This window comes from Medicago truncatula, chromosome 2 (assembly GCF_003473485.1).
Source record: "Medicago truncatula cultivar Jemalong A17 chromosome 2, MtrunA17r5.0-ANR, whole genome shotgun sequence".
NCBI classification, from domain to species: domain Eukaryota; kingdom Viridiplantae; phylum Streptophyta; class Magnoliopsida; order Fabales; family Fabaceae; genus Medicago; species Medicago truncatula.
Window position 1 is genome coordinate 48,285,066 of NC_053043.1, and position 104,413 is coordinate 48,389,478.

Here is a 104,413-nt window from a genome sequence, read left to right on the forward strand (position 1 = left end):
ATGTGTTTGTGTGTGATTATTTGTGCTTGTGTGTATTTAATTGTCATTGGGTGCATTTACATGGATTACCGTATTAGAAGGGTATTTTGGTCATTTGGCGGGTAAGGGTAAAATGGTAATTTTGGTGAGAATTATTTTAATATTTAGTGAGAACCCTTATTTTACTAAGTTACTAGTGTAGTGATTATATTTTACCGTTAGTGACCGTTGGTTAGATTTTACCGTTGTTAGTAATTACCGTTGAGTGTATAGAAACTTTTTAGAGTTATGTTAGAATGGGTTAGGCCCATTAGAATTTATAATTGAGCCCATTAAGGGAGATAACATTAGGGTTGTCATAGAAAAATATCTTTCATTCACTTCACTAAAATTTTCCTAGAGAGAGAGGTAGAGAGAGAAAGAGGTGAAGAGAAGAACAAGGGTTTTGAAGAGAATAGCTTGAGGAATCAATTGGGGTAAGATTAGGGGCTGAATTGAAGCAAGAGTTTAGGTTAATCTTCTTCTAAGGTAAGGGGGTTAGTTATTATCATAATCATGTACAATTTTTGCATTTTCTCATGTTGTATGAAAATGGGTTGATGAACAATTGTTGCTAAATTCGTGCTCTTGTTGTAATGCTATTTTCTTGTGCATGAATTGATGATTATGGTATGTTTTTGGGTGAAATTACATGTTTCAAAGTATGTATAAATGTTAAGTTATGAAATTATACTTAATTGATGAAATTTGATATGTTTTGATTGAAATGAGATGTAAATCATATGTAATTGATGTTGTTGTTGCTGAGATATGTTGTTGATTATGACTTATGGCTTGGGTGTTCATATACCAAAATTGTTGATGAGAAATAAGATGTTGTTGGTGGTTTTGTGAAATTGGTGAAGTTGAGTTAAGTGTTCATGTGAAGGACCAAATTGAACTTTGATATTTATGGTTGTTGACTGAAATTTTGTTATTGTTGGATGAATTGAACCTAGGAGAATTTCTGTTTTCATGTCGTGAATTGAGTTGTTTGGGAGAAAACGGGTTTTTCGTGTGAAATGTCGATGTTTAAGCGTTTTCGCCAATAAGTGATTATGTGATGTTTTGGAAAATGACTTTTGGGATGGTTGAAACATGAAATTCTTGTAGATTATGATAGTGCCAAGTGTTAGGAGCATGTAGGCGAAAACGGCATCGAAAACGGATTAACGGTTTGATTTTTATGCGCGAAAACGTGGAAGTTGAATTTTGCATAGTCTGCTACTGTCAAAATCATGAAGCGATCTTACAAATCGTGAGGTGATTTTGACAGAAACAACAAATTTTCTGCATAGTCTGATGTTGTCGAATCATGAAGCGATTTCGCAAATCATGAGGCGATTTTGACAGCAACATCAAATTTTTCTACTCAGTCTGATGCTGTCAAAATCATGAAGCGATCTTATGAGTCATGAAGCGATTTTGGCAGCCTAGAAACCTTAAAATGCAATTTTCTTTGATCCAATTACTTCCAAACTTCTTCCTAAGTGTAGGGACTTTATCCTAATCATCTAGGGATGTTTTTATGAAAGAAATAGCTTTGTATTAAGGGCTTATTGAGTCCTTTTGTTTTCTTGACTTTAATGAAACATTTATGATATGAATCTTTGCAAAACTTGAATTTAAGTGAGTTGGCCTATGAAACGTTGATGTATACACTACTGCACTCATATGTGATTTGTGTATATACATGGTTGAGGTCCTAGAGTTTATTTATTTGGTTTTAGTTCATTTGTTCTAATCATGTAAAAGGTGATATTTCGGATGGGAATGTGAAAAGTTGTGAAATGGGGTTTTTTTTATACGAACTTAAGTTGTTCTTGGATTAATGTTTAATGGTCCGGAGGCAACTTAAATTCATGAATACATGATTGGTTAAAGTTGTTTGAGAACTCTCAACTTGTCTATGTTGTTTTGTCTTGGGAATTATCAATGTTGGCCGTTTGCCACTTGATACGGTTTTTAGTCGGAAATGTTTTTTGAACCAATTGTCTTAAGAATTGTGGTGGCTATGTTTATATAACTAAGTGGAGTTGTATGAATGAATGATTGTTTTGGATATGATGTTTATCATGAGATGTGCATGCTATCTTACTTAGAATGTAAGGAATGCTTGAATGGTGAAACTATATGTGATAGTTGATGTTGAATGGTTATACGTTGAATATGATATTAACATGAGGTGTTGTATGTTCTCTTACTTGGTATATGAGAAATATTGTAATGATGTGATGATAATGATGAATCCATATACATTGTTTATTATGATATGGTGGGTGAATATATATATATATATGATGTTGTGAATTGTTGGTGAGTTCATATATGTCGAGAAATGATGAATTGGTGTGAATGCATTTATGCAAGTAATATTAGTGAGAATATGGTGAGTTGTTTGGATGAACATATGTATTGTTGTTGAGATATATGTTTATGCATACATGACTGATGGTGACGGATTTTATATCCAATGTGGTGAGTTGTTTGTGTGAACATATGCATTGTTGTTGAGTCATATGTTCATGCATACATGACTGATGGAGACAGATATTTTTATATCCAAATGGTGAGATTATGATGTTCTGTCGGCATCATGGGTGACGACCTAAATATTGGTGAGACCGGTACCGCATGCATCTAGAAGAGTCTAGAACATTGCATGCATTTGATTGGTTGGCGAAGTATGTCATAATTGAATATGTGACTTGATGAAATGTGAATGGTGATTGTTCATGACTTATGATTGGTGATTGTTCATGAAATGTGATTAATGAATGTTCATGGAATATGATTGATATTTGTTCACGATATATGTGATTGGTGATTGTGTATGAATAGCTGTGAATTGATATTTGTTCATGACACATGTGATTGATGATTATTAATGGGAGATATTGGGGTTTGATGTAAGTATTGATATGAGAATATTATTATTAATCAAGTGCATGATGTTTATATTGAAATAATCATGTTAACTGTTATTTGGATTATGTTGATGTAATACTTACCCCCAGTGGATCTGTTATGGACCGCCTGCCTATCTGTATGGATGGGTAGACGTTGTGCAGGTTTAGTAGCTTGGTGAGTTCCTGATGTTGGTGGATAGTGGGAGCTTTCTCCGCTATCGGGTCTTAGAGTAGAGTTGGCTCTGATCTAGGGTTTTGTTGTTAGCTCTAGATCTTGTTGGATTATTTTCATACTTTGAGATTTTGTCCACGTGTCGGACTTGGAGATTTTATGCTTATGCATTTTTTAGATGACATGACATGTATGTTTGATGTATGAGATTTGTATCCGCTGCGACTGATGAGGTTTTATATACATGCATGTTGACCGTTGATTCGATTTTGTTTTCTTTGATTTGGTGAAGTAGCATCTATTTCTTGAATATATGAATTATTCGCATGTTTAATTGCTTTAATAGAAATAGGGTGTTACAAAATGTGTATTCAGCAATTCTCATTGTTTTTTGAACAACGTTTAAAAAAGTAAAAGTAAAAATATAAGATGAGTATTAGAGAGTTATTTTAAAAATTATTTTAAGATAGTTGTATAAATATCGTTTTTCCAGTAAAATATGGTTTTAATGGTTTTTTTTTTTCTAGAAAAAGGTTATTAAGAATTTCTTTTTTGAGATTAATGTTTTTTTATAGATTAAAGTTTAATTTTGATATTATGATGTGAAAAAGTGTATGTTGCCAATCAATTATAAAAAACCTCATGGGCGCTTTTAAAGTTGTTAAGGTAACGTATCCAAAAAAGTTGTTGAGATTAAAATCAAATATTTTCAAAGATGTACTAATTGTGATTAATTGAAAATGTAAAAGAAATACATTAGTGGAAAAAGTAAACTTTACGGTGGTTTTTCTTAAACATTGTCTCGAGTTTTTTTTTCGTCGGGGTTTGAATCTCGAACCTTGCATATATCATGCATTGTCTTTATCAGCTACGCTAAGCTCACGGGGACCTCGAGTTTAATATGTATAAGAAATATTTATTGTTTCATTCCTCGAAAAAGAAATCATTGTTTCTCGTTTTTTTAGATAAAAAACTTACTACACTTCATTATTAATAATGTATCATATACATGTAGTAACTTCTACAAATAGATGCAAGTTAGTTAGGGATGCAGTCACACTTGCAAGAGCATGAACAACTTTGTTGGTTTTACAAACTCAACATGAAAATTCTACAAAGATTAGAAAGGTGTGTTTACAATTGTTGATAATTGCACCAAAATTTGAGACATCACTTTTTTACTATGCAAATTATCCACAACACGCTTGGAATTTAGCTCAAAGTACATATTATCCAACTGAAACTTGTTAGCGCATTTCATAATCGAAAGCAATTGTATAATTTCTATGATATTAGCATCAAGAATAAGTTCACCTTGACCATCACGAATACAAACCTCGATTTCCGCAGAAAAATTCTAGAGAATGAGGCGTTAATATATATATATATATATATATATATATATATATAGTCAAGATCCGTTGACACCAAATCTCAACCGTACATTATATTTCAAAGGCTCTTATTAATGTCTACGTTTCTATTTCTTGTATCTCTTTCCTCTCAACCGTACACTATTATTATTGTTATATAATGAGAGTTGAAACCTGGACAATGTTATTCCCTTGCCTGTTCCTTATCATTAATTCTTTGATTATTTCTTCGTATGAATCGCTGTTTATTGAAACAATTTATTCTAAATTTTTAAGATCATCGTAATTTGACAGTAAGGTAGAGAATCAATTGGTATGTTGAATGGGGTCTGTTTCAATAATTATTGGTGGAATTTTAGACATAAGGGTTGAGTTTCTGAAATGATCAAATTGTTGTTTACCTTACCGAATTATAAAATTACTTCCTGGATATTATCATTTAGAATTAATTGGAAATATTACTTTGTAAATCATTAAAATAATTGCATATGGTTGCAAAACCAATGGATATTTAAAATTAATTTATGAATTAGGGAAAATGGAAAACCCTTGAAACTAAATTGAATTGTTGTCGTGACAAATCAAAATTTATTCTTGGTGAGTACGAACATAGTGTTGTGATTCTGTAATTGAGATTTCGTATTGCTGCGTTAAAGTACATCAAGCAGAAAACAAAAATAGTGTACGGTTGAGATGAAAGAGATACATGAAATAGAAAAGTAGACACCAATAGTAGCCTTTGATCAAATATAATCTACGGTTGAGATTTGGTGTCAACGAATCCCTTGACACCTGGTGTCAACGGGTCCTAACTCTATATATATATATATATATATATATATATATATATATATATATATGGGCAGCAAATTTACACCCACCTAAAAACACTAAGGTGTAAATTAGCAAACTACTAATAAATATATGGTATTTATAATGTTTATTTTAGTATAATATATTTTTTTAAAGAATTTTAGTATAATATATAAAATAACATATATTAATATATAACTATATAGTATATAAATAGATGAATGCTAGCAACACTCTCTTTTGAGCACTCTCTCTAGCACTCACTCTTTTATTGGGTGAAATCAATGTATGTCCCACCACTTTATGTGGGTTCCATTTCCAAAGTGTAGGTCCTACATTGATTTCACCCAATAAAAGAGTTAGTGCCGGAGAGAGTGTTCAAAAGAGAGTGTTACTAGCATTCCTCATATAAATATACTAGTAAAATTATCAAATCTATATTTAAAAGTTTTTTTTTTTGGTCGGGGGGTGGGGGGAGGGTGAGGTTTCTAAAAAGATTGTTTGAATAAAATGGGACTCTATTTGTATACCAAAGGAATAAGGAGGTTTGAGGGTTAGGGGAATTTAATTTATCTTTGTTAGGAAAGTGGTGTTGGAGGTTGTTGGTTGATAAGGATGGGTTATGGTATCGAGTGTTAAAGGCTTTGTATGATGAGGTGGGTGCTCGGATTCAAAGGGGGGGGGGGATACGCATCGAGGTGGTGGTGGATGATGCGTACCATTCGTGATGGGTTGGGTCGGGAGTGGGGAGTTGGTTTGAGGATAACACTAGACAAGTTGTAGGTAATGGCCGAAATACTTTCTTCTGGTCTGATAATTGGGTGGGCGGAGTTGCAATTGAGATTAAATTCTGCCGCCTTTTTGATTTGACCATGCATCAACAGTGTTCGGTGGAGGAGATGACGATGTTGGGGTGGGAGGAAGAAAGGAATGCGTGGGTGCGGAGGAGGCGTCTTTTGGCGGTGGACCACCTTTTCATCGACTGCGACATATTTGGTAGTATTTGGGTTTTAGTCTGGCATTGGCTCGACATTTCCTTAGTCTCTTCAGGAACGATTTGTGATCATTATGCTCAGTTTACTCGGCAGGTATGCCACGATTTTTTATTCATTTTTTTAAGGTAATTTGGCTTGCTTGTGCTTGGGTAATATGGAAGGAAAGGAACAATCGTGTCTTCAAAAATGCAGTTACCGATCCTCACAATCTCATTGAAAGAGTTGAGTTGAATTTCTTCTTATGGTTGTTATCGAATCAGCTTTCGATTGCTTTTTGTTATCATGATTGGTGGTGACACCCACTTCTTTGTATGAGTGTTATTTTTTTTTTTGAAGGAATTTGTATGGGTGTTATGTAATCCTTTTGGTTTTTTGGGTTGTCGGTGACCTCTTGCGTAGGTGCCATTGACATTGTAACAACTGTTGTATGATTCACCACTTTTAGCACATCTTGTGCGGGGTGAATCACTGTTGGTTTGAGTAATATATTCCATTATGATTTGTTAAAAAAAAAATTGCTATTTATAATGTTTATTTTAGGTATGGTCATTTTATTTCTAATAGTTTATTATGAACTTTTAAATTTTCATTAAAAGAAATGCTATAAATTAAAGGCTACACTCTTGTGGTCCCTTTAACTTAATGTCAAGTAATTATTTAGCTCATTGTATTTTTTTTTTCACGTCATTTTGGTCATTCATCCATATTAAAAAAATAAATGAATGATAAAATGACGTGAAAAAAAGATTAATGCGTTATCTAAAACAAAGGACCATTAAAGTAAGTTTGTCTAAATTGAATATACATAAACTTGTTAACAAAGTGTTAGTGCAAAACGAAATGATTTATTTTTAAAGAACAAAACAGAATGATTATATATCTAAAAAAAATATTATTAATATAAACAAAAGGGGGCATTTTTGAGCCACTGGGCTCCTAAACAGGAGGGGGACATTATTTTTAGAGAAATATAGAGGCGGCACCGATGGTTGTGAGACCCTGATTAGGGTTGAGGGTGGTGTCTCCACAATCAAGCCCACCACTGGCGTACTACTAGATCGAGGGGAACAAATTTGGACCGATTATGGGAGAGGCGACATGTGGCTAGGTTATAGTCAAAAGGTGAGGTGAGGGAAGATAAGTTATACCACTTATACGTGTACATATTGTTATTTATAAAAAGGAAAATGCTAACTTGTGCATTCAACTTCTAAAAAGTTGTCATATTGTGTTTTCAAATGCAAAATTGCTCTTTTTAAGTTGTTTAACATGTGTCCGAAGACACACGTTAACATGACCCTTATAAAAATTACTATCAGTAAGTATTCCAATCTAAACAATTTAACTCACATACATCTATAATATATATAAAGAAAATAATCTCTTTCCCCTTTTTTGGACTGACTTTTTCTCTTTCCAAAAATGCCCTTAATTTTCAATACAAATAACACATGTAACAAAAAGATAAGAATAAATTTAAGGGTTAAATATGTTTTTGCTCCCTATAAATATGTCAACTTTTCGTTTTAGTCTTTCTAAAATTTCCCTTCAACTTTTAGTCCCTATAAAATTTTCAATCACTACTTTTGGCTTCTATTTTTAATTTAATTTTTGTATTTTTTAATGAAATTGTACAGAAATGTGTAAAATAATCTAAAAAAAAAAATCCTAAAAAAGGTTAGAATTTTTTTAACAAAACACAAATTAGATATGAATTTTTATCTGTAAAAAATATAAAAATTCATTATAAATTCAGGTTTTGTTCAAAAATTCTAATTTTTTATGAAGTGATTCTTATAATATTTTAAATTTTTCTGGAAAATTTTATTAAAAAAATATGAATTTTACATATGAATTTACTTTAAAGAGGGACCAAAAGTGAAGATTGAAAATTTTATAGGGATTAAAAGTTGAAGGAAAATTTTAGAGGGACTAAAATGAAAAGTCAACATATTTTTAGGGACCAAAAACATATTTAACCCTAAATTTAAAGATTAAAAAAATGTAACAAACACAATATTATATGTATGTATGTATGTTATTTTTCCTTTATTATTTAAAAAGTGTAACAAACTAGATGAATATATTTATACTTACTTTTTCATTATCTCAATTATACATTTAAACAATTTTTTCTATAATAAATACTGTTGTTGGTGTCATTAAAAAAAAAGATTTTAGATTATATTTTTTAATTATATATTTTTTTTGAGGGATTTTTTTATTATATTATTGATGTCGTTGAAATAGATAATCATTGTTAATTTGGTTTGTTATAACTTGAAAACAACAAACATTTATATTTTTAGTTTTAATCAAAACCAAAATGTCATTAAAAACGCCGTTCATAATTTTTAAACGTATGTCCGTCTTTTTGCTAGTGTAATTAACTAATGTGCCATACCATGATCGTCTTTTATACCCTTATAACACCACAGCAATGACAATGAGCTTGTTAAATTGACTAATATAATGACTTAAATTATATCCTCTTAGTCTTACTATGAAAATGCGAGTTCGACCATGCATAAGCCAACTAATCTGCATGGCACACAGCATTTTTTTCTCATATGATAGATCAGTTGCACTAGATTTAAGATAAACCCTCTACTTGAGATTTTTTTTCCTCATTCATTCCCAAAAAATCAAATGCAAGAGAACCAATACCTCCATCTTCACTCCCACCATCAACAACCCACCTCGTAGAAGAATTATAGTGTTGTGATGGCATCCTTAGCTTGATGGTGTTTTCGTCATAAACTTTAAAAACTTGTGTGTTTTCTTTATTTATTTTCTTTTAAAAAATGATTGAATTTTTCTAATTAAAACACGGTATATGTATGTATATACGTGAGACCCCATGACAGAAGCTATATTTAGTCAAAGCTCTGTCATTGAAGATGGAGGGTAGCTTGGTAGGATACCTTATTTGAAGGAGCATTTGACTCATATGTGATCCATTTAAGTGATAGTGGGGGAAGAGGGTTCTTTGGTTTCAATAGGGTGTGGAAGACTAATATTGTTCTTATTCCTAATGATTAAGAATACATAGTTGAACTTCAACCTTCCTCCGCTTCTGTTTTCTGTATTGGTTCTTGAGAATCTCATCGATAAGGGTAGGAGCTTGTTCATTTTAGGATTTTACTCACCTAAACGACTTCAATTATAGACCAACTGTTGGCTTTATGGGCTTTAGGTCAACAAACATTGAACCAAACTAGCATATGAAGTTTCGTAGGTGATTGCCATCCACCTCTCTATAACGTGGGATCAAACTTTCATATGGTCAATTGGTCATACCCAAAAAAAACCTCCTAAATTTCTTATCAATTTATGTCACATATACCGGCTTATCTTATGTTTAATTTTTAGAAATGCTAACCATTGTGCTAAAAGCATTAGTTTTTTTTTTTTTTTTTTTTTTTTTTTAAGAAGCTAAATTAGTCAACTGAAATTGATACTGTAAAGAATCGAACATGAGACCTTGAGAAGAAGCACACTCTCCGCTCCCAAGTTAATACAACTAGGACAAACCCAAGTGGGTTCAGAAACACTAATTAAGAGAATCAATATAGAAAGATTATATTGAGAATTGTGGAAAGAGCAAATAACCATTGAAATATATACACACCAATAGAAAGATCGAGGTTTAAACTCCACTCACGAGTTCGGTCTACAATTTTAATTTTTTTATCAATTGAGCCGCATTGACATATTATGTCACCTTCTATTCCTTCGTGTAGAAGATTGTAATAAAAAACAGTGTAATAAATAAAAATAAAAAATCTGATATAAATTTATACAGTTCTGCTTACTTCAACAAAAAAAAAAAAAAACTTATATAGTTCCCCAATTCAAGCCTCACATTGGTTTAGGAGAAGAAAAAACCCATAAAGCTACACACATAACACAACACTTTCTTCTTCCGAATTCCCCTAATTGTGTGCCCTAGATTTTCTCTACCCACCACTTTCCCCAAAATCCATTCGATTAGGGTTTTTTTCTCCATGGATTCTGATGATATGCATGATGCCAACGATGTTGAATCCCTCGATGACGATTTCTACAGTGGTGAAACCGAAGATGCTCCCATGGATGACTACAGCGACGACTACGATGATGATAATAATAATAATAATAATAATGATGCTGATGATGATTACTTTGATGATGGTGCTGATGATTCTGCTCAGTCTCGGAGTACTGAGGTTGTTATACCCTTTTCACCTTTTTTTGTTTTTCTATTTGATTAATTGTTTAGCTGGTAATGTTGCTTGTAAAGTTTGAATTTTTATTCATATTCAACTTAGAAAAACTGTATTTGAGTGAGTTTTGGTCTGAAATGAATATATTGAAGTATATACTTTACTGATCATGATTATGGTTTATTGGAATTTGTTGATATTGTATTGAGAGGGGTGTTTTACTGCATGTTTGGTATCACAGTTGATTTTGTCAGAATCACGGGCTTGTCGTGATTCCGAAAAACTTACCTTGATACCAAACTAGGTATTAAGTGGCAAAAGGATGATTTTTTTATTCATTGAAATTGAGAAGACCTAAGGGTTTGGTCTAGCGGTAAAAAGACTAGCCTTGGACTTGGAATTTCTGGGTTTAAGCTCGCTAGTGTCCTTTAGAGGGAGGTCAATGTGAATCCTTTTGTTAGTACTGTTTGAGGTTTAAGTTCTTCATTGTCTTGGACTGGGGTACCATCCCCTCGCCGTAACTTTATTTCATCAACAAAAGTAATTAATGATCATATTGCGACTGTCTCATTTTTGGATCATTATTTTGATTTCAGATAAATTTTGCCATATTGAAAGAATCAGATATCCGGGATCGGCAGGAAGATGATATCAGTAGTGTCGCAACAGTTCTTTCCATACCACCAGTTGCTGCAAGCATCCTACTTCGTCATTACAATTGGTAAATCCGCTATCTTTTTGGGTTACATGCTATCTTATTTTGTGTGTTCATATTTTGATGCTGCCTTGTATGTTATGTGAAGTTTTTTTTTTTTCCCTTTGCTGTATAATTATGTACTAATGGAGATATGGATTGATGATGCAGGAATGTCAGTAATGTTAATGATGCTTGGTTTGCTGACGAAGACAGAGTCCGAAGAAAAGTTGGCTTGTTGGAGAAGCCAGTTTACGAGAATCCTGATGCCAAAGAGGTAAGACATATTTGTTTGGGTTTTAAAGCAGGTCAATAATGTGAGTGCATTTTCTTGTCTTCTGCTGCTTGGGAGCCATTTTTATTTCGCTAGTTAACAGCTTTCCCCCTTCTGTGGCCAGCTTACTTGCGGCATCTGTTTTGAAGCTTATCGTCCTTCTAAGATTCACAATGCTTCTTGCGGCCATCCGTACTGTTTTTCATGCTGGGGAGGTATTGTATAATATATTTTTACTATTTTTTTTTTTTATATTAAAAAACCAGTACTGTGATGTATGTTTTTACGGACGATATGGTCCTAGTACATTTATAATTTAATTAGTTTTTTTTTGTTTTTGTTGTCTGTTGAATCATGTTCTTCTGTATATCCTTTTTATATGCCAGGATATATTGGCACTTCAATTAACGATGGTCCTGGATGCTTGATGCTGAGATGTCCTGATCCTGCTTGTGGTGCTGCTGTTGATCAAGATATGATTAATCTTTTAGCATCTGCTGAAGATAAACAGAAGTATGACCGTTACCTTATTAGATCTTACATTGAAGACAATAAAAAGGTATGTCGTAGAGATTCAACTTAGACATTGATAATGATAGTAAATGAATATATACTTTTATGTAGTGTGCAATCTGTGTATAATCTATACTTTGGCTTTCTTTTTGCTATGCATTCATAATAATTCTTTGCATGTTGGTGGGTTGATATTTGCCCTAATTTATCACCTGGCTACACTTGGGTGAATTCCAAAATTGTGTGATGTGTGGTTTATTAGTATCACCTGTTGTTGTCTAACCCTCTTTTATTTTAGTCATTGCTATTTTGCATGGTTACAAGTTAATTCGTATCTTTGCCTCTTTTTTCTATCTCATTGCCTCTCAGTCATAACTCACCCATAATGATCTTATTTCTTCTGATCTTTGTTTTGTTTAGACCAAGTGGTGTCCTGCTCCTGGTTGTGAACATGCAGTTAATTTTGATGCTGGTGGTGAAAATTATGACGTATCTTGCCTCTGTTCATATAGCTTTTGCTGGAATGTAAGTTGCATTTGGATTGGTTCAAATTGTCATGGCTTTGCGATTTAAAATATTCTTGTTCTGCGCGCACAACTGATGTATTTTTGAATCTAAAGTGCACTGAAGAGGCTCATCGTCCAGTGGATTGTGGCACAGTGTCGAAGTGGATTTTGAAAAACAGTGCAGAATCCGAAAACATGAACTGGTACAGAATATCTTTACATCTTTTACTATTATTTTTATGCTCAGAGAACTTTGGGACATGTCACTGCTTGTGTGTATCTTTATTCTTCTGTTTCTATGGCTAGTTTTAAGTGGCCTGAGCTCCGATGTGGCCTTTTTGTATGTATTCATGTATTTTTGGTCTTCTTAGTTGAGGCTGATGGAGTTAGTGGTCCGGGGGATATCATGAAATGCAGTTTTGGTATAGTTGGAGGGGATGTTTCACTTCGATGAGCAGTCATAGAAGACATGATATGACTAAAAATGAAAGGATTAAAGAGAAAGTTAGAGTAACACCAATTGTGGAAAACAAGTTAGAATTTCATTTTAAGCATTTTGGGAATACGTGTGAAATTTCCATACAGGAGGGCAAATCATATGGAGGGACAGTCAGATAGAGGTGTAGAGAGACCAAAATATACTCTAGGCGAAACCATTAGGCAAGAAAGACTAGGCCAAAACATCAGGAAGTATTTGGAACCGAATGGCCTATCATTAGTTTATTTATCAGTATTCATGAAGGCACCTTACGGTGACTATTGATCCATGTAGCCCATCACCTAATTGCACCTAATGGCAAAAACTTTTGTTTGTTGTTGTTAGATGTTTGATTAAGAAAGGATACTGCATGGCCCTAAACATGGTTAGGGAATTGAGGATATTAGTGGCAACCTGAGAAACCAATGTTAAATTTGTTTGGAACTTTCTAATTTTTGACTCTGAACATTCCCTTGAAAGATGTTCTGTGAGTGTTTTGCTCCCATATATTTCTTTTAGAAAGTGAAAGGATCTAATGATTAAATTTAACACTCAAACAGAGAATCGTTAAGGTTTGAAAGTTTATTTAGATTTTTACAGTTTAACTTGAAAAGGCCAAATGATAGCCGAGGCTGTGTGGTTCCCTCACTTCATTTGAAAGAATGAAAAAATAGAAGTATAAGACACACAGCGGTGTAGTTCATATGTTGACATTTCTTTTTTATAATTTTACTTTACTGGGTTTTAATGCTCTCGTTAATGATCAGTGAATTGCTTCAGGCTATTGCACTACTAGACAGCGATACTGTGTCTTGTGTTCTTGTCCATTACACACACTACTACAGTGTCTCTTAGATACTCAAGACTTGTGTTGAGACCCTGAGCGAACTGTTAAATTAATGGACTTTCAGGATACTTGCTAACTCGAAGCCGTGTCCCAAGTGCAAGAGACCGATTGAAAAAAACCAAGGGTGCATGCATATGACATGTACTCCACCTTGCAAATTTGAATTTTGCTGGTATGCTTTCTTATATTTTCATTTTTTAACATTATTATTTTTTGCATGCTTCCTCTCCCCCCCTTCCCTAATATAATTTTGTTGAGGGTTAGTAGTATCGTGCAATGATGCAAATTATGGGTTCTTTTGCCCCTGGGGATTAATGATGGTTTTTATTTTTGCAACCTTGTCATGGCTTATGGATTGGCTTATTTTCAAATAATTTGAGCTTATATGGATGTTAACTGCATTTAATCTCCTTTTATCTACACAGGCTATGCCTTGGTGCATGGTCAGACCATGGTGAAAGGACTGGCGGTTTCTACGCTTGCAATCGTTATGAAGCAGCTAAACAAGAGGGGGTGGTAAGAGACTTAGAAATACTCAACTTCCCTTGATTCAGTTTTCAGTATACTAATAGCCCACATTCCCTAGACATATTTTTATAACCATATCAGACTGTGAAAGAAATCTTGTTGTATGTAGTATGATGAAACTGAAAAAAGAAGAGAAATGGCAAAGAATTCATTGGAGAGGTACACACATTATTATGAGCGGTGGGCTAGCAACCAATCTGTAAGGCTTCCACTCCATACTTTTTTCCCTTTCTGTTTGGTATCTTCTGTATCAGAACTCGCATTGCTCTACAGTTTCCAAATTCATAGTTATTTTTATATTTCACTAGAATTCCTATGGTGTAAGGCTATATGATTTATTTTCTTTCTCTTGCAGTCAAGGCAAAAAGCTCTTGCTGATCTACACCAGATGCAAACTGTTCATGTAAGCTACACACACATTTTCTGTGTTTGTTCATCTTACCTTCCTTGGGCCAAAATTCTATGTTCTGTGTTGCATGTGACTTTGGTAACTAAAAGAACATATTTGGCGCTAGTCAACTTTTATTTTTGGCTTAATTACACTTTTGGTCCTCACATTTTGACCAACTCACGAAAATGGTCCTACCTCTTTTAAATCGAACAAAATCGTCCCTAAACTATATGTTTTTTGCAGTTTTAGTCCTATCTCCCTATTTCTAACTCCAGAAACGCACATAAATGACAGTTTTAGTCCAACCACATATGCTCAATCATGAAATAAACAAGGAATAAAGCATGTGGGTACAAGGAATCTACTTTATTCAACACACTAACCTAATTTCTGAGACATATTACATACCTGAAACATGTCTTAGAAATTAGGGTTTTTTTTTTGTGTTGTGTGCTGAACAAAGTAGATTCCTTGTACCCACATGCTCTATTCCTTGTTTATTTCATGGTTGAGCATAGGTGGTTGGACTAAAACTGTCATTTCTGTGCGTTTCTGGAGTTGGAAATAGGGGGATATGACTAAAACTGCAAAAAAACATCTAGTTTAGGGACGATTTTGTTCGATTTAAAAGAGGTAGGACCATTTTCGTGAGTTGGTCAAAATGCGAGGACCAAAAGTGTAATTAAGCCTTTATTTTTTGAGTATGTTTGACAACTTTCAGGAATAATGAGATATGAACTGCAGCTTTAAATTGCTTGTTATACAATTACATAGAATTGGATCTGGGAAGCATTTTGGTTATTTAACTAAACTGTCTAAACTAGCCGGACCAAGTCTTGGCCTTTCCATTATTGCTTACCGCTGCAAATCTGCTCTTTTCATTTTAACTTTTATTTGTGTTTCTTTCATAGTCTTTTGATTATTTTATTGTTAGGTATTTGTTAATTTTAGATGCTTTCAGATCAAAGACTTACAACAGATCTTAATCAGTGTTCTTATGGTGTCCTTTTTTTTATCGGCAGATGGAGAAGCTTAGTGACACACAATGCCAACCTGAGTCACAACTTAAGTTCATAACCGAGGCTTGGTTACAGGTAAATGAATATATTGGTTATACCTTCGAAGTTGTAATAATCGTGTCATTCAGAGGATTCATATCGAATGCGTTGAATGAACTGATGCAATGTGGAGGGAAAACTATTTGATTTTTAATAGGACAATCTATTCTTATGCACTGCTGACAGAAACTTGGAGTATTGGATTAATAATGAAGGTTTTCTTTCACCCACATTAAAGCAATATGAATTTCAACTTATTTAGTCTCTATCGTCTATTTTCATCCTTCCTTATCTCCATCCGTGTAATTTAAACAATGATTCTGTGATGATTTTGTTTTGCATGATTTATGTTTAATTGTTTTGTAATCAGTTCCTGGCCTAAGAGATAAACATTTTGTTTATACAACAGTACATAATTTATGTGATATGTTAAAAGCTACTATTTTTCATTTTCTCTCTAGATTTTATCATTTGATATGATTGTTCACAATTAAAAAATTAGCTTCCGGGTTCATGACTCAAATCACTGTTTGATGACCTTGGCAATAAATTAGACTTTGACACTTGTTAGACTGTTGAGTAGTCATTTTTTCATAAACCTGTCCCAAGGACACAAATGAAGCTGTTCATTGAAACTATTTTCTGAAGCTGAGTGTAGTGAGAATGTCTTTGACTGTTTTATACTAGATATCTGATCTCTCACTACATTCTATTTCACGCTGCAGATAGTTGAGTGCAGGCGGGTATTGAAGTGGACATATGCATATGGATACTATTTAGCCGAGCATGAGCATGCTAAAAAGCAGTTCTTTGAGTACTTGCAAGGTTTTTTATTTTGTTTGTTGTCGATTCCAGTTTAATTAGAAATGTCTTGCATTTGTGGTGATTCCCTTGCAAATAAACTACTCAATTTTTCTTATCTTCAGGCGAGGCAGAATCAGGTTTGGAGAGACTTCATCAATGCGCCGAAAAGGAACTCCAAGTATTCCTCAGTGCTGAAGGCCCGTCTAAAGAATTCAACGATTTTCGCACCAAACTAGCTGGATTGACCAGGTAAATGTTCTTACTTACTATTACTGTTTTGTTCTGAATTAGTCATTTTTTGCTTATATACCATTTTTGGTTGGGATTGGAGTTTGACTAAATATTCAAAACCTTTTCCTCGAGTTTCCTTGGAAGAGACACTTTGTACATCCTGTTTAAATTAGATATAGCAAATCTGCTATCATGTCTTAAGTTGGAATATGGCAATGAAAAGAATGCATTTTGTAACATCAAACTTATCCGATACACTTCAATCAGTTAAATGAAATTGATATGTTTGCTGTGTTGTTTTGTTTGCTTTCCCTTCTCATGTTTTGGAATACTTCCCACATACTGGCTCTGTTGGTGCAGCAATTTGGTTTCAATATGCAGTTATATACTGAATAGTATATCAATGATATCACCAATGATGGTGCCCAAATGGTATGGTTTGATTTACTAATCCATTTGTTTTTGCAGTGTGACTAAAAACTTCTTCGAGAATTTGGTCAGGGCATTAGAGAATGGTTTATGTGATGTGGATAGTAATGGAGCTGCTACAAGCAAAGCAACGAGTTCAAAAAATGCGGCAGGGAGCAGTAAAGGAAAAAGCGGAAGAGGAAAGGGGACGAAAGCTACCGTGTCCAGCAGATTAACTGATGATAATGAGTGGTCTTGTGAGCAATGTACCTATGCAAATGTTGGATCTGCCACCGCATGCGCGATGTGCAATCAAGAGCGGCAATGACCCACTATAAACACATGTCTTCTGCTCAAAGGCCAACACACCAAAAGCTGAAACGGAGTCGGTAATCTTATTTATGCGCTGGTTTCTTTTTGTAAGGTTATTTAATATCTAATATAAACAGGATGAAGGGGGTGAGTCACGCAAGATATGTTATCCTCCTTGCACTCCTTTTGGGTACATTCCTAATTTGATGTATATAGTTTTTTTTTTTATCTCCAAATTTACATATTGGTTTTATGCAACAGGCTTCTGTAACTGAACATCTTATATGGCACATGCTGTAGATGAACACAAATATGCTTGTTTGTGACCTGATTTCTTCAGTAAATTTATCTGCAGCTTCTTTAAGTTACCTCGAGTCAGTTGTGTATAAGCTTGGGGTTCATTGCTTTTTAAGACGAATAAAGAACTATTTTACAGAAATACAATTACAAATTGAGATTTGAAAACTTTGGATTGAAATATTGCTAGGTCTTGATGTGTGATTCTAAGACCAAGCTTATGAACGACATTGAAGTTAGTCGTCATTAGGTAGTGGTCTTTTCGAAGGTTGATTATTACATTGAAGTTTCAAGTCATTAGTCCTTATAATGCATGTTGAAGAACTGTATGGACATAATAACAGACAAATAATTTAGTATAATTTTAACAAATAGTATAAAGTTCATTCTATAATACAATTGGTTTTGATATTGATACGCACAAAGATACAATATATTATAATGTGAAATTTGTTATAGTATCTGTGTCGAAAAATATTTTTTGCAAGACTTGGTGACAGTTTGATCAACCTAATTAGTTAGAACAAAAGGTATTTAGCATTTGTTCTAAAAAAAAAAAAAGTATTTAGCATGGCATGTGAATTCTTGGGAGGGAGAAACATATCAACTCACCAAATTCCAAATAAATTCTTTCAAAAGAAAAATCCACATAAATCTAGGTTAACATTGAAGTGCTTTGTCTATTATGCACAAACAAAATGGTCTTATATTTTTAACCATTAAATCAATAAGTCATGTCATATTTCATTTAATTTAATTTGATCCAATAATAGTTTGTACACGGTGAAAGACTTGTCTGATTTGTGCATCATAGAATTAGCCACAATTTACAAACACAGTTATCACATTAATGCTATATAGCAATGGCCATTTTGCTCAAAATAATTCGAGTTAAATAAATGTCCGTATATTAAATAGAACATTTTGACATTTAAGTGATTATTTTTATAGATAAATTCAAAAGTCAAATTATTTTGATAGTGAAGTTTTCTCCACATCATCAGTAAAAAATTGAAATAACTTATCATGTAAACTCATCATGTTTGGTTTGGAGAGAGAGAGAGGAAAGAGAGACCCAAAATGTATGGAATCCACCTATTTGTTTTTCTTCTCTCGAGAAAGAGAAGAGAAATGTCTTACTTTATCTTTTTTCCAGCAATACCCTTGTTTTGCTTTATGAACTAGTGTTTTTCTTTTTTACAAGTTGTGGTTTTTATTTTAATTTTTACACGTTATGGTTGGTTGATATTCCAGCATTGCGTAATGAATCTGTGATGGTTTGCAAGATATTTTTATTTTCCCATCTCATAGGATATATATTTGGATAAAAAAAGAATATATTACATTATAGTATTTCACTTTAGTTGTTATTATTATTATTACTACTTTGCAATCGTTAATTGACGTAATTCTTTTTTTGTGGAATAAATTATTTTCTTTTTTATACAGTGGAATGTGAATTTTTTTATTTAGTGGAATGTGAATTTATTTGACCTTAATTTAAGGAAAATAAAATAAAAATACACATATATGTGTATATATAGTATAAAGATATTTTTGTCATTTCAAAAATCAGACACACTTCTTTCTCTTCTTTCTCTTATACCAAACAATACATCCAATTTACTCTATTTCTCACATTTTTCTCTCTTTCCACACTCTCTCTCACCTATTTCTCTCTTTTTACTTTCTTCTCACAACCAAACACATCCTAAATTACTTCTGATCTATTACATTATAAGTAAATATAAAATATTTTTATTTTTGTAAGTTTTGTTTTTCAATGATTCTTTTATTCACCCAGAACATGTTCTCATGAAAGACACTTTTGAGAATTCACTTTACAATTTTTTACAAGATAAAAAAGATTCAATATACGTAACTGAATTTCTTAATTAATGACATCAAAGAGTGTATGAGACAAGGACTTGGTAATTTTTAATTCTGCCCAAAATAATAATAAGACAAACACTTCTCAACATTGAAGCAGTCTTTGAATCATTGTTGTTTTTGTTAAGTGATAAATGATACTTAAGATGGAGATTGAAAGCATAAGTTTGAAAAATGAGCTAAAATTCTTTTATAATTACAACAGAACCGTTTAACATGGGTGATTTGTGTGATTAACTGTGGAAAGAAAGTGAGAAGAACAAACCATGATTTGTGTAAACATGAATAGCAAGATACTAATTCACATATCAATTGGATCAAACAATAGTATACATATTTATATATATAGTCTCAGAAATACGTTACATGTAAGTGACCCAACTTTAAAGTTTCTTCAATTTCCTTCATAGATTCATTAGTCCTTCCTTCTTGTGGGTTGTTGACGAACATATCTTGCTGCAACCAAGAAACTCCACGGTTGCTCCATGGGGAATCTAGAACTAAAAGAAAAACATACAAAACCACAATCACTAAAATTGAAAGACAAAGGTATATTTGTTCTGTGAAATTTGCCTGAGTCATGTATATAGTCTTAGCAAAAAGCAAGAGAGTTGGAAAGAAATTACTTATGTGAGTGTGAGGTACTACTACAAGTCTACAACTATATGATTATTATTATATATATATGTAGGGAATGAATGAAGAGATGCGATGAAACCCCCTTTTTTGGGGGAAGCATTAGATATTACTATACTATGTTCCTAAATAACTTGTAAATAAATTTAATATCATTGGATCAGGAGAAAATTAGCAGCTTTAAATAAAATAGATAATTAGTAATTTATATTTTTCATTATAGTATTAATATTAATTAGTTACATGTTGCAGGAAAAAATATTAAATAATCAGGTGTATGCTAATACTTTGGAAAATTTGAAAGAGGAGCTGTATTAAAAGGGATAAGTTTATTTAATTTTTTTAAAAAAATAATCATATATTTAGAGATAGAGTGGAAGTATTGTTGACTCTACTTGACCACGTGCTCAATCAAGTTGCATAAAGCAAACCCAAACATGTTGAGTTCATGCATGCAATCCAATATGTGACTAAGACCTAAGTGCATGCATGTTACACAACCAATGAGAAATAACAGAACATGTTTGGTGGACATCATCTAGCACACTCTTTTTCCTATGTTTTTTTGGTTGGGTCCCACTTCTCTTTGTAAAACCACATGTATATTCCTATATCTAATCTAAATGTTAAGGCTTACGTATTGCTCATTCACTTTGAGCAGGCACGACAATTAACACAGTTAGCTTCAAGCCTTCAATAACTTCCATACTTGTTGCTACAACCCCCATTGAAGGAGATTCAAGTTCACACGATTGTACTTTCTTACCCGAACCTACATCTACATGCTGGTGAAGGGTGAGATGCTAGAGTCTTGCTTTAGGCTTCACCTATAAACATATTTCCTTTATTATTTAAGGAAAATAATAACAAGTGTTCTAAATATATTGTTTAAGGAATTAAAAAAGGTAACTTTTGTATAAAAAAGATCATGTAATTTTTTGGATTAAGTAGTCTAGATACTAAAAATTCACCATAAAGGTAAATAAGTGAGGAATCTGAAATTCGAACTCTGATCCTTAACTCCCTGCATACATAATACAATGTCCCTATCAGCTGATTTATGCTCACGCGACAAAATCATGTAATTATTACTTTGACAATATTTGAGATTTTAATTGAATTAGGCTTTTGTACACCGATGGTAACTATTATGGGCTTTGTGCTCTCACAAGTGTTATATCACAAATGGGGGGCAAATTTGTTGTGAGGCCTTGTTTTTCCTTAATTCTAGTTTTGAAAAAAGGTTGTTGCTAAGGATTTGAGATCCATTTCGAGAGATAGCAACAAAGAATTTAAAAAATAAATAATGATGTTGTGACTCATTGTCTATTTGTTTTAATGTTACATGTTAGTAGTTGGTTGTTACATTATTATTTACTCTTTTGTCTCGATTTGAATTCAAGATCTCTAATTTTTTATCCCTTACCTCAAATTAGTTGAGCTACCAACCCCATGTGATTCACTATCTACTATTTCATCCATCTCTCTAAACAAAGTCTTCCATTTCTTTTGAGAATAGAGATGATCATAATCTATAGCAAAGATGTTAAGATCATCTTAGTTTCTCAAAAAGTTAAACAAAATGGAAGATTCTATTTGGAGAAGATCTATTCTTTTTGTTGCTTTGTTGATGAAGTGACAAATTCCACCTGAAACTTGTATACAATTGTAAGATTTCGAGTTTAAACCCGAACAAATGTATCAAATCTTATAATAATGATATTGTCCGACCAGTTGAGTTAAATCTTTTTCCACGACTAAAAGTAGATTATGTAAAGGAAAATAAGAAAAATCTATGGGACATAGACCTAACTTAGGAAGTTTGAAAAAAGTTTAATTGATAGTGAGACTCATTTAATGATGAAATCTATTGTGTACGTTTATCTCTCTCCAAATAAAATCTACAATTTATTTATGAAGATGATTCTTACTTATAGTAAAAGGAAGTAAAGTAATTGGGCTATCACATAACCCTTCTCTAGGATAAATCGTTCAGGGAATCCTAGTTCAATTTTTATGAGAACAATTCTTGATCAGACTTTGTTTACATTATGACTGAATTTTGAATTACTAGTCATTTTTTTTTTTTTTTGGTCTAGTAGCTTAGTGACGAGCTTACAAATTTTAAATGTAGAGAAGTAGGGTGTACGAGGTTCGAACCACAGTCTCTGTATATAATATGCAATATCCCTACCAACTGAGTTAAACTCAGGGAGAGTAAAAAACAAGGAAAGTCAAACGTGACTCTCAATCCTATTTCCATTTTTTTTTACCCAAAATCCTTGTATTTCCTGCATGAGAATTTATGATTATTTTTTATACTCTTTGTACTCTTGTGCTTTACCTTTTTATTTATGATATTATATTTGCCATTAAAAAGAAAGTGACTCCTAATTTTGTTATTTTTTATTTTTGACAAAACCTGACTCAAATTTTTTAATAAGAAAGTTGTCCTTTGAATTTCTTTTACGTACACTGAAACTTGTAAAGTCTGATTAAGTAAGTATATTAGTAAAATTATCGAGTTTAACGGTTGCACACTCTATTTTTTTATTTTTTATAAATGAAATGCACACTCTAATGTTTACTGCAAAAATAAAAATGTAATAATATGTCATTTTAATTTTAAAAAATGCTTCAGTTTATTATAAATAAGTCTCACTTTAAGGTCTACGTAAGAATTAAATGTTTCTTCAAATGGGTAACGTATTTTAAAATTAAAAATTGGGTAATGTTTGGTGACACTCCATCCACCTACTCAGCATCTAAGATAAAATCCACATTTATACTCCTTAAAGAACAAAACAAAGAGAGGTGGTGAGAATAAGAGGCTCATTCCAGATATAAAATGATGAGCGGAGAATAAGTTGTCCCATAAAAATATATATATATATATATTACTCTTCAAAATTACACATTTGTGTATAAATATGACCACCCACGTTCTCCCATGAAGTTAACTCAGTTGGTAAAGACAATACATAATATATGCAAGGTCTGATGTTCGAATTCCGGACACCACAAAAAATACATGACCACCCACTTTACGTTATTGCACTTCAATGGCAAGAAATTTTCAGAAATGGTTTTTTTTTTTTTTTTTTTTTTTTTTTTTTTTTTTTTTTTGTAAATAGACGAAATGGAAAAATCATTATAAACTCACACACACAAGTGGAGGTACCGAGGTTCGAACCCCGATCATGACATCCGGCCTAACAATTTTGGCATTTTGCCAGTTGAGCTAGGACTTCTGGATATTTTCAGAAATGTTTATATGGAATTAAAAAAAAGATTTTAGTACAAATAAAGATACCGACTATATACAATTAATTTATTTAATTTTACATCATTATTTTAGATCATATCTGCAAAACAAAGGAAGTAATTAAATAAAAAGAAATTAGTATTATGCATTTCTTTTAACACATAATTTTTTTTTGACAAAAATCTAAACTAATTTGTTTAGGTTCTAATAAACTGACTATTTTTATATAAATCCAACGAAAATGAAAAATATACTTGTAATTTATTTTTCAAAGCATTTCAATAAATTCTTAAAAGAAAACAATGAATAATGTAAAGTTTCATTTATTAACATAAAACACAACTAACATTGACCATAAGGTATATATAATTTCATTAAAAAGGTAAATATAACATAATTGAAAAAACCAGTCAAAGGAAATTAATTGAAAATTTATCAAAATATTTCAAATAATCTTCTATAAGAATGTATAAGACGGATACACTGTTTTGGACTGGACTTTTAGTTCTATAAAACGGTCAAAGGAAATTAATTGAAAATTTATCAAAACATTTCAAATCATCTTCTATAAGATTATATAAAGCGGATACACTGTTTTGGACATGACTTTTAGTTCTATTTTTACCCTTTATTTAATCTTACTTTATTTTGGCCTTATATAAAAAAATATTGTGCTTTGGTGTAACATTTTTTCTTTCAAATTTAAGTTTCACTTAATTATTTCTCAAAAAACAAAAAAAGTTTCACTTATTTTTTTTTTATGGTTTTAATGTTTTTAACAATAAAAACGGAAAGACAAGTACATTATTGTATGTCTTAACATTAGTAATCTTTATAATAAAACTACTATGTTCCCATAATAAATTGTTTACGTTTTTTTTAAATCAATAACAATACATATAAAAGGAATACATGATTTCTGTGTGCTGAATTTTTCATTATTTCGGTTATATTCATAGGATGCGTTTGATCTACTATAAAGTTAGTACTGAACATAACAATACAAGATAGAACGGTACAACACTGAACATAACAACACTTGACAACCTTTTATGGTATTGAATAATTTTTTATCGCAAACAATTTTTGTGCTATAATTTTGTATTTTAGACGACTTGTATTTTAGACATAAAGTTGTATTGTGGTGGTAGTGAAGGACAAAAATTTCATTTTTTGTTTCGTACCTTGCCTCCTGTTTGTCTTATTCTTGAAACATTTGCAAATCAAATACTATACAAGCGGAGTTGTCATGTCATGTCATTCATTTTTTAGCGGATGAAACACACCCTTAAACAAATTTATTTTTAAGAATATTATAATGTTGGTGTTATTGTAAAATATCATTTTTTTATTATATTTGTTACTTTTTAAAAGGCGCGCACACACACACATAAAATTTTAATCATAATCAAAATTTCATAAAAAAACATTACTCATGTAGTTTTCACATGTTAGCGTAGTAAAATAGTAGACATCGTGCCCGTCTCAATGCTAGCATATTATAAAAGTAATAAATAAATGAATGTACATAATAATTATATAAAATTGTCTTTATTAATTACTGAGTCATAAATATTATTATTTTTTGTTTCTCTCCTCGTATCTCTTTGTGTCAAATCTCAAATCTAGCTCCCATAGATTGAGTAAACTTTTAAACAAGTGACCTCTCACCTTAAGAAATAGGAGTAATAGTTTTTTTTTTTTTTTTTTTTTAAATAGAATAGGAGTAATATTAATGATGAAGAAAGAGAAAATAACTGATACGAGAAATAATATAGGCTGCGATGAAGTGAGATTGTAGATTGAATCCAATGAATTAGGGAGACCTAAAAGGATCATACTACACATAAGAAGTGAAATGACTATGTTACCATTTAGTAGTGACTCATCGGTTTTATAAGATTAATGACTCACTAATTTATTAGAAAAGATCTAGAATAAGTTTGCCTATATAATATCTTGTATTATCTCTATTACAATCATCAATGAAGTTTAACTCTCTTTCTCTATCTATAATTCTTAAGATGTTCTCATTCTCTGTCTTATAACAGAGAAACTATATTTTCCTTATCAATAACAATATAGAAAAAGAAATAACAAAAACAAAACAAAATAACAAACATAGGAGAGACAAAACCAAAGTCCATGCTAAACAAAATTAAGACCACCTTTAACTTGAGAGTTTTCTTTTAAAGAACCTTTAACTTATGCTATTATTTTAGGGGAAATTTCACGTATTTTCTCAAAAATAAATAAATTGTGATTTAAATGTAACCACATATGGAAAAAAATAGATTTATGAATGGAATAATATATGCAATATTTACAGACAAAAGTGTTCGGTTATTGTAAAAATTCAATATACTTTTAATGTCGAATCAGGATCAACTAGGATAGAAATAAAACATTGGGTCGAACTCTTCTTTGATGTCAAGGTAATAGCTATGAATAGTCATCGACTCCCAATAAAGGATAAAAGAATATATTAGTATTAAGCTGAAACATATTAGTTAGTATCTAAATCAACTCCTTCCCTACCTTCTGGGATTTAATATTTCTAGCATCAAATGATAATATTGGAATTTCATATTTTTTAGCATCAAATTAAAACTCAATTTAAAGACTTGGTTGCATCACTTATACTACCCAAATTAAACATATATATATATAGACACACACGTTGTTTAGGATTTATATGTTCATTAGACTCTCTAGAATCAACTGAGATTTTGTTTTAAAATCTAGACTAAACTTAAAATAAAATAATTAATGTTGCATACAAAGACACTTATTTTAAGATAGTTTTTATTTTTTAAAATGACGTTTATTTTGACGAATAAGTTATATATTGTGACGTATAAAAAAATCAATAATTCATAAACTCCCTCATCAAAGAAGAAGAAGAAAATAAACTACTCATAAAGGTAAAGATCTAGACTAAAGCTTTGTAGGAGGAATGTGGAAGGGAGAAATTTGTAAGGAAAGGGGATAAAGGTAAAGATAGTAGAATCTTTTGAAAAGGTATATTCGAAAAGGTGGGATGAAAATAGTTCAAAATAATGTTTTTGTTATTTTGAAAGTATTAAAAAGAAATACGAATGTGATCTTTTTTCTTTCATAACCCTCCGAAACCCTTTCACAAAACATTTTTTTAGTTCTCTATTTTAGAGAATTTTACCCCATAAAGAAAAATAAGATCTCATGTAAAGTGGGGGATTACTACTCCTCTATTTTTACTTACTTATTATTTTATTATCAAAGTTCTCCTCTCTTTCCTTCCAAACACAGTCTAAAAATTTATTTATACACATGTACTAATATTTTTTGTACACAATCATAAACTTTTGTTTTTATCTTTTAATATACATTCCTTTCATTGAAGACAATCCCCTCAGACAACATGTCACTCACTATAAATACAAATACATCTTTCAGTTAAATTCAAATCTTATTTCAACACATTGTAATCTAACTTATTTAAAATGACCATCCACCAAAATAATCTAGAACTAATCACATTCCAATACAACTCTTTAAGTGCATAACATCTAGATTAAAGTAGAACTAAAAACCATTAATCACAACACGACAAGACAAAGTCAAAAAAGGAATGTCACGTTGAAAAGCATTGATAGTATTTTATTTCGCATTTTTACAATCCAAACCGCGAAACGGTATTAGGCTAAACTATTAGCGCGAAAATACCATTTTTGATCATTTTTATTTTTTCTTAATCCTTTTCTAGGGTTTGTTTATTTTATTTATCATTACACAGTACAGTACACTCACTCCAAAACATTCACTTCACCTTTTGCGGCGTGTACTTTCTCTTTGTCCTTTCTAGGGTTTCTGTTTCTCATTCTCTCCAAAACCTTTTCCACTTTTTGCAACTGTCACGTGTGGTTTCATTTTCAGGTAACATTCTTTGTCTTGTTCTTTATCTATTATTATATTCTCTTTTTCATCTTTGTGTTTTTAGTTTTTGATAGTTTCAATTTCATTTTAGTATTTGATAATTGCAATTTGGATTGAATATATTATTCTCAAACATGCATGTAGGAATTTGATAGTGATAATGGTGCAGCTTTAAATATATGTTTTAATTGTTTGTAGAATTACGGTGGTAATGTAATTTTGTCGAAGTTCGATAACGTCATGTTTGATAAAATCACGATGTGATTCCATGGAACCTACTGTAAATCCAAACATGTAACTGAAAAATATGTTTGATTGCAGTTGTAAATGATCGTGGTTTTATCGAACTTATGTGATTCCGCACATGTAACGTAACAATATATTTAATGTCTTTGGAAATGATCTTATAGATTTATGAATAAGAACTTGGAATTTTGTTAATTTGCAAATTCAATTCGATGACATGAATATGTTATTAGCTCGGTGAGCTCATCTTACGCAAATCTACTGAGAATTGATCATCAATTTGTGAATTATTTTGTTTTGCCTAAGATCTTAAGAGGAATTTTATTTGGTACCAAGTTTTAAGTACAAAAAGTATCACATATAAGATAGGATATGATATGTGATCAATCAGAAATATGTGTGAATAAATAGATAATAAAACCTTAATTAGGTGAATTTGTAACACGATGATATCCATTTCACACTGAATTCATGTGTAATTTGCTTGTTTGATGAACATTTCACAGATTTATTTGCACTTTTGATTGATTATTTTTTCTAGTTGTGATATGATATCTTAATCCAACCTATCCTATACTTCACAGTTAGTTCCCTGCTTTTTTAATTATTATTCTATATGAAGCACCTTTACTCCTTGGATTAGGCGTGTTCGGTGTCAGATACATATCGTGTCCGGCACCGACACATATGATTATTTTCAATTAAGTCATTTTCTCAAATTATTATTGGTGTTGGCATGTCAATGTCGTGTCCGGTGTCTGTGTTTGAGTCTTCGTACTATTCTACAATTTGACTTTCTCATCATTGACATAGCTGACGTTTTATTTTCCATTTGTGTGAGTTATTTGTCATTTAAATAATGAAAAATGTCATCACTTGGTAGTTATTATAATCTATAACACAGACAAGTCTATGGTGCACAAAAGACATATGTCTTGCACCATGCACAAGGTTTTTTCTACCAATAGATCAATAAGTCGCACCGTTAAATTAAATGAAATACGAAGAGATTTAATGATCTAATGCTGAAAAACAAATTTGTGCATGGTACAATACTAATTTGTTTGTGCATATTAGACAAAACCATATAACCCTTATTTAGATTTTGGGTATAATAGTTATATTTTGTTAACTTTGAAGGTTTAGTTCCTCTGATGAGTGATAGTACGTTCTGCTCCTCCAATTGGTAACCAATGATATTCTGTGTTGAGAGAGAGATTTTCATTTTTTTAATGTTTCATTATTGCCCCCTTTCTAGCTATTTGTCAATTATCTTTATGTTTCTTTGGTTAAACAAATGCAACAGTGTGTGACTGATCTTAAATTAAGGATGATAGATACTGCAATGAGTTTAGCAGGAAGTGGAGCTGGCTGCATGACAAAAAAACAGAAACATATTGCTCACCTTTGTAATCTGAGAAAGCAAGTATCATCATCAGAGAGAAACAATGACCTTCAGGATTGGCGTGGTGACAGTCGTAACAAAAGAAGGTCTTCGTCGTTTGTTGAAGAGAACGACTATTCTGCTTCATTCCATTTGGATGCTAACAGCTGGTTGCCTTTTTGGTTGTGTTTAGTGACAAGCTCCTACTTTCTGTTGAGGGACAATATCAATTTTTTCAGCAGCAGCAGAGTAAAATATGAAGAGAATGTTTCTTTACATAACAAAAGCATTCCAAATGAAAGAAGAGATAATATCAATGATGCAACTGCTGTAGATGATGCACTTAGCTACTCTGAGGGCTCAGGGTCTCCCCATAGTACTTGTTCATCCACCTATTATGACGTTTTCTCCGAGATTTCAGATTTTGATAGAACTAGTTACCGGCACTCTTTGCTAAGTCTTGAAGAGGAAGACATTGATTGGGTCTCAGCAGATTCAATGACACCTGAGAATCCTTCAACTCCTCTAAGCTACATTGGTGATTCTTTTAGTGAGATCTCAGACATAGGCACACCAAGTTACCGGGACTACTTGCTAAAACTTAAAGAGGAAGACAGTGATTGGATTTTGGACAAAGCAAGTTACTCGAATTCTTTACTAAGTCTTGAAGAGGAAGACTCTGAATGGCTTTCAGGTTCAATGATATCTGAGAATCCTTATAGTCCTCTAAGCCTCAGTGGTGATTCTTTCAGCAAGATCTCGGACATAGGCTTGCCAAGTTACTGGGAGTCCTTGATCAAACTTGACGAAGACAATGTGTGGATTTTGGACAGAGCAAGTTATACGCATTCTTTACTAAGTCTTGAAGAGGAAGACTCTGCATGGCTCTCAGATTCAATGATCCATGAGGGCCCTTCTAGTCCTCTAAGCTACAACGGCGATTCTTTCACCGATATCTCAAACGGAGGCACACCTAGTTATTGGGACTCCTTGCTCAGGCTTGAAGAGGAAGACAACAAGTGGATTTCAGACTCAAAACAAGAACTGAAGTATGTCCAAGATGGTTCTCCAATCTCATCTTATAAGATAAATTGGGGCATCGAGGTTCTTCCTTCAGTCTCTACTATATCTTCATTCATTGGAACACACTGTGGCAAGTCAGAAGATGCTTTTTCAGCAGAACATCTGTTAGAAACCACAGACATAGAAGAGTTGAATGGCGATGAGCCACTTTTTTGGCCATTTGAAGGGGAATTCAATTGGGATTCTGAGGAAAGCTCATTCTGTAGCTCACCTAGTAAAAGACTTGTTTTCGACTCTAGATCAACCGCATCTCGGATAAAGGGGGATGAACAAAAAGGTGATGAGGATTTTGATTCAAGAATGGATATTCCTTTGGAATATTTTGATCTGGACAAAGAGTGTGCAATTGAGACATTGGTGGGGCTCAAGGAATTTGATGGACATGAGGGACTTGATTCTGAATTTATTGGTGATGGTTTTATGCTGGAGGAATCTCTTTGATCAGTAGATCACAAACACATACATAGGTAGCTTCCAAACCATGTGTAGAGAAAACATGACTGCAATTACTTGTGAATGATGACATAACTTAAAACCTAATTAGGCCTCTAATTATTATACATGATCTGCCTCTTTTTTCTGGCTTGAGTAAATAGTATACAGTACATATTTACTGTAGGCTGTAATTGAAGAACATGTATGTTAGAGCATGGTGGTATATATAGGTTAATTTAACTCAGCCTTTGTCTATCATGGGGGAAATATTTGTTTGAATACAATTACTTTTGTAATAATCTTATTGGTGCGAACATTTCACCGACTTTTTGTCAATGTCTAATTTCTATTCTACCCAAGAACACCTTTATCTACAAAGTTCAAAGCTTTAATCTTATCCAAGGAATCTTAGTTCAGTTCCACTCAGACTAATTAACCTCGTTGAGTTTTATTTTGTTCAATAACTGCACTTTTTCAAAGCATTTGGTCAACTAAGTCATTGCAAATTTGCAATTGCTTGATGCAATTATTTTATACCAACTATGACATTTTGTGATCATATATTCTGCGTTTTAAATTTTCTTGTGACAAAAAATGCTTGAGAAAAATACGTTTACTTTTCAATTCTAATTAATAGGTCTAGTCCCTGCAATATTATATACTACTATTTTGTTGAATAAATGGTCAATGAGATCTGTAATGAAATTTTCATTTTATAAGCAGAAAATAGAACAGAAAATGTATCTGATACATACCACATAGGTGGACTGTGGAACAGCTGGTGGTCCTGAAATTGAAACGAACGTTCCTTCTCCTCGTCAGGTCATCTCATTGTCATGTTCTGAAAAGAAGAAAACAAATTGGAGTTGAATTCAATCTTTGAATATGAATTTTAAGGGCAATCTAGAAAAACCACAAAAGAAAGAAAAAACGTAACACCTCTCGCTTCATTAGAATAAGGTAAAAATAAAGCAATAAGTGATTTATGACCGATGCGTATAGAAAAATATATGTCGGGAAAGAGATTACTTGTCAAACAAATGATTCAAAACTCCTTAAGGAGGTATATGATTATATATGAGAAGAGGATCCTCCTGGTGTGGGATGTTTTACAGGAGAGTATCCAATGAACATCTTCACCTTTTCATTCTTCTAAACCCTCCTCTAAACCCTCATTCTTCTAAACCGAGATTAGTAAGAAAGACCTCTACCGACAACAAATAATGGTCAGCCACTCTCTATGGCACCTCAAAGAAAATATGTTTGTAATCCTCTTAGGAAAAAAATACCATAAAAATAGTTACGCGACAAATTTGTAATTTTGATTGATCCATTATGGATCCAAAGACTATATAGTCTTGACTCAAGCATCTTGAAATTGATCGTCGCACTTAGGGCCATGACCACCAGCGCACCACTCCCCGTATTCCTCTTCGAACATCACTGCTTCCTTATCTTCCATTGATATAATAGGATGAGAATTGTTATCCATGTCTTTCGTATCACATATATCAATCCATTTGTTTGTTCATGGAAAAAAAATACTTTCATTTGCGATCAACAACTTATCTTTGAAAGAGATTTCCCTTATATTCCTTGCGTCGAAGGAGACACAAATGGAGGATTTGTCATAGCCTTTCGTTTTACCTTTCTTATGCTGCGCTATAAGAGATCAACCTCTTCCTCAAAGAGCTTCTCGAAATTCTTAGTACCCATGCTCGTGATCAAAATGATGAGAGATCAGGTAGAAGTCAATCACACAATGGAAGTCAATCACACGGGGAACCCACTTGTTGGTGCTTATGATGATGTGTTCACCACACAAACCGGATGTGGAGTGTCGACGACCTTGAAAAATGTGATGGGAATAAAGCATGATGTGCAAACCCTAGAACATGTATGGTCTAATCTTCAAATGCATTTCTTTGTTTTCTTTCGTCTAGAGAAAATACTTTGACACATGTCATTCTAAATATTTAGGTGTGTGAAGGGCTTCTGAGCGTATAAAGAAACTCAATGTATGTCGAGTATAGGAATTAGCATAGAGAATCTAAGCATGTAGCGTGGATCAAGAACATTTAGAGTGTTTATCCACGTGTAGTTATACATATTTACGTGCGAATAAATTTAATTTTATACATGTTGGTAACAATGAACCATCTAAACTTAGGCATTGAAGAAGGTAAAGGTTTTTTTTAATGATTTTTCTTGGTTTCCTTTCACATATGAATGAATGTACCACACCTAATTTTTAAATGAGGTTCCCATCTACTCAGGCACCATAAGATCATAGGAAAAATATTCGCAACACATTTCATGATGGATGCTTAGGTGCATGAGGTACTCTGAACATATAAAGACGCTCAAAATGTGTGCTGAATATTAAGCATGAAATGTGAACGAGGAGCATTATGAGTGGTCTATCCATGCGTCTCAAGTTATGTGTATAATGTAATGTAGTTGATCAATTTGAGTGTCAAAGAGAAGAAGTAATATTTTTTATAGGAAGACGTAAAAGTAATTTATTGTGAGGTAAAGGGTTGGATAATGTATGAAAAATTAACTACTCCCTAAAAAAATACTCATAAATACTAATGCTTTATTTGAAAGTGAGAAGAAAAAGGAAGAAAAGGACTTGTAAGAAAGATAATCAAGGGAAAGATAGAAAGATCTCTAACTTTGAGAAAGTATTTTTGAAGGAGGTGAGATGAAAATAACTATAAACAATATTTTTGTTATCTTAGAAGTATTATAAAGAGAAATAAATAATTTGATTTTTTCCCAAAGTTTTCTCCCATTTTTTGAGTTCTCCATATTTGAGTCTTAATCCAATAAAGAAAAATAAGATCTCATGTGAAGTGAGGATCACACACTCTTAACTTTTTAGTTAATACTTCCTTCCTATACTCTCAAAAGTATTCTCTCTACCCACTCTAAACAAAAAATAGCAAATATTTTACTTAAATTGATAATGAATTTTTTTCGAATTTAAAGGTGATGAACCATCGGTTTAAAACAATAGCATTACAATTCTTTTCTCCGTTTGTTATTAATCTGATGTGGCAATTATGACGGTATTTGTTGGTTATCTTTAAAAAGTTGCTTTGAACCTACTCCACCACCTTTCTATAAGTTCCCTCTAACGGATGTAACATATTTATAACACTATTAAATATAAACACATCTTTCACATGAGATAAAGATTCGAATCTTATCCAGAAGTCTTAGTTCAACTGGTAAAATGTCGAAATTGTTAGGCCGCATGCTATGACCGGGATTCGAACCCCGATACCTCCATTTATGTATGTGAGTTTTTAATAGTTTTGTCATTTCGTCTATCTAAAAAAAAAAAAAAAAAAATCGAATCTTAGTTCAAAGAGTTGAGCACATTCCACTATATTCAACCTCCAATCCATGGTGAATGGAACTTATTTAAAATGATGCATATATGTTTCCGTGAATATAATTCAGTTGGCAGTGACATGCATTGTTATATATAGAGATTGAAGTTCGAACGTCGGTCACCCCACTTATTCACCTTAAAGAAGATGAATTCTTACTACTAAACTACTAGACGATATAATCAATCAACTTTTAAGTGCAGAATATTTTATAAGATTTTTTTTTGAAGGAAGAATATCTTCTAAGATTAAAAGCCACGTTATAGCATTGATGATATTTTTTATTTTGTACTTATTTCTTAATCAAAAGCGCGAAACGGCGTAGTATTAGCGCGAAACTACCATTTTTGGTTTTTACATTTAGTGAGAAGAACCAAATTATTCTCACACAACTATTCACCTTCACTTCCTTAAAAAAAAAAAAAAAAAAAAACTATTCACTTTCAGTTTTCACTACTTTTTGTGACGTGCACTTTCTCTGTCCTTTTCTACGGTTTTCATTTTCTCTCAAATCTAAACCCTTCTTCTCACACTTTTTGCAACTGTCACGTGTGGTTTTCAATACAATTTTAAGGTAACTTGTTATTATATTTTCTCTTTCATCTTTTTATTTTATTTTTTGATAGTATATTTCAATTTCATCTTAGTAGTATTTTGATAACTGCAATTTGGATTTGAATATATTATTCACAAATGCATGTAGCAATCTAATAGTGATAATGGATCAGCTTTAAATATGTTTTAATTGTTGATGTAGAATGACAGTGGTAACTTTGATCTTGTTGAAGTTCAATAACGTCACAGTTGATAAAATTACGACGAGACACACTTTTGATAAAATATTGTTATTCTATCAAACTTAGTGTAAACATGCAGCCGAAAATATATATTTAATGCAGTTGAATTTGAATGTGGTTTTGTTGAAGTTCTAAATTGTCGTTTTTGACAAAATCGCGATGACTTGTCATCTTGATTCTATTGAACTTATGTGAATCCGAACATGTAACCGAAAACTATTTTTATGTCTTTCGAAATGATCATTCTTATAGATTTATGAAAAGGACTTTGGAACTTGTTAAGTTGCGAAATCAATTCGATGACATGAATATGTTATTAGCTCGGTAAGTTCATCTAATTATGCAGATCTACTGAGTATTGATCATCAATTTGTGAATTTTTTGTTTTGGTAGAATCATACGACGAATTCTATTTATTGGTACCTAGTTTTAAGTACAAAAAGCATCACATATAAGATAGGATATGACATAATCAATAAATATGTGTGAATAAATAGATAGTAAAAACCATAGGTGAATTTGTAACATGATGTTAATTGTTATCCATTTCACACTGCAATTCATGTGTAATTTGCTTGTTTGATGAACATTTCACAGATTTATTTGCACTTTTAGATTGATTAATTTTTCCCCTAGCTGTGCTATCTTAATCCAACTTATCCTATACTTTACAGTTTGTTCCACATTTTTTTTTTAATTATTATTGTTCAATTATGAAGATATCATCCTGTTCTACAATTTGACTTCCTCATCGGTCATCATGGACTTAGCTGAGTTTTATTTTCCCTTGTTAACATTTTGGGTCCAATAGTATATTTTGTTCTTTGTTAAAGTTTATTTATACTTATATGAGTGATAATATTAATATGTTTCTTATTTTTCATTAATTATTGTTCTGCTCCTCCAAGATGGTAGCTAGTAAATGTCTTGTCTTGAGAGATTTTCATTTGTTTTTCTTTAATTTATTGTATCAAATTGGTAGTTATGCTTATGATTCTTTGGTTAAACCAATATAACAGTGTGTTGCTGATCCTTATTTAGGATGATAGCTACTGGAATGAGTTTAACAGGAAGTGAAACTGGCAGCATGACAGAAGAGCAAAAACAAACTGCTCACCTTTGTAATATGAGAAAGCAAGTAGCTTTTATTTGCACTCAAGTATCATCATCAAAGAGAAACACTGATCTTCGTGAATGCCGTGGTGACCGTGGTAACAGAAGAAAGTCTTCGCCGTTTGTTGAAGAGAATGACTATTCTGCTTCATTCAATTCTGGTGCGAACATCTGGTTGGCTTTCTGGTTGTGTTTAGTAACAAGCTCCTACTTTCTGTTGAGCAAAAAAGTCAACTTTTTCAGTGGCTGCAGAGTTAAACCTGAAGAGAATGCTTCTTTAGCTAACAGAAGCATTCCAAATGAAAGAACAGATAATATCAATGATGCAACTTCTGTAGATGATGCACTTAGCTACTCTGACGGCTTAGGGTCTCCCCACAGTACTTGTTCATCCACCTATTACGACGCTTTCTCTGAGATTTCAGATTTTGACGGAACAAGTTACGGGCACTCTTTGCTAAGTCTTGACGAGGAAGACAATGGATGGCTCTCAGATTCAATGATATCTGAGAACCCTTCAACTCCTCTAAGCTACTCTCACGATTCTTTCTGCGAGATCTCAGATGTGGGTACACCAAGTTATTGGAACTCCTTGCTCAAATTTGAAGAGGAAGACAGTGATTGGATTTTGGATAAAGCAAGTTACTCGCATTCTTTACTAAGTCTTGAAGAGGAAGACTCTGAATGGCTTTCAGATTCAATGGTATCTGAGAATCCTTCTAGTCCTCTAAGCTACAATGGTGATTCTTTCAGCAAGATCTCAGACGTAGGCTTGCCAAGTTACTGGGACTCCTTGCTCAAACTTGAAGAGGAAGACAATGTGTGGATTTTGGACAAAGCAAGTTACTCGCATTCTTTACTAAGTCTTGAAGAGGAAGACTCTGCATGGCTCTCAGATTCAATGATCTCTGAGGACCCTTCCAGTCCTCTAAGCTCCAATGGTGGTTCTTTCACCGATATCTCAGATGTAGGCACACCTAGTTACTGGGACTCCTTGCTCAGACTTGAAAAGGAAGACAATGAGTGGATTTCAGGTTCAAAACAAGGACTACAGTGTGTCCAACATGGTTCTCCAATCTCATCATATAAGGTAAATTGGGGTGCCGAGGTTCTTCCTTCAGTCTCTACGTCTTCATTCACTGAAGCACATTGTGAAAAGCCAGATGTTTTTTCAGCAGAACATCGGATAGAAACTGCAGACACAGAAGAGTTGAATGGTGATGAACCACTTTTTTGGCCATTTAAAGGGGAATTTAGTTGGGATTCTGAGGAGAGCTCATTTTGTAGCTCACCTAGGAAAAGACTTGTTTTCGACTCTGGATCAACTGCATCTCGGATAAAGAGGGATGAACAAAAAGGTGATGATGATTTTGATTCAAGCATTGTTTTGGACAAAGAGTGTGCAATTGAGACATTGGTGGGGCTCAAGGAATTTGATGGACATGAGGGACTTGATTCTGAATTTATTGGTGATGGTTTTATGCTGGAGGAATCTCTTTGATCAGTAGATCACAAACACATACATAGGTAGCTTCCAAACCATGTGTAGAGAAAACATGACTGCAATTACTTGTGAATGATGACATAACTTAAAACCTAATTAGGCCTCTAATTATTATACATGATCTGCCTCTTTTTTCTGGCTTGAGTAAATAGTATACAGTACATATTTACTGTAGGCTGTAATTGAAGAACATGTATGTTAGAGCATGGTGGTATATATAGGTTAATTTAACTCAGCCTTTGTCTATCATGGGGGAAATATTTGTTTGAATACAATTACTTTTGTAATAATCTTATTGGTTCGAATTGTAAATGTCTAATTTCTGTTGAATAATCTGTTTGACCAGATTCAAATACAAAACCTTTTTATTAAGGGATCTGGGTCAAGTTCTACTCAGACTAATGTAATGTGGTGAATATAATTACAACATTTACCACCAATCATTTTAGGATAAATTTAAATAATTATCCAGCCTTATGTTAGAAATTATTTTGATGTTATCCTGCATATTTTAATTTTATTGATTGTGTCTGAAAAATTATTTTTGTTCACATGGTGTTCCAACATAAGTAGTTAGCTAACTACTTATGAATTTAATCCCTTCCAGCATATTTTCTGTATAATGATTATAATCCCTATTAGCTATAGTATATGCCCACTACTCCACTAGCAGTTAATTAACCTCGTTGAGTTTTCTTTTTTGTTCAATTACTGTGCTCTTTTTCAAAGCAGTTGGTCAACTAAGTCATTGCAATTGTTTGATGCATATATTCTGCTTTTTGAATTTTCTTGTGACAACATATGATTAAAATACTTGAAAAAATGCGTTTACTTTTCAATTCTAAATAATAGGCAATATTATATTTTTGTAGGAAAAAATGGTCAATGTGTAACGTAATGACTTTATTTTATTTTATTTTATTTTATAATCAGAAAATAGAATAGAAAATACTACCTGATATGTGACATAGGTGGACCAGCTGGTGGTCCGAAATTGAAACGAACGTTCCTTCACCTCCTCGGGTCAACTCAGTGTCATGTTCTGAAAAGAAGAAAACAAAATTGGAGTTGAATTCAATCTTTGAATATGAATTTCAAGGGTACGAGAAAAAGAAAGAAAGAAAACTTAACTCTCTTGCTTCATTATGAAAAGGTAAAAATATAGATCAATAATTGATCTATGGTTGATGTGTATAGAAAAATATAAGCTTGGAAAGATATTGCTTGATGCTTTAGATTGTCAAATAAATGACTCAAAACTAATTAGTTAAGGAGGTATGACTCAATGAAGTTGTATACCAACACCCTCAAATGAAAATTTCAACAGAGAGGATCCGCTAGCATCATATCGAAAAGGGATCCTCTCCCTTGTAAAGTTTTTTCGCTTGAACCTCAATCGTTTATTTTTTTATATATACTATATGTGGGTTTGGAAGAATTAAAAGATGAATATGTACATTGAACACTCTCAAGTGAATTCACCAAAGAGAATGATCTGCTCCCTATCCTATTCCATACATTTTGGTTAGAAACAACTATTTGTTCCAATGGTGAGAGAAGTGGTGATTTTTAGACCTAAACCATCTACAAAGGGTCGTTTTATGTTTAACACCTTTTAAAAATAGGCACCTATTGTGGTCTCATAAAAATGAACGTCCGAGTGTTTTTATAAGCTCTCTCTCTCCCCTTCTCTCTCCTGTAGTTTGCGGGTCTCGTATGCATCAATCTTGTAAAAAAATCTTGTCTTTTTTTCAATTATTATATTAGTTTAATATTAATAGCAAAAATGAGAGCACATTTTTTATTAGATAAACAAACTCATCTTTAACTTCAATATGATTGTGGAGTGTATTTGAGAACATCTTGGGTGCGGTAATGAGAAAAATTAGTGGTTGTTTGAATTATGTAATTTATCATCAATTTAAATAGTTTGTGGTTCTTGAAAAAAATGTCATTTTTATATATTTTATTTGAATTACTAAAATTTGAAAGAAAGAAAAAGATAGTCAACTTTTAATAATTTATAATTTAATTTATTTAATATTTCAATAAGATAATCATGATTCAATAAATAAATTATTGTTTTTTAAAGATATACATAAATTATCATTGAATTATAATGATATAAAGTTATTGGCCGAAACCCATTTAATGATTTTTCCACGAACTAATTTGACTTCTATAAAAAAATATTATTGAAAAAAATATCTGGAATAAATTTATTTTGATGGGATACAATTGAAAAAAAAAAAAAGAGGTAAATTTCTAAAAGTTATTATATAAAATGATATAAGTATCTTCTAACTTAATAAATAGTTTTGAGTTTGCATATGATCATTGAGAATGCAACATCAATAAAATATTGGCGGAGAGTTTCATCATTTGTGTAATTCAACTTGACGTGAGGGTTAGTGTTCTATGCATTTACGCATAAAAGAATCTTATTTATGCATAATAATAACAAAAACCTTTCAATACTTTTTTTAGAGGTAAACTTTTAATTTCTATATTTAAGTACGGAAAAGACAAAAGAGTTTTTTTGTTTTCTTTCATCAAATAAATATTTTGAAACATGTCATGACAAATATTTAGGTGCGTAAGGATGCTTTGAATAAATAAAACGACTCAAAACGTGTGTCGAATATATGAATTAACATAAAAATTCAGAGCATGTAGCGTGGATCTGGAGCATTTAGAGTGCCTATTCACTTGTCTCAAGCTATATATTATTATTTTTTTCTTACCCCACAACTAGATACTCTCTTGCAATTTACCCTAAAAAAACTCATAGATAAATATAGTCATATACATCATTGAGATGACTTTTGTTATTTTAAAAACGTTTATAGTGTGGGTTAGTACACCTAAAAAATCCGTACATGGATCTTATTATGTTACCCCAAAAAAAATCCCAATAATGCTTGTTCCGTTCCATTCCATTCTACATACACATAGTTTACATACCCATTTTTCCCAAAAGAAAAAGACAAAAAGCATTGGATCTAATTAGACCCCACAGCACAATTGTTCAACAACCAAAAGGGTATTTCAGTCATTACAATAGTCCTCTGACGTCGAAGCTTCTTCTCTGTTTCTTGCTTACATTTCCTTTCAGACTTTAACAAAATTTCATCTTTGAAAAAAAAACACTTTGTTTTTTCATCGCATTTCTCATTTCATCACCAAAACCTAACTCTCTCTGAATTCAGGTATTCTCTTCTTTTTCTTCTTCTTTCAATTCCTCAATTTTTGTTTTTTATTTATTCATTTGTTATTATTTTCTTTGATCATGTATAATTAGCCTTTTTCTCGTGTGAATTTTACTTCCAATTTCATATATTCTTTGATTTTTAAGCTCCATGTTAATTGAATACAAAAAAAGTAATTTTTTTTTCTTTTTCCCCAAAATTTTGATCTTTTTTGTTTTTTTCATCTATTTTGAGGTTAAACGTGAAGGAATTTTTGTTAATCTGTGTTTGAACTTTTTTAGAGAAAGGGATAAGAATTACTGTTTGTGATAATGATGTTTTTATTTTATGTGCATGGTTTTGTTTTTTGATGTATGACTCTATATATAGTTCATCAAATTGATAGAGTAGTTGTTAAAAAAATTGCAATTTTATACTATTTTTATTTGATTTAATTCTAAGTGTTATGATCAACTAACACTTGAACTGGATCATTTATTTTTATACTTATACTAATAATTTTTGTTAGAATGTGAAATTGATGAATTGAATTGTTGAATTAAAAGTTTTTACGGAAGTATATCAATCAAGTTTATTAAAATTCATAATACTTCATTATACTACTTTGTTTTAATATATATAGTGTTATTGAAAATAGGGTTGTTAAATGTCACTATTTGGTAAACCAGAATAATTAATAGTACGATACAGTTATATGACTAATAAAAACAAATACTTCCTTTTGGACAATCATCCACGAATTTCGCCAAATACCGACCAAATCATTATCGGTTTGCTTTAGATATTGCCGTGTGTCAATTCTTGCGATTCTTTCGCAGTATCCTTCGTAATAAATAGCGAAGTTTTTAGGAAACATACATACAATGTTGAATACATGATCATGATTTCATGAAGACAACATCACACGAGTTAATGGTTGGATTGGTCAATGATACATTCCATTGAAAGTAATTACGTGGCGTAAGTGTAAAGTTTGATAGCTGGTGTTAATGTATCTTATCAGTTCGACAGGCGATTGCTTCTTAGTACCAACTGCAATGCGTGCACCGGCAATACTTTCACAATGCTTGCCTGGCCTAGTGCCTCGCGATCATGGAAGTCTCAGTATATCGTCCGTTCCCGAGAAAGCTATTCATCTCGCATCACCAGCAGTGGAGATTCTTCCTTCAAAGGTACAACTACCATTTTTATCTTCCTCCATCGAGACACCCCCCTAACCAACCAACAGCAAAAATGAAACTTTACCTTGAAAGTTGAAATTAAGGCATTTAGTTGAATTTTTTGCCTACTTTTGGGTGACTGGGAAGAAGTGTAACAGATTTATATGTCATGCTCTGCAGGCGTTTCACACTGACAAGGAAGCTGGGGAAAATAGTGACCATTTTAAGGTACGTCTCAGCATGGTTAGTTTCATAGTAATTGTTTTCTGAAGGGTGGCATAATCAGATGGCTTGTGTCTTAATTAAATTATTTATGGAAAATTAGTGTTATTGTTGAATCAATGATAGTGCAAGGATTTCGGGTTGGTTTCTATTCTTTCATTTGGCCAGTATCAATCGGAAGACAATTACCTATAACTAAAAATTAACTGCACGCCCAATAGTTCAATTATTCAACGTGGGATGTCATGCAGTTGGCAAACAACTACAGGCACCTCAGATCCATATCAATAAAATGGGATGCAGGTTTTATCCTTTGTATTATTTTGCCATAGGCATGATTACCAAATCTGCCGAATACAATTCTTTACTTTGCGTTTCTGCAGAATCTGGTACACTTTTGAATGCTGAATTTACAATATTTCTTAGCAAGAACTTTTTCCACTCCTCATTTTCTTGAAAACTTTCTCATCTAAATTTTGTCTTCAATAATCTTGTCATGATATTATAGCTTATGTTCGCATATCAGTTAGTTTAATAGTTGTGCGGAAACTGATTCTGTCTTAAACCTCCTACAGGGAATAGTAAGTGTTGCTGATATCATCGGGTTCGGTGGTTCAGAGACAATATCCTCAAGACTGGATGGTATGTACATGAAATTTCAGTCTGTAGGCATTGGACACATGATAATTTTTCTATAAACTACTATTTTCTCTCCAGTGTATTACTATGCAAACATAACAGTCAACAAAGTAGTATAGCAGAGAATCTTTAGACCGTATGCTATGATACCCAGCAAAAACTTTTTTGGCATGAAAGGAAAAGGACAACCCTTAAGGTCAATGCTGTATTAATTCAAAACTTCAAAATATTAACCAACCTACTAAGCCAATTTGTGTCGGAAAAATAATGACATGATTCTTGTTGAGTATAATATCATTTAACAATCATGCTTTGATAGACAATAATATACATGCAATTTGTTTCCTCATCATTACAAAGGAGGGGCAGTATCAAATTGATCTATCTGTGACTTTGTAGGCTATCCGAAATCCTGGTCCAGTTCCATCGATCTTGTCAGTGTTCTCAAGAATGAGATTCGTGACGGGCAATTGACCTTCAGAGGAAAAAGAGTTCTTGAGGTAACTAATTGAAAGATATTTTTGCATGCTTTAATGCCTTGATTTGGTTGTCTTTAATTCTTCTTATGCTTCATCCTCTTTTTCTCATTTACAAATGCTCTCAACGTTAACTGTATGGCCACAAGATTTCTCTCTTTTCTTCTCCCTTGAGCCATATTTTTCAATCTTTTTAGTTGTATCTATTATTCATAATTTAATGATCTCTTCACTTCATGTTCCGTGCAGCTCAGTTGCAACTATGGACTTCCTGGAATCTTTGCTTGCTTGAAGGTATACAGTTGCACTTTAGGTCTCAGTGCTCACTTTCTCCTTTCCTTGGTCATTTGTCACTAGTTTGTGTGTATTTGATAGCTGGAAAGAACAACAACATTCATCTTGTTTGTGTAGGTGTTGGTTTATTGTAGTTCGAATACTTGAACTGCAGTCAAATATATTTTGTAGTTATTCTCAATGTAATAGTGTCAAAATTGGACTTCCAAGGCACTGTGCTTTCACCTTCTTTTTATGCCTTCCATCTAACTTGTCACGTTGACGAAAGTATATAACAAACAGAACAATGTCTTCCTGGTGCCACCAACCTAAAGATTTTGGATTCTTTTTTGGTAATATTTGCAAACTGACAAACAAGTTCTGCTGCAAGAAGAGAAATTTTTTAAAGTCTTTTGGTAGAATAAAAACAATGGTTAATTGGCTATACTTTTTTTCCCAGACGTTCAAAGAAACATTCACTCATTGGAATAATATTCTCTGTCCTCTAAATGGTTCTTTATTTCACAGGGAGCTTCCATTGTGCATTTTCAAGATCAGAATGCTGAAACTGTAAGATGCACAACTGTACCGAATGTCCTTGGTAATCTCAAGCAAGCTCGTGATAGGCAGAGTCGACAGCCAGAGTCTCCCCTTACTCCTTCAAGGCAGACTCTTGCACCATCTGTTAACTTTTATGCTGGGGACTGGGAAGAATTACCTGCCGTGTTGTCTACTGTGAAAAATGATGGATATGAAGCGACACCTGGAATGAGTTTGAGCTTCTCTGAGGAAGACTTTTTGGATGTAGGCAGTAGTCAAGATGGTAGCATCATTGGACACGAATCTAGTTCAAGAAGGTCTAGGAAACTCTCAGGAAGTCGAGCATGGGAAAGAGCTAATGAGGCAGATCAGGGGGATGGTGGCTATGATGTTATTTTAATGACTGAGATTCCATACTCTGTTAACTCTTTGAAGAAGCTGTATGCTCTCATTAAGAAGGTTTGTTTCATTATACTTGGTTGTCTCTGCACTTTCTTATTTTAATGCTATACTAAACTGCATATCCTGTTGTCATCAGATACTTATTGTTGTGTCATCAGATACAACAAATATCAACTTGGTCACCGTCTAAGTATACCAATCGGTGACCATACCAATTTATTGTATTTGATTACACGGCAATAAGTCGTAACACCATGGCATACAAAACACAATGAAATTTCATCAAGGTTAGAAATAGATTTTCAGACGAAGTAAGGAAGACACGCGCCATATATCCACCCACACTACAATGAGTATTGCATCGATGGCATTGTCCTGATTGCATAAGTTTCCCCTTGTCAACATTCTGATTCCTATTTTCTGGTTTCCCTTTTATAACAGTGTATAAGGCCTCCATATGGAGTGGTATATCTTGCTCCAACTAAGAAGCACTATGTTGGCTTTAGCAATGGAGTACGACAGCTGAGAAATGTGTTAGATGAGGAGGGCATTTTTGGAGTGCATTTGGTTAAGGATTTGGCTGACAGAGATATCTGGAAGTTGTTTCACAAGTGAACAGGAATTCAAAGATCAGATGGATTATTATAGCAAACTTCAGTGAAAAAAAAATCTAGACAACATTCATACTCTGAATCATTCTTTTGTTTTTTGAATTAATAATTTCTCCATTTTTCTTATAGCTTTAGTAAATAACGGAGGTCTGAATTTGTAGAATTAGTTGGACATGCATCATGTTCAGTGCAAATCAATCTCATTGGATTGTTTTGCACACTCATATGGTTGGATAAGAAACTCGCATATTGGAATTGTAAATCAAAATGGTATATTGAAAATTGAAACTATCCTTTTTGTTGGATTATAGATCCTCTCTAGCACTTCCTGTTCCGTGATAGTCATATCTTCTTTCCTAATCCAACCGTTGATCGACCACAGAGAAAAAAGTAGATGAATGATCGAGACTAAGATAAAATGGACAACAGAGAGAGGATCAAAATCTTTTTCAATTTCAAGGCATTATAAACCCCATTTGGGTTGGCATGGTGGTATTGACCTGAGATATGGAAGTGTGCTCCTTCTTGAAGTCTTAGGTTCGATTCTCTTCGGTGTCAATTTGGGTGGGTTAATTTAGATTCTTCAAAAAGTAAATTTCAAGGCATTATTTTTTATTGGGTTAATATATGTTTACCCCTATAATATTAGTGATTTCCGTTTACCTCTTGAAAAAAATTTGTTTAGATTTCAACCCTGTAATTTGAAGAATTTTGGTTTTGGATCTTCATGAATTTTGACTGTACAAAATCGATGATATGGTAGGGTGGTAAACCGAAATATTGATGATATGTCAGGGGGTAAACCGAAATTCTTTCAAATTACAAGGGGCGAAAGTACCTTAAATTTTGTAATTTGATGCCATGAAGGTTCAAAATCAAAAAATCTTCAAATTACAGGGTTGGAATCTAAACAATTTTTTTTTCAGTGGGTAAACCGGAAATCACTAATATTACATGTAAACATATATTAACCCTTTTTTATTTTATGTTTATTATTATTTTTTAATGAAAAATTTACATGTATTTTTGTTTGAAGGAGGATCATGTATATCATATGTTAGTTGCTAATACTTTTGAGCTTTTGTTTTTATATGGCAAATATTCGTGTCTGCACAATTTCTTAAAAAAAAAAAAAAACTTTTTTTTACATTAAAAATTGTACATGATACTGAAACAACAAAAAATAACTTTTTTTTACATAAAATTATCTAGTATCTGTATTTTTTAATTCTTAACAAATGCCCTAAATATAACAACAAATCATATTAGATAAGAACATTCACTCTAATCAGATAAAATGAAGAACAATTTTTGCAACAAAAAATGATAGTTGCATAGGAGAGAAACATACACAATAACACACATTAAGAACATGTTTTGTTTGGTAGTGGTACAACCATTATACGTCACACACATTTTAATAAAAAAGAGAAGTGTTATTTGAACAACCAATTTGGTGATAATTTATTTAACAATTATATTTTACAAAGAAAAAAGTGGTATTGACACGGAAACCATAACAATAGAAAGATAAAATAAAAATTAATGTGAGTATGCTTGTTGCAAAAATTATCACTAAATGGATGTTCAAATATCATTTCTCTAAAAAAAACTCAATTATCTTATTTAAGAAGAGGAATCTTTATACTAACAATTTAAAGTTTTTAGAAATAGCTTATTCCAAATTCCTCTTTTAAAGATGTCCACATCATCCTAATCCTACTTGGCATTTGTTCCAAAAATTTTCCCAATTATTAATACAAGCTTAATAATTATAATTATTATTAAAAACCGTTTTTTATTTAACATTAAATTATACATAAAATGCATAGTTGGTTACAATCAAATAATTATTAATATAACTATTGTTTTGATTAAGATTTATATGTTACATTAAAAATTTGTACGTTACAATCAAATAATTATTAATATAATTAGTATTCAATTAACATTTATACGGTACATTAAAAATTTGGTAGGTTACAAATTTATAATAAATAACTTGAATAAATTATATTTTAAATTTTGGTCCGTTACACTATGACAGAAACCTACTAATTAAAAAATTTAATTGTAGTAATTAGTTTTTAAGGTTATATAATTAATTTGTATTCATTACAAAATTATATTACTTAATATTAATAAGATATTATTAAATTTCAAATCTTATAAAGTTAATTTTTTGTAGGTTACATGAAATATAATCTAATCGTTTAATGTACATTTTATAATATTAAAGACGTTGATAATATTAATTTTAAAACGGTCAAATTAACAATTAATATATATATATATATATATATATATATATATATATATTAATCGTTATAGTATTATTTTCTATATAAATAGTAGCAAGTTTGGGTATGAGTACACAACAATCACAAAATATAGTTTTTTTTTTCTTCTTTTGTTCTCTGGTTCTTTGATATCTATGTTCTAAGTTATTTCTGTAACTTTTTATTGCAAAGAAAAAGGTCTACAAAACACGACTTCATCTCTGATGTTTCGCCAAGAAAATAATCGTGGACATTGGTTGTGAGGGTTGTTCGTGCTTGGTTTGTTCAAGACTACAAAAATAAAAAACTACCATTTTCCATGGAGTTGGTTCTAATGGATCGAAAGGTACTTTTTTCATATTGTTTTTTTTTTTTTTTTTGGTATATTTTTTTGAAGTATAGTGTTTTAATCTTTGTTATCTCATAGATCACAAATTGAGCTTGACAGATAGCATGTAAAATGACACAAAATGAAATATTAGCTCAAATAACACTCTTCCATGATCCTAACACAGTTCTAGAGCAGAGTCATCATGAACATATAGCAACAACGCATATGCAACAAAGTTTATCAATATTTTATGACCTTTGTATTTTACCTTTATTTTTAGTTGCCTGATCTATCTCGCATTAGCATATTAGAAAAGTTTTTTTAACCTTACTCTTACGATCACCATTAATGAGTTGAAGAACTTGCATGTAATTGAGTGGGTTGACATAGATCTCCTACTTTTTTCTAACCCACGTTTGGTGGAGGTTTTAGTTTGTGGGATTCGGTTAGGAACTTTAAGAAGGAGGAAGTGTTTGTTTGGAAAAGTTGAACAATGAATTCGAAATCAAAATTACAGTAAAGTATAACAAAATTAGGTTAGAGTGTTTTAATTTGTGACTTATGATCACTAATTAAAAAAAATGATGGAAGTAGATTAAAGAAAGTTGTTTTCTGTCAATTTTTTTTCACCGGAGATAATTTGCTTCCGAGAGAAATACTCTCTCCAATCTTAAATATAAAAAATAAATAATTTTTTTTATCTTAAATTAAAACAAATATAACTTACTTTGACTCTATTTAATGTTATTTGTCCTAATATACATTTTAATTCATGTAAGTTTCAGTTTAATATTTTTTCATTCTCATGAAACACATTCCAATATATGGTACTTTAATTTTTTTTTATCAAATCAAGAAAACTAATTGCATATAAGTGAAATTTTGAAGTTAGATATTTTTTATAATTGAAATCCGAGAGTATTGTGATTAAATAAAAAAGTAATAATATTATTCATACTGGTAGATTAAAACGGAGGTAATCATACCTGTTTAATATATTGAATGACTGAGAAACCAAAGTTAATTTGAACTTTTATTAATTAGATATATTTTTAAGAATATATTAATTATTTATAGTGTTTTTATATTTTAAGTATATTTGTACTTTTGCCCACTATTTTATGACTCATAAAAATATTTCTTTTAAGAAAATGGGATGCAGATAGATCTGCGACACCCTAATTACATTAAAATATTTTTGTTTGTAAAAAAAAAGACTGGGGACATAGTAACCCAGTTAAACCAAAAAGGTAACCAGCCATATGATAATACAATACATGACAATCTAATGGGTAAATAAACAAATTCGAATTCATAATTAGACTCACACATCATGTTGCACAATCCAGCGAACCCGCATTTCGGGCACAAAACCAATGTGTAAAAGAAATGGGATGTGTGAACTGACGAGTCTCGAATTCCAATTTTGAAGCCGGTAAGAAACTGATCGCCAACACCAAAACAAATCCACACGCCACCAACCCACTGCATCTAACATGACAACAACCAGCTTCAAATGCCATTTCTAGCCATACACGTCACTGTTGACAAAGACGACAACGCCCCCATTTTCGGTGAGACCATTTATGAAAAACACAACTTCGAAGCAATGTCGAGCTCATAATCAGAATCAGACCGTGAAGGGAAAATTCTACCACGATTTGTAGGATAACACAAAAGCCGATGACAATGGCAGCGAAAAACCCAACAACCGTCGTTGAAACACAACCATAATGCTCGCTAACCCAACCACCGCAAAAGATAGGAGATTCACAGCGGTTTCAATAAACCAAGAAGAAAAATCTGATCCGCAAAACATGAGACAACCGCATCAGACTATCGCTGTCTAGAAACCAGATTTGAGAGTAACAATCCATAACAGGTGTTGTTTGGTTCGATGGAACCGATCCTAAAAAAGGGGTTCTAGGAGGTGGTCAAAGAATCACACCACAACCTCCTTGATGCGTGAGGTTACATTGTGAAGGGAAGGTTTGGATTTGGTAGGATGAGCAAAGAAGGTGGATGGAGGAGAAGGAAGGCGGCTCTCACAAAAATAGTTATATCTTTTTAAAATTTAATTTTTTTTTTGTCTTAATAAACGGTGATTTATTTTTTCAATTTTACATATGAGGATAGAGTACCACATAATGTCAAAATTTTGAAATAAAATTAAACTAAAAAAGTCAAATAATATCTGAAAACCTAATTATGTGTAAACTCCGTTAATTTTTTTAAAATAAAATGAATCCCGTGCTTGGCACGGGAAGTTACACTAGTGTTTTATACATAGCAAATGATTGGTTCATGAATGCTTTTGTTACGTTTAAAGAAGGGCAAAAGCGCTTCATTAACTTCAACTTCGAATTTTGTGGAACTCATATCATAGTTAAGTATAAATTTCACTTATCACGATTACTTTTTTGTATTTTATTTAAATTATCACTTTTAAGTATGAATTTCATCTAAAAAAACATATTTAGAACATGAATATGAGACAATTTAAGAAATTAAAGACAAATGATTGATGATCGAATTGATCTAATATTTAATTAAATTATAGACCTAATATTTCGTAATTTTATCCACATTATATTTTTTAAATTTCACACATAGTTTATCCCAAAAAAATAAATTAATTGTTAGATTAGTATTTTTTTTTTCTTTCTACTCCGCACATGTTAAGAACACCCTAGCAGTGAGAGAGTGAAGAGAAGTGAAGAAGAATCAAGAAACGATGGCCGGAAAAATCGAAGATGAAAGCAACGATCGCGTGCCTCTGCGGTTGCGACCGGAGTGGTCCGACGTAACTCCGATTCCTCAAAACAACGGCCCTAATCCAGTAGTTCCGATCAACTACTCCGAAGAATTTTCCGAAGTTATGGATTACTTTCGTGCTGTTTACTTCGCCAATGAACTTTCATCTCGCGCTCTTTCTCTCACCGCTGAAGCTATTTCTCTAAATGCCGGAAACTACACCGTAATTTCACAATTCGAATTTCTTTTTCCTTTTTTGAATTCAGATTTGATGCAAATTGAAATTAATTACTTATTGATTTTGATTAATTATGAGTTTTTGAGTTAATGATAATAATTAGGTTTTTTAAAGTTGTGATCTTGTGATGATTTTGTAGGTGTGGCATTTTCGACGGTCATTACTTGAGTCTCTGAAAGTTGACCTACATGTTGAAAGGGAATTTGTGGAGCGTGTTGCAAGTGGAAATTCCAAGAATTATCAGATTTGGTGAGAGATCTTTCTTACTTGGTTTGCAATTTCAATTGCTATTTTTAGTGATTTTGTGTATAGGGCACGCGTTAAGAAACCAAATATAGAAATATTGTATTGGAAGATTGTATTCGATTCATTGCAAGCTTAAAAATTGTTTTTTTAAGCTCACTCACCAAGCTACCTTCTGGCACTAGTGATTTGCAGCTAATTATTCTAGGTTATTTTAAGTACATGGCTTGTTTGTAGACATGGAATGGCGTTATGTGAACAAACCATGTTGTTTGTGCAACAAGTCCTCTGAAATTTTGACAAAATGGGAATTTATCGCTTGTTAGTTTGAACTTTGAAGTAGATGCAAATATTAAGCAGGGTAGCTGTGGTAGCAAAATTAAGAATTGTTGTCATGTGACTTAGAGCTCATAGGTTCCAGTCATAGAATTATATTGTTGGAATATGACAAGTTTAAACATATATTTGACATGGCTAGTTATTGTGGCATTTTCCATCTATATTACAATGTAAAAGCACACAAATTATAAATTACAGCTAGGAGTATCCAAACTCCAAACTGGTATCTGTAACGTGTTTGATACGGTATAACTATATTATGGAGTGACCATACTTCCCTGTAGGGAGCATTACAGCACTATCTTTTTTCCCAGTTTTCCCACTTGAGTTATTTGCACTAGGCTATATTGTGTTTGGGACCTTATTTTACCATTAATAGTGGACTATGGAAAATCTTAAAAACTATCTGACACAACTAATTAAGCGGCATTTGCGTCTACGTTGCTATACAAATAATCAAGTAAAATGCAGCTAAGAGTAATCGATGTGGTATTGATGATGGTTCACCACTGTTATGAATTTGATTACTATTTTTGAAGTGTTTCTATGTAGTAAGCATTAGGCTTCCTTCTTAAACTAGTTACTGTACCTGGTTTTTTTTTTTCTTGCTGAAAGTTGTAGATCTGTATTCGATGATCCCTTGTGCTCTCCAAACGTCACTTGCATTGTCTTTGGGTACTTATTTTAGTGGAAATGGAAGTATGGTAATAATGGATAAAACATATTATTTCACATCCAGGAAGATAGATTTTTATGTTCAAAAGATGATGCTCTTTCCTCCAGTGTCAATCCGATATAAGTAATATGAGTGGACGTCGCACACTCTAGTCTTTGTTCAATGCAATACACAAAATAAGTTTAGTGGGCTAAGCATAACACATGTTTATTGACCTCCAGTGACCTTTACATATTAAACCATGATGGTGATATCCAATAGCATAATGTAATAATTCACCAGGCAAATGTTGCTGGTCTGAGACTAGAAAATTGTTCTTATTTCTTGCATATTACTTCCTTCATGGAATTGTAAAGAATGTTCTTCTTTGTTCATATTCGCATGACATTCAGTTGCATGATTTGAGGATATAGTTCATATTTGATAGTCATTTCTTATATAAACCATATACATTCATGAAGTCGTACTTTGAAGTGCTTCCTTTGTCTTCTTTTGCATACACATCATCACATTGATCTTGATGTCAGATGTTTATAGGCATCATAGGCGATGGGTTGCTGAGAAATTAGGACTTGAAGCTAGAAACAGTGAACTTGAGTTCACCAAGAAGATATTGTCTATTGACGCCAAACATTATCATGCATGGTCTCATAGGCAGGTTTGTTTCTCCTATCTTTTCCACGAATCTAATTTTCAGATGGTGTTGCCTGTTCATATTATTATCATGACTCAATAAAATTTTGCTTCTTTTTTTGCATGGACGGACAGTGGGTTCTTCAAACCCTAGGAGGATGGGAAGATGAACTCAATTATTGTAGTGAACTGCTTGCAGAAGACATATTTAACAATTCTGCTTGGAATCAGGTATCCGACTATTGTACATGTTATGTTTAGTTTTGGTACATGACATAGTAAAACACAGTATATGATTGTTTTCTAACTAATTGAGAGATCAAACACATGTAGTATTCCGTATACTTAAGTCATTGTCCAAAATGTTACTTTTCCCAATAATTAAAATTGAGAAACATTGGTAGACAAAGCTAAGCTAAGCTGTTGCTATTTAAATACCTGTACACGAATAATCTATTATGAAAAAGAGAAAAAAGGGAGGTCTTAGAAATGCTTTCTATTCCTATTTGCATTCTAAATTTGGTGTGTTTGCCATGTATATGGAATAAGTCTACAATCTATAATTACTTTCTAATCCTATTTGCTTATTAAATGTAGCGTGTTTGCATTGTACTCCCTCCGTCTTTAAATATAAGCAAAATTGACTTTTTAGATTCATTCATTTAATGATGTATGTGGTTTATAATATGGACCACATACATCATTAAATGAATGAACATAAAAAGTCAATTTTGCTTATATTAAAAAACGGAGGGAGTATGGAATAATAACTTGACAATCAATTTTACTTTTAAAGCATTTTTTTGATATTTTCAAATTCAATAAAATTAACTCGTAATATTTTATACAGAGATATTTTGTCATAACAAGGTCTCCCTTCTTAGGGGGGATTAAAGCTATGAGGGAGTCTGAAGTGCTTTACACCATTGAAGCCATTATTTCCTACCCTGAAAATGAAAGCTCTTGGAGATATCTTCGAGGACTTTACAAAGATGAAGCCACATTATATGTAAATGACACTCAAGTTTCTTCAGTATGTTTAAAGATTTTGAGAACAAAGAGCAATTATTTGTTTGCTCTTAGTACTCTCTTGGATCTTATCTGCCTCGGTTATCAACCAAATGAAGATTTCAGAGATGCCATTGAGGCTTTAAGGACTTCAGATAATGAAGAACAAGATTCAGATATAGCAAGAACTATTTGCTCTATTTTAGAACAAGTTGATCCAATTAGAGTCAACTATTGGGTCTGGCGTAAGAGTAGACTTCCTCAGGCAGCTTAATACCGTCTGTAATTTATACTTTGTCTATTGAAATTGGATGTCATGAACACCCTATGCTTGACTAGTATTTTATTTTTATTTTTTTTCTGACAAAGAGAAGCTTGACAATTAAGTTATTGGGTGAAAACAGGGTGGTTGTTTTTGTTCTGATATGTTTTCAATATGTATTTCTATATTTAACAGGGTAGTTGTTTTTGCCATGATATGTTATCAGGGCGTACTTTTATAAATGCAAAATTGTGCTCTTTTGTTCCCGCCATTACTAGCAATTTAGTGTGACAACTTGTTAAGTATTGGAACTAAGTTGAACAAAATATATTTTTCACCACCTTCTTTTCTTGTTTTATAAAAAATGGTCTTCTACTTTTGCGTTCTTAACATTGTATTAACGAACCACTGTGATAATATGTTGAAGTGTATAATTAGGCATCTATCTATGAAAAACTTGTTTAAATTAATAAAACCTATTGAGTCAACCTGTATACTATGCTTGATTCCAATGTCAAACAGGTAATCACTAAGTGAGAGATGGACGGAGTAATATCATTCTCAATGATTCCGTGGTAAACATTTTGTTCAAAATTAGAATAAACTAATTCTTAAACAGGTATTACAAAGCTGGTAAGTGAATACAATTTTGAGACAAATCAATTAGTTTAAACATTCAATTTCACTACAATGCTGTTAGAGACTTGTAGTACTATTATTGAACCTGATATTTAATATTGACATAACAAAACCCAGTAACTAAAGGCAATAGAAGGGAAATTAAACATGAAAAAAAAATTAGTTGAAGATATGTAATTCTTCAATACATACATCTCTTTTAGTTAAAACAAGAGTCTTTCTTCAAAATATATACATCATCACTTAGATAGACACGGGTGTGTTCAAGATATTTCTCATTATAATTTGATCACATAAAATTCTTAACTATGTATGTATATCAAATCTGAAACAAAAGAATCAGCTTGATTCAGGCTTCTTATTCAATTGAGATTTATTGGACCTCGAAGATGAACTTGAAGTCTCCTTGAACGCCGACGGGCAGAACCTACTTACACCACACTCTCCACAGCGAGGCCGTAAAGGAGTACAAATTGTCCTTCCAAATCCTACCTGTTCAACTTCATATTTAAGCTAGAAGATGCTTTACATATATGCATACAATGTTGTAAGATAGATGGTATAAGAGGCCCAAAAATGTTTTTGGCAATGCAGAAATAAAGTAACACACCACATCCAAAATATAACCATTTAGGTGCATTTGTTCCTATACTATCTATAGTACTATACTACTACATAGTCAAAGAGAGTGAATGTTTAATTCATACCAAAAGAAGATTTATTGCAACCCATTCTTCCCTCGGAAGCCACCGTTCCAGCGCCTTTCTTGTTTCTTCGGGTATTGAAGTTCTCTGGCATGGCACGAGGAAGATAATTATTAACTTTGAATTTGTGACACTTAGAAGTTATTGGAAAAAGTAACAACTAGCCAATCAAAGAGCAAAATTCTTCCTGCTGACAAACACCGACTGACAGTCAAGCAAATTTTGGAAACCATGATAAACAAAATACATGTTCTGATAATTAAATTGCATTCCCAATATGTTGTAACATACATATTGATCACATAACATAAGCCTTGATATTGTCAAAAAAATAAAAAAATAAGCCTTGATAATCTTGGACAGTAATAAGCATAATTTTTCCTTCTAGCCGACAAATATAATGTGATGCTACCAAACTTAAAACAAACCTGTTTTGTGCCGGGTCTCGAAACCCATCCAAGACGATTGCTGATGCGGTGGACATGAGTATCTACGCATATCCCTTGGACATTGTTCCATGCAATAATCATAACCTACAGCACCACTAACAAAATGATTTCAGGAAATAAAACTAAAACCATTAACAAAATGGAGCTTAAAACTAATGAAACAAACTGTTTGAAATACGAAAAGAAAACTGTACATACCAAATGAGCAATCTTCGGACCTACGCCTGGAAGTGAGAGTAGTTCCTCAATTGAGTTAGGTATGTCTCCATCATACTTAGTGAGACAAATATCAGCAATTTTCTTCAAGTTACCAGCTTTTCTTATATAAAACCCAACCTGAGAAAAGAATGCCCAAAAGCATAAGCACAGATATTCAATTAATAAAACACAAAAAGGACATAAAATAAATTGACACGCTAACATCTTATAGAAATACTGGAAGTTTCAAAAGTGGAATCTTTAATTTTCCACCAAATCCAAATTAATTGATCAAAAGCTACCAAAGAACATACAGGGTAAATCTGTTTTTTGATAGTTTCTTCATCAGCTTTGTTGAGTGCATCAGCAGTAAGAAGACCATTTTGACGAAGACGTTGAGTTGCTCCTATTCTTGAAAAAAAACACACTCTTAAATATGACTAAACTTGTACGAGAAACTACCAAGAATCAATCACATAAAAAGACAGATGATAAACACAATTGGAGGCCAATGTGCACATAATGGCTGCTCAAATTTTCTTAGATTAACACTTCATTGGTTTTCAAAGTTCAGCCTTCTACATCATGCAATATAGGAAGTATCTAATTTTTTTTGCGCTTTCTTTCTGTGTCGGGCCTTGTAATGGATACATACTAATTTTTAGTTCTGATGTGATGTTGTATTTTTGTGTGTATTCCAGAATATTCTATAAGTTTCAGAAGCTTCCCAAACATCTCTTACACTTCAAAAATGTTCAGAAAAAGTTTAAAATGGATATGAGAAAAACATGGAAACGCTAAATCAGTTTCCATTTCACCGAATCATGCTCAAAACCTTCTTCTAAATGGACCAAACTACTTCATACAGTTATGTCATGAATCATAAATATTGTCGAAAAATAATATTACGATCTTAGAATGAAGCTTCTCAAACTACGAACAAAAGAAAACAAATCTCGACATGTTTTTCATGACCATAAACTTGAGAATGTAAATGTGCTTACCGCGAGTAACATGCTCCTTAGTCTGGCTTGATAAAAGAGAAGATGCCAGGACAGCAAATCTTCTGTCCTAATTATATGCATAAGAATTTAGTTTATTATGACAGTAAAGTTATGCACATTAAGGTTCACACTGTTATTGAAATCAAAATAAAATATTGGCCCGATAGTCAATAGCTAATAGCTAATATAAATTTAGTTTATTATTAAAGGTTTCTAACTATTAATGACTGATAAGAGATTGCACAGAAGAGAAATATTAGTTTGGTGAGAATTTGTAACGCATGTATTGGTTGATAAATGACTAAAGCTATGTTTGGATTGATGGAACAGAATGGAATAAACAGACATTGGTTGTCATTGTTTGAACCTCTATTTCTCTTCCCCAATTAGGGATATGAGATGGAATGGAACCATCATATCATTTACTAAACAACGAAAATTACCTTCAATATTTCATAAATCACCAAAACAATGGTATGGTTAATTCCTTTCATTCTATCTCATATCATTCACCGATAATTATGTATCATTTTAACCAAACACAATTAAACTGTCCAAGAAATAACTTAACTTTATAATCACATTAAAGACATAAGCCAAAAGGTTAGTGCTTAATTTCTTTCACCATGCGCGAAGTCAATATAAATAGCATATAGATTTAGACCTTAGGAGGATGAATATCAGCATCTTCCCGATCACCGGTAGTGTCTATCGAATACATCATTTTGCGAATCCCTTCAAGCACGTTTTCCCAATTGGCAGGACTCTCATCTACATAAATAAACAATAAGCTCCCTAAACTTAAAACACTTCCATAGAATAGAATCAACCCAAAACTGTACATTTGTTGCAATAAGCACTTACTAGTTTGACCCAATCCATTTGTTCCTGTGTATGCAGATCCTTCAATCTCAGTCAAACCAAACTTCTGTGTAGTAAAATTACTAACATAAATTATATTGCAATACATGGAAATGTGAACATTTGAAGAATTCCCAAAAAAAAAATTGAAAATTGCTTAGATTAGAAAAAGGGTAAAAAAAAGTCTCACTTTTTGGTCTTGAATTTGCAGCAAGTGCTTCTTTGGTTGAAGTTGTGTAGTGTTTTTGCGTGTGTTAAATTGGAACACTAAAGAGATAAAAAAATGAATGAATTTTAAGGAAAAGGAATTGAAAATAAGAATGGGTTGTGAAGAAGTTAGTAGCTACCTTGGTGTGGATTGGTTTTGGAGGAGAAGCATGTTGCTCTTGTAATGGAAGAGAAGACAGAGATTCGCACCAAACAAACAGAAACATAAGTAAAAGGAAACACAAACATTTTTGGAAATTGTCGGGGAACTATAACGAGCTATACATACTATTTTAGGAGGGACTAAATATTATATTATATTTATGGATTAATAATGATTTATCCGGTGTAATATAGAACACTTTTGAATTTGCCCAATGTAAAAAAAAAATTAGACTTCGTCATTGTAAAATAAAGATTCTTTAGAATTGACCCCTGACCCTTATGATTCATTAGAATCTCTTACGTGGCGCTGATGTGGATATTTCTTTTTATTTTTTATTATTTTTTTCATTGATCACATGTATAATTCATTTAATACATCATATTTAATTAAAAAAAACACAAAAAATTAAAAATAATTTATAAATCTGAAAATTAATTTTCAAAAGAAAAAGTTTAGATTTTTTTTTAAAAAAATAAAAAAATCTGGAACTTAATTTAAAAAAAATAGAAAATATATTTCATAAATTAGAAAAACAGATTTGAAATTAAAAAAAGTTCAGATTTCATTTCAATATAAAAATGTCTAAAAAAAATTTCAAAATAATTTTTTTCCATAATTTTTCTTTTTTTAAAAAAAATTATTTCAATATAAAAATTCTGGAATAAAATGTCTAAAAACTTTTTCAACAATGAACGATGATAAAAGCTACTATCTCCGTCCCTTATTATAGTATCCTTTTTAACAAAAACATTGGTTTTAAGAAAGTTAATTATTGTGTTAAATTTATTGACAAATGATAATTTTTTTCCATGTTTGCCCTTCTAATAATTGAAATCACAACTTATTATTTTCCTATATTAATTACCCATTACTACTTTTTTTTTTAAGCAAAATAGAAATAAGATTAAAAGAAAGAGGAAGTACAAGACTGGGGGGACATGGACCTGACCCAGTAAATCACAAAGAAACCACCAGAAGGGTAAAAAGCAAAACTCAAAACAGCAACAACCACAGACAATCCAGCGCACCCATGTATGGACGCGAAATCGAATTGCAAAAAAACATAGTTCTAGTGTTTCAAGCTTCTAAATAGGCGTATGAATCGTCTGTCAACACAGTCCGATTCAAGTTCCAACAACTCCCTAAACATCAAGTCATACATGCCCTTTCGGACTGAACCAATCCAAACGTTGTCCATATCGAGGGATGAACAAACGAAGGAACTCCAACACAGTCCACCGCAGAGCATGAAGCAACCGCATCAGATACAATTCTTAAGGTACGACGAACGACGACTACCGTCAACATGGAGCATCTACGCACCTAGCTCTTTCGAGTAACCTCAGGCGAACACAAGACTCGTCACACACTGATGAAAAGAACAATAGAATCCACATCCTAAATCCAGTAAAACCAGATAAAAGATTTTCGAACAGAGTCACCGAATCCGGAACAAAACCACACCCAGCCTCAACTTCCTAAATCAAAACATAAATAAAAGAAACTAAAACAAAAGCAACGGTGACCAAGGCAACCATCGCCGGAAAACGAAGCAAACACTGACCGGAGCGCCGTCGAAAACAGTGCCGGACAACCTTGGAGAAAGATATTCTGCGAAAAGGCAGAACAAACACAAAACATCCCCTAACCTCAATCCGGCGTGAAGGAAGCAATCTGATCTCTGTAGCCTTCAGATCTGAACCATATCCAAAGAACCAAAGGAACAACAAACAGCCACTAGCCAGAATCAGACAACACAAAAACCAACACAACTCAAACCTGCAAATCGACGAACGACGACGGAAGAGGAGAGAAACGTCGGAAGGAGGGTCGTCGGAGGAAAAAAGGGGAGAACGGTGATGCTGCCATGAAAGGCATCGCACCACCACAACAAGCATCTACATCTATGCGGTTGTTGTTTGGATGTGAAGGGGAGGAGAGGACGGTGATGTAGGAAGGCGGTTGTTGTTTGTAGGTGGAAGACGGAGAAGAGAGAAGTTAGAACTTCTCTCTCTAAAAGTTACCCACCGCCATCCTTTCCTTTTTCATATGTTAACCGACAAGCTTTTAAATAACAGTCGCGGTCATGGTTGCGGTCGCGTTAAGGTTTTCGTGATTTCGGTTGTAACGGATGTTGCGATACAAATAACGGTCTTCGCGGTGTGAATTAACCACAACATTGCACAAATCTTATTAAAATTATTTATATTATCAAACAATGTATAATAACTTAAATTATTCCTTTTTCCTATTGTTATAATATGTTTAAAGTAAATATATAATAACAAAAATAAGCTACATTCAAAAATAAAACACCTCGTCCTATATTATCAAAATGCACGCAGCAGCACATACAATCAAATTTTTCCTACACCAAACACATCCAAGTATACAACAATACAGAACACACACATCAAAATATAAACAACAGAGTCACGAACAAACAAACAGCAAAAAAAAAAATGCAGTACACTCACTCTCTTAAATCTATCTATCATTATTCATTTGTTCTCTGTTTTTCTTTCCCGTCACAACACAATCAAAGCCCCTAATTCTTTTTTCTTTCTCTAGATTCCCATATAACTTTTTCTACCCAACTGAAGAGAATGAGACTTGAGAGTCAATTTTAAATTGCTTTGAGCCGGATCTGAAATATTGAAAGATGAAACAACTACAAGCAATTTTAAACTTCTGTTTTTTTGAGGTTGTAACGGTGTTTTGCGGCCTTAACGGCGTTCCGTAACGGTTGTAACGGCGTTTTCACTGTGAATTTCTTTCTCACCGTTTTGTAACGGCCGTTTTTGTTGTAATGTTCTGTTTTTTAAAACCGATGCTTATTTTACGCCTCATGCAGCAATTACCCATTACTACTTGAATAATGCACCAAATTAATTTATCATTGTACCCATAAACAGAAAAGGAACGTGAATGAACCTCTTGGATTGAATGTAGACTATTTGAAAAAGTCATGGCACAAAAAAATTGGAACATGAATGAACCTTCACTTTCCTTTTTTTCCAAAAATTTAAATTTTGAAGGCTCCAAACTTAAAATTTTTAGGAATTGTTTTGCAAATTTCTGGCGTCATATTTTGAAAAACAAGGAGCATGAAACAAGAGTATATATACATATAGAGAACTAAACATATTCTTCATGAAAAATTATAGGAAGCCATGGAACCCCCTCTTAACATAGATTTAAACATCCCTTTTAATACTAGTGATCACGATTATAACATAAATCAGTTGCCATACCACAACTTGGCTGCTAATGTTGAAGACACTTCACTATCAAGAGATGATTCTAACTTTGAATTACACCATGAAACTCAAAGTCATGAAACAGAGGTTGATACCACAAACAATTCAGGAACATTATACCCAATATGTGGAAGAAAGTGAAGAGGAAATAGAGATTGTTATGTTTGACGAAGACCAACCACAAGAAGTTGATGACACCAACATTTCAGATATAGAGTTTGACTTTGAAGAAAATGTTCAACCAGTTGATGAGAGTGAACTTGAAGGAGTACTTAATTCTGATGGTAATGTATTTCTTCTTTATTCAATTTGATTCAAATTTGTGTTATCATTTGTTAGGAGTAATTATACAATATGCATTTGAATATGAAGGAACAAATAATGGACGCAAATTTTTAAGCAATGAAGAGCGTAAGGCCGTCGCTTATCTTCTTTTGCAGCACAACTATGAAGGATGACTGAAAAAAGGGACTAGAAAATTGATTGTGTCAATGTATTCGGTCTCTGTTAGTGTCATTAAACATATTTGGAAGAGAGCAAAACTCACAGCAGGAGATGTGTCTCATACAAAAACAACAATTTCTGGGCGAAAAAGGATTCAATTTTGATCACGATCAATTTCATCAAATTCCATTATCAAAAGGTCCAATTTCTTAATATTTGTGTTATTAACATTTCTTTTGTTAGGTGTAAATATTTGCACACATGATGGCAGTGCACAGTGGCGGAGCCATTCATTGGCTTGGATGGGCCGTGGCCCACCCAAACCCTAAAAAATCATTTCTAATTTGTTGGAACAATCAGAGTTTGGATTGAAGGAATCTAAATTGTTTACACCACCTTCTTCATCCTACCAAAACTACTTTGTTCGCACTAAAACATATATGTACCAAACATGTTAGCATGCAATATCTCATTGATCATTTACAACAAAAGTTGAGAAGGAAAACAATTTATTTCACTTACTTGAATATAATGCTCTATTGCGCGCCAATTGCACCAATTACTTGAACACTCTCTTGTATTGTAGATGCACACAGGTTCTGCCATCAAACATTAAAAATTATTACTCTAGGTGTACACAAATCTTAAAATTTTATAAGATTTTGGGTTCTATTTCTTGTAAGTTTTTTTTTCATAATTTGATAAATTTTATAAGACTTCTTTTTTGAAGGAGGACATCCTTTACAATGTCTATTACATGATATAATTGGCTATTTTATTTTTGAATTCTAACAAAATAGTTTCTACAATCATTTTCCGCAAGTGTCAGATTCTCATATCCATTTTCTTCAACAGCCAAAGATTGAAAATTTATGTTTAGATTTATTCCAAGTTGAATATTGAGTTCTAATCTCCTTTTTGAAGGAGACATCAAATTCTTACTACTTCTAAAATAGAATACTTTGGTAGGGCTTAGATCATGTACAAGACATTACAAGAACCCAAATGAGTCTTACACAAATTCTTACTCAAATAAGTCTTCTTTCTCGTAGGGTTAGATTATGATTAAGCTTGAGAACGGCTCTTAAACGGTAATTGCAATTGTTTCATCTAACCAAATACATTATACATGTATTCAATCTAGCCTTACACTGAGTTTTTGTTATCGGATTTGACTTCAATAGATTATTTGATGTTATCGGATTTGGCTTCAATAGATTATTTGATCTGCTCACATAGTTTGTTCTATGACTACAGGCTACTGCAAAATATTATTTCCCATCACCTTCACTTATTCTACTAAGTTTAGTAACTCTAAAACTCATAGAGCGGGCATATCTCTTTTAATTAATGTCATACTTCCCCATGCACATGACTCTTCATTTACAAATATGCACGAATTGTTGTAGAATTAATAACATGGTTATTAATTGCAAATTTAGACATTAATAATGTTAGTTGTTTAGGTGAAATTAAGATTTAGTTAAAAAAATGGGGGATTAGGGCAGAAAAAAAAAATACATTTTGGAGTAGATAAAATGATCAACCCTTGAGATAAGTTTAAATCTGTTTTTTTTTACTCCATAAACTTTTTATCGTGGGTAAAAATATTTGTCTTGGGGTATAAAAAAAACCAGATTTACCATCATTTAAAATGCTCATCGAAAATGGAATCCTAGCAAGTTTGAATTTGCTCCATTCAAGGGGAAGACAATTAATGTTGTTGGAAGGTGCATTCATTCTGTACCTACTGACGATCTTTTGTTGGGTTTGCTTTAGATGATGGTATTCAAGTTCCAACGAAATGAGGTTCATTCCTTGTCACTTAATACCTTCATCTAAACCAGCCTAACAAGAATTTAATCTTTTCAAAGAAAAAACATGAATGCCGAGCGAAATGCTTGAGTCCTGGCCGTTTGACAAGTTTGAATTACCTCATTTCAGAGGTAAGACAATTGTTGTAGTTGGAATGCACCTTACCCTAACTAATGACGATCTTATGGCAGAATCAAACTTTTGGTGATATCTTCAGTTGATCTCAGCAACGTCACCCGCATATCGATCAACTGAAACATGTTGTGCTCCCAAAACATGCTCGTCACGTTTTCGTTGTTCTTTAATTCCACCCAAGTGAATGATACCCTCCCCTCGTCGAGCGTTGGACGTTTATACCGAATGTGTTTCACCCTCCTTGTGTCTCTGGGGTTGACTCCTTGGTTGAATTCAGTGAGTTTATCCTTTAGACCTCTTAACGTTACACTAAGGCACCGAACCTTCAACCTCTGCGGTTCTCTGCCGTTGAATTGTGCAGGAACGTCGATCCACCCGACCATTGCTTCAAATCTACACAATAAGAAATTAAAAACAATCAATGAAAAATTCATTCAAACAATTCATCAAACACTTTGGAGTGAAAATTATACATAAATCCAAAAACTCATAACTACAACATTAACATGCAAACATCCAAACACAATTAAGCAAGATAAGTCATTTGCATGTAACATTGTATCATATCTTGCAAAAAAAATCAAAATTTAAACAAACCCTAGTCTAAATTTTTTCTCTAAAACTCAAAACTACAACATAAACATGCAAACATCTAAACATTTAAGCAACACAAGTCATTTACATGAAAACAATGTATGATTTCTTGCCAAAAACACCAAAATTTAAACAAGCTCTAAATCTAAAAAATTTCTAATTTATGAGAAAAATACAACATATAAACATAAAAGGTTAATGGTGTTTGATCATGAAAACTTAATTGTTATTGGAGTGTTGTTTGATTTGAACTTAAAGGAATTTTGGATTTGGGTGATTTGAGAGAGATTTTTGAGATTTTTTTAGATTTTAGATGAGAAATGAGGAAATGAGGTGTTTTGCCTTGTTTAAGACAACACGTAGCACAAGTTAACTAACGCCGCGCTAGTTAATTCACGCAGCGTTAGTTAAGTGGCGCAATGATTAACACTTGCGCAAGGGTATTTTTGGCACGGCTGCAGGGCGCGAGCAAAATGTGCAGGGTGAAGAGCAGTATTCAAAAAAATTGGCCATTTTTTTGGGCCCATTTTTTTTAAAACCCGATTCCTTTTCTACAAGCCCAAAGACTGAAACGTTTACTGAATAGTTATATTTACAGTAACACGTTCCTGAAATGAAACATTGCTTTTTTGGATGGTTTTATGGATGACCTAAACTTAGAGACTTATGAAACTTATGATTTTGTGCGTTATTTTTTGTATTTTGATGATAAGTTGAGCATAAGGTTTTATTATGGTAGTTTAGTATAATTTGTATTTCTAATTAAGTCATATTTTGCACTATTGACCTATTTACAATATTATATTAGCTTATATATGTCATGCATATAATAAATTTTACATAATTTTAATTTTAGGTCAACTCGTACGAGTTCTCGAGTCGAGTTTACCTAGGCAAAGCGAGTTGAGGTAAACTCTCGAGTTTCAAAACTTTGATTTGAATGAACTAATTTTAATTATTACACAAATAAAATTACACTAACGGTCTTTAAACTTAATTTCAAGTAATAATCCAGTCATTTATCTTTAATTTTCACGTTTTAATCCTTTATGTTCTAAAACGTTTACACAATTACCCTTTTTTACATAAAAAAATCCCAAAAATTTAGAAATTCATAACAGTCATGTTAATATTCAACAAAAAATCCATATATTCATCAAATAAACCAAGATTTTTTCTCTTTCAGATTTAATTATTTTATTTCTAATTAAACAGTAATTTTAAGAGAGACTCAAAATCTTCATCCTAAAAGGCCAATCCTCAACAATTTCTTCTCTCTCGCGGTGCTCTCTCTCACACACTCTTCTTTGCTACATGTACTCTCTTGTTTGTTTCTACCCCAAAACCAAGATCTATTTTTCCTTTAGTTGCTCCTGTGTGTCAAAAGACCCATTGAATCCAAAAAAATTCATCTTCAATAAACGATGGAAGATAAAAACATTCATCAATAGATACATAAAATTCTAGATCTAAATAGAAGAAGAACAAGAATCAATCTACGGAAATAAAAAAACAAGATAGTTATGATGATGAAATTCAGTCTTCAGATCTCCTTTTTAGATAGATGGTGATGGTGATGAATTGTTTTTGACTTCTTATGAACTTTGTCATACCCCAAATTTGGCCCGTTTAAAATTTTTTTACTCGTTTTCTTTTACCATTTAAAACTCATTTATTTGTCATTTTTACTTTTCATTTTTTTGTTTTGTTTATTATTATGTCATTTTTTTTATTTTTCTTTGAAAAAAAAAAAAAAGAAAAAAAACAACAAAGAAAGGGGAGTCACTCACGTGACCCTTCCCTCTTTTCTTTCCTCCTTTCTTTTATTTTATTATTATTATTATTATTATCTTTTATTTGTTAAACTTTGTCTCCAAGTTTTCAGCAGGGGCATTTTTGGTATTAGTTCTGTGCCTGAGCCAACCCTAGTTTGTCTCTATAAATACACTGTCAATCATTGAGAAATGGGTCCGAAAATCACTGTTCATGTCAGAAAAAATCAGCATCAATTCACAAACCCTAATTTTCTACTTTTCCAACCCTTTTTCAAATCAAGCACAAAAATTACAAAAAAAATAGCATGAGCTTAAGAAGAACATTCATGGGTTCATAGGAGAAATCCAGCAACACCAAAACTTTGACAAAACCTCAAATCCATTCATATAACCACACAAATCACAAACAAGCATAAACAAGCCAAAACCGAACCGAAGCAATCAAAACCGGACCGGACCGGAGAAAAGAGCGCGCGAACCGCACCGGAAAGGAAGAAGAGGAGGCCGAACCGGAGCAAGGGGAGAAAAACGTGAAGCTCTCCATTAGAGGTAACTTTTGATCCTTTCCACCTCTTGTGTAGTGTTGCTAGTGTTTTTGGTTATTTTGTATGAAGTTTTGTTTGAAGCTAAGATTGTAGATCTAGGATTTTTGGTGCATGTTTTCGAAATTATGAGTTTAGATTTGAGTAGAGGAAGGGAAGAGGATTGTTTTGGTGCAAAAATTTTCAAAAAAAAAGCAAAAAAAAACTCCGGCGCGGCGGCGCTCCGGCCGACCACCACGCCGGAGCAGCTCCGGCCGCCCCTCCCCCACCTTCTTCTCCGGCGAGCTTTGTAGAGAGAAGGGGGAGCTTCTCTCTCTAGGTTTTTTTTAGAAAGAGGAATTGTGTGATTTGTGTTGTGTTTTTTTTGTTAAAACCCTTTTATAGTGCTTTCTTTTTTTGGTTTGGTCTTGTGCACATGCGCATACTGCAATTCAGTGCTCCATCGCGTTACAGCCCTTGGATCTGGATCATTCCTTGATCTGAGGGCTCCTGTGTATCTTGATCTTGGATCATGTGTGTGTTATTCTGCGTGAATGTAGTGTAGTTTCTGTTTGGACCGTCAGATCGTTGATCTGACGGTCACTGTGTTTTCAGTATAATCCCTTTGTTTCTATGTTGTTTTTGTGACCCTTGGATCGTTGGATCCAATGGCTGTGATGAGATCTTGGGATTCAGATCTGGACCTCTGGATTCATCCAACGGTCCAGATTAAATCCTGCTGAGCCAATTTTGTATTTTCTTTTTTTTTAATTGTTCTTTATCATTTTTAAAGACTTTTTACACTTTTTTTTTACATTTTAATGCTTTTAAAAATTCCAAAAATATTGTTCTTATCATCTTAATTTTCTCTAATTTTAAGAATCCCTCCTATTTGTTTTCTTTTAAAATTTTTTTATTTATTTCTTATATGATGATTTTAATTGTTGCTTGTCTTTATTCCTTGCTTTTTATTTCTTATGTCTCATTCACCATGATATTTCTTATGTTACTAACGATTTAATTTTTGTCTTGAATCATAACATGTACATTTAATTTTCTCATCATTTTATTTCGTCATTGACTTAGTGTGTATAAATAAGGAATTGATGTAATTTTATTTCTTGCATTTTATTTTGGCATAAAGGCCTTAGGGTTGTATTTAGGAATTGATGTAATAATGTAGGTAACACAAGCACCGACACACGCACCGACACCATCACGATTTATTTACCGCTTTCCGTTCGCTTTTACGACGTTACGTTAGTTTTCACCGTTAGTTTAGAAAAATCATTTTTCTCAAAAAAAATCAAATATGCAAAACTTCAAAATCATTTTCTTAATAATTTTTTTTTTCTTTTATTTCTTAATCAAACTTTCAATTAACCTCACTCATTTCTTTTATCTCATGCCTTGAGGCCTCTTTCTCTTCTTAAAACCATTTTCAAAAATCTTAAAACCAACCTAACCCACCAAAGAAATTTTTTAGTGGAACTACGTCGGTTTTGATCCCTTTCTCAAAAAAAGGGGTACGTAGGCAGAGGACTTGTCCTTCCAAATCAAATAAAAATAACCAAAAACATACTTCTTCTCCCTCCATTCTTTCACTTAGATTTTAGGTAATAATTTTTCAAGTAAGCAAATGAATTTAGCACAAGATAATCTAGGTAAGCGGTTCCTTCGGAATACCGAAGTCGTTTAGGGTGCTTAACACCTTCCCTATTCGAAACCAACCCCCGAATCCAAAGTCTCGAAAAGGGTTTTTACTCATTTTTTCCCTTCCCAAGAATAAAGATCGAGAGTTCAAAGATTGACGATTCAAATCAATCGATGGTTTGATATCCGAAAATCGAGGAGCACAAACTTGTTTACTTAGATTTTTTTTCTTGAACAAACAAAAATGGATTATATTAACATTAATAAAACAGTCTCCTTAGACATACCGAAGAGAGAAATCACGAACAAGTTAGCCGATACACAAACATATAAGGGGACTCGACCACAACATATGAGTACCAAAAACAAAATTAGCCTTTTTAGTCTTCATCCATCGTAGAGAGTATGACTTTATTTTATCTAGTAGAACTTTCTTATTCTTAAATAACATGCTATTACGTTCATTTCACACAACCCAAACATTTCACACAACCCAAACACACATAAGCCATATAAGTTGTAGGAAAGAACGCCGCGACCAACTATGTAGTAAATAAATTGAGTGAAATGATCTGAAATAACTTAAATGTCCGCCACATCAAAGCCAATCCACGCCCACACCAACGGCCAAAGAGAGTTGAAGGTTCTGCACGTTAGGAACAGGTGCTGAGAGCCCTAAACATGACCACAACCAGCCACACACCATCAAAGCCAATCCACTTGTTTATTTAAGAAAGATGATCAAATTCAATGGTTTATTTTTGGTTTCTAGAAAGGAAGGTGTGATTTGTTATTTATAATGGAAAGTTGAATACACCAACAATGAAGTGATAAATAAATTTGGGTTCCTTAAACAAGTGTTGAGAGGATTTGATCACCGACTCTTGCGTATCGACAAAAAATAATTATTTGTAAGCGGCAGTCGAAACTTCGTACTTATAATATGGTAAAAAAAATTGAAAATTGGAATAGAAATAACTTAGGCTTAATACATGCTTTGGTCCCTTAACTTGTTTTTGGTTTTCATTTTGATCCCCTAATTATAAAGTGTTTCAATTTGATCCCATAACTCTTTTACCGTTTACTATTTTGGTCCTTTTCGTTAGTTTTTTTCAAAAATCGTAACCCATTATCCACGTATCACTTAAGATGGATGATCAAGGGTTGGATTTAGAAAGCGCACATATATACAACGAACTCACAACATATGATTATTTCTATTAAATTACCTAAAAATAAAAATTAAAATAGAAATAAAAAAATATAAAAAAATTCTCTTCTCTCCTATCTGTTCCTTTCGTCCTCTTCATTCTTTTTTCTTTCAAAATAGGAACATATTTGTGTGTTCTTTATCCATAGTTCCTGCAACTCAAAATTCAACACATACCCATTTTAATCCATCCACAAATTCATACCCATTTTAAATTCAGATCTACAATTCATTAAGAAGAAAAAAAACCCAGATCATCAATCCGATCCGAGTTCGAAGATGAAGGAGATCGCTTTTCATTTTTAGAAAAAAAAAATCCACCGCTGCAATTCCTTACATGAGCTTGAGAGTCTTTGATTTGTATGTCTGTTTGATGAAAGGGTTGTTGAGTGGAATGTGGATGATCTATTTTGTTATGAATGATTTTAGAAAATGATTTCCTTTGGGTTTAACAAAGATGAATGAGAAAGATGAGAAGGAGAAGAAATTTCGGTTGCTGGGAATCATCCTTGCATGCCTGTTCGTTTTTCTCTTTCCTTTTTATTTTTAAATTCAAGAAATTCACATATGGCTTTTTTTGTTCTGCAAATTGAATGTTTTGATTTTGTTTTTGCAATCTTTTTTTAAATTTGATGTGTGTTGGGGTTTCTGGAAAATAGCTGCGCTCCTGATTTTCGGATATCAAACCATTAATTGATTTGAATCTTCAATCTTTGAATTCTCGATTTTTATTCGTGGGAAGGGAAAAAAATGAGTAAAAACCCTTATCGAGACTTTGGATTCGGGGGTTGGTTATGCGAAGGGAAGGTGCTAGCACCCTAAGCGTCTACGGTATTCCATAGGAACCTCTTACCTAATTTATCTTGTGCTAAATTGATTTGCTTATTTGAAAATTATTACCTAAAAGTCTAAGTGAAAGAATGGAGGGAGAAGAAGTATGTTTTTGGTTATTTTTATTTGATTTGGAAGGATAAAAATCCTATGCATACATACCCTTAAAGAAAAGGGATCAAAACCAATGTAGTTCACCTAAAAAGTTTCTTTTTGGTGGGTTAGGTTGATTTTAAGATTTTTGAAAATGAGTTTTAAGAAGAGAAAGAGGCCTCCAGGTGAGATAAAGGAAACAAGTGAGGTTGATTGATTTTAGAGTTTAAAAATGGTTGAAGTTGAATTAAGATTGATTGAGAATTTGATTAAGAAAATAAAGAGAAAATGTTGTTAAGAAAATGATTTTTGAATTTGACATGTTTAGGTTTTTTGATAAAAAAGTTTTTTTTTAAACTAACGGTAAGCTAACGTAACGACGTACAAGAAATAAATGTGAAGTGTCGGTGCATGTGTCGGTGCTTGTGTTACCTACATTATTACATCAATTCCTAAATACAACCCTAAGGCCTTTATGCCGAAATAAAATGCAAGAAATAAAACTTACATCAATTTTCTATTTATACACACTAAGTCAATGACAAAATAAAATGATGAGAAAATTAAATTTGCATGCTATGATTCAAAACAAAGATTAAATCGTTAGTAAGCATAAGGAAAATTGTGATGAATGAGTCATAAGAAGTAATAAGCAAAAAATTAAGAATAGACATGTGAAAATAACAAGTAACAATTAAAATTATCATATAAAGACACAATTGAAAGCAAGTGAAGAAATGAGCAAAAAATTAAAAGAAACGAGTAGGATGAATTTTTTTGAGAATTAGAGAAAACTAAGATGATAAGAACAATATTTTTTGGAATTTTTTTTTATTTGAATGTTTTTGTTATTTTGAATGATATATAAAACTAACGTAGCAATGAAATAAAAGTATGAGAATTTTGTAGTTAGAGAATTTTGTAGTGACGTTGGATCACCACCAAATCTTTTTTTTTTCTTTTTTTGTATTTTTTTATAACATAAAGCAAAACAAAAATAAAATAAAATACCTTGAAACCGAAAGGGACAGAAAGGAGTAGAAAAAGAAGAAAGACTCGTCAACACAAGTCAAAAGAGGGAGAAGAGAAGAAAAGCACAGGAAGCATCAATTGTGTATTTCGGTGTGTTGAATGCATTGTGTGAGCCCTCTATTTATAGAGAAACTTCCGAACTAATAGGTGAGAAACTTTGGAAACAAGTAATTCATCTAGTACAAAAATATGCCAATTGTCTACCAAAATATATCATATTGAGTACAAAAATATATTATTCAAGTACATAAATATATATTATTGAGTATCAAAATATATTTCAGATCAAGCACTAAAATATATTAGATTGCCTACCAAAATATATCATATTGAGTACAAAAATATATTATTCAGTACATAAATATGTTATTTAGTACATAAATATATATTATTGAGTATCAAAATATATTTCAGATCAAGCACTAAAATATATTAGATTACCTACCAAAATATTTTAGATTGTGTTCCAAAATATTCTAGATTGCGATCTAAAATAATTTAGCAAAACTTGGGGACAAGAAAGCACTTTTTAATAATGACCAAATTAATTATTTAATTTATCATTTGCAAATAAAATTTTTCTAGCGCTTACTTCGTTCACACAATTATGTACCCCCATTGTATAATCTTAGGTCAAAAATTGGGGTATCTCTGCCGAAATTTCGTCTAAAACGACGGACATTTTCGATTTTAAAAGTACGAACGAAATGTGTAAAAATAGAGAAAAGTGGTCAAAATTTGGGGTATGACAATAGCTATGGAATTTTATAATTTTATGGATTTTTATTTAAGATGAAGATGAATAAAGATGCAGGTGAAGAAGATTGATAGGGGAAGAAGATGAAGAAAATAATTAGGTGGTTGTTGTTCATTATAAGCTACAATAGATTCCTCCGTGATCCAACAATCTTCATTTTTAAAAAAGATCAAACGGTTAAAATTAAAAAATTTAATAAAATCTATGGTAGATCCTTATAAGTTGGTTCACCTTAGACATTTAAGGTTAAAAAATAACAGAGGAGACCACAATTGTAAACGGTAGAAGAGTTATAGGACTAAATTGAGACACTTTATAATTATAATTAGGGGATCAAAATGAAAACAAAAAATAAGTTAAAGGACCAAAGCATGTATTAAGCCAATAATTTAACTTTTTTGCTAAAAATTTTTGGACAAAATATCATGTACTATAATGGAAAAATAAATAGCCAATCTAATTGAGATGTTGGTGTTTCCTTCTAATGTCTATCCTTACTCGCTGCTTAGCCAAAAAAATGGAAAAATAAATATAAATAATTTGACTTTTGCTACTAACTTTTTTTGACCAAAACCAATTACATTTATTACAATACCACACATGTGTTGTAATTTAAAAATCATATCTAGAAACAACTATAATGCTTGACCAAAAAAAAAGGAATTTAAAATGCTATAAGTGTCCAATCACTGATTTGGTAAAGTGTTCATAAAATGTTTATTATAGATGCACACAGCGAAGGGAAGTTCATGAAACCTTGTCATGTATATCTCAAATAAATAAAAATATTAACTAAATTAATAGAAAAATAATATTTATTATAATTTATTTTTCTTATGGCCAATTGTTAGTAGTTAGTTTTTACATTAACATATATCACACGAGTTTGAACTTTGAACCTCTAACTCCTTAACCCTTAATTCAAATAAGTTGAGATACCTATTCCCTATCATTTACGTTCCACACTCCGTTTCATTTTGATGAGATATTGGTTTTTACACATGGATGAAAATTAATAAATTTGAATTTTAATAAACTCGAAATAAAACTGAATTTATTCAAATGAACTCGATAAACTCTCAAAAGAAACTATCAAAAGTTTTTTTTTTCATCTCATTTTCCACATTTGGTTCATTTTCTTCTTTGTTAGATTGAACTTTTAAAAGAATTATTGATGTATTAATAATATATATACAATATGATGTAAATTTGGACTATTCTCCGAATAGAGTTTAGAAATCAATTTCACATACCTATTTGAAATGTAATTTTTTTTTTAAATTACTAGATACATTTATTATTATTTTTTTCTAAACATATTTCTAATTAATACTATTAACTTGTCTTGAAATATAAAAAGTCAAATTTAATACACATATAAATAAATGACAATTTAACATTAAAACACAAAATAGACACATTAATTACACTACCAACTTTTCATAAGAAATGTGAAAAAAGCAAAGGGGGCTTACATCTACCTCCGTCCAAAATTATAAATCGCTTTGGAGAAAAAATTCATAAATTATAAGTCGCTTTACAATAGCAATAAAACATTAATGTTACTTTTACAATAACACACCTTTAACTATTTATAAATTTCTTTTCTTTCAATCCTTTAATGATGAATGCTAACAACACACATTTTTCGACACACTCTCTTTGATCGGTTAAAATTCGCATGGGTCCCACCAAATTATGTGGGACCTATATAAATTTGGTGGATCCCATGTGAATTTTAATCAATCAAAGAGAGTGTGTTGAAAAGTGTGTGTTGCTAGCATTTCTCATTCTTTAATTTATTTTTCCCATAACATTAATTAAGGAATATTTTATAAAACAAGTTATAATATATATTTCTCATACAAAATTAATTACATTTCTTTATACATGTGAAATGCTTTAAGCTCATGTAATTTAGAACGGAGGGAGTACAATTTTGACAACTTTAATTATCATCAATAATGTATGAGAAGTCTTTGTATTGTAATACATTAAATTTTCGTCAAATAGTCAAAATATTTATCGCAAACATTTAAATTTTCTAATAGGAAAATGCTAACTAGTGTCTCAAGGGCATTGGTTAAGCATCCAAAACAAGTAAGTTTACATGAAAAAGTTGTGTAATCATTGAATGATAAAAAATAACATGTTATATTTCTAAGATAAATTTTTTACTTAGAGATTCCTTAACCATTGTGCTGAGGACAATGGTTAGCAAGAACATGTCTAATATAATTGCAAAATAATACATAAGAGCATTACCACACTAGTTATTATAAGAGTAGTGATATTTAAACAATCATTTGGAACAACTTATGTGACAACTTCTTTTTTCTCTCTTTTCATTGGTCAAAATCAATGGAAAGAGAAAAAGGAAGAGAGAGAATAAAAATATAATGTGAATATGAGAGAGAAAGTTATCAAAAAGTTGTACTAAAGTGATTGTACAAATATCATTTCTCTTATTATAAATACAAGGTAGGAGATGGTTTCAGTTTCAGTGCACATCACCAACAAGAACAAAGAGTGAAATTACTCTCCTCACACAATTTTGATTTTTGGTTCATCTATAGTTGGCATTTTTTGACTCATTGTAACATTTTCCAACTCCAAATTCCCAAAGGTAAACTCCAAAAATCTAAATCAAAACGTAAACTCATTGTTACATTTTGCTTGGTTTTACTCAAAAAAAAAAAAAAAAAAACAATATGCTTGGTTTTTTGGGATTATAGAACATGCATGTACCATAGTCCAAGACCATGATGCTTGTATTCAATTTATAATTCTTTCATACCATTTTTTTCTTCTTATATGTGACAACTAAAACTATAGACAATTATTGGATTTTTGAAAATTAGATTCAAACATGGATGCATCAACATGTCCAACTGCTGATGCAATCAGAGCTTTCCTTGAATACTTGGTAGATCCATTGCTGCAAGAAGATCATTCTACCAATGATGATCTTCCACTATCACAACATGAAAAAGTTGCAAACCAGGTTTGTTTTTTTCATTCACCTTGCAACTTTATTTTAATGGCAATCCAAACATTAACTAATACTTCTTGGTGACTATTTGGACATGATTTTTGTTACGCCTTTTTAAACAAAATTATTTTAAATTTCATTAATTAACATTTAATGGAAGTCGATTTAAACTTGAGGTGATTGCTCAGTTGTACGAGCTTAGCCTTGTTACCTCCAGGTAAAGAGGTAAAGAGTTCAAAATCCCCTCAAAGACGGTTATGAATTGGTCATTAGTGCCAATATTTTAAAAAATGTTCTCATTTGATTTTAAAATTGAAAGATTAGTTAACATGAAATTGAAGTTCTTATTTGATTTTAATATCTAATTGAAGTTCATGATTTTAACATCTACTTAAGGTTCCTATTAGATATGGCAATCCAAAGATTAATTAACATCTAATTGAAGTTCCTATTTGATTTAAAAGTTGAAGATCCACAAGTATTTAATTATATGATTATGGTGTAGGTGCATGCAGTCGTGTTATTGAACAACTACTACCACATAAAACTGAATCAAGAGCTAGCATTTTTGCCATATAGGGAATTTTGCAAGATCATTGTGGATCTGAGACCACCACTGTCAGCATATATGAAATTCATGTTGCAGCCTGATTATGCTGAGCTCGTTGACGTGGAACAGAAACTTTCATTAACTGAAAAGGCGATCATGAGTTCCCATGATATATGTTTATCTTTAGATGCATCGAAACATGTTCCTAATATTGAGGGTTGGCCCATTTCAAAAGTTGCGGTCCTTTTGGTTGATAGTAAGAAGGAAAACTGCTTCTTGCGTTTTAATTCCTTCACTGATGGAGTATGGTCATTGATTGAAAAAGATGTTGATACTTCATATCAAATTGCTGAAGTTACAAGTGAGATCAAATCTCCATACAAAAGAAGAGGAGTAATTATGAAGCGTTCGAAAGTCATATTAAATGAAGATCAACTCTTGCAAGTTGGATATTCTGCTGTTAAGGAAGCTGCAAGTAATTATCTTTCTTTTACATAAATATTGCATTAGAGCACTCATAGTGTACACTTTTTTTATGTTTTCTATATATCTTGAGGTTCATATCAGGACATGCTTTGTTTTTCGTTATTTTCTGTATAGTAAAGACTTTTAACATGCATTTTTTGACTCATAAAAGTCGAATATGATTCTTATATAGCGATTTCATATTTCCCTTGTGAATAGGTGTCAATAGTATTGATATGATGCTTTTGGGAAGTTACAATGTGTATTCCCAGAGCAAAGAGAGGACAGCTTCTCGCTTTTATATAATGAAGTGCTCACAGTCGATCGTTGAAGGGTTTACTAAAGTTCCTATCAAAGATTTAATTGAAAGGTTCGTTACAATCAATATGGCTTTTCTATAACAAAATTTTTGTGTGTTTCTCTATAACATTTGATATCTCATCTTTGTATAGCTTTCGAGGTCCTTTGGTCAAAAGAAGTTCTAGCAGTTGGAAGACCACCCCAGTTGTCAAGTACTTCCACATGCTTCCTTATTCTGAAATAATCTCAGAATGGATTTCTAGGTTGGTATAATTCACATTTCCCATTTTCTGATGCTAAATTCATATTGATTTACAGTAATGAATATTGACCTCACAATTAGAAGCCTCGTAAACATTGCATAAGTTTGATTAAATTATTTCTCATTTCCATCTTACGTTTTCGTTTCACCTTTTCCATAAAATAATGATTGATATTTGCATAAAATATCTTTGCAGAGAAGCTTTCTCAAATAGTTTGCAAGATTTAAACGTGGCAGAGAAACAATTCTCAAAGGTTAAAGTGAGAGAATCACATGTAAGTAGTAAGGGCTTGTATATTGATAACAAGTTGTGCAGATATTTTATACAATGTTTTTCAAGGCCATATTTCACCCAACTACATGCCATTGGATATATTGGCAGGTTGAGAAGGTTTGTTCAACAAGGATGCACATCAGTAAGGATGGAATCAAGGATCAACCGGCTTCAGATACCATTTCTAAAAATGAATTTGAAGGATGTGCAAGTAATGTCACCAGGAAAAACAAAAAAGATCGAAAGCAAATAGGATCCCATGATACAAATCAAGAGGGACCTAATACAAGAGACAAAAATGGTCCAATAAAGGTGGGTACAAATTCTAGTGATACACCAAATCAAAGGCCTAAGAGATTGATCAAGAGACCTAGCAGATTCAATACTTAAATGTATCTCTATAAGCATTCAAGGAAGAGGGTAAATCCATGAGCTGATACAAATATCTCTAGTACCATTAGTACCTGAAAAAGGATAAGAATAAAAATAGTTAGCAATTTTCTTTTATATTTTTAATCAATGGGATGAAGACAATTAGTGTCTCAATATCCTATATCCTAGGAAGAATTGTATCGTCTCTAGCATTATATGAATCGTGTTTGCGTTTGGACTTGATCATATTTTTGTTTCTTGCTTTATCTTTCTAGTTTTGGTTTTACCATGTTAACTTGGAAATTTCTAGTTTCCTTGTTTTCCTAGAATTAAATAAATGTGTGGTTCATAATTTCTCTACATGGCTTGAATTGGACTACGCACACACGACGACAGTGTCTGCATTCATAAGGAAACACAATGAAGACGTTCAAGAATGATAAGTGATAAATAAATCAAAAGATCGTATCCAACCGCAAAATGAAGATGAAACTAACAATAGATATTTTCCATGTTTAAAAGCATCAAAAAATAATTCACAAGTAGAACTCATGAAATGAATAAACATGTGTTCTAGTCCATCATCCTGAAGTTGTCCAATACAATGCTACAATTTTTTTTTTTAGGGAATACAATGCTACCATTATTCTTGTTGTAACTTTTTTATTTATTTCTAATGGTAATGGTAATTGTAAAGGTGACAAAAGTGTTGCTATAATCCTAAGAACATCTTAAAAATGGTAATGGTAATGATATGTCTCAAGGGCACAAGTTAAGGAATTTAAAATATAAATAATTGTTTTAAAAATTGTGCATTCAATTTTAGTCAACTTTAACTGTGGCATAGTTAAGTGGATGAGCACAGACCTTGATCCGATATCAACTGAAGGTGAGAAAAATACAAAAGGGAGATTGAATTATGTTGGCTTTTTCAAATTTCTCCAGTGTTTTAGTATTGGTCAGAGTTTGAAGTGTAAAGTCTAACTAAGAGTTTGATAGCAGCGTAAAACACACACACACACACACATACAGAGATAGAGAGAGAGATATTATGCTGATTCCTCCTACAATCCGGGAGTTGTTCATCCCCCTTGCGTTTCCAAGGAATTTTTACTATAATTACAACTGATTACAAATGTTCAAGGACACAACCAAGAGACTTCATATGCTCAACCACACAAGAAAGAGACTTCCAAATGCTCAATCGCAACTGAAAGAGACTTTTAAGAGTCTACAAATAAACGTGTTTTCTTACACTTGGCATACAATGAGAGGTGTAAACAATTAAAATCAGAACAGACTCTATGACTTAGAATTTCTAAAATATGAACTTAGTAAGAAATTCTAAAGTGTTCTATGCGCATTTGAATTTGACATAGTAAGGGCACATTTAAAATAGCAGAGTCTTATTTTTATTCTTCAACTCCTTATATATGCAATGATTTGAGAGACGTTGGACAAGTGTCAACGCATTAAGATTCGTTGAGAAGCTTCACATCAAAGACGTTAGAATATTATATGGTATGGATAATATCATTGATTAGACATTTGAAATTCCTTTACTGCAATTAGAATTACCCGTTCATTCCTTTTGTACTTGAAGTTCTTTGTTTGTATCTGCACGTGGTTACAAGAAGACAAAATGTACTATCAGAGTCTGATAAAGACAGCTTCAGAAAAAGACAAATCTAACGTGGCTTATGGGTTCCTCAGAAACTTCTGTCTTTCAGAGTCTAATGTTCTTCAGAGTCTGATGGTCTTCAAAGTCTGGTGGTCTTCATAGTCTAGTGGCCTTCAGAGTTTGGTGGTCTTCAGAGTCTGATGGTCTTTAGAGTGCACATGTGAATATATATTAGCATATCCAATTGTTCTTTAATACTTTGTTATCATCAAAACTTTATAGGTACTGTACAAATTCAATTTTGTTCCAACAATAAAAGAATGTTGAATGCACCGACAGTGAAGTGATTCAAGTGATAAAAAGATTTAGGTTCCTTAAACAAGTGTTCAAGGGGTTCAATCATTGACTCTTGCGTATCAACGGAAGGTAGTCACTTCTAAGTGGAAGCCGAAACTCCGTACTTATAACATGGTAACAAAAAAATTTGAAAATTGAAATACAAATAATTTAACTTTTTTGCTAAAAAAATTTGGACAAAAAAATTATCACATTTATTACAATATCATGTATTCTTATGGAAAAATAAATATAAATAATTTGACTTTTGCTGCTAACTTCTTTTTGAACAAAATAATTACATTTATTACAATACCATGCATGTATTGTAATTTAAAAATCAAATTTAGAATCAACTAAAATGTTTGAACAAAAAAAAAAGAATCAACTAAAATGCTAAGTGTTTGGTAAAGTGTTCATAAAAGTTTAATTATAGATGCAGACACCGAAGGGAAGTTCATGAACCTTGTCATGTATATCTCAAATAAATAAAAGAGTTATGATACATAGACATCTTTAGGTGGCAATACATCATTTGACACCCACATAAAAATCTGACACGTGGCCACATGGACCCCGCACAAGCACACTTTCTCTTTTCTCTCCTCTTCTTTCTTCCTAATGTATGGGGTGTACAAGAGTGTATAGAAATAAAGGGTGTCTATGTAATATTTTCCTAAATAAAAATATTATCTAAATTAATAAAAAAATAATATTTATATCATTTTTTTTCTAATGGTAAATTGTTAATTAGTAATTAGTTTTTACATTAATATATATTGATTTGCACGGGTTTGAACCCATAACCTCTAATATTACTTATCATTTAGCACATCACCAAAAAGAACAAAGAGTGACATTACACTCCTCTCACCATTTTGATTTTTGGTTCATCTATAGTTGGCATTTTTTGACTCATTGTAACATTTTCCAACTCCAAATTCCCAAAGGTAAACTCCAAAAATCTAAATCAAAACGTAAACTTATTGTTACATTTTGCTTGGTTTTACTCAACAAAAAAAAAACAATATGCTTGGTTTTTTGGGATTATAGAACATGCATGTACTATTGTCCAAGACCATGATGCTTGAATTCAATTTAAAATTACTTTCTTACAATTTTTTTCTTCTTATATGTGACAACTAAAACTATAGACAATTATTGGATTTTTGAAAATCAGATTCAAACATGGATGCATCAGAAGTGTGTCCAACTGTTGATGCAATCAGAGCTTTCCTTGAATACTTGGTAGATCCATTGCTGCAAGAAGATCATTCTACCAATGATGATCTTCCACTATCACAACATGAAAAAGTTGCAAACCAGGTTTATTTTTTTCATTCACCTTGAAACTTTATTTTAATGGCAATCCAAAGATTAACTAATACCTCTTGGTTTTTTATGTCTTAAAAAAAAACTAATACCTCTTGGTGACTATTTGGACATGATTTTTGTTACGCCTTTTTAAACAAAATTATTTTAAATTTCATTAATTAACATTTAATGGAAGTCGATTTAAACTTGAGGTCATTGCTCAGTTGTACGAGCTTAGCCTTGTTACCTCCACGTAAAGAGGTAAAGAGTTCAAAATCCCCTCGAAGACGGTTATGAATTGGTCATTAGTGCCAATATTTTAAAAAATGTTCTCATTTGATTTTAAAATTGAAAGATTAGTTAACATCAAATTGAAGTTCTTATTTGATTTTAATATCTAATTGAAGTTCATATTTGTCAAAAAAAATATCTAATTGAAGTTCATGATTTTAACATCTACTTAAAGTTCCTAGTAGATATGGCAATCCAAAGATTAATTAACATCTAATTAAAGTTCCTATTTGATTTAAAAGTTGAAGAACCACAAGTATTTAATTATATGATTATGGCGTAGGTGCATGCAGTCGTGTTATTGAACAACTACTACCACATAAAACTGAATCAAGAGCTAGCATTTTTGCCATATAGGGAATTTTGCAAGATCATTGTGGATCTGAGACCATCACTGTCAGCATATATGAAATTCATGTTGCAGCGTGATTATGCTGAGCTCGTTGATGTGGAGCAGCAACTTTCATTAACTGAAAAGGCGATCATGAGTTCGCATGATATATGCTTATCTTTAGATGCATCGAAAAATGAACCTAATATAGAGGGTTGGCCCATTTCAAAAGTCGCGGTCCTTTTGGTCGATAGTAAGAAGGAAAACAGCTTCTTGCGTTTTAATTCCTTCACTGATGGAGTATGGTCATTGATTGAAAAAGATGTTGATACTTCAGATCAAATTTCTGAAGTTACAAGTGAGATCAAATCTCCATACAAAAGAAGAAGAGTAATTATGACGCGTTCGAAAGTCATATTAAATGAAGATCAACTCTTGCAAGATGGATATTCTGCTATTAGCGAAGCTGCAAGTAATTATCCTACTTTAACATAAAGATTGCATTTGTTTTAATTTATTCACAATTGGAATCATATGCCAGCATGACTCATGGTGTACACTTTTCTTATGTTTTCTGTACATCTTGTCATATCAGGACATGCTTTGTTTTTTCTTTATTTTCTGTATATTAAATTGTTTTAACATGCATTTTTTGACTCATAATAGTCGAACATGATTCTTATATAATGATTTCATATTTCCCTTGTGAATAGGTGTCAATAGTATTGATATGATGCTTTTGGGAAGTTATACAGTGTATTCCCAGAGCAAGGAGAGGGCAGCTTCTCGCTTTTATATAATGAAGTGCTCACAGTCGATTGTTGAAGGGTTTACTAAAGTTCCTATCAAAGATTTAATTGAAAGGTTTGTTACAATCGATATGGCTTTTCTATAACAAACTTTGTGTCTTTCTCTACAACATTTGATATCTCTTCTTTGTATAGCTTTTGGGGTCCTTTGGTCAAAAGAAGTTCTAGCAGTTGGAAGACCACCTCCCTTGTCAAGTACTTCCAGATGCTTCCTTATTCTGAAATAATCTCTGAATGGATTTCTAGGTTGGTATAATTCACATTTCCTATTTTCCGATGCTAAATTCATATGGATTTACAGTAATGAATATTGACCTCATAATTAGAAGCCTCGTAAACATTGCATAGTTTTGATTAAATTATTTCTCATTTCCATATTACGTTTTCGTTTTCACCTTTTCCATAAAATAATGATGGATATTTGCATAATATGTTCTTTGCAGAGAAGCTTTCTCAAATAGTTTGCAAGATTTAAAGCTGGCAGAGAAACAAGTCTCAAAGCTTGAAGTGACAGAATCACATGTAAGTAGTAAGGGCTTGTATATTGATCTTGATAACAAGTTGTGCAGATGTTTTATACAATATTTTTCAAAGCTTGAATCTGAAGGATGTGCAAGTAATGTCATGGACCAGGGTCAGCAGGATAGGCCAAAAGTGTTTAAGATCGATGTAAGGAAAAACAAAAAAGATCGAAAGCAAATAGGATCCCATGCATGATACAAATCAAGAGGGACCTAATACAAGAAACAAAAATGATCCAATAAAGGTGGATACAAATTCTAGTGATACACCAAAACAAAGGCCCAAGAGATTGATCAAGAGACCTAGCAGATTCAATAATTAAATATATTGCTATTAGCATCAAGGAATAGGATAAATCCATGAGCTGATACAAGTTGTCCTTTAGTACCAGAAAATGGATAAGAATAAAAATAATTAGGAATTTTCTTTTATATTTTAATCAATGGATCGAAGACAATTAGTGTCTCAATATCCTATATCCTAGGAAGAATTGTATCGTTTCTACTCTCTAGCATTATATGAATAGTGTTTGCGTTTGGACTGATTATATTTTTATTTCTTGCTTTATCTTTCTAGTTTTGGTTTTACCATGTTGTTAACTTGGAAATTTCTTGTTACCTTGTTTTCCAGGAGTTAAATAAATGTGTGGTTTATAATTGTTTTGCATTGCTTACATTGGACTCTGCACACATGACAACAATGTGTACATTTATAAGGAATCACAATGATGACGTTCAAGAATGATAAGTGATAAGTAAATCATAAGATCGAATCCACAACCACAAAACGAAGATGAATCTATCCATAGATATTTTCCATGCTTAAAAGTATCAAAATATAATTCACAAGTAGAATAAACAGGTTTCTAGTCTATCACCATGAAGTTGTCCATTACATTGCTACAATTATATTGCATTACATGGAAATGTGAACATTTGAAGAATTCCCAAATTTTTCTACACAACTCAATGCAAATGAATAATAGTTATACATAACTCAAAGTCATCCAAACTTTATAAAAATTGAAACCCAAATCACACTGATCAAATCTTGTTTATTTGTTTTTCTTCATAAATAAATTAGATTCATTAGGAAACATAACACAATTTCTGAGCACAAGAAATACAACGACCCTTCTACAAGCCTACAACAGTACAACAGCAACGACCCTTCCTTCAAAAAAAGAAGCCTACAACGGTACAACAACCAAATTTATTTTGATGTGCTTTGAAAACATCTAAGCCAACGAAACCAAAGAATAATTTGATAAATTTTCTTTGCAAGTCTTTTCATAATTTGATAAATTTTAGAAGACTTCATGTTCTGAATTCGGTAACTTCTAATCTCACGTCAATGAAATTTAGATTTGTGGAGCAAGTATCAATGGCAACCAAAATAACCGCAAGCAACAACAATATATCTAGATCTAATCTAGCAACCAAGTGTATAGCAAAACCACAAACAAACCAAAATAATCAAGATAAAGAGAGTAAAGAAAAAGAACAACATCAAATAATTGTTTACCCAGTTCAGTTCAACACTAACCTACTATGGGGGAGAGAGAATGATCTCTCCGCTTCACTATCAATGAGTACTTTACAAAGATATACAAAAGAGTTACAAGAAATTAGCTTCAACAAGCTCTCCAAGAACAAACTTAATTTCTACGATTTTCTCAATCTCCTCCTTTCATGAACAAGAGACTCAATGAGTTCACTCGATCCAAGGTGTTTCCCAACTCTAGAGTCTAACCCCTAAAAGGGAACCAATCCGTAGCTTTTCTACAAACCTAATTTCTACGATTTTCTCAATCTCCTTCTTTCATGAACAAGAGACTCAATGAGTTCACTCGATCCAAGGTGTTTCCCAACTCTAGATTCTAACCCCTAAAAGGAACCAATCCGTAGCTTTTGATTTCCTAATGATATACTCTTTTGGTCTCGTAAGACTCGCCCAAGTTGCTCATAAAAACTCTCCTTTGATGTGTTTCCCAATCCCATGAATCTCTCACCTAAAGGCACCAACCCTCTCCAAAGAGCCCCCTTTTTTGGTTCTCCAAGATTCACATCTTGAAGCTTTGAACCTCACCCAAAGACCCTCAACCTTTAGTATCTACATACCCTAAAAGCTCCCTCCTTTGGTTCTCATGAGATTCACCAAGCTTGCTCAACAAATGGGTCAAAGGATGCTTATATAGTGTTCAGATCCAAGCAAAATCGTGTCACAATTTGCCTAAATTGTGCCACGATAAAGCTCGTACACAATATTGTATTGCACCCTTATCCAAAAATCGTGTCACGATTCCCTAAATTGTGTCACGATTTGACTTCCAGAAACACACTCACATCCAGCCTCAAAATCGTGTCATGATTTCAAACTTCCAACACACACTAATTTTGACTCACATGCTCAACACTTCCTTTTTGAAGGAGGACATCCTTTACGATGTCAATTACATGATATAATTGGCTATTTTATTTTTGAATTCTAACAAAATAGTTTCTAAAATCATTTTCTGCAAGTGTCAAATTCTCATATCCATTTTCTTCAGTTGCCAAAGATTTAAAATTTATGCTTAGATTTATCCCAACTTGAATATTGAGTTCTAATATATTTTTTGAATGAGACATCAAATTCTTACTACTTCTAAAATAGAATACCTTGGTAGGGCTTAGATCATTATTAAGCTTGAGATCGACTCTTAAAGTGGTAATTGTTTCATCTAACCAAATACATGCATACAATCTAGCCTTACACTGAGTTTTTGTTATTGGATTTAGCTTCAAAAGATGATTTGATCCGCTCAAATAGTTTGTTCCATGACTACAAGCTACAGTAAAATATTATTTCACATCACCTCCATCTTTTTCTACGAAGTTTAGTAACTCCAAAACTCATAGACCGGGCATATCTCTTGCAATATTATGGAAGCTCATGGTTAAAGCTAAATATCATTCCAAGCATTGTGATTCATTTATTACATTTAAATTTATTGAGCATATTTATGCACATAATCAAATGCAACAAATGCAGTGATATATTGACCACTCCCTCCGTTTCAAAATATAAGCAAAATTCATTTTTTAAATTCATTCATTTAATGATGTATGTGGTTCATAATATAGATCATATACATCATTAAATAAATGAACTTAAAAAATGAATTTTGCTTATGTTTTAAAACGGAGAGAATACCAATGAACGATGATAAAAGCTACCCACCAAATTTTAGTGGGTTTTAGTAACTAGTTTTAAATGTTGTCTTGCATTTAGTTTGTTGAGTGAATTGTCTAGGAAATTGTATCATGAACTATTTGAATGTATTGCCTAGGAAATTGTGGTAATTAATCTTGAATGTTGTGTTGCATTGTAAATACTCTTTCCGTTCTTTTTTAATTGTCACATTTTAACTTTTTGCATAAATCAAGACATTAAATGTATTTCACTATTTTTGATACAATAACTTATGGTTTGTCAATAATATCCTTAATTATTTAATATCATACTCCCTCCGGTCCTATTTATAAGAGAAAGTTGATTTTTTAGATACATTGAATAATGTATGTATTTAGTCAAGAACCTAAACCAAATACATAAATTATTTAATGTATCTAAAAAGTAAATTGTTTCTTGTAAATAGGACTGGAGGGAGTATTTCATATATTTCTATCTCTGCAATAAATTACTAAAGGCATTATAGGAAAAACAACATTTAATGTTACATTAAACTTTGAAAGTGACACTTAATTAGAAGAAAAAAATATATGTAAAAGTGACGGTTATAAAGGAAAGGAGGGGGTATTGTTTCCTTTGAAATTAATGTCATAATAAATCTCTAATGTTACGTTGCATTTAATTAGTTTAGGAACAATGTTATATCTCTAGAAAAATAACATCAAGAATTCTTCAAGAATAAAGAGCAGCCAATCACAATGCACAATTTGTCACAATTCAAGGAGGTGTGGCTGAAAAATAGGAAATGAACAAATAAATTATGCAATTAAAACTTGACTGTCGTGTCTTGAAAAAATTTTGATGCTATTTTTTTAGAGAAATAACATTTTCTTTTGAATATCGTTGTGTTGCATTTGATTAGTTGTATGGTAAATATCTCTTCCTTTTAAATTAATGTCATACTTCGCAATGCATGAATTGTTGTAGAATTAATAATATGGTTATTAATTGGAGGTTTAGACATTAATAATGTTACTTGTTTTGGTGGGATTAAGATTGAGTTATAAACAATGGGGGATTAGGTAGAAAAAAATACATTTAGGAGTAGATAGAATAACTAAAAAAAAATATAAAATATAGATATTAAAAACAATCTATCTATTAACATTATATAAAGCCAAACTAATTTTATTTTGTTGTTTTAATGAATTAATTTCAATTATTACACAACTAAAATTACACATACGCTCCTTTAACTCAATTTCAAAAATTACACACACATTTAACTTAATTTCAAGTAATAGTTCGGTCTTTTATCCTTTTGTTTTCCTGTTTTAGTCCTTCAAGTTATAAAGTAACACAATTATCCTTTTTACACTTAAAAAATCACAAAAATCCAGAAATTCATAACATTTATCATAATATTCAATAAAAAAAAATCCATATATTCATCAATTAAACCGAGATTTTTTCCTTTTAGACTTAATTATTTTATTTCTAATGAAAGAGTAATTTAAGGAGAGACTCTAAATCTTCATCCCAAAAGGCCAATCCTTAACAAATTCTTCTTTCTCACGGTGCTCTTCTCTCTTTCTCACCCACACACATTCTTCTTTATTACATGAACTCCAATGTTTGTTTCTACCCTAAAACCAAGATCTAAAAAATTAAAACCATGCACATTTTTTTACTTTAGTTGCTCACCGACATGAATAATTCATGTGATAAACAAATTTGGGTTCCTTAAACTAGTGTTCAAAGGGTTCAATTATTGACTCTTGTGTATCGTCGAAAATTAGTCACTTCTAAGTGGCATCGAAACTCTGTATTTATAACATGGTAACAAAAAATTTGAAAATTGAAATACAAATAATTTAACTTTTTTTGAAAGTTTTTGGACAAAAATTATCACATTTGTTACAATATCATGCATTCTAATGGAAAAATAAATATAAATAATTTGACTTTTGCTACTAACTTTTTTGAACAAAAATATTTACATTTATTACAATATCATGCATGTATTGTAATTTAAAAATCAATTTTAGAATCAACTAAAATGCTTGAACAAAAAAAAAAGAATCAACTAAAATGCTAAGTGTCAATCACTATCCGGTAAAGTTATGATAATTTTTTTATTATAGATGCACACACCGAAGGGAAGTTCATGAACCTTGTCATGTATATCTCAAATAAATAAAAATATTAACTAAATTAATAAAAAAAAATCACACTTATTATAATTTTTTCCAAGGGCATATTGTTTTTATTTTTTATTTTTGAAATATACTTATGAACCTTGTTCGTGATTAGTTTTTTTTTTTTTTTACGTTAAAATATATTAATTTGCACGGGTTTGAACCCATAACCTCTAACTTCTTAAGCTTAACTCGAACAAGTTAAGCTACCTAACCTCTCAAATATTGTTTATCATTTATATTCAACGCTTTGTTTCATTCTGATGCCTTATAATTTTTACACACAGATGAAAATTAATAAATTCAAATTTTAGTAAACTTGAAATAAAACTGAGTTTATTCAGAAGAATTCGATAAACTCATGTAAACACACGTAAACTCGAAAAAAACTATCAAAAAAAAATCATCTAAATTTTTACATTTGGTTCATATTCTACGATTTTACGAGTCGAGTTTAGAAATCAATTTCACGCAGGCAAAACAAGTTTACTAAAACATATGATTTTGACAACTTTAATTATCATCATTAATGTATTAGAAGTCTTTTATTTTTTAAAGAATGTATGAGAAATCTTTGTATTGTAAAACATTAAATTTTGGTCAAACAATCACAATATTTATTTTATTCATATATTTATCACAAACATTTAAATTTTCTAATATAATTGCAATATACTCCCTCCGTCCCAAAATCAATTTATGGTGATCCATTTTTGCTTACATTTTGGGATGGAAGGAGTGCAACATATTACATATGTCATTACCACACTAGATTTATTATAAATACAAGGTAGGAGATGATTTCAGTTTCAGTGATTGAGCACATCACCAACAAGAACAAAGAGTGAGATTACTCTCCTCTCACCATTTTCATTTTTGGTTCATCTATAGCAGCTGGCATTTTTTTGACTCATTGTAACATTTTCCAACTCCAAATTCCCAAAGGTAAACTCCAAAAATCTAAATCAAAACGTAAACTTACTCTTACATTTTGCTTGGTTTTACTCAAAAAAGAAAACAATATGCTTGGTTTTTTGGGATTATAGAACATGCATGTACTATTGCCCAAGACCATTTTTTTCTGCTTATAAGTGACAACTAAACTATAGACAATTATTGGATTTTTGAAAATCAGATTCAAACATGGATGTATCAGAAGTCTGTCCAACTGTTGATGCAATCAGAGCTTTCCTTGAATACTTGGTAGATCCATTGCTGCAAGAAGATCATTCTACCAATGATGATCTTCCACTATCACAACATGAAAAAGTTGCAAACCAGGTTTGTTTTTTTCATTCACCTTGAAACTTTATTTTAATGGCAATCCAAAGATTAACTAATACCTCTTGGTGACTATTTGGACATGATTTTTGTTACGCCTTTTTAAACATAATTATTTTAAATTTCATTAATTAACATTTAATGGAAGTCGATTTAAACTTGAGGTGATTGCTCAGTTGTACGAGCTTATCCTTGTTACCTCCAGGTAAAGAGTTAAAATCCCCTCGAAGACTCGTCATTAGTATCACTTTGATTTATAAAAATTTCCCCTTTGCCAATATTTTAAAAAAATTCTCATTTGATTTTAAAATTGAAAGATTAATTAACATCAAATTGAAAATCTTATTTGATTTTAATATCTAATTGAAGTTCCTGATTTTACATCTACATGAAGTTCCAATTAGATATGGCAATCCAAAGATTAATTAACATCTAATTGAATTATCCTATTTGGTTTTAATGATGAAGAACCAAAGTTTAATTATATGATTATGGTGTAGGTGCATTCAGTCGCGTTATTGAACAACTACTACCACAGAAAACTGAATCAAGAGCTAGCATTTTTGCCATATAGGGAATTTTGCAAGATCATTGTGGATCTAAGACCAGCAATGTCAGCATATATGAAATTCACGTTGCTGCCTGAATATGCTGAACTTGTTGACGCGGAGCAGCAACTTTCATTAGCAGAAAAAGCAATCATGAGTGCCTATGATATATGCTTATATTTAGATGCATCGAAAAATGATCCTAATATAGAGGGTTGGCCCATTTCAAAAGTTGCAGTCCTTTTGGTTGATAATGAGAAGGAAAACTGCTTCTTGCATTTTAATTCCATCCCTCATGGAGTATGGTCATTGATTGAAAAAGATGTTGATACATTAGATCAAATTTCTGAAGTTACAAGTGAGATCAAATCTCCATGCAAAAGAAGAAGAGTAATTATGAAGCGTTCGAAAGTCATATTAAATGAAGATCAACTCTTGCAAGTTGGATATTCTGCTGTTAAGGAAATTGCGGGTAATTATCCTTCTTTTACATAGAGATTGCATTAGTTTTAATTTATTCACAATTGGAATCAATTGCCAGCATGACTCATTGTGTACACTTTACTTATGTTTTCTATAAATCTTTAGGTTCATATCAGCTCATGGTGTACACTTTTACATCTTTTGTTTTTTCTCTATTAAATAGTTTTAACATGCATTTTTTGACTCATAATAGTTGAACATGATTCTTATGTAATGATTTCATATTTCCCTTGTGAATAGGTGTCAATAGTATTGATATGATGCTTTTGGGAAGTTACACTGTGCATTCCCAGAGCAAAGAGAGGACAGCTTCTCGCTTTTATATAATGAAGGGCTCACAGTCCATCGATGAAGGGTTTACTCAAGTTCCTATCAAAGATTTAATTGAAAGGTTCGCTACAATCGATATCGCTTTTCTATGACAAACTTTTTGTGTGTTTCTCTATAACATTTGATATCTCATCTTTGTATAGCTTTCGGGGTCCTTTGGTCAAAAGAAGTTCTTGCAGTTGGAAGGCCACCGCAGTTGTCAATTACTTCCACATGCTTCCTTATTCTGAAATAATCTCAGAATGGATTTCTAGGTTTGTATAATTCACATTTCCCATTTTCTGATGCTAAATTTAGATTGATTTATAGTAATGAATATTGACCTCATAATTCGAAAGCCTCGGAAACAAAGCATAGGTTTGATTAAATTATTTCCCATTTCCAACTTATGTTTTCATTTTCACCTTGTGCATAAAATAATGATGGCTATTTGCATAATGTGTTCTTTGCAGAGAAGCTTTCTCAAATAGTTTGCAAGATTTAATGCTGGCAGAGAAACAATTCTCAAAGCTTGAAGTGACAGAATCGCATGTAAGTAGTAAGGGCTTGTTTATTAATCTTGATAGCAAGTTGTGCAAATGTTTTATACAATATTTTTTGTATTGAGTAAACTCTTACTAGTTGTGTCTATGGATACTTCTTTAGGTTTACATAAACCCTAAAGTTTTTACTATTTCCTTTATTGTTGAGATGTCTTTTTTCTTAAGAAAAAAAATAGTCTCAGTGCTTTTCCAATATTATATATCATCTCTCACCTAACTACATGCCATTGGATATATTGACGGGTTGAGAAGGTTTCTTCTACAAGGATGCAAATCACTGAAGATGGAATCAAAAATCAACCTATTTCAGAAAATGAATATGAGGGATGTGCAAGTGATGTCAAGGACCAGGGTCAGCAGGATAGGCCCAAAGTGTTGAAGATCTATGTAAGGAGAAACAAAAAAGACCGAAAGGTAGTAAATCCATCAATGCAACATCACTCAAATGAATGTACACGAACCATTGAGGCTTGTGTTACAAAGCAAATAGGATCTCATGATACAAATCAAGAGGGACCTAATACAAGAAACAAAAATGGTCCAATAAAGGTGGATACAAATTCTAGTGATACACCAAATCAAAGGCCCAAGAGATTGATCAAGAGACCTAGCAGATTCAATACTTAAATGTATCTCTAGAAGCATTCAAGGAAGAGGGTAAATCCATGAGCTGATACAAATATCTCTAGTACCATTAGTACCTGAAAAAGCATAAGAATAAAAATAATTACCAGTTTTATTTTATATTTTAATCAATGCAAGAATTGTATCGTCTCTAGCATTATATGACTTGCGTTTGCGTTTGGACTGATCATATTTTTGTTTCTTGCTTTATCTTTCTAGTTTTGGTTTTACAATGTTAACTTGGAAAATTCTTTACAATGTGTTTACAATGTTTCCCAACCCTCAAGAGAACCTCACTACAAAGACACTCAACCTTAAAGTTACCTCCTTTGTATTCCCAAGTTTCTCTCTCAAAGCCACACTCAAAAAAATAAAGAAAGAAGCCTTAAATAGTGTTCAGGAATACGCAGCATCGTGCCACGTTTCGTGCCCATCGTGCCACGATGGAGCAGGTGATAGTACAATACTATACCTTATCTGTCTACATCGTGCCACGTTCCTCCTGGATCGTGTCACGTTCCTCTTCCATCATGCCACGTTCCTCCTGGATCCTGCCACGATTTTTCCAGCGACAAACGCAAAACCTGAACCATCCAATCGTGCCACGTTGCCCTGCAAACGTGCCACGATTTCTCAGTGCTTCAACATCCAATTCTTGAGTCAATTTTCAATAAGATTCATTGAATTAATGATGTATGTGGTTTATAATATGGACGACATATATCATTTATTCAAAGAACCTAAAAAGTAAATTTTGTTTATATTTAAAAACGGAGATAGTATACATATAATATGATGTAAATTTTTAGGATTCTACGAATGGAGTTCAAAAATTAATTTCACATAGACAAAACAAGTTTACTAAAACGTACGATTTTGAAAACTTTAATTATCATCATTTTTTTTTTTAGTTTTTTTTTTTGCGAAAGAAAAAAAATCAATAAATACCCTATTTAAAATTTTAATATATAATTTTTTAAGGGCCTTCTATATATTTTTTTTTATATGCAAAGAGATAGGACAGACATCATCGACATTCCAACTAGATTGGTATCCCGAGATACCTCCATCCTATGCCGCCAAACTCGAAAAATTTATTAAAAAAGGGGAAAATATATATATACAAAAGGAAAGGGACTATACCAAAACCCTCCGAAAAACCGCTAAAAACATAAAAAGAAAAAGAAATACAACAAAACAGCCAATAGTCTGTGTATTGAAATACATTAAATTTTGGTCAAACTTTAAAAAAAAAAATTAAATTTTGGTCAAATAGTCAAAATATTTAATTTATTCATATAAGTCTTTGTATTGAAATACATTAAATTTTGGTCAATCTTTCCAAAAAAAAAAAAATTAATTTTAGTTAAATAGTCAAAATATTTAATTTATTCATATAGTTATCGCAAACATTTAAATTTTTAATATAATACATATGGGCATGTCGTTATTATAAATACAAGGTAGGAGATGATTTCAGTTTCAGTAACTGAGAGCACATCACAAACAAGAACAAAGAGTGAGATTACTCTCATCTCATCATTTTCATTTTTGGTTCACCATTTATATGTGATAACTAAAACCATAGTCAAGTATTGGATTTTTGAAAATCAGATTCAAACATTGACGGATCAAAAGTGTGTCCAACTGTTGATGCAATCAGAGCTTTCCTTGAATACTTGGTAGATCCATTACTGCAAGAAGATAATTCTACCAATGATGATCTTCCACAATCACAACATGAAAAAGATGCAAACCAGGTTTTTTTTTTTCATTCACCTTGAACCTTTTTATTCATACATGAAAAAATTTGATTGATAAAAATTTCCCCTTTGCCAATTTTTTTTTAAAAAGTTCTCAAATGATTTCAAAATTAATTAACATCAAATTAAGTTCTTCTTTCAAAAAAAAAATCAAGTTGAAGTTCTTATATGATTTTAATATCTACTAGAGTTCCTATTAGATATGGCAATCCAAAGATTAATTAACATCTAATTGAATTGTTCCTATTTGATTTTAAAGTTGAAGAACCACAAGTATTTAATTATATGATTATGGTGTAGGTGCATCTAGTCGTCTTATTGAAGAACTGCTGCCACAAAAAACTGAATCAAGAGCTAGCAAAGTTTCAACCAAGTCTGCTTTCCGATCCTTATAGAATCCTTTCATTTCGAGATCCTTTGTCATTGACCTCAATGTAGGCATTGTCTCTTTCATCAAGGATTATGTAGTTTTCATCACGGTAATAGGGACCAAAGCTAATCTCACATTATACTGGCTTCCATTATCCAATGAAACCCTATTTAAATTCTTCAAAACTTGTCTTTTCTTTTGTAATTCAGAAAATTTGTTGTCATAATGAATAACAGCCTTACCATCAGTTCCGTGATGGCCCGACTACAAATCCCTGTCATTACTTTTACAATTGATGGGCTCATTTAAGATCATACCAGCAGGACATGTTTTCGACTTCCGCTGCCTCTTAGTTAATACATTATCATTGTCAGAAAGAACAATAGAATTGCCCTCAATTTCGTGTTGGCCCTGTTGCACATTTAAGATTGTACCAGCAATACATGTTTTTGGTTTCCGCTGCCTCTTAGTTGATACAATAATATTAGATGTTCTTGGAGTAACTTCTAATATTATATTAAATAAGAGGCAACGGAAACAACAAAAACCTATATTGTTGGTACAATCATAAATGACAACTGGGTCAGCATGAAGTTGAGGGAAATTCTATTGTTCTTTCTGACAGTGATAATGTATTAACCAGCGGAAGTCAAAAATTTGTCCTACTGCTATGATCTTGAATGATCAATAGTACAAATAATAAGAGGGATTTGCAGCCGGGACAACATGGAACTATTGGTAAGGCGGTTGTTCTTTAAGGAATCTCGAAATGGTAAAGGATTGGAAAGGATCTCGAAATTTCTGAATGACAATTCCTACACTGTGGTCAATGGTAAAGGATCTCGAAATGAAAGGATTCTGTAAGGATTGGAAAGCAGATTTGGTTGAAAAATTACTTGTGTCATATAAGGAATTTCGCGAGATCATTGTGGATCTGAGACCAGCAATGTTGGCATATATGAAAAATTAAAGTTGGCAGAGAAACAATTCTCAAAGCTTGAAGTGACAAAATGGCATGTAATTAAGTAGTACGGGCTTGTATATTGATCTTGATAACAAGTCGTGCAAGGATTTCCCAATCTATATATCTTTTATATTTTAATCAATGGGATGAAGACAATTAGTGTCTCAATATCCTATATCCTATGAAGAATTGTGTCGTCTCTAGCATTATATGAATTGTGTTTGCGTTTGGACTTGATCATATTTTTGTTTCTTGCTTTATCTTTCTAGTTTTGGTTTTACCATGTTAACTTGGAAATTTCTTGTTACCTTGTTTTCCAAGAATTAAATAATTGTGTGGTTCATAATTGCTCTACATGGCTTACATTGGACCATACAAGAAATAACATATTTTACAACGACTTTTTCGCAGCGACAAACAATTTATTGACAATAACATGCATATAGCAACAATTATTTTAAGTTGTTGGAATAAGTTAGTTTTTTCTCGACAACTTCATTATTGTTGAGAAAAAAATACTTATCCCGACAACAATTAATGTCTTTGGAACTCAAGCGGAAGAATTGGGTATTTAGGTAATAAATTTGTTCTTACATTTTCTTTGATTGAGTTTGTTCTCCTACAATTAATTAATTAAACACAACACTTTCACTTGCTACATAGAGTTTAGCGAACCTAATATGTTAGACACAGTTCAGTAACCACACACTTATATCATTTTAGTTCAGTTAGTGAATCACTAAAATGCAAGGTTGAAAGCTATGTGTGTGTCTTTAAGCGTAGCGTGTTCTTTTTTGTTTGATGTTCACTTTTCTAGTCATGAATGAATTATGACTAAGAGTATTTCTGCATTTTATGTGTGACTTCACATCCCTGTCACTCCGACGTATCCAACATGTAAGAGTAGTTTCCTTTTTGGTACTCCTGAGTATTGTCTTGCTTTTTTCCGATGTCTTTGTCCTAAATTTCAAATTTGTGCACTCATTGATATTCAGATCATATATGTACATCAATTAATTGTGGCTACAATTTTGATTAGTTAGATTCTGTAATTTCTTATGGTATGTTCATGATTATATGTGGAAATGATGTGATGGAAATTAATTGTTTGAAGAGAAGTCAAATGTACTTTCGCTGAATCGATAAATTTATCAAGAATAGCTTGAAATTCTGTATAGCTAATGTGATCATTAATGTGTGTTTGGCCTTGCTTATAGTTTAGTTTTAGTCATTTTGACAGCAATCTGTATAGCTAATGTGAGAAGCAAGCAAAGTTTGGGTGGTGCTTTGATATGGCTGCAATTTTGGCTTGTATTTTCAAGTGATTTCATGGCTTTTGTTATAACCGTGAGAATTGAACCTGCATAATTATTATGTCAGGGTAGTGATAAAGTCCTGATGTTGCTTTATTTGGTTAGCCAAGTTTGTGTGCTATTGTATTGTAACTTTTTTTTTTTCTCATCTTTGCACATCTTGTACTTGGATGTGTTTTTTATTACATTAGCTCTTATTGTCGTTGCAAAGAAATAAAATAAAAAATATCCATAGAAGAAAACATATTAAATAATAACTCTTTATTGTGTTGAAATTGCAGGTCAAGTAAAGGTGTTTCGACTGCTTCACAAAGAAAGTTTTCAGGCAAAGTTATAAAGAAGAGTTAATATTGTTGCTAGTTGGAGTCACCCTTATATTTGTTAATTCTGTAAATGTAAATTTTCAGTTTGTTTTTAGGGTTAAATATGTTTTTGGTCCCTATAAAATTAGGAACTTCTAAGTTTAGTCCTTACTTAATTTAATAGGTTTTTTAGTCCTTACAAAAAAAAAAAATTACTTCTAGTTTTAGTCCCAGTTACAACAAAATTTGTTTAATTATCCTTAAACTCTTAAATTTTTGAACGATTTTTTTAAGACAAGTTTAGAACATTATGAAAGGTTCATTTACCAAAATTTAGATTTTTTTAATATGAAACGAATTAAATATGAATTTTTTAAAACGGCAAAAGTTAAAGATAAAATTAACAAAATCTAGACATAGAAATCAAATTTTGCGACAATTTTTTGCAGAGGAACTTTTAGTAATGTTTTTAACACGTCTGCAAAAATTTGTTTGAAAACTCATGAGTTTAAGCATAAATTAAACAAATTTGAATTGAGGAGAGACTAATAAATTAAAAAAAGCCGGCATGAATTAAAAAAAGAAAAGAAAAAAAATTACACGTGACACCTCACTTAAGTGATGTGGGTGCTAAGTCAGCGAAGACCAAGTCAAAATTGGCCTTGGAGGCCAAAACTGCCAAAGATCCAATACATATGGGGCTGTTTTGTATTTTAATTAATAAGGGGGCCAAAATCGCAACTTCTAGAAAGATAGGGGTCAAAAGTGCAATTAAATCTAACTTAATTTCAAAAATTAAACATATGGTCATTTAACTTAATTTCAAATAACGATTCTGTCTTTTTATCTTTCTGTTTTCCCACTTTAATCCTTTAAGTTCTAAAAAATTTACACAATTATCCTTTTTTACATAAAAAATCACAAAAATCCAGAAATTCATAACATTTAACTTAATATTCAATAAAAAATCCATATATTCATTAAATAAACCGAGATTTTCTTTGAGACTCAAAATCTTCATCCCAAAAGGCCAATCCTTAACAATTTCTTCTATCTCACGGTGCCCTTCTCTCTCTCACCCACACACATTCTTCTTTATTACATGTACTCTCTTATTTGTTTCTACCCCAAAACCAAGATCTATTATCACATTTATTACAATATCATGCATTCTAATGGAAAAATAAATATAAATAATTTGACTTTTGATAATAACTTTTTTTGAACAAAAATATTTAGTTTTTTTTCAATAGCATGCATGTATTCTAAAATGCTTGACCAAAAAAAAGTTTTGGTCAAAAAGTCACAATATTTAATTTATTCATATATTTATCACAAACATTTAAATTTTCTAATATAGTTGCAATATAATACATATGTGCATTACCACACTAGTTATTATAAATACAAGGTATCCTTCAAAAAAAAAATTATAAATACAAGGTAGGAGATGATTTCAGTTTCAGTGATTGAGCACATCACCAACAAGAAAGAAGATGGCTCAGGGACAAAAGGAAAGGTAGAGAAAATAGAGAAACACTCTAATATTCTCAAAGAAAAGTTATATTACTTGAATGATTCAATACTTGATTCTTTGAATGTGCCTAAACACTTAGTGGTGAGCCTTATTTATACTACTCTAGGAAGGCTCTACATTACAAACTAGAAATATCTAGAAACATTTAATGCTACTACTTAATTACAAGAACTATCTAGAGATTCTAATATCTAGTTCATGTGCCTAGAGATGATCCTAATCACTATGACATTATTTTGTAATATTCTTGAAAGTTCTTCGACATCTTAAAAGTTCCATAATGTTCTATATTATTCTCCATAATTCTCTATCATTCTCCACGGGTTGGAAGAGACTCATCCTCGAGTCAAGATTTCCTTGTTCATCCTCGAGTCAAGATTTCAGAATACTTTTGCTACGGAAGTCAAAGTATTCGAAGGACAAAATCAGTTCCAACATTTTCCCAAGGTGGCTTAGGAACTGGACGAAGTAGACATAACTTTGTCTTATCTTTGAATGGTTCCTTTGCGGGTGAAAGTCCAAGTAGCTTAAATTCCGCTTTTCCATCATTGAGTGGTAGAGGTGCCAACTTGATCACATCTTTCACGAAAGTGCATGTATTGACATGATCATCGTATAATGCACAACGATCATATTGACATGGCATCCAAGTATCCATAGAAATAACATCACACCATAAATTTTCTTTATAATTATTGCCAATGGAAAATGAGATAATAGAGTGTTGAGATACTTTTACCTCATTATCCTTGTTGAGCCGTTGAAGCTTGTGAGGGTGTAGGCGCTCCTTTGTTGGTAGATTTAATTTTTCTACCATATAATTGGATACAACATTTTCACAACTTCCACCGTTGACAATGATATCACAGACCTTACCTTGTGAGGTGTTGGAAGTGTGGAAGATATTATGTTTTAGACATGATTCTTCTTTATCTGTTGTTGTTTGTAAGCTTCTTCTAGCTACAAGTGATTTACCAGAATCAAAAGGAACACATTCTCCGTCATACAGTGGTTCGTTCTCCTCTTTTTCAAACACTTCATGAATATCATCAGGATCATGTTCAACATCATTCATTGGATCGTTGTTTCCTTCTTCTTTAAACACTTCACAAATGTCAGTACCAACATATTCTTCATCATATATTGGTTCTCCCATTGTCTCTGCTTCAAATGATTCATGGATGTCTTCTCTTTCTTCTTCAAAAATATTGTTTATCTCTCTATTAACGATGGTGACTGCTTTATAATTCACACAATCTATGGCTATGTGTCCGTACCCTTGACACATGACACATTTAGGTATATTGGTATTTATCTCTGTGACTGTTTTATGACGGGGTTTAAATGTGAAAATAGGTTGATGGGTTAGTGGTTTGTGAGAGTCAATTTGATTTTTTGTGGGGGAAAATTGTCGGTATGAAATTTTTTTGGATAATTGTGGTTGAGTAAAATTGTATTGATAATAATGGGGAGGTAAATACTTACGGGTTAGTTTTTGACGCATTTTCTCCCACGTCTTGATCTTGCTTTTTCCTTCACGCTTGCGTCTCCTTTTAACATTTTTCCACCAAATTGAAGCGAGTTTCTTCAGCTTGGCAGCAACGATCTTTACCTTTTGCTCCTCCGGAACCTCCTTATATTTAAATAAACGTTCCACAATTTGTAGCCAATCTAGAAAATCATCTGGTTGTAGATTCCCTTCAAAATCTGGAATGTCTACTTTAATATCATTCATTTGAAGCTCACGTCGTTGTGAGCGACTGCTTCTAGATGATGAAGAGTCACTACCGGAGACATGATCTTTGAATCTCTTTTGTTGTGCTTCCAAAAGGGCTTGTTGGGCATTGACAATCTCTTGTAGTTGTTGAATTTGTCGCCTCATTTTTTCCATCTCTTGCAAACTTCTTTCATTTTGTCTTCGAGGTGGCATTTGGACGATGACGGTTCAACAAACTATATGGTAAAGATTGTGGTTGTGAGTGGTGGTTTTGTTGGTGGTGAAGACTTGTTAACCAACGGTTTTCTTCACTTCCCAAACAAAATGACAGGGTTAGTTTTGCAAACAAAATGGCCGCAAAGTGAAGTTTTACTAAGGCAACTCCTTGCTCACTTGAAAACTCACTTTCCGTTGATTTTTTCGCACAAACTCAACTCCGAGGTATCGTAACCAGCTCTGATATCAAATCTGGCTCAGGGACAAAAGGAAAGGTAGAGAAAATAGAGAAACACTCTAATATTCTCAAAGAAAAGTTATATTACTTGAATGATTCAATGCTTGATTCTTTGAATGTGCCTAAACACTTAGTGGTGAGCCTTATTTATACTACTCTAGGAAGACTCTACATTACAAACTAGAAATATCTAGAAACATTTAATGCTACTACTTAATTACAAGAACTATCTAGAGATTTTAATATCTAGTTCAGGAAAATACTTGTTCATGTGCCTAGAAAGTTCTAGAGATGCTAAGATGATCCTAATCACTATGACATTATTTTGTAATATTCTTGAAAGTTCTTCGACATCTTAAAAGTTCCATAATGTTCTATATTATTCTCCATAATTCTCTATTAGAAGAGTGAGATTACTCTCCTCTCACAATCTTGATTTATGGTTCTTCTATAGCTGGCATTATTTTAACTCATTCTAACATTTTCCAACTCCAAATTCCCAAAGGTAAACTCCAAAAATCTAAAAGAAAACGTATACTTTTTGTTACATTTTGCTTGGTTTTTTGGGATTATAGAACATGCATGTACTATTGTCCAAGACCATGATGCTTGTATTCAATTTAAAATTTCTTTCATACCATTTTTTTCATCTTATATGTGACAACTAAAACTATAGACAGTTATTGGATTTTTGAAAATCAGATTCAAACATGGATGTATCAGAAGTGTGTCCAACTGTTGATGCAATAAGAGCTTTCCTTGAATACTTGGTAGATCCATTACTGCAAGAAGATCATTCTACCAATGATGATCTTCCATTATCACAACATGAAAAAGTTGCAAAACAGGTTTTTTTTTTCTTTCATTCACCTTGAAACTTTTGTTATGGCAATCCAAATATTAACTAATAACATCTAGGTGACTATTTGGAACAGATTTCAGTTACGCCTTTTTATACAAACTTATTTTAAATTTAATTTCATTAATTAACATTTAATAGAAGTCGTTTAAACTTGAGGTGATTGCTCAATCGTACGAGCTTAGCCTTGTTACCTCCAGGTAAAGAGGTAAAGAGTTCAAAATCCCCTCGAAGACGGTTATGATTTGGTCATTAGTGCCATTTTGATCGATAAAAATTTCCCCTTTGCCAATATTTTAAAAGAAGTTCCCATTTGATTTTAAATTTGAAAGATTAGTTAACATGAAATTGAAGTTCTTATTTGATTTTAATATCTAATTGAAGTTCATGATTTTAACATCTATTAAAGTTCCTATTAGATATGGCAATCCAAAGATTAATTAACATCTAATTGAAGTTCCTATTTGATTTAAAAGTTGAAGAACCACAAGTATTTCATTATATGATTATGATGTAGGTGCGTGCAGTCGCAGTCGTGTTATTGAACAACTACTACCACATCAGAAAAATGAATCAAGAGCTAGCATTTTTGCCATACAGGGAATTTTGCAACATCATTGTGGATCTGAGACCAGCAATGTTGGCATATATGAAATTTATGTTGCAGCCTAATTATACTGACCTCGTTGACGTGGAGCAGCAACTTTCATTAACTGAAAATGTGATCATGAGTTCCCATGATATATGCTTATCTATAGATGCATCGAAAAATGAACCTAATATAGAGGGTTGGCCCATTTCAAAAGTCGCGGTCCTTTTGGTCGATATTAAGAAGGAAAACTGCTTCTTGCGTTTTAATTCCTTCACTGATGGAGTATGGTCATTGATTGAAAAAGATGTTGATACTTCATATCAAATTTTTGAAGTTACAAGTGAGATCAAATCTCCATACAAAAGAAGAATAGTAATTATGACACGTTCGAAAGTCATATTAAATGAAGATTAACTCTTGCAAGATGGATATTCTGCTATTAGCGAAGCTGCAAGTAATTATCCTACTTTAACATAAAGATTGCATTTGTTTTAATTTATTCACAATTGGAATCATATGCCAGCATGACTCATGGTGTACACTTTTCTTATGTTTTCTGTACATCTTGTCATATCAGGACATGCTTTGTTTTTTCTTTATTTTCTGTATATTAAATTGTTTTAACATGTATTTTTTGACTCATAATAGTCGAACATGATTCTTATAAAATGATTTCATATTTCCCTTGTGAATAGGTGTCAATATTATTGATATGATGCTTTTGGGAAGTTACACTGTGTATTCCCAGAGCAAAGAGAGGACAGCGTTTCGCTTTTATATAATGAAGTGCTCACAGTCGATTGTTGAAGGGTTTACTAAAGTTCCTATCAAAGATTTAATTGAAAGGTTTGTTACAATCGATATGGCTTTTCTATAACAAACTTTTTGTGTGTTTCTCTATAACATTTGATATCTCATCTTTGTATAGCTTTCGGGGTCCTTTGGTCAAAAGAAGTTCTTGCAGTTGTCAATTACTTCCACATGCTTCCTTATTCTGAAATAATCTCAGAATGGATTTCTAGGTTTGTATAATTCACATTTCCCATTTTCTGATGCTAAATTCAGATTGATTTACAGTAATGAATATTGACCTAATAATTAGAAGCCTCGGAAACATAGCATAGGTTTGATTAAATTATTTCCCATTTCCATCTTATGTTTTCGTTTTCACCTTTTGCATAAAATAATGATGGATATTTGCATAATGTGTTCTTTGCAGAGAAGCTTTCTCAAATAGTTTGCAAGATTTAATGCTGGCAGAGAAACAATCCTCAAAGCTTGAAGTGACAGAATCACATGTAAGTAGTAAGGGCTTGTATATTGATCTTGATAACAAGTTGTGCAGATGTTTTATACAATATTTAGTTATGTCTATGGATACTTCTTAAGGTTTACATAAACCCTAGAGTTTTTACTATTTCCTTTATTGTTGAGATGGCTTTTTTCTTAAGAAAAAAAAGTAGTCTCAATGCTTTTTTCATCTCTCACCTAACTACATGCCATTGGATATATTGACAGGTTGAGAAGGTTTGTTCAACAAGGATGCAAATCACTGAAGATGGAATCAAAGATCAACCTATTTCAGAAAATGAATCTGAGGGATGTGCAAGTGATGTCAAGGACCAGGGTCAGCAGGATAGGCCCAAAGTGTTGAAGATCTATGCGAGGAGAAACAAAAAAGATCAAAAGGTAGTAAAACCATCAATGCAACATCACTCAAATGAATGTACACGAACCATTGAGGCTTGTGTTACAAAGCAAATAGGATCTCATGATACAAATCAAGAGGGACCTAATACAAGAAACAAAAATGGTCCAATAAAGGTGGATACAAATTCTAGTGATAGACCAAATCAAAGGCCTAAGAGATTGATCAAGAGACCTAGCAGATTCAATACTTAAATGTATATCTAGTAGCATTCAAGGAAGAGGGTAAATCCATGAGCTGATACAAATATCTCTAGTACCATTAGTACCTGAAAAAGGATAAGAATAAAAATAGTTAGCAATTTTTTTTTTTATATTTTAATCAATGGGATGAAGACAATTAGTGTCTCAATATCCTATATCCTAGGAAGAATTGTATCGTCTCTAGCATTATATGAATTGTGTTTGCGTTTGGACTGATCATATTTTTGTTTCTTGCTTTATCTTTCTAGTTTTGGTTTTACCATGTCAACTTGGAAATTTCTTGTGACCTTGTTTTCCAATAATTAAATTTGTGGTTCATAATTGCTCTACATGGCTTACATTGAACTATGCACACATGACAACAGTGCGTGCATTCATAAGGAAACACAATGATGACGTTGAAGAATGATAAGTGATAAGTAAATCAAAAAATCGAATCCACAACCACAAAATGAAGATGAAACTATACATAGATATTTTCCATGTTTAAAAGTATCAAAAAAATAATTCACAAGTAGAACTCGTGAATTGAATAAACAGGTTTCTAGTCCATCACACTGAATTTGTCCTATACAATGCTACAATTATTCTAGATGTAACTTAGTTTTTTTTTTATTTCTATTGGTGACAAAAGTGTTCTTATAATCCTATGATTGTCTAAAAAGGGCAAATGTCAACATGTGCTCTAAGGGTAGGGCTGGTCATCAGTCAATTTCGGTCGAAAATCGGGGCCAAAACCTCGATCTGCGCTAACCCATCGTTGGAACTCCTAGGCTCAATTCCAGTCTCGGTTTAGTTGGTTTCGGTTTACTGGGTTCAGTCTATTAACTCCTTAATGGACCAAATTATTTGGCTCGTAAATTTTTTCAAGAAT

At 32.1% G+C, this 104,413-nt stretch overlaps 6 protein-coding genes across 11 annotated transcripts; 5 read left to right on the top strand and 1 right to left on the bottom strand.

Moving 5' to 3' along the window:
- The first annotated feature begins 10,112 nt into the window (after positions 1-10,112).
- LOC11431423 (probable E3 ubiquitin-protein ligase ARI7) lies at positions 10,113-17,897 on the top strand. 2 transcript variants are annotated; one of them, XR_005644217.1, is made up of 16 exons: positions 10,113-10,488; positions 11,082-11,206; positions 11,351-11,456; positions 11,578-11,668; positions 11,840-12,012; positions 12,387-12,491; positions 12,587-12,675; positions 13,862-13,969; positions 14,223-14,313; positions 14,435-14,524; positions 14,681-14,728; positions 15,739-15,810; positions 16,500-16,599; positions 16,701-16,827; positions 17,278-17,606; positions 17,791-17,897. XR_005644217.1 is itself a non-coding variant. In XM_003597439.4 (15 exons), the coding sequence occupies exons 1-15, from the start codon at positions 10,288-10,290 to the stop codon at positions 17,543-17,545; spliced, it is 1,794 nt and encodes a 597-aa protein (XP_003597487.1). In that variant the 5' UTR covers positions 10,113-10,287; the 3' UTR covers positions 17,546-17,897. The 2 variants fall into 2 exon arrangements, 1 of the variants encoding a protein (XP_003597487.1); XM_003597439.4 differs by having other exon boundaries at positions 17,278-17,897.
- Positions 17,898-40,557: 22,660 nt separating this feature from the next.
- LOC11432351 (uncharacterized) lies at positions 40,558-45,337 on the top strand. Of its 3 annotated transcripts, none has more exons than XM_003597445.3 (8): positions 40,558-40,704; positions 41,708-41,876; positions 42,045-42,092; positions 42,662-42,728; positions 43,125-43,225; positions 43,451-43,495; positions 44,003-44,473; positions 44,858-45,337. In XM_003597445.3, exons 2-8 carry the CDS (start codon positions 41,742-41,744, stop codon positions 45,029-45,031), a joined length of 1,041 nt encoding a protein of 346 aa, XP_003597493.2. In that variant the 5' UTR covers positions 40,558-40,704; positions 41,708-41,741; the 3' UTR covers positions 45,032-45,337. The 3 variants fall into 3 exon arrangements, with proteins under 3 accessions (XP_003597493.2, XP_003597492.1, XP_039686804.1); XM_003597444.4 differs by having other exon boundaries at positions 40,605-40,704; positions 41,716-41,876; XM_039830870.1 differs by having other exon boundaries at positions 40,644-40,703; positions 41,711-41,876.
- A 4,950-nt stretch (positions 45,338-50,287) lies between these two features.
- Positions 50,288-54,061, top strand: LOC11424569 (protein farnesyltransferase/geranylgeranyltransferase type-1 subunit alpha). Its single transcript, XM_003597448.4, has 5 exons — positions 50,288-50,614; positions 50,769-50,878; positions 52,425-52,545; positions 52,656-52,751; positions 53,371-54,061. The coding sequence occupies exons 1-5, from the start codon at positions 50,372-50,374 to the stop codon at positions 53,800-53,802; spliced, it is 1,002 nt and encodes a 333-aa protein (XP_003597496.1). The 5' UTR covers positions 50,288-50,371; the 3' UTR covers positions 53,803-54,061.
- A 509-nt stretch (positions 54,062-54,570) lies between these two features.
- LOC11434742 (endonuclease III homolog 2, chloroplastic) lies at positions 54,571-58,153 on the bottom strand. 3 transcript variants are annotated; one of them, XM_024776083.2, is made up of 10 exons: positions 57,993-58,153; positions 57,836-57,912; positions 57,649-57,709; positions 57,449-57,555; positions 56,785-56,851; positions 56,095-56,186; positions 55,781-55,918; positions 55,562-55,666; positions 55,137-55,220; positions 54,571-54,921 (listed from the first exon to the last, which is right to left on the bottom strand). In XM_024776083.2, the coding sequence occupies exons 1-10, from the start codon at positions 58,099-58,101 to the stop codon at positions 54,769-54,771; spliced, it is 993 nt and encodes a 330-aa protein (XP_024631851.1). In that variant the 5' UTR covers positions 58,102-58,153; the 3' UTR covers positions 54,571-54,768. The 3 variants fall into 3 exon arrangements, with proteins under 3 accessions (XP_024631851.1, XP_003597497.1, XP_039686805.1); XM_003597449.3 differs by having other exon boundaries at positions 57,649-57,712; XM_039830871.1 differs by having other exon boundaries at positions 54,778-54,952; positions 57,649-57,712.
- A 16,854-nt stretch (positions 58,154-75,007) lies between these two features.
- LOC11423265 (uncharacterized) lies at positions 75,008-77,371 on the top strand. Its single transcript, XM_003597454.1, has 6 exons — positions 75,008-75,142; positions 75,636-76,155; positions 76,365-76,515; positions 76,598-76,708; positions 76,904-76,982; positions 77,090-77,371. Exons 1-6 carry the CDS (start codon positions 75,008-75,010, stop codon positions 77,369-77,371), a joined length of 1,278 nt encoding a protein of 425 aa, XP_003597502.1.
- An 11,721-nt stretch (positions 77,372-89,092) lies between these two features.
- On the top strand, positions 89,093-90,683 carry LOC11432920 (uncharacterized). Its single transcript, XM_003597456.3, has 3 exons — positions 89,093-89,230; positions 89,731-90,250; positions 90,502-90,683. The coding sequence occupies exons 1-3, from the start codon at positions 89,093-89,095 to the stop codon at positions 90,681-90,683; spliced, it is 840 nt and encodes a 279-aa protein (XP_003597504.3).
- Positions 90,684-104,413: the final 13,730 nt, after the last annotated feature.

Bases quoted from the DNA above. Each gene is read 5' to 3' on its own strand.
- LOC11432351 (XM_003597445.3), top strand. From the start codon at position 41,742: ATGCGTGCACCGGCAATACTTTCACAATGCTTGCCTGGCCTAGTGCCT. The intron at 42,729-43,124 runs GTATGTACATGA...GTGACTTTGTAG, and splicing joins AATATCCTCAAGACTGGATG to GCTATCCGAAATCCTGGTCC. The intron at 43,226-43,450 runs GTAACTAATTGA...TGTTCCGTGCAG, and splicing joins GAGGAAAAAGAGTTCTTGAG to CTCAGTTGCAACTATGGACT.
- LOC11431423 (XM_003597439.4), top strand. From the start codon at position 10,288: ATGGATTCTGATGATATGCATGATGCCAACGATGTTGAATCCCTCGAT. The intron at 11,207-11,350 runs GTAAATCCGCTA...TTGATGATGCAG, and splicing joins CTACTTCGTCATTACAATTG to GAATGTCAGTAATGTTAATG. The intron at 13,970-14,222 runs GTATGCTTTCTT...TTATCTACACAG, and splicing joins TGCAAATTTGAATTTTGCTG to GCTATGCCTTGGTGCATGGT.
- LOC11423265 (XM_003597454.1), top strand. From the start codon at position 75,008: ATGGATGCATCAACATGTCCAACTGCTGATGCAATCAGAGCTTTCCTT. The intron at 76,516-76,597 runs GTTCGTTACAAT...ATCTTTGTATAG, and splicing joins ATCAAAGATTTAATTGAAAG to CTTTCGAGGTCCTTTGGTCA. The intron at 76,983-77,089 runs GTAAGTAGTAAG...ATATATTGGCAG, and splicing joins TTAAAGTGAGAGAATCACAT to GTTGAGAAGGTTTGTTCAAC.
- LOC11424569 (XM_003597448.4), top strand. From the start codon at position 50,372: ATGGCCGGAAAAATCGAAGATGAAAGCAACGATCGCGTGCCTCTGCGG. The intron at 52,546-52,655 runs GTTTGTTTCTCC...ATGGACGGACAG, and splicing joins ATGCATGGTCTCATAGGCAG to TGGGTTCTTCAAACCCTAGG. The intron at 52,752-53,370 runs GTATCCGACTAT...TATTTTATACAG, and splicing joins ACAATTCTGCTTGGAATCAG to AGATATTTTGTCATAACAAG.
- LOC11434742 (XM_003597449.3), bottom strand. From the start codon at position 58,101: ATGTTTGTGTTTCCTTTTACTTATGTTTCTGTTTGTTTGGTGCGAATC. The intron at 57,713-57,835 runs GTGAGACTTTTT...TTTACTACACAG, and splicing joins TGCAAATTCAAGACCAAAAA to AAGTTTGGTTTGACTGAGAT. The intron at 56,852-57,448 runs GTCTAAATCTAT...GCATATAATTAG, and splicing joins CTGATATTCATCCTCCTAAG to GACAGAAGATTTGCTGTCCT.
- LOC11432920 (XM_003597456.3), top strand. From the start codon at position 89,093: ATGGATGTATCAGAAGTCTGTCCAACTGTTGATGCAATCAGAGCTTTC. The intron at 89,231-89,730 runs GTTTGTTTTTTT...ATTATGGTGTAG, and splicing joins ATGAAAAAGTTGCAAACCAG to GTGCATTCAGTCGCGTTATT. The intron at 90,251-90,501 runs GTAATTATCCTT...CCTTGTGAATAG, and splicing joins TGCTGTTAAGGAAATTGCGG to GTGTCAATAGTATTGATATG.